The 144,179-nt window shown below is 37.0% G+C and overlaps 1 protein-coding gene across 1 annotated transcript; it reads left to right on the top strand.

The window, feature by feature from the left end:
- Positions 1–35,754: 35,754 nt before the first annotated feature.
- On the top strand, positions 35,755–136,036 carry LOC128655237 (astacin-like metalloendopeptidase). Its single transcript, XM_053708903.1, has 15 exons — positions 35,755–35,858; positions 36,157–36,190; positions 38,921–38,959; positions 39,380–39,418; positions 41,784–41,831; positions 45,656–45,790; positions 46,368–46,485; positions 50,190–50,368; positions 58,546–58,627; positions 81,053–81,180; positions 85,055–85,170; positions 85,403–85,628; positions 100,572–100,696; positions 121,894–122,113; positions 135,952–136,036. The coding sequence occupies exons 1-15, from the start codon at positions 35,784–35,786 to the stop codon at positions 135,957–135,959; spliced, it is 1,572 nt and encodes a 523-aa protein (XP_053564878.1). The 5' UTR covers positions 35,755–35,783; the 3' UTR covers positions 135,960–136,036.
- The last annotated feature ends 8,143 nt before the right edge of the window (positions 136,037–144,179 follow it).

Raw genomic sequence — 144,179 nt, 5'->3', positions numbered from 1 at the left:
CATGCAGTGCTATATTGCATTGGGCTTGTCTCTCCTTCACATACAGAAATGCAGGGAATGCCCCTTGGAGAAGCAAAGCAAAATCTGCCTTTTAATAATTGTCACTTGAGATCTCGCAGTGCTGGAGGATCATTTTAGAACATTAGGCCCCAGGGGGTCGATCCGATATAAATCGTCGCCCGCAAAAGCCGGCGACGCCAATATTTGCGCGGGTTTGGTATCACATATACGGCGTAACCTAGAAGTTACGCCCGTATATTTCTGCCGTCGCCCGCAGTTTTTTGGGCCATAGGCAGGTATACCAAACCCGCGCAGTTTGGTATCCAATATGCAGCGTAAGGACTTACGTGGCGAAAATGGAGAAAACTTACTCCATTTTCACCTCGCCACAAAAAGCAGCCGTAAGAAGCCTTACGCTGACTATTGGAGCCCCGTAACTTCCTAAACTGGCTGCTAAAATAAACCTAACACCTAACGCATGCGCAATGTCTATCTCCCTGTCAACCGCGATCTGCTAAAATAAACCTAACACCTAACGCATGCGCAATGTCTATCTACCTGTCAACCGCGATCCCCCCCCCCCCCCCCCGAAATCCCTAATAAAGTTATTACCCCCTAAACCGCCGCTCCCGGACCCCGCCGCCATCTACATAAACTAACCCCCTACTGTGAGCCTCTAAAACCGCCGCCATCTACCTTATCTATCCCCTAATCTGACCCCTTACACCGCCGCCACCTATATAAAAATTATTAACCCCTAATCTAATCCCCCTATACCGCCGCCAGCTATATTAATATTATTAACCCCTAATGTAAGCCCCTTACACCGCCGCCATCTCTATTAAAATGATTAACCCCTAATTTAATCTACCTACCCCGCCGCCAGCTATATTATCTATATTAACCCTAAGTATATTATAGTTAATATAGTTATTACATTATATATATTAACTATATTAACCCTAATTATATTAGGGTTAATATAGTTAATATAGTTACTATAGTATTTATATTAACTATATTAACTCTATCTAACCCTAACACCCCTAACTAAATTTATATTAAATTAATCTAATTCATTTATAAACTAAAATATTCCTATTTAAATCTAAATACTTACCTATAAAATAAACCCTAAGATAGCTACAATATAATTAATAATTACATTGTAGCTATGTTAGGGTTAATATTTATTTTACAGGTAAATTGTTAATTATTTTAACTAGGTATAATAGATATTAAATAGTTATTAACTATTTAATATCTACCTAGTTAAAATAATTACCCAATTACCTGTAAAATAAATCCTAACCTAAGTTACAAATACACCTACACTATCAATAAATTTAATAAACTACAAACATCTATCTAAAAATACAATTAAATTAACTAAACTAAATTACAAAAAAAAACAAACACTAAATTACAAAAAATAAAAAAAAGATTACAAGATATTTAAGCTAATTACACCTATTCTAAGCCCCCTAATAAAATAATAAACCCCCAAAATAAAAAAAATTCCCTGCCCTATTCTAAATTAAACAAATTTCAAAGCTCTTTACCTTACCAGCCCTTAAAAGGGCCTTTTGTGGGGCATGCCCCAAAGAATTCAGCTCTTTTGCATACAACAAATACAATGCCCCCCCCCCATTACAACCCACCACCCACATACCCCTATTCTAAAACCACCCAAACCCCCCTTAAAAAAGCCTAACACTACCCCCCTGAAGATCTCCCTACCTTGTCTTCACCACACCGGGCCGAACTCCTGATCCGATCCGGGCGATGTCTTCCTCCAAGCGGCAAAGAAGAATTCTTCCTCCGGCGATGTCTTCCTCCAAGCGGTAGCAAAGTCTTCATTCTTCCGGCGGCATCTTCAATCTTCTTTCTTCGCTCCGCCGCCGCGGAGCATCGATCCCGGACGACTGCTGAACTTGAGGTACCTTTAAATGACGTCATCCAAGATGGCGTCCGCCGAATTCCGATTGGCTGATAGGATTCTATCAGCCAATCGGAATTAAGTTAGAAAAATCTGATTGGCTGATTGAATCAGCCAATCAGATTCAAGTTCAATCCGATTGGCTGATCCGAACAGCCAATCAGATTGAGCTCGCATTCTATTGGCTGATCGGAACAGCCAATAGAATGCGAGCTCAATCTGATTGGCTGATTGGATCAGCCAATCGGATTGAACTTGAATCTGATTGGCTGATTGAATCAGCCAATCAGATTTTTTTAACTTAATTCCGATTGGCTGATAGAATCCTATCAGCCAATCGGAATTCGGCGGACGCCATCTTGGATGACGTCATTTAAAGGTACCTCATTCATCGTTCAGTCGTCGGTCTGGATGGATGCTCCGCGGCGGCGGAGCGAAGAAAGAAGATTGAAGATGCCGCCGGAAGAATGAAGACTTTGCTGCCGCTTGGAGGAAGACGTCGCCGGAGGAAGAATTCTTCTTTGCCGCTTGGAGGAAGACATCGCCGGAGGAAGAATTCTTCTTTGCCGCTTGGAGGAAGACATCGCCCGGATCGGATCAGGAGTTCGGCCCGGTGTGGTGAAGACAAGGTAGGGAGATCTTCAGGGGGGTAGTGTTAGGCTTTTTTAAGGGGGGTTTGGGTGGTTTTAGAATAGGGGTATGTGGGTGGTGGGTTGTAATGGGGGGGGGGATTGTATTTGTTGTATGCAAAAGAGCTGAATTCTTTGGGGCATGCCCCACAAAAGGCCCTTTTAAGGGCTGGTAAGGTAAAGAGCTTTGAAATTTGATTAATTTAGAATAGGGCAGGGAATTTTTTTTATTTTGGGGGTTTATTATTTTATTAGGGGGCTTAGAATAGGTGTAATTAGCTTAAAAATCTTGTAATCTTTTTTTTTAATTTTTGTAATTTAGTGTTTGTTTTTTTTTGTAATTTAGTTTAGTTAATTTAATTGTATTTTTAGATAGATGTTTGTAGTTTATTAAATTTATTGATAGTGTAGGTGTATTTGTAACTTAGGTTAGGATTTATTTTACAGGTAATTGGGTAATTATTTTAACTAGGTAGATATTAAATAGTTAATAACTATTTAATATCTATTATACCTAGTTAAAATAATTAACAATTTACCTGTAAAATAAATATTAACCCTAACATAGCTACAATGTAATTATTAATTATATTGTAGCTATCTTAGGGTTTATTTTATAGGTAAGTATTTAGATTTAAATAGGAATATTTTAGTTTATAAATGAATTAGATTAATTTAATATAAATTTAGTTAGGGGTGTTAGGGTTAGATAGAGTTAATATAGTTAATATAAATACTATAGTAACTATATTAACTATATTAACCCTAATATAATTAGGGTTAATATAGTTAATATATATAATGTAATAACTATATTAACTATAATATACTTAGGGTTAATATAGATAACATAGCTGGCGGCGGGGTAGGTAGATTAAATTAGGGGTTAATCATTTTAATAGAGATGGTGGCGGTGTAAGGGGCTTACATTAGGGGTTAATAATTTTAATATAGATGGCGGCGGTGTTAGGGGCTCACTTTAGGGGGTTATAGATATAATATAGCTGGCGGCGGGGTACGGGAGCGGCGGTTTAGGGGTTAATAGCTTTTTTATTGTTAGGCTAGTGAGGGGGGATAGCGGATAGAGGGTTAGACGTGTCGGGCTATGTTAGGGAGGCGTGTTAGACAGTGCGGGCTATGTTAGGGAGGCGTGTTAGACAGTGCGGGCTATGTTAGGGAGGCGTGTTAGACAGTGCGGGTGTTTTAGACTTTAGTCAGGTTTTATAGGCGCCGGCAGTTTCTAACGTGCCGCAAGTCACTGGCGACGCCAGAAATTTGTACTTGCGCAGATTTCTGGACATCGCTGGTTTGTGAGACTTACGGCACGTTAGCATCTGACGGCGACTTATATGGGATAGCTCGAGTTGCGAGCTGAAACTGCGGGCGACGCCGGTTCCCTTGCTTGCGCCGCAAACTGCGATCTATATCGGATCGCGCCCCAGATCTCCAGCCCAACAGTAGTACACACAGGCTCACCCTCAGAGATCTCCTTGAAACAGCATCATTGTCACTCCAGAATTTAAAGGGACAGTGAACACCTTGTAATTACAATACATTTCTTTAATGTTGCTATAGAATAAAATATCAACCAACATTTTAAAACAAATTAACTGCTACAATTGTTTTTATTAAATAGCCAAACCCTGCCAACCATTTGCCTTATTTAAAGAAGCCAATCCAGGCTTAAAGGGACAGTATACACTCCTTTTCATATAACTGCATGTAATAGACACTACTATAAAGAATAAGATGCACAGATACTGATATAAAAATCCAGTTAAAAACATACTTGGAAGCTTTCAGTTTAGCTCTGTTGAAAAGGTAGCTGGAAAGCCCACTGCAAGTGGGAAATAAGACCCCCTCCCCCTTCTTTTGCATATGAAAAGACCCTTTACACAAACAGGAGCAAGCTGGAGTAGGTTTCTGACGGTATTCACATAAAACTTTGGGGCTTGGTTAGGAATCTGAAAATCAGAGCAATGTTATTTAAAAATAAGTAAAACTATACATTTAAAAAAACAAAAAACTTTATGGGCTATATAAATAGATCATCTACAAAACATTTATGCAAAGAAAAAATGAGTGTATAATGTCCCTTTAAGTATGCTGATGACATGGCTAGACATTGTCATTATTTTAGTATAAAGTATAGTAGTAGTAAAGTATAAAGCCAGTTAGGTAAATACATGTAGCAGAGTTAGCCTTGAGAAGTCAACAGTGAAAATTTTCGGCTCTGAGAATTAGAAAAAAATACAATTTTCAGATCTCAATTACATTTAAAAGGGGCAAAATAAATAATAAAAATATAATGTAAAGTTGAAGTTGCGGTAATCATTCTAGCGTAAATCATGATTGCGCTCACACGATCGCTTTTACTTTCAACTCGTAGAATACAAGGTCAATTTAACCTGCACACCAACAATCGTGAAAACACAATATTGCTCCACTCTTAATCTGACCCTAAACCGTTACTGTAAAGGCAAAAATAAAAGGACTCAAAAATGACACTATTCAAAAACAATATTCAACAATTTCATTGGCCGTTGATTGATTCCTGTGTCAGCAATTAAGTATGTAAACTTTAATTTTGTTCTTGGTCATTTCTGTATCTTTTTTATGTGCTGCTGATGGCTTGTAGCAGTAGCACCACTTACTACTTTAAAGGGACATAAACCCAGAATTTTTGTTTCATGATTCAGATGCATATTTAGCTTTTATTTAAGTACTGGCAGCCTTTCTGCCAGTACTCAAGATGGCAGGGACAATTGCGGGGTGTGGGAGGGAGGGATCAGAGGGTGGGATGTGTCAGGTGGGAGACTGATCTCTACTCTAAAGCTAAAATTAACCCTACAAGCTACCTAATTAACCCCTTCACTGCTGGGCATAATACATGTGTGGTGCGCAGCAGCATTTAGCGCGCAGCGTCATTTAGCAGCCTTCTACTTACCAAAAAGCAATGCCAAAGCCATATATGTCTGCAATTTCTGACCAAAGGGGATCCCAGAAAGGTATTTACAATCATTTGTGCCATGATTGCACAAGCTGTTTGTAAATCATTTCAGTGAGAAACCTAAAATCGTGAAAAATGTAACAATTTTTTTTATTTGATTGCATTTGGCGGTGAAATGGTGGCATGAAATATACCAAAATGGGCCTAGATCAATATTTTGGGTTGTCTACTACACTAAAGCTAAAGTTAAAATTAACCTACAAGCTCCCTAAAAGCTCCCTAATTATCCCCTTCACTGCTGGGCATAATACACGTGTGGTGCGCAGCGGCATTTAGCGGCCTTCTAATTACCAAAAAGCAACGCCAAAGCCATATATGTCTGCAATTTTTTAACTAAGGGGATACCAGAGAAGCGTTTACAACCATCTGTGTCATTACTGCACAAGCTGTTTGTAAATAATGTCAGTGAGAAACCTAAAGTTTGTGAAAAAGTTTGTGAAAAAGTAAACCTTTTTTTTTATTTGATCACATTTGATAGTGAAATGGTGGCATTAAATATACCAAAATAGGCCTAGATCAATACTACTAAAAAATATATATACATGTGAAGGGATATTCAGGGATTCCTGACAGATATCAGTGTTCCAATGTAACTAGCGCTAATTTTGAAAAAAAAAAAAATGGTTTGGAAATAGCAAAGTGCTACTTGTACTTATTGCCCTATAACTTGCAAAAAAGCAAAGAACATGTAAACATTGGGTATTTCTAAACTCAGGACAAAATGTAGAAACTATTTAGCAAGAGTGTTTTTGGTGGTTGTAGACGTGTAACAGAATTATAAGATATGATGAAAATAATGGTATTTTTAGAAAGTCCATTTAATGGCGAAAAAAATTGTATATAATATGTGTGGGTACAGTGAATGAGTAAGATGAAAATTACAGCTAAACACAAACACCGCAAAAATGTAAAAATAGCCCTGGTCCTTAAGGGTAAGAAATTGAAAAATGGTCCGGTCCTTAAAGGGACAGTTTAGTAAAAAAAAAAATCCCCTTTAATTTGTTCCCAATTTACCACTTTACCTGCTGAAGTGTATTAAATTATTTACAAGTAGTTCCTTTAACCTTATATTGGCATTTGAATTAGTTTATTTAGTCTGTGGTATTCCCAGCTATTCTAAAAGTTTTTGGCCTCGAGGCCAAGCTGTGTTAACACAGCCAGTAGAAGTAATTACACTCCCAGTGGATTATAGAAGAGATAAGGTATTAAAATGTTAAGTTTCTATTGTTCTCTGCAACTATTGGTGATTGGTTTATGGACAGATATAAGATAAAGAAGCAGGTATATGTACACAATGTGATAAAGTAATGAGATCTGATTATACCTACAAACTCAACCCATTTTATTAGGTTGTGGCTTCAAAACATAAAATCAGCTAATTCATATACACAAATAAGCCTTAAAAAAGCAAATCTCATACATTTTATTCTCTGCAGCTGGTAAAAAAATAATTGGAAACACATTCTTGGAAAAACAATTTTATAGTATACTGTCCCTTTAAGGGGTTACATTTGTTTCAGTTTAAAGGGACACTGAACCCAATTTTTCACTTTTGTTATTCAGATAGAACATGAAATTTTAAGCAACTTTCTAATTTACTTCAATCATCAAATTTTCTTCATTCTCTTGGTATCTTTATTTGAAATGCAAGAATGTAAGTTTAGATGCCGGCCCCTTTTTGGTGAACAACCTGGGCTGTGCTTGCTGATTGGTGGATAAATTCATCCACCAATAAAAAGTGCTGCCCAGAGTACTGAACCAAAAAATAAAAAAGCATAGATGCCTTCTTTTTCAAATAAAGATTGCAAGAGAACAAAGAAAAATTGATAATAGGAGTAACTTAGAAAGTTGCTTAAAATTGCATGCTCTATCTGAATCACGAAAGAAAAAAATGGGTTCAGTGTCCCTTTAAAAGCTGCTTTTCTGTTACCATGAAGACATTTCCCATAGAAAATTATAATGAATAGTGTTGTTAAAATTCAGCCAAACTGAATGACCCCAGAAGGAGTTTTTTCACATTTTTTTATGTGCACATGTCTAACAATAACAAAGATTTAAGGTGTCATATATATCTCATATTTTTATAAATTTTAAGAACATTAAAATGTGGGTTATTGTAAAACTGACATGGGAATAGAACTGGAGTTTTGTGAGTCAGAGTGTATTCATATTTAGAACCCTACTTCATACAATATTTTCAGCTGATTTCTTTATTAAATATTCAATTAGGATTCTTTGATATTTTTTGCTGGTTTCTTTGGTTATGTAAACTATTTTTAATATTTTAAAAAATGTATGAAAACTTGTTTTTTTTTTAATATGATCAATTATTTCTTGATAGTTCCTGATCTGGGAGCTTAATGAACAGAAATATAAGGAAATATAATATAAGGGAAAAATGCAGAAAAGGATGCCAAATAGTAATGCCTTGTCTACTTATATCAAGAGAAGGGTAATTTGAAACTCAAATGAATGTTAGACCAGTAAAACAGGTGTCAATTGGTTTGTGGCAGGTGTGCGTTTGAAATAAAAATATATTCAAAGCCCATATACAGAGTTGGCGGAAGTGCTGCTTATTCCAAGGCAGTTGTTTGTGACAAGAGGTCAACATTTAAGGCTAGAGGAAAGGAGATCTAATTTCCAGCAGCGTTAACATTGTTTTATGGTTAGAGTTATCAAATTGTGAAACAACTTTAGTAAGGAGGTAGTGAATGCCAATACCTTAGATCAAAAATGGTTTGGGTACATTTCTGGCTAAAAACAGACTTCAGGGATATGATTGTTTGTGTTAAATGGGTCGTCTTTCTAATTTTTTAATGTAAGTTTGATCTTGAGCTTATTGTAAATCAAATAGGATGTGTATAGGTTGAACTTTATGGACTTCTGTCTTCTTTCAACTTTATCTATTATGTTACTGTGAATGCTTTTAACCAAGGTTCTTCAAACTTTTTTCCTAAGACCCAGTGCAATGATATCACATACTTTTACGGCCCTCTTTATATGCTTGGTCTAAAAATTTCTGAAGTAATATAAAACAATGTAGCTGCAATGTTTAGCAAAGTGACTAAAGTGTGTAAGTACTTTATTCCTGATTGAAGTCAAACTTGAAAGTGTTGTAAAGGTAATGACAAACACTCTCATACAACCTGCACACAATCGCATACAACACACAACACACACACTCTCATACAGCACACACACACACACACACACTCTCATACAATACACACACACTCTCATACAACACACACACACACTCTCATACAGCACACACCACACACACTCTCATACAACACACACACACACTCCCATACAACACACACACACATACTCTCATACAACACACACTCATACAACACACACACACACACTCCCATACAACACACACACACACATACTCTCATACAACACACACACACACTCTCATACAACACACACACACTCTCATACAACACACACACACACTCCCATACAACACACACACACACATACTCTCATACAACACACACACACACTCTCATACAACACACACACACACTCCCATACAACACACACACACACACATACTCTCATACAACACACACTCTCATACAACACACACACACTCTCATACAACACACACACACACTCCCATACAACACACACACACATACTCTCATACAACACACACACACACTCTCATACAACACACACACACATACTCTTATACAACACACACACACACACACACACTCTCATACAACACACACATATACTCTCATACAGCACACACCACACACACTCTCATACAGCACACACCACACACACCATACAACACACACACTCTCATACAACACACACATACTCTCATACAACACACACACACATACGTTCATACAACACACACACTCTCATACAGCACAAACACCACACACACTCTCATACAACACACACCACACACCACACACACTCTCATACAACAAACACACACATACTCTTATACAACACACACACTGCATACAACACACACACATACTCTCATACAACACACACACACTCTCATACAACACACACACCATACACATTCTCATACAACACACACACACACTCTCATACAACACACCACATGCTCCCTCTCATAAAACATGCACATCACATAAACTCTCATACAACACACACACCACACACAATCTCATACAGCACACACATACCACACACACTTTCATACAATGCACACACACCACACACACACTCTCATACAACACACACACACAACACACTCTCATACAACCTGCACACACAGAGACCACACACGCACTCACATACAACACACACACACACACACACTCTCTCATACAACACACACACACCACACACTCTCAAACAAAACACACACACCACACACATTCTCATACAAAACACACACACACACTCATACAACACACACTCCCATTCAACATACCTTCTCTTTTCTTCACACACACACACACTCATACAACACACACTCCCATACAACATACCTTCTCTTTTCTTCACACACACTTTAATACAACACACACTCTCATACAGCACAAACACCACACACACTCTTATACAACACACACCACACACACTCTCATACAACAAACACACACATACTCTTATACAACACACACACACACTGCATACAACACACACAAACATACTCTCATACAACACACACAATCTCATATAACACACACACAATCTCATACAACGCACACACACATACTCTCATACAACAAAAACACCACGCACACTCTCATACAACACAAATTCAATGCACACTCTCATACAACACACACCACACACACTCTCATACAACACACACATACTCTCATACAACACACACGCATACTATCATACAACACACACACACATACTCTCATACAACACACAAACACCACACACTCTCATAAAACACACACACACTCTCATACAACACATACCACACCCACTCTCATACAACACATACCACACACACTCTCATACAACACACACCCACATACTCTCATACAACACACACACACATACTCTTATACAACACACACACACTTTCATAAAACACACACACATACTCTCATACAACACACACACACACACATACTTTCATACAACACACACGCACATACTCTCATACAACACACACATACTCTCATACAACACACACACATACTCTCATACAACACACACACATACTCTCATACAACACACATACTCTCATACAACACACACACATACTCTCATACAACACACACACATACTCTCATACAACACACACACATACTCTCATACAACACACACACAATCTCATACAACACACACACACATACTCTCATACAACGCACACACACATACTCTCATACAACACACACACACACTCTCATACAACACACACACAATCTCATTCAACACACACACACATACTCTCATTCAACACACACACACATACTCTCATACAACACACACACCACACGCACTCTCATACAACACACACACACACACACACACTCTCATACAACACACCACATGCTCCCTCTCATAAAACATGCACATCACATAAACTCTCATACAGCACACACACACCACACACAATCTCATACAGCACACACATACCACACACACTTTCATACAATGCACACACACCACACACACACACACTCATACAACACACACACACAACACACTCTCATACAACCCGCACACACAGAGACCACACACACACTCACATACAACACACACACACACACACACTTTCATACAGCACACACATACCACACACACTTTCATACAATGCACACACACCACACACACACACACTCATACAACACACACACACACACAACACACTCTCATACAACCCGCACACACAGAGACCACACACACACTCACATACAACACACACACACACTTTCATACAACACACACACACCACACACTCTCAAACAAAACACACACACCACACATATTCTCATACAAAACACACACACACACACTAATGATTGAATGGTGGAATCAGAGTGTGTGTCTGCCAGATAACTAAATCATTCATATGTGTTAAAGGGATACTAGAACTAGATTTGTATATATTTCTGTTTGTACAAACAAACGGCTAGATTTAAAGTTCTACGGCCAAAGGGGTGCGTTAGCTACGTGTGTTTTTTTCCCCCCTGCACCTTTTAAATACCGCTGGTATTTAGAGTTCACAGAAGGGCTGCTTTAGGATCCAAAAAGGGAGCGTAGAGCATAATTTACTGCCACTGCAACTCTCAATACCAGCGGTGCTTACGGACGCGGCCAGCTTCAAAAACGTGCTCATGCATGATTCCCCCATAGGAAACAATGGGGCCGTTTGAGCTGAAAAAAAACCTAACACCTGCAAAAAAGCAGCGTTCAGCTCCTAACGCAGCCCCATTGTTTCCTATGGGGAAACACTTCCTAAGTCTGCACCTAACACCCTAACATGTACCCCGAGTCTAAACACCACTAACCTTACACTTATTAAGCCCTAATCTGCCGCCCCTGCTATCGCTGAACCCTGCATATTATTATTAACCCCTAATCTGCCGCTCCGTACACCGCCGCAACCTACGTTATCCCTATGTACCCCTAATCTGCTGCCCCTAACACCGCCGACCCCTATATTATATTTATTAACCCCTAATCTGCCGCCCCCAATGTCACCGCCACCTACCTACACTTATTAACCCTTAATCTGCCGACCGGACATCGCCACTACTCTAATAAATGTATTAACCCCTAAAGCTAAGTCTAACCCTAACCCTAACACCCCCCTAAGTTAAATATAATTTTAATTTAACGAAATAAAATAAATCTTATTAAATAAATTATTCCTATTTAAAGCTAAATACTTACCTGTAAAATAAACCCTAATATAGCTACAATATAAATAATAATTATATTGTAGCTATTTTAGGATTTATATTTATTTTACAGGCAACTTTGTATTTATTTTAACCAGGTACAATAGCTATTAAATAGTTAATAACTATTTAATAGCTACCTAGTTAAAATAAATACAAAAGTACCTGTAAAATAAATCCTAACCTAAGTTACAATTAAACCTAACACTACACTATCAATAAATTAATTAAATAAACTAAATATAATTATCTACAATTAAACCTAACACTACACTATCAATAAATAAATTAAATACAAATACCTACAAATAAATACAATTAAATAAACTAACTAAAGTACAAAAAATAAAAAAAGAACTAAGTTACAAAAAATAAAAAAAGAACTGTTACAAAAAATAAAAAAATAATTTACAAACATTATAAAAATATTACAACAATTTTAAGCTAATTACACCTACTCTAAGCCCCCTAATAAAATAACAAAGCCCCCCAAAATAAAAAAATGCCCTACCCTATTCTAAAATAAAAATTGAAAAGCTCTTTTACCTTACCAGCCCTTAAAGGGGCCTTTTGTGGGGCATGCCCCAAAGAATTCTGCTCTTTTGCCTGTAAAAAAACATACAATACCCCCCCCCAACATTACAACCCACATGCCCCTAATCTAACCCAAACCCCCCTTAAATAAACCTAACACTAAGCCCCTGAAGATCTTCCTACCTTATCTTCACCACGCCGGGTATCACCGATCCGTCCAGAAGAGGGTCCGAAGTCTTCCTCCTATCCGGGCAATGTCTTCATCCAAGCGGGGGGCTGAAGAGGTCCATCATCCGGCTGAAGTCTTCATCCAAGAGGGGGCTGAAGAGGTCCATCATCCGGCTGAAGTCTTCTATCAAGCGGCATCTTCAGTCTTCTTTCTTCCGGCTCCATCTTCATCTCGCCGACGCGGAACATCCATCCTGGCCGACGACTTCCCGACGAATGACGGTTCCTTTAAGGGACGCCATCCAAGATGGCGTACCTCAAATTCCGATTGGCTGATAGGATTCTATCAGCCAATCGGAATTAAGGTAGGAAAATTCTGATTGACTGATGGAATCAGCCAATCAGATTCAAGTTCAATCCGATTGGCTGATCCAATCAGCCAATCAGATTGAGCTCGCATTCTATTGGCTGTTCCGATCAGCCAATAGAATGTGAGCTCAATCTGATTGGCTGATCCAATCAGCCAATCGGATTGAACTTGAATCTGATTTTCTGATTCAATCAGCCAATCAGAATTTTCCTACCTTAATTCCGATTGGCTGATAGAATCCTATCAGCCAATCGGAATTCGAGGGACGCCATCTTGGATGACGTCCCTTAAAGGAACCGCCATTCGTCGGGAAGTCGTCGGCCAGGATGGATGTTCCGCGTCGGCGGGATGAAGATGGAGCCGGAAGAAAGAAGATTGAAGATGCCGCTTGATAGAAGACTTCAGCCGGATGATGGACCTCTTCAGCCCCCGCTTGGATGAAGACTTCAGCCGGATGATGGACCTCTTCAGCCCCCGCTTGGATGAAGATTTCAGCCGGATGATGGACCTATTCAGCCCCCGCTTGGATGAAGACATCGCCCGGATAGGAGGAAGACTTTGGACCCTCTTCTGGACGGATCAGTGATACCCGGCGTGGTGAAGATAAGGTAGAAAGATCTTCAGGGGCTTAGTGTTAGGTTTATTTAAGGGGGGTTTGGGTTAGATTAGGGGTATGTGGGTGGTGGGTTGTAATGTTGGGGGGGTATTGTATGTTTTTTTTTTACAGGCAAAAGAGCAGAATTCTTTGGGGCATGCCCCGCAAAAAGCCCTTTTAAGGGCTGGTAAGGTTAAAGAGCTTTTCAATTTTTATTTTAGAATAGGGTAGGGCATTTTTTTTATTTTGGGGGGCTTTGTTATTTTATTAGGGGGCTTAGAGTAGGTGTAATTAGCTTAAAATTGTTGTAATATTTTTACAATGTTTGTAAATTATTTTTTTAATTTTTGTAACTTAGTTCTTTTTTTATTTTTTGTACTTTAGTTAGTTTATTTAATTGTATTTATTTGTAGGTATTTGTATGTAATTAATTTATTGATAGTGTAGTGTTAGGTTTAATTGTAACTTAGGTTAGGATTTATTTTACAGGTAATTTTGTATTTATTTTAACTAGATAGCTATTAAATAGTTATTAACTATTTAATAGCTATTGTACCTGGTTAAAATAAATACAAAGTTGCCTGTAAAATAAATATAAATCCTAAAATAGCTACAATATAATTATTAGTTATATTGTAGCTATATTAGGGTTTATTTTACAGGTAAGTATTTAGCTTTAAATAGGAATAATTTATTTAATAAGATTTATTTTATTTCATTAGATTAAAATTATATTTAACTTAGGGGGGTGTTAGTGTTAGGGTTAGACTTAGCTTTAGGGGTTGATACATTTATTAGAGTAGCGGTGAGGTCCGGTCGGCAGATTAGGGGTTAATAATTGTAGGTAAGGTAGCGGCGACATTGTGGGGGGCAGATTAGGGGTTAATAAATATTATGTAGGGGTAGACGGTGTTAGGGACAGCAGATTAGGGGTACATAGGGATAATGTAGGTTGCGGCGGTGTGCGGTCGGCAGATTAGGGGTTAAAAAATTTAATAGAGTGGCGGCGATGTGGGGGGACCTCGGTTTAGGGGTACATAGGTAGTTTATGGGTGTTAATGTACTTTAGAGCACAGTAGTTAAGAGCTTTATGAACCGGCGTTAGCCCAGAAAGCTCTTAACTCCTGGCTTTTCTCTGCGGCTGGAGTCTTGTCGTTAGATGTCTAACGCTCACTTCAGCCAAGACTCTAAATACCGGCGTTAGAAAGATGCCATTGAAAAGATAGGATACGCAATTGGCGTAGGGGGATCTGCGGTATGGAAAAGTCGCGGCTGGAAAGTGAGCGTTAGACCCTTACCTACAAGACTCTAAATACCAGCGGTAGGACAAAACCAGCATTAATTTAGGACCCCCTAACGCTGGTTTTGATGGCTAACGCAGAACTCTAAATCTAGCCAAAAGCTAGGAAGAGACATTGCAAGCAAGGCACACTAATTATAGTGACGGCAATGTGCAGAGCGGCAGATTAGGGGTTAAATATTTTATTTTAGTGTTTGTGATGCGGGAGGGCCTTGGTTTAGGGGTTAATAGATAGGTTATGGGTGTTGGTTTACTTTAGGTATGAGTTTTATGCTACAGCTTTGTAGCGTAAAACCATAACTACTGACTTTCAGGTGGCGGTACAGATCTTGTAGTTAAGTGCTGTACCGCTCACTTTTTGGCTGGACAGGCAAACTCGTAAAACCGGCGCTATGTAAGTCCCATTGAAAAAGGTGCGGTAGTTACGTTGCGTTAAGGCCAAAAAGGTGTGCGGTACAGCTATACCTACAACACTCGTAATAGCAGCGGTAGTGAAAAAGAGCCATAACGCTGCTTTTTTACTCATAATGCACAACTCGTAATCTAGCCGACAGTTATTACAATCATCACATTATTCTAAATTATACAATTTATTGATATAGAAAGTATAATGTCCCTTGTAATTTGAGCCACTGAAATTTCATTGCCATATAATTCTGAATGATTTAAAGTATAGAAAATAGCAGCACTCCAATGGATAATTCTTCAATATTTATTTCATAGCCAAGAGCACAAAAAAGACAGCGACGTTTCGGACTACATGTCCTTCATCATGCCATAAATACACCATTTCCACATCCTCCTTAAATACCCATTAGGACACACCCACCACAACAATACTTAACTCTTTATACACCATACTAGTAACAATTTCTCATTAGCATATGGATATTTAAGGAGGATGTGGAAATGGTGTATTTATGGCATGATGAAGGACATGTAGTCCGAAACGTCGCTGTCTTTTTTGTGCTCTTGGCTATGAAATAAATATTGAAGAATTATCCATTGGAGTGCTGCTATTTTCTATACTTTGAATATATTTTTGCTGGGTTGTGCAGTGCCTAGCTATAGAGTGCACCTAATATCATTGCAGTGCGTGCTGGACTTTTTTTGATATTTTTAATTCTGAATGATTTACCATTGCCACAAATGTATGTATCAAAGGGACAAAAAGGGAAAATTAAAGGGACACTGAACCCAAATTCTTTTCTTCCGTGATTCAGATAGAGCTTGCAATTTTAAGCAACTTTCTAATTTACTCCTATTATCAATTTATCTTCTTTCTCTTGCTATCTTTATTTGAAAAAAGAAGGTATCTAAGCTATTTTTTTGGTTTAGTACACTGGACAGCAGTTGTTTATTGGTGGGTAAATGTATCCACCAATCATCAAGAACAACCCAGGTTGTTCACCAAAAATGGGCAGGCATCTAAACTTACATTTTTGCATTTCAAATAAAGATACCAAGAGAATGAAGAAAATTTGATAATAGGAGTAAATTAGAAAGTTGCTTAAAATTGCATGCTCTATCTGAATCCCGAAATAAAAAAATTTGTTCAGTGTCCCTTTAAACTTGTCAATTAGCAAGCAATAAATTAGCGCTTCACTTGTAATCTAGCCCATAGTGTGTAAAACTTTTGCACAGGTTTATACGTACAGACTTTCTGAGATACCTGCTCATATTGAACATGTGCAAAAGTTCACAGTTTTTACTATATGAGTCTGGAGGCAGGGAAATAGTAAAAAAAAGAAATCTGTCAAATAAATAAAATTCTTCTCATTCTAAATTAATTTAATTAAGTGCTATTGCATTGTCTTTATATTATGCATAGGTTAATTGTGCAATTCAACTATATTAAAAGTGGCATGAAACCCAAAATATGTCTTTCATGATTCAGATAGAGACTACAATCTTAAACAACTTTCCAACTTCTTTTTTTTTTTATTTTTTTTTTTTTTTTATGGCATAGGCAGAATACAAATTAAAAAGATTTACAAAAAGAAAACAAATTGAGGAATAAAATCATCTAGTTGGTAATGACAATAAAAACCAAACAAAAGGTCAATACATTTCAAATCTGTAGCAGTTATACAGTTTCCTTATATAATTATATTAACATTAGCTAAATGTGAGTACTAAGTAATCTGTCCAATTAAATTCTAATAAACATACAAACAAAACATAATTACAAACAGGGAAAAGTAAAAAGAGAGGAATTGTTTTTTAAAAATAAAATACCCCATCGTGTCCCTCTCTAACCTACCCAAACTTTATAAGTTACCATACTTCCAAAGATACTAGATCTGAGTTTTTGAAGGGAAGTATCATTATAGCTTGCTCTTGTTTAGAAAAAGTTTTAATAAAGATAGACCACTTTCTAAAGAAAGAAGAGATTTGTGATTAAACATCTGTATCAGTGTCTTTTTGTTCAATTAAACATTCGCCTAGATTTAGAGTTCTGCGTTAGCTGTTAAAACCAGCGTTAGGGGGTCCTAACGCTGGTTTTGGCCGGCCGCTGGTATTTAGAGTCTTGTAGGTAAGGGTCTAACGCTCACTTTCCAGTCACGACTTTTCCATACCACAGATCCCCTTACGTCAATTGCGTATCCTATCTTTTCAATGGGATCTTTCTAATGCCGGTATTTAGAGTCTTGGCTGAAGTGAGCGTTAGAACTCTAACGACAAGACTCCAGCCACAGAAAAAAGTCAGGAGTTAAGAGCTTTATGGGCTAACGCCGGTTCATAAAGCTCCTAACTACTGTGCTCTAAAGTACACTAACACCCATAAACTACCTATGTACCCCTAAACCGAGGTCCCCCCACATCGCCGCCACTCGATTAATTTTTTTTAACCCCTAATCTGCCGACCGCACGCCGCCGCTACCTACATTATCCCTATGTACCCCTAATCTGCTGCCCCTAACATCGCCGACCCATACATAATATTTATTACCCCCTAATCTGCCCCCCCAACGTCGCCGCTACCTAACTACACTTTTTAACCCCTAATCTGCCGACCGGACCTCGCCGCTACTATAATAAATGTATTAACCCCTAAACCGCCTCACTCCCGCCTCAAAAACCCTATAATAAATTTTATTAACCCCTAATCTGCACTCCCTAACATCGGCGACACCTAACTTCAAGTATTAACCCCTAATCTGCCGACCAGACCTTGCTGCTACTCTAATAAATGTATTAACCCCTAAAGCTAAGTCTAACCCTAACACCCCCCTAAGTTAAATATAATTTTAACGAAATAAAATAAATCTTATTAAATAAATTAATCCTATTTAAAACTAAATACTTACCTATAAAATAAACCCTAATATAGCTACAATATAAATAATAATTATATTGTAGCTATTTTAGGATTTATATTTATTTTACAGGCAACTTTGTATTTATTTTAACTAGGTACAATAGCTATTAAATAGTTAATAACTATTTAATAGCTACCTAGTTAAAATAATTACAAAAATACCTGTAAAATAATTTCTAACCTAAGTTACAATTTAACCTAACACTACACTATCAATAAATTAATTAAATAAACTACCTACAATTATCTATAATTAAATCAACTAAACTAAATTACAAAAAAAACAAACATTAAATTACAAAAAAAACAAACACTAAATTACAAAAAATAAAAAAAGATTACATGAATTTTAAACTAATTACACCTACTCTAAGCCCCCTAAAAATATAAAAAAGCCTCCCAAAATAAAAAAATGCCCTACCCTATTCTAAAATAAAAATTTAACAGCTCTTTTACCTTACCAGCCCTTAAAAGGGCCTTTTGCGGGGCATGCCCCAAAGAAAACAGCTCTTTTGCATTTAAATAAACATACAATACCCCCCCAACATTACAACCCACCACCCACATACCCCTAATCTAACCCAACCCCCCCTTAAAAAATCTAACACTAAGCCCCTGAAGATCTTCCTACCTTGTCTTCACCACGCCGGGTATCACTGATCCGTCAAGAAGAGGCTCCAAAGTCTTCATCCGATCCGGCAAGAAGAGGTCCAGAAGAGGCTCCGAAGTCTTCATCCTATCCGGCAAGAAGAGGAGATCCGGACCGTCAAACATCTTCATCCAAGCGGCATCTTCTATCTTCAGCCATCCGACGAGGAGCGGCTCCATCTTCAAGACCTCCGGCGCGGAACATCCTCTTCTCCCGATGGACTAACGACGAATGAAGGTTCCTTTAAGGGACATCATCCAAGATGGCGTCCCTCGAATTCCGATTGGCTGATAGGATTCTATCAGCCAATCGGAATTAAGGTTGGAAAAATCTGATTGGCTGATTGAATCAGCCAATCAGATTCAAGTTCAATCCGATTGGCTGATTGGATCAGCCAATCAGATTGAGCTCGCATTCTATTAGCTGATCAGAACAGCCAATAGAATGCAAGCTCAATCTGATTGGCTGATTGGATCAGCCAATCGGATTGAACTTGAATCTGATTGGTTTATTCAATCAGCCAATCAGATTTTTCCTACCTTAATTCCGATTGGCTGATAGAATCCTATCAGCCAATCGGAATTCGAGGGACGCCATCTTGGATGATGTCCCTTAAAGGAACCTTCATTCGTTGTTAGTCTGTCGGAAGAAGAGGATATTCCGCGCCAGAGGTCTTGAAGATGGAGCCGCTCCTCGTTGAATGGATGAAGATAGAAGATGCCGCTTGGATGAAGATGTTTGCTGGTCCGTATCTCCTCTTCTTGCCGGATAGGGTGAAGACTTTGGAGCCTCTTCTGGACCTCTTCTTGCCGGGTAGGATGAAGACTTTGGAGCCTCTTCTGTACGGATCAGTGATACCCGGTGTGGTGAAGACAAAGTAAGAAGATCTTCAGGGGCTTAGTGTTAGGTTTTTTAAGGGGGGGTTGGGTTAGATTAGGGGTATGTGGGTGGTGGGTTGTAATGTTGGGGAGTATTGTATGTTTATTTAAATGCAAAAGAGCTGTTTTCTTTGGGGCATGCCCCGCAAAAGGCCCTTTTAAGGGCTGGTAAGGTAAAAGAGCTGTTAAATTTTTATTTTAGAATAGGGTAGGGCATTTTTTATTTTGGGGGGCTTTGTTATATTTTTAGGGGGCTAGAGTAGGTGTAATTAGTTTAAAATTCATGTAATCTTTTTTTATTTTTTGTAATTTAGTGTTTGTTTGTTTTTGTAATTTAGTGTTTGTTTTTTTTGTAATTTAGTTTAGTTGATTTAATTATAGATAATTGTAGGTAGTTTATTTAATTAATTTATTGATAGTGTAGTGTTAGGTTTAATTGTAACTTAGGTTAGGATTTATTTAACAGGTAATTTTGTAATTATTTTAACTAGGTAGCTATTAAATAGTTATTAACTATTTAATAGCTATTGTACCTAGTTAAAATAAATATAAAGTTGCCTGTAAAATAAATATAAATCCTAAAATAGCTACAATATAATTATTATTTATATTGTAGCTATATTAGGGTTTATTTTATAGGTAAGTATTTAGTTTTAAATAGGATTATTTTATTTAATAAGATTTATTTTATTTAATTAGATTAAAATTATATTTAACTTAGGGGGGTGTTAGGGTTAGGGTTAGACTTAGCTTTAGGGGTTAATACATTTATTAGAGTAGCGGTGAGGTCCAGTCGGCAGATTAGGGGTTAATAAGTGTAGGTAAGGTAGCAGTGACGTTGGGGGGGCAGATTAGGGGTTAATAAATATAATATAGGGGTCGGCAGTGTTAGGGGCAGTAGATTAGGGGTTCATAGGTATAATGTAGGTGGCGGCGGTGTACGGAGCGGCAGATTAGGGGTTAATAATAATATGCAGGGGTCAGCGATAGCAGGGGTGACAGATTAGGGATTAGTAAGTGTAAGGTTAGGGGTGTTTAGACTCGGGGTTCATGTTAGGGTGTTAGGTGCAGACTTAGGAAGTGTTTCCCCATAGGAAACAATGGGGCTGCGTTAGGAGCTGAACGCTGCTTTTTTGCAGGTGTTAGGTTTTTTTTCAGCTCAAACTGCCCCATTGTTTCCTATGGGGATATCGTGCACGAGCACATTTTTGAAGCTTGCCGCGTCCGTAAGCAACGCTGGTATTTAGAGTTGCAGTGGCGGTAAATATGCCTGTATGCTCCCTTTTTGGAGTCTAACGCAGCCATTCAGATAACTCTAAATACCAGCGTTGTTTAAAAGGTGCGGGGGGAAAAAAACATGCATAGCTAACGCACCCCTTCTAATGCAAAACTCTAAATCTAGGCGATTGTTTCTTAATGAAGCCTATATATATATAATATTATGGAATTGATGAGTTTGTTTTCCTTCACAGATTTGTGGCTAGTAGAAAGAAATATAATCTGGAGTATGTGAAATTTAAATTCTGTCAGCTTCAGTTTATTTTGGATCCAATATTCCAATTTTAACCAGAGTTGATTTATTTTGGGACAGCTCAATATCATATGCACCAAGTCAGCTCCTACCAGCTGGCATTTAGGTCATTTGTTGAAACTAATATTGTGCCATTTATATCCTTTATTAGGTGATGCGATTCTCGCCATGTTGCAGATAGGATAGAGGTGTGTACTTTCTTGATTGAGGTTTTAAGAGTATCTCCATCTATCTCTCCAGAGAGGAATTCCCATTTTGAAGAGATGGAAGTGAGATTAAAGTCACCCTTTATTGAGGAAAGACATTGATACCATGGAGATATAGAAGTAAAACCTTTCCTAACCATATCGATCCATGAGTCCAGTTTACCCCAGTTCCAGTCTCATCTATGTAGAGATGTAATTTTATTAATATAGTGCCTTAATTGGAGATATGCAAAGAAGTTTCTATTTTCAAGAGAGAATTCTTCTTTCAGATCTGAAAAAGTATTAACACTCTTAGTATCTATGGAGGTGCATTGAGCTAATTTATTTAACCCTAAAGATAAAACAAAGAAGAAAAAACAGGCGCACAAGGCACGATTCAAGTGTAAACGTTTAATAACAAAGTGACACACGCACAATAATGATTGCACTTACTAGATAAAAATAAATGATGTGCATTAAAACAAAACAAAAAATTCTACGACATTTCTGTCAGCAGACCTTAATCATGATTAAGGTCTGCTGACAGAAATGTCGTAGAATTTTTTACGTCTGTTGCTCTGTTGAAATAAAGTCTTTTTGATCCTTTGGAGTGCTGATGTTTTGGACTTTTCTGATATTGCTGGGATTACCATTACCTGATGTTGTTTGACTAAGAGCTGCAAGGAGAAGGACCATCTGTGCCACTGTTACAGGAGCTGCAGACCCAAGGAGTTTTGTTTTAATGCACATCATTTATTTTTATCTAGTAAGTGCAATCATTAGTGTGTGTGTGTCACTTTGTTATTAAACTTTTACACTTGAATCGTGCCTTGTGCGCCTGTTTTTTCTTCTTTGTTTTATGTTACTACTTCTGAGCCAAGACCGGTGAATTGCTGGCTGGAACAAGGCTGCACTACAGAGGCACAAAGATTGGAATATAACTTTTTTCCAGAGGAACCAGTTTGGATAGCATTAAACAATTAAGGAAAGAACCTGCAAGACACCAGCTGCAAGAATTTAATTTTCAAACAAATTTATCCTTTACAAGGTACTGTGGTCTAGTCCTTTTTGGCATCCCCATTTTGAGACTTTATGGACATTTGTTGATAACAGATTAATTTTATTGGGATTGTATATAATCTCTATCAGATTTTAATACTTTTTGCTGTCGGCATAAGAGCGCAAATTTTTTTTTGTTTTAACCCTAAAGATGCCTATTTATCAAATATCTGGGATTGTATTCCTAGAATGAATTCTGGATTGTTTCTTATATTTTGAGGTTTAGAGATGTTATACTTAAGGCCTAGAAGAAAGCAAATCTTTCACCATGCCAATAGAATATTATAAATGGAGATTAAGTTTTTCAAGTTTTTTGGGATAGACTTTGGATGACATTGAGGAGGTTATTCCATAATTGTGGTGCTCTGTAGGAAAAGGAGGACTGAGCTGCTTTCTTTTTGTATTGAGGCAAGCTAAATAATGTGCTGGTATTGGATCAGAGGTTATAGGAGGTGGGAACAGCCGGGGAGAGCATTCTGCTCATGTAGGGTGGGAGCTTCCCAGAAAGGCTCTTAAACACATGGCAGGAAAGATGGTGGGTGCGTCTGGATTCCAGCGACAGCCAGTTTAGTTCTTCTAGCATGTCACAATGGTGGATCCTGTAGTTACATTGTAGCACAAAGCGGCACAACGAGTTATACAATGTATTAAGTTTATTAAGGTGAGTTTGCAGTGCAGGTGCATATACTACGTCCCCGTAATCCATGATAGGCATCAGCATTTGCTGTACAATCTTTTCCTTTAGTGTAGGGCTGAGGCAGGATTTGTTTCTGTACAGAGCACCTAGTTTTGGATAAAGTTTAGATGCAAGTTTTTCTATGTAGAAGCCAAAAGATAGATTGGGGTCTAACAACATACCCAAGTATTTGAAAGAGTGGACTGTGGTCAGCGTGCAATTGGATTTTGTTTTGATGCATAGATGGGAATAATTTAGGTCCTGTTCCAAAGATCATTGTGACAGTTTTGTCAGTGTTTAGGAAGAGTTTGTTTTTTGAGATCCACTTTTCTACCTCTGTGAACTGGTCTTGGAGCACTGCTTCAAGCTGTGGCAGATCGGAATTATCTTCCAGAAGCTACCTGTTTGCAAAGCAGGGGAACAGCTGAAATAAGTTCTGTATTTTCTTGCAAGGCTTGGGTAGATATGCTTTAAAATCAGGCTGTTTGCAAAGCAGGGGAACAGCTGAAATAAATTCTGTATTTTCTTGCAAGGCTTGGGTAGATATGCTTTAAAATCAGGCTGTTTGCAAAGCAGGGGAACAGCTGAAATAAGTTCTGTATTTTCTTGCAAGGCTTGGGTAGATATGCTTTAAAATCAGTCTGAAGGAGAGAGATATATTAGCGTCAGTAAGTAAGTGTTTTTTTATTTATAGTAATACCATCTATATGTTGGTGTATAGAAATGGGGATTGATTTTATGGCAATAATAAACAAGAGGTGCGAGAGAGGACATCCTTGACGAGTGCCCTGATCAAGCCAGATATTCTCAGTTTATTGGCCATTGATCAATAATGAAGTCTTAGGTCAATTGTAAATGTTTTTGAAAAATCACAAAATAGCTCCTTTAAAACCAAATTTGTCCATTGAAAACAATATGTGATCATGTTGAACAGAATCAAATGCCTTCTCTGCGTCCAAGGAAATGACAGCCGGATCTTTCAGGCAAGATGTTTCCAATTGGCTTTTAGAGTTAAGATAATCTATGATGAGAAATAATTCTCTAATTTTTGCCGAAGAATTTCTACCTTTCAAGAATCCCCAATCAATATTGATTTGGCTGCTTGCCAAAAGATCTCTGGTCTGTCTATATAAGTTTTATTGAAAGAAAGATAATCTTCCCATTTACTGACAAGAAATTTCTTAAATTTCAAATCTTTAGATAAATGTGTGGGAAAGTGAAAACAACAGAATAAGGAACTAAAATTATCACAAGGAATATTTAATAAAATAAGGGTGTGATCTGAAAGAAAAAAAGGAGATAGAGGCCTTGATTCCATTTTTTTTAAACTATCACTAACCAGAAATAGATCTATTCTGGATAGTGAATTATGTCTTTTAGACATACAAGTGAAACCTTGCATGTTCGGGTTTTGTGCTCTCCGGATGTCACAAACTCATAAATTAGAAAAAAGTATTTTAAACTGTTTACTCTCTAATTTGTCTCTATTTGTCTTGACTTTATTTTGTCTTAACCTTTCTAAGGGGTACCGTGGAGCCATATTGAAGTCTCCTCCCAAAATGAGATGACCTTCTAAATTATTTAGCAATCTGGTCTAGATAGAATCCCAGAACATTGTATCCAAATAATTAGGAGCATAAATGTTACAAAGAGTAAATGTACCATTAGTTGTCTTTAGCTTCAAAATAATGTATCTCTCTTCCGGGTCAATAAAGGAGAATAAAACAACATATTTAAAATTTCTAGCAAGTAGAATAGCTACACCCCTTTTCCTTACAATGGAAGGAGAAGCAACTACCTCAGAGACCCAATAAGTTTTGAGCTTTGAGGCTAACTCTAACGACAAATGAGTTTCCTTCAAGAGAGCAATGTTAGTGTGTATTTTTTTGAGATGACGAATAATACTCTTACGCTTAATATGAGAGGTAATACCCCCTACATTCCAAGAGGTTATCAGGAATTTATTTGCTGTATACCTAAAAAGTTCTCATTTTTTTTATTATTAAAGAATTGAAGGGAGAATGTGAGAGATGGTGGGGAAAAAAAGAAAGGAAAATCAAACATTTAGAAAAACCCAACATATTAATTATTAACATATTGATGGGCCAAGCACTTGCAGTTTATATAACAATCATTAAAGTGAATGTAAATTTTGATGCTAAAGTGCCCGGTTTTTAAAAATTTGATTAAAAACAGGGGCACTTTAATTCATCAAAATTTACATTTCACTCCTGATGTGAAAAAAAAACTTACCTTTTAATCTTCACAGCAGCTCCAGCTTTCTCCCGTCCTCGCAAGCCATTTCTGATGTCAGAAATGATGGATAGGTCATCCTCCAATCACAGCTTTCTACCCCCCCCCCCCCCCCGGGGGAATCAGTGTCTGATTCAACGCCGTGCTTGGAGGAAGACGGATTCCTCATTTTAGACCCAGAAAGAAGCTTTGCAACGGGTGGAGGAAGCTGGAGATGCTGTGAAGATTAAAAGATAAGTTTTTTTTCACAACAGGAGTGAAATGAAAATTGTGATGAATTAAAGTGCCCAATTTACATTTACTTTTAGAAGTTAGGAAATGTTCTGTGTCTTTGATGCTCTCAAAAATATGAGTCCCATTTTCCTCAATAACCCTTAATTTGGCCGGGTAAATCACTGAGGCTCTAAAAACTTCCTTTATCATCTTGCCACAAATAGGCGTTAATACTTTCCTTTTACTAAGGGTCTCATAAGAAAGGTCTTATATTTCTCTATGCTCTCATCTAGGTATAGTGTTTGCAGCTTGTGATATTGTTGGAGCAGAAGTACCCTGTCCTGAAAATTCAGAAACTTAGCTATGACGGGCCTAGGTTTCACAGTACCATCTAAGTTATTGACATTCTTGCCTATTCTATGCACCCTTTCTACAATAATTGGAAAATGGGAAGATGGTACACCTAATAAAGATGGAAGTGTGGGTGAAACAAATTTAACAAGGTCATCATATTTTTTAACCTCAGGAACCCCAATAATTATAATATTATTCCTTCTGCTTCTGTTTTCTAAAGCTTCAATTTTTAGTTGCATTTTGTGTATTTATTTTTCATTATTTTCTGTTTTTAGTCTGTAGGAGTCGCAAACATCTTCTAACTCAGATACTCTCTGACTTCATTTCGTAAAGAGGAAATTTCATTCAATTCAATTCAAATTGGGGTGATAATGATTCAATAATATTTTTAACCAATAATAATCTGTCAATGGGTTCAATAGTTGAGGAAGAGCAATTATCTGGATGAACCTCAACCAAAATCTTGGTGGAGTTTTTAGTTCTCTTATCTCTTTGCCTAGCAGCCAAAGTTGGAGATTTCACCTCAGTCTGCAAGATGGGTGAGAGAAATCTCTCCATATAGTGAAGAAGAAAAATGAGTGAAAGTGAGATTAAAGTAATAAGGAGTGTAAGGGGAACTATATATTCTTCCCTGGGCAAAAAAAAGTTAAGAAAAAAAGTGTGTTTAAAGTTGTATACTAGTATGTGACTGTGGCTGAATATAAATAAATAAGTGAAAAGGGCAAATCTAAGGTGGAATAAAAATCTATTAATTTATCAACCTAGTCTGTGAAGCAAAAATGTGATTAAAAATATTGGTGGACTCTTAATGGTCTAGTATTAAAGTTATATCAGCTAGAGAAAGGAACAGTACTTTTACATAGCAAAAAGATTTAAGAATAGAGGATTGAACTTTTTGTAGATAGTGATTTTTCGTATCTATACCAATTATACATTGAAATACAATTGCACACAACATATAGATATGAATATCAGCTGTATGATTGATAATACATTTCCCCAAGATTTAAGTACTATGAAGAGTGAGAGTGCCAAAAGGGAATATTAATCATACATGGAATATAATATGCCTCTACAGTTAATGATTATATTCTATCTTCAAAGAATAACCTGGAGTACAGAAACCCCTTAACGAAAATAGCAACTATTTGTAACAATTATTTTAGGTACAAAGTGGTACATGGTTGTCGATTTGATGGAGGTTTATAAGACTAAAGACAGTATCAGGTCCCTTTGTCTTCCCTTATATATTGGTGGACCAGGTTATGAAAGAAACAGTGAGGGAGAGACAAATCCAAATTTAATTTTGAATTTAAAGAGACAAGCCAAGGTAACAATTTCAAACTTGGTTCTTAGATGTGGATCTTCACCTATAACTTGGTGTCTTCACTGGGATTGATTCAATATGACTAATGTGGAGATGTCCCAGAGACAAGCTATCCCCCAAACTGGTACATATTGGGGGAGACAGAGAAGGAAGATCAAAACACGTCCGTGAACCAAGTCTCTGCTCCCAGACTATATATACCAAGTTGTAGGACTTAGTTTATCCAAACTAGGCTAAGTGATGTTGACGACCTCCCAGGAAGTAAAAAAAAAAAAGGAATACAGAGCCCAATTGACATCACTGCTCCTTGAGGGTGAGAGTAAAGTCCATTAAACTAATGCCATGTGGTTCTCATTAATAAAGTCTTCGCCTAATAACTGTTTCTTTACTGAGATTAAGCCAGTTTGCTTTTTTTTTTTAAATTTACTGATTAGGCAAATGTGGGTACATGTAAAGAGTGTCCAGTAGACAATGCTTCCTCAGGCCAGACCATATGGGGTTATGTAGCAGCAAACCTTACCCACACTCCCAGACTTGTAATACAGTTTTAGGGCTTAATTTTTTCCTATGTATTGTATGGATTAGAGCAGTACGACAGGGCAACCAGCTATAGTCTCACCAGTTCAGTGATCTCTCAGCCTCCAAGCAGAACCTCCTAGAAAGTCCGAAGTGCGCAGCCATTCGCTGCTCACAGTTGTTTAGAGGTAGCATGAGTCTGTGTGCATTGCGTGGGGCATCCAATGCTGAGAAAGTCCTTCAACGCAAACAGCCTGATTGGAATCCACTGTGAGGGGAACCAAGCTCCGTAGTGTGGCTTTACCAGGCATCTCTATCCTGCTTGGGGCAGGTTCCGGACGTCTAAGCCCATGCCAAGGAAACAGACGAGCAGTGCATACAGGCAAGAGGCACCTGCTGGAACAAAATACATTCTTGCGCACAGACGCTAGTTACTCCATTCCAACTTACTTCTATCATCTAATTTGCTTCACTCTTTAGATATCCTTTGTTAAAGAAATAGCAATGCACATGGGTGAGCCAATCACATGAGGCATCTATGTGCAACCACTAATCAGCAGCTACTTAGCCTATTTAGATATGCTTTTTAACAAATGATGTCAATAGAATGAATCAAAGTAGATAATAGAATAGTAAATTGGAACGTTATTTAAAACTGCATACTCTTTCTAAATCATGAAATTTGGGTTTCATGTCCCTTTAATAGCTTTCTCATTTGAACCGTCCATCTTTGCAAGAGACTGTGATCACATGCATTCTAGGAAGAAGGTCTAACAACTGTGATCATAAACAATATTTGGAAGTATCTGAAATAATTGCAATGTGATATGAAAATATATATAATTTATTCTGGTGATAAAATCACAGGTACTGCTGATACCACAGGTTTTTTTTGCCTACAGTCATAATTGAAGGAAATGCTAAATTTCAATTAGTGAAAATAATAATGTTAATTGTTTCCTAACCTAAGTTCACAAATCACCTTGATATCTATTGGAATCTACTAAAAACTAAACTAAAAAGGAAAAGTTAAAAGTCAAAGAACCCTGTCTCAGAGGGAAGGACAATACTTTGGAGAACAATCACAAAGTTCAGATACTGATACAATCTCCCCTCCAGCCACCACTGCTGTGTACAGAAACTATGTAAATCCATTAGCAGATACCAATGTTTTGTGCTCAGTTTTATCTTAGTCTGCATTGCAAGTAGAAGCTAAATTAGCTTCTTTTATATGTCTTATAAACCTGAAAGACTAAAGACAAAGTGTATTATTTTGAATTGCAAAGAACATGCAGTTAAAAACAGACAGTAAAAACACAGATTCATATACTTGAAAATGGTATGGGGGAGGGGGGAGGCTTTATTAAACCAACAGTCCTTTCAACCTAAACAATATACAAATAATCACTAAAAAAGAACTCTGATGTAATTTAACATATTGTATTTTTAAATTCATGTAGTGCACATTGTGCTTGTTTGTGCATGACATGACAGAATATATAGAATGATCAAAAGTATAGTAACATAGAAAATAATTTATTGTGCGGTTGATCATGATTTGTTTTTTAAAGAAAATTATTTATTTACAACAACAAAAAATGCCTAGACTAATGGTGAATTTTGTTGAAAAGTCATAAGATAAACTTTTTCAAAAGGATTGTGATCAACCCCTATATACAAACAATTCAGTAACTAGGATATGAACCATATGTTCATTTCAAAATGTTATTTTTTTATCATTTAAAAAAATGCTGTTATCTGTTTAATTGTTTAAAAGTAATAAGCCCTTTTGCAAAATGTGATATTTGTTTTAAGAAATAAGAACAAATACTCAAAAAAATCTCTAACTTTGCTGTATTCAATGCATTGATTTCACAAATAAATAAAATGAAATAAATGTAACAAATAAACGAAGAAAGCAACAAAAAAAGTTACTTTGTTCACACTGTTATTGTGCAGACTAGAAAGGCTTTTTTTGTAGGCAGTCAAGGGTTCAAAATTGCAGATTTACAATGTTCAGATACAAAAAGTTTCAGAATTTCATTTCATTTTTAATAATGATATTCAGCAATTTCATTGTCAGTTGATTGATTTCTCTGTTAGCCAACAATTATGTACTTTCACTTTTGTTTTTGACCAATCTCAACCACATAAATATATATATATGTTTGTGCTGCTACTGGCTTATAACGGTAGCATTGGTTACTTCTTCAACTTTATTTTATCTTACGTTGCTTTTTACCTGCTCCTCTGCTGCCCTAAAGATGTTCCCAAATGGGAAATAAAGGATTAATACATTTCTGTAACTGAATAAATAATGTTGTCAAAATGTGGCCAAACCAGGAACTAATCTTTTATGAAACTAATTTTTTTTAATGATTTACATTTTTTTTTGTCTGTGCACATGTCTACTGTTAAGACAAACTGCAGGCACAATATGCTTAGATAATACAATAAAACATGTTAAAACAAACACTTGAGGAATGCCTAGTTTATTCCACTCTCCAAGGCTGTGAGGCTCATTTTTTTAAATTCAGCTATAGTGAAAATCGGACCTGTTAGGGGCACGCGAGGAATGCGGTTTAGAAACACTGTTCTAGTCCGTGTATTTTACAGTAGTTAACAGTTTATAGAAGTTTCATTTTAAAAAGATATTAAACACTAAATAAATAATATTTGTGTCATCCACGCCCGTGGTTTGTGGGTGACACTGCCCTAATTGGTTAAAATGCTAGTCAATAGATAATAAATAGTGATGTCGCGAACCTAAAAATTTGGGTTCGCAACTGGCAAACTCAAACTTCCGCAAAAGTTCGCGAACGGGCAAACCAGGCGAACCGCCATAGACTTCAATAGGCAGGCGAATTTTAAAAACCACAGGGACACTTTCTGGCCACAATAGTGATGGAAAAGTTGTTTCAAGGGCACTAACACCTGGACTGTGGCATGCCGGAGGGGGATCCATGGCAAAACTCCCATGGAAAATTACATAGTTGATGCAGAGTCTGGTTTTAATCCATAAAGGGCATAAATCACCTAACATTCCTAAATTGTTTGGAATAACGTGCTTTAAAACATCAGGTATGATGTTGTATCGATCAGGTAGTGTAAGGGTTACGCCCGCTTCACAGTGCGCAGTGTAGGTTATATACCTGCCCTGACCATGCTTTGCAGACCAGGTATCAGTGGTCAGATGGACCCTTGCCCCAACACTGTGTGCCAGACATGCCATTATAGCAGACTTATATGGCTTTGGCATTGCTTTTTGGTAATTAGAAGGCTGCTAAATGCCACTGCGCACCACACGTGTTTTATGCCCAGCAGTGAAGGGGTTAATTAGGGAGCATGTAGGCAGCTTGTAGAGTAAATTTTAGCTTAAGTGTAGTGTAGTAGACAACCCAAAGTATTGATCTAGGCCCATTTTGGTATATTTCATGCCACCATTTCACCGCCAAATGCGATCAAATAAAAAAAAATTGTTCATTTTTTCACAAACTTTAGGTTTCTCACAGAAATTATTTACAAACAACTTATGCAATTATGGCATAAATGGTTGTAAATGCTTCTCTGGGATCCCCTTTGTTTAGAAATAGCAGACTTATATGGCTTTGGCGTTGCTTTTTGGTAATTAGAAGGCTGCTAAATGCCACTGCGCACCACTCGTGTTTTATGCCCAGCAGTGAAGGGGTTAATTAGGGAGCATGTAGGCAGCTTGTAGAGTTAATTTTAGCTTAAGTGTAGTGTAGTAGACAACCCAAAGTATTGATCTAGGCCCATTTTGGTATATTTAATGCCACCATTTCACCGCCAAATGCGATCAAATTTAAAAATTTTTTTTTGCAATTTTAGGTCTCTCACTGAAATTATTTACAAACAGCTTGTGCAATTATGGCACAAATGGTTGTAAATGCTTCTCTGGGATCCCCTTTGTTCAGAAATAGCAGACATATATGACTTTGGCGTTGCTTTCTGGTAATTAGAAGGCCGCTAAATGCTGCTGCGCATCACACGTGTATTATGGCTAGCAGTGAAGGGGTTAATTAGGTAGTTTGCAGGGAGCTTGCAGGGTTAATTTTAGCTTTAGTGTAGAGATCAGCCTCCCACCTGACACATCAGACCTCCTGATCCCTCCCAAACAGCTCCCTTCTCTCCCCCACCCCACAATTGTCCCCGCCATCTTAAGTAGTGGCAGAAAGTCTGCCAGTACTAAAATAAAAGGTTTTTTAAAATTTTTGTAATTTTTTTTAGCATATTTACATATGCTGTGGTGTAGCATCCCCCTTAGCCCCCAACCTCCCTGATCCCCCCCAAAACAGCTCTCTAACCCTCCCCATCTGCCTTATTGGCGGCCATCTTGGGTACTGGCAGCTGTCTGCTATTATTTCACAGTGAAAAAAGTGTTGTTTTTTTTAAATGTACACTACTGTTACACCAGATATGAGTGGTGGCACTGGGCAAGTGGGCACAGTATACGCTGTGAGCCTGACACACACGCTGGCAGGCAGGCAACTGCAATTAGATTACACAGGAAAAAAAAGCAGACTGATGTTCTAGCCCTAAAAAGGGCTTTTTGGGGTGCTGTCCTTACAGTAGAGATCAGATGAGTCCTTCAGGACTGTAGTGGACACTGAATACACTAGCCTAGCTATCGATTTCCCTATTAAATCAGCAGCAGCTAGCTTCACTAAGAATGCAGCTTCCAAATGAATCTAAAATGGATGCTGTCCAGGAGGTGGGAGGGTCTGGGAGGGAGGGTCTGCTGCTGATTGGCTGTAATGTGTCTTCTGACTGTGAGGTACAGGGCCAAAGTTTACTCAATGATGACGAATAGGGGGCGGATCGAACATTGCATATGTTCGCCCGCCGAGGCGAACGCGAACATGCTATGTTAGCAGCGAACTATTCGCCGGCGAACTATTCGCGACATATAATAAATAGTCATGTGATCAGGGGTCTGTCAGAAAAGGCTTAGATACAATGTAATCACATAGGTAAAAATGCAAAACTGGAGAATTGGGGATTATCTATCTTTTTAAATATATTTATGTATTCAAAGTGCATTAATATAACCATGTTGGTTGTGCAAAATTGGGGAAAGGGTAATAAAGGGATTATCTATCTTTTTAAACAATAACAATTTTGTAGTAGATTTTCCCTTTAAATATATTATGTATTCAAAGTAAAAATTAAAGGGACAGTCTACATTATATTTTTTATTGTTTTAAAAGATAGATAATCCCTTTATTATCCATTCCCCAGTTTTGCATAACCAACACTGTTATATTAATACACTTTTTACCTCTGTGATTACCTTGTATCTAAGCCTCTTCTGACAGCCCCCTGATCACATTACTATTTAAAATCTATTGAGTTGCATTTAGTACTGTGTTGTGCTAACTCTTAAATAACTACCGGGCGGGAACTCATTATTATCTATATGGCCCACATCAACTAGCAGTCTCCTGTTGTGAAAAGCAAATATATAAGCATGTGATTAAGAAGGTGTCAATTGAGCATTTGAAACAGGCAGAAATTTAGAGGTTTAAATGTTATAAATAATATTAATCTAACAATGTTGGTTGTGCAAAGCTGGGAAATAAGTAATAAAGGTGTCTATCTTTTTAAACAACTAAAACATTTTTGTGTAGATTGTCCTTTTAACGTGAGAATAAAATGCTTATTTATATTTAAAGGTAAATTAGTTGTTTAAATATTGAACAAATAAGTGTAAAGTTTTATATTCTAAAGTCATTGGGGATGCCACATTGTAACTTAGGTTTCCTTAAAGGGACAGTCTAGTATAAATTAAACTTTCATTATTCAGATAGGACTTTTAATTTTAATCAACTTTCCAATTTACTTTTATCATCAAATTTGCTTTTTTCTCTTGGTATTCTTAGTTTAGACAAAGCATAGGTAGGCTCATATGCTAATTTCTAAGCCTCTGAGGGCTGCCTCTTATCACAGGCTTTTTAAATTTATTTTCGACACAAAGAGACAGAAAGTACACGTGGGCCATATAGATAACACTGTGTTCTGGCACAGGGGATTATTTAAGATTTAGCACAACACAACGCTAAATGCAAGACAATAGATAATAAACAGTCACAGTCATGTGATCAGGGGCTGGAAGAAGGTTCTTAGATACAAGGTAATCACATAGGTAAAAAGTATATTAAAGGGACACCGAACCCAAATTTTTTCTTCTGTGATTTAGATAGTGCATGCAATTTTTAGCAACCTTCTAATTTACTCCTATTATCAAATGTTCTTCATTCTCTTGGTATTTTTATTTGAAAAGCAAGAATGTAAGTTTAGATACCGGCCCATTTTTGATGAACAACCTGGGTTGTTCTTGCTGATTGGTGGATAAATTCATCCACAAATAAACAACTGCTGTGCAAGGTGCTGAACTTTCTTTTTGAAATAAAGATAGCAAGAGAACGAAGAAAAATTGATAATAGGAGTAAGTTAGAAAGTTGCTTAAAATTGCATGCTTTATCTGAATCACGAAAGAAAAGAATTTGGGTTCAGTGTCCCTTTAATATAACTGTGTTGGTTGTGCAAAACTGGGGAATGGGTAATAAAGGGATTATCTATCTTTTAAAACAATAATAATTCTATGGTAGACTGTCCCTTTAAATTTAAAAGCCTGTTATAGTATTGTGTTTACTCGGTGGATGCCAAAGAGCTGATATAGTAGCCATCTCTCTTGGTTTAATGGCCCTTAAATTGTATCTTATCAATCGTATAACAAATGTGAAAGTAATTTAAAGGAGCACTCAAGTCAAAATTAAAATTTAATGATTCATGCAATTTTAAACAACTTTTACAATTTACTTCCATTAACAAAATGTGCACAATCTTTTTATATTTATACTTTTTGAGACACCAGCTCCTACTGAGCATGTGCAAGAATTCACAGAATAAACGTGTATGCATTTGTGATTGGCTGATGGCTGTCACAGGGTACATGTATGCATTTGTGATGGACTGATATCTGTCACATGATACAGGGGCAGTGGAAATATACATAACTTTGAAATTTGTTGGGAAAAAAATCTACTACTCATTTGAAGTTGAGACTAAGTGCTATTGCATTGTTTTTTTATCATGCATTTGTTGATTCTGCAAATCTACTGTATTTACTGGTGCTTTAAAAAGCAAAAACATGGGATTTCCACCCACATGTGATAAATCATTAAACCACTCAATTTACAATTCTATGTAGGTGAGGATTTAGATTTTAAAGTTGATACTGATTGGTTACAAGTTAGTATCTCCCACAATACAACCTTCCCCCATTTATATAAAGAAGGTTATCATTCTATTTGCTTTTAAAACAGAACTCAGAGCAGAAGACATATCGCTCTACAGAAAAAGGCAATAAAACAATGAAGATGAGGCCTGTATACAGTATCGCAACTCTAACCTGCCTGTTAGGATCAGCATTCAGCATACCATTACCTGTAAGTTAATAAATTACAGTGATATAAAACGTCATATCAATTGATTTAATGCAATGGTAAATTCTAGCTTTTCTGAAGCAGTAGGATTTACCATCACTAAAAATAAAGGTGACTTTCACTCATCAGTTTAAAAAATATGGCTATTGGCTAAAAGGTGGAATATTCCCCTCATTGAAAGAATGGGCTGTGTCATCAGCAGCTAAACATTAAAAGAATGCTTAGAATTACATATCTCATGAAATACTTTTAATATGTATTAGAAATTATTATACTAATATCAAACATATTTTTCTTTTAGGATATTTGTACAAAATCAGAAATTAAACCTACTGGTAAGTTAACCATTTAAAACAATACTGTTTTACTTACCTAAGTACTAGCTGTTAGTTATGCATCATGTTTTATTCATGCAAATCTTACCATTTTTTTATATATTTTTTTAATCCAAATAAAAAACTCCAAAAGTACATACCAATGAAATTATTGTTTATAAACCAAAAATGCAATACTAGCCCAAAAAGTATTTTTTTTTAGTTAGAGTTTCAGATAGACTATACCCAGCTATATTAAGTGGTTACATATTTATTATAGCTGGATAATATGATAACTGTCTGTTATTTAAAAATATTCTATTGCCACATGTAGCATTTTAATTTGTAGGTGTGTATATATATATATGTGTGTGTGTGTGTGTGTGTGTGTGTGTGTATGTATGTGTATATATATATATATATAAAAATACATTTTCATTTGTATATATATATATATATATATATACAGTATATATATATATATATATATATATATATATATATATATATATATAAAAATACATTTTCATTTGTATATATATATATATATATATATATAGTATATATATATATATATATATATATATATATATACGCACACAACGCATACATACTCTTATATGTGTATGAATGTTTATATCTACATAAACATATAAAAATATTCCTGTATATAAAGGTATATATGCATACACACTCTCATATGTGTGAGACTGTTGATATGCACATGCTTACATCTGCATAAACATATAAAAAGATGCCTTAGAAATTACATCTTTCTTAAAGGACCACAAAGTATTGTAGAATTATTAGTCAACAGGTACAAGATAAAAATGCAATGAAATAGTATTTTGAATTTTAATTGAGTGGTAGATTTTTCATGACAAATTTAAAAATGTACTTCGATTAGCCATCGCTCTGTATCATGTGACAGCCATCAGCCAATCACAGACTCATATACATATACACTACAAATTCTTGCACACGGTCAGTAGTACTTGGATCCCCAGAAAGAGTGCATATAAAATGGTTGTATACGATTGTGTTTTGTATACTGTAAATCTGCTGTAATACTCCTACGCACACCAGGCACATCCCATGGGCACATCTATAAAATATAAACTGCTGGAGCCTGGTCACTGCACCTGAAACTACTGATTTCACCAACAGCAGTGGCCCCCAGCCTAATCCACCTCTGAGAGAGTTAGCTACAGACTTACAGACTGATTTTTTTGTATTTCTTTGTTAGAAAATTCATAGATTACTTACCTAAGTAATACTGTACATTCTTTTTATTTATGTAAAAGCATATGTTTTTTATTGATACAGGGCTCGACAAACCCGGGAGCCTGGGAGCCACTGGCTCTTAGAATTTTACCCCTGGCTCCTAACTTTTTGGGTTATTCTCTATATATCTATATACAAATCAAACTGTCTGGCTACTAAAAATATGCCTGGCTCCTAAATATTCTTACTGGCTCCCAATTTTTGAACATATTTGTCAAGCACTGTTAATCTTTATATCCATACTGTGGTGCCATGTATTTAAAGGGAGAGTAAACACCATGGCATTTTAATATAAAACATTTACTTTTGAACAGCAAAACAAATTCAGAGTTCACTTTCATTATTTATTTTGCCCCTTTTCATGTATTGTGGTGTTTCTAAATCTAATTTAAGGGGCAGTCAAATCTAAAAAAAACTTTCATGTTTCAAATACACTTTACAATTTACTTTTATTACCAATTTTGCTATGTTCTCTTGGTATTCTTAGTTGAAAGATAAACCTAAGAAGGCTCATAGGATAATTTCTAAGCCCTTGAAGGCCGCCTCTTATCACATGCTTTTTGTATTTGCTTTTCACAACAGGGTAGAGCTAGTTCATGTGAGCTATATAGATAACATTGTGGCTTGTGGCGATAATAAATAAAATGTCATGTGATCAGGGGGCTGTCAGAAGATGCTTAGATGCAAGTTAATCACAGAGGTAAAAAGTATATTAATATAACAGTGTTGGTTATGCAAAACTGGGGAATGTGTAATAAAGGGACTATCTATCTTTTTAAACAGCTAAAATTCTGGTGTTGACTGTCCCTTTAAAGTCAAGATTAAAGTTTTACAATTCAGATATAGCATGCAAATAAAAAAATAAAAAAAATGCTTTCAACATTCATCCTTTGTGAAAAATATCCATATTTGTTATGCACACTTTCTGAGGCTCCAACTCCTACTGAGCATGTGCACAAAAAGCACAGTATCTACATATATGCATTTTGTGATTGGCTGATAACTGTCACATGATACATGAGGAGGTACAATTTGCCAGAAAATATTCTACTGCTCATTTCAAATTGAAAGTAAGTGCTATTGCATTTGTTTGTATTGTGTATGTGTCAGTTATTCAATTCTACTCTAGTTAGCAGCCCTTTAAACTAAAAAAAATCGCACTGCAGATTTTACAAGGTTAACTCTGCTAGTTGGCTTTTACAGATATAAACTGCAAAACAATGAACGCTATATTAACATAATGACCAGTGGTAGATTTGTCAGTTGCATACTCAAACCCAGACTGGCTACTCCAAATAAATCAAGTGGTAGTTTGGTTTTTAAAATACAATTGCAGGAAACAAGATGTTAATTTATTTTAAACATGTTTATACTTGCCTGAAATGTTATTCTATACTAAGACAGTTTTAATTAAATTTAATAATAATAATTATTTATTCATTTATTAATTTGTCTATTATTTTTAAGGAACTTCTACACCAGACACAGACTTAGAAGTCAATCAAGGTAAATCCAAAACAATTCATTCTAAGAAAAAAAAAAAGTTTATTTGCAGTAATAATCAGTGGTATTTTTAGCATAATTTAGCTTATTTTATACCTATCGTTTGTGCACAGTATTTAAAATATTTATCTCTTATTTGCTTTAAATAATGTACTTGATTTATAATATTTTTTATTGTGTCATATTTTTCATAGTATTCTTATTATTCATACACATTTAGAAGCCAGTCATGAAAAATCCAAAACAAGGCCTAGAGAAAACCTACAAATCTATTTACAGAGATAATCAGTGGTATTTTAACATAATTTAGACTTAATGTACTTGATTTTCTATTGTTTATACTAATCTTGTTATTCTTATTCTAATAATAATAATAATAATAATAATAATAATAATAATAATACATATTTACTATTCTTTAAGGAATATATTGCCCAGACACAGATTTCAAAGCAGATCAAGGTAAATCCAAAGCAATGCATTATGAGAGAAAAAAAAGTTTATTTGCAGTGATAATCAGTGGTATTTTTATCATAATTTAGCTTAATTTATACCTATTATTTATGCAAACAAGTTAAAATATTTTCCTTTTATTTGCTTTGTTTAATGTACATGATTTATAATATTTTTATTGTGTCATATTTTTATAGTATTTCTATTCATACACATTTAAAAAACAGTCATGAAAAATCCAAAACAAGGCCTAGAGAAAACATAAACATTTATTTACAGACATAATCAGTGGTATTTTACCACAATTTAGACTTAATTTAGAATAAATAAGGGACGGTAATCTCAAATACAAAGTTACGGTAACATTACCAATCCATTTGGAAGTGAACTGCTTTCTTCTATTACGGCTCAATTGTCATTTACTAAGTTACGATCATATCACAAAGTATATGAATTGCATATAATATATGTTTTTAATTTGATGTTTTATTTTAATTCCACTAGTATATTTGGTGCCGGCACCCTGTGTATGTACAAACATACTGTTTTATTTGTTCTTATTTGCATCAAGTATTAAATGTATTATGTTTTATATATCAATTCATTCAGTTGTGTTAGGATACACCTGTTTTATATTAATTTGTTACATTGTATCATACTACCAGTTCACTAAGTATCTTACACTGGCCATTTACTCCAGCTAACTTTCATCTACACACTCTAGCTTTTATAGGCTTAGACCACACGAGGTTTATATAAACATCTGACACATACATTTTGTCTTGATACACATATATATCGCATCACATGAATTAGTTATATGTAACATTACCATTATCTAGTTTTATTAACATTTTTTTTGTTTACATTTCTCTAAGCTTTCATTAGCACTACCCAATATATTTTTTGTTCTTTTCTATTTTGGGGTTGGTCTTAGGAGATATTCCAACCTTTTTTTGGGTAAGCTTTTTAGAGATAGAGAGTGTTAGTATCTTTAACACCAATTATCCCCCTGTAACTCAATCTTATGCCCTATGTATGTATGTTTTAATAAAACCGTTTTTATACAAGCCGGTGTCCTGTCGAGAACTCCAATTCGTCAAAAACTCCAATCTGACGTCACCTCCGGTAACTGTTTTTTTTAATTATCTGTTTTGACTCTGTCTGGGGGGCCACCGCAGACCCTTTGGCATACACCCCAAGTAAACCTTCGCCCCCCTTGAACCCCCCAGGCGGCGGCAAAATAGATAGTGAAGATAGGCGATTACAGGGCCTATCTGATTGGTTGTGAATCCTGTCACTCACTTGACATGGACCAATCAGATGTATGGAAATACCGGAAGTGACGTCAGATTGGAGTTTTCGATGTATTGGAGTTCTCGACAGAGCACCGGGCTGAAGATTGGTCATGTACCAAACATAACACTGCTGTATATGATTGAGCTTTACAAATTAAGCTCTAAATCCCATGAGTAACAACTTAGGAAGTTGCCACAATCTATTAGAAAAGTTTAACAAGATTGCACTATTGTGTTCTTTTTTCCTCTTTTAGGTGTTCATGAGGAGAAACTGTGGCTTAAAAAGACAGTTCACTGTAAAATTGTTTTTCCATTAATACATTTTCAATTAATTGTTTTACCAGCTGCAGAATATAAAATATTTGAGAAATTGCATTTTCAGGTTTATTTGTTTTATTATGAATTAGCTGGTTTTGTGCATTTTAAACCACAGCCTATTACAATGGGTTGAGCTTCAGGTAATATCAGATCTCATTATGTTATCACTTTGTGTACACACACTTGCTTCTTTATCTTTTATTTGTCTACTAAACCAAAGCTCAATACTTAGAGAGAACAATGGAAAATTATAATTTTATTACTTAACTATCATGCCCCCCACTGAGAGCGTAATCTTTTCTGCTGGCTGTGTTTATTTAGGCTATTTAATAGAATATACTCCAGTATAGAAACTTTCAGTATAGGTTGGGAACCCAAAATAGGAGTAAAGGATCTACTTGTAAACAATTTAATACAGTCCAGCAGGTTAAATGGATCATTGGGAATAATTTAATGGGGGGGGGGGGGAAATTTTGGGTGAAGTGTCCCATTAAATGTTGAATCAGAAGGAACGACTCCCAAAAAACGTGGACACTGTCTCCTCTTTTGAATATATCAATATACAGATATATTACCATTTTTCTAGTTATACCAGTTTATGGTTGTTTTTGTTTATAATTTTTTTTATTTCTTATTCATGTCACATTGCACATTGTATTTTTTAACCTACGATTGATCAGTTACACATCTATATCTGTAAAATATATAACGTACACATTGTTCTGATTTTTATAATATTATTTTATTTTATTTATTAGATAAGGATCGACCAGATGTCTATACCACAATAATAAAAGCCAATAAAAGTAAGTTTAAAACAATGCTCACTGGCAATATATTTATATATAATACAAAGATAATCAATAATATCTAAAAGATAATGTTGGACTTATGTTTTATGCAGAATTTTATTTTTTCTTTAGTTGTCTCTGTTTTTAAAATGTGCTTGGATTATGTTATAAATTATGACCTAAACTAATTAAGAATCTAATGGGCTCCTCGTGGCTCAACAAACATCGGTACTAAGGTAGCAATAATACTTTACAAACTGGCTAGGCGCATAGATAGCACTAAAACTCTTCCTACTGACTGCTGGTAACTGAGGAGGGAAGCCTGGGCATATAGACCATGGATCTGTGAGGCTTCTACAGCACTGCGGGACACTACATTTTGTATTATTATTTCTGCTTACATGGCAAATGGGAGTTATTCATTCCTAAATATTTCATATACACACTTTATATTTGTAGATTTATATATATATAGACAGATAGATAGATACAGATTAGATAGATACAGATTAGATAGATACAGATTAGATAGATAGATAGATAGATAGATAGATAGATAGATAGATACAGATTAGATAGATAGATAGATACAGATAGGCAGAGATAGATAGATAGATAGATAGATAGATAGATAGATAGATAGATAGATAGATAGATACAGATAGGCAGAGATAGATAGATAGATAGATAGATAGATAGATAGATAGATAGATAGATAGATAGATAGATAGACAGATAGATAGATACAGATTAGATAGATAGATAGATACAGATAAGATAGATAGATAGATAGATAGATAGATAGATACAGATAAGATAGATATATAGATTGATAGATAGATACAGATAGGTAGATATATAGATAGATAGATAGATAGATAGATAGATAGATAGATAGATAGATAGATAGAAAGATAGATACAGATAAGATAGATAGATAGATAGAGATTAGATAGATAGATAGATAGATAGATAGATAGATACAGATAGGCAGATACAGATTAGATATATAGATTTGATAGATAGATAGATAGATATATACAGATAGGCAGATACAGATTAGATAGATAGATACAGATTAGATAGATAGATAGATAGATAGATAGATAGATAGATAGATAGATGGATAGATAGATAGATAGAAGATAGATACAGACACGATAGAAACATAGAGATTAGATAGATAGATAGATAGATAGATAGATAGATAGATAGATAGATACAGATAGGCAGATACAGATTAGATAGATAGATAAATAGATATATAGATAGATAGATACAGATAGGCAGATACAGATTAGATAGATAGATACAGATTAGATAGATAGATAGATACAGATAAGATAGATAGATAGATAGATAGATAGATAGATAGATAGATAGATAGAGATTAGATAGATAAATAGATAGATAGATACAGATAGGCAGATACAGATTAGATAGATAGATACAGATTCGATATATAGATAGATAGATGATAGATAGATAGATAGATAGATAGATAGATAGATAGATAGATAGATAGATAGATAGATAGATAGATACAGGATATATAGATAGATAGAAGATAGATACATATAAGATAGAAAGTTAGAGATTGAATAGATAAATAGATAGATAGATAGAACAATCATTTTAGATATGTTTTAAATTAAAGGGACACAACTCTGAACCAATACTTTTCCAATATTTATTATAAACTGCTGTCAAAAAAACTTAGAACTAAAGTTCTTATAGTTCTTATATTCATATTCCTCCTTCAATGCTGACTATATCTTTCTTGATACAAAATCATCTACCTATACAAATTTCCCCACCCCCCTTTCCTTCATATTACTTGAGAGAATATTTCTTTACAGAATATGCAATTTACTACTAAAGAATTCATTTGTAAGAATATTTGAATATTTGAAGCTCCTCAAAAGCTGTTTCTGATTACCTGACGGTTGTTTAGTAAAATGCTGTTGTTTTTTCCCTAATTATTTCTGAATCATAATGTTCCATCATCATATACATTTTATTCTTAAAGGGACAGTCTACCATATAATTGTTATTGTTTTAAAAGATAGATAATCCCTTTATTACCCATCCCCAGTTTTGCACAACCAACACAGTTATATTAATATACTTTTTACCTCTGTGATTACCTTGTATCTAGGAACCTTCTTCCAGCCCCCTGATCACATGACTGTGACTGTTTATTATCTATTGTCTTGCAGTTAGCATTGTGTTGGGCTAAATCTTAAATAACTCCCTGTGCCTGAACACAGTGTTATCTATATAGCCCACATGTACTTTGTCTCTTTGTGTTGAAAATAAATGTAAAAAGCCTGTGATAAGAGGCAGCCCTCAAAGGCTTAGAAATTAGCATATGAGCCTACCTATGTTTAGTTTAAACTAAGAATACCAAGAGAAAAAAGCAAATTTGATGATAAAAGTAAATTGGAAAGTTGATTAAAATTAATAGTCCTATCTGAATAATGAAAGTTTAATTTATACTAGACTGTCCCTTTAACCATTAACAAGGTTGGGACTTTTTTACTTTTCCAAAACCAACGTATAGCATTTCTGGAAATTATAATGACATGATTAATAAAGTAGCAATTTCATTATATTTCTTTCTGTCTACTAAGAATAAGATTTCTTTTTCGTTAAGTTTTATTTCTTTTCTATGCAATTTACTCAAGCACAAATTTACTTTATACCATAGCTTCTTAACTTTAGGAAACTTTCTTATGCAGTAGAATAAATCTGCTTAAGGAAAATAACATTTCCAACATTTACCATCGTCTCTACCCATTTAAATATTTCATAAGGTGATAAATATATTTAATGCAAGAGTTGGCAATGTGCTTCTGTTTATGATGAGGAAGAAGTAGTTGTCTCTAATCTTTATATACCCTTTTTAATATCATGTTGTTCCACTCTTTACTCAATCATTTTAGACCAATTATGGGAGAGCCTAGAGATCATTTCTTGAACTCCCTGGATAACAATGAAATTATATGAGATAGAAAATACTCCAATCCTATTATTTTATTTAATATTCCCAGATTATTTTAATCTTTGATATGCATCTAATAATTTTGCATTTACGCTGTGCATATTTAATATGCTTTATTTCTATGTAATTCACATACAGATTTTACATTTTTAATAAATACATTTATATTCAGATCTCCAGTTTAAAGGGCCACTCAAGTCAAAATTAAGCTTTAAAATTCAGATAGAACATGCAATTTTAAACAATTTTCCAATTTACTTCCACTAACGAAACGTGCACAGTCTTTTTATATTTACACTTTTTGAGTCACAAGCTACTACTGAGCATGTGCAAGAATTCACAGAATAAGCGTATATGCATTTGTGATTGGCTGATGCTGTCACATGATACAGGGGTAGTGGAAATAGACATAATTGAAAATTGTCAGAAAAAAAATCTACTTCTCATTTGAACTTGAATTTGTTGATTATGCAAATCTAGTGTATTTACAGGTTCTTTAAAATTTCCCGAAATGTCATACATTTTTATATCCATTTTTGTTTTACAAGCACAAATAAATACAATCAATGATTTATATGCTCCTACATCAACAACACAGAACAATTAGGTGTGTGAGCCTACACCACAACTATTTTTCTTAAAGGGACATGAAACTCAAAATAATTTGGGTTTTATTGCCCTTTAGAATCATACATAAGCTGACGCTAGTTGATCAGTTTTTCCTATATTCAATTATTTGTTATTTATTCATTTTCTCTAGTCTAATAGAGAAACCTCTTCTTGCCTTTAGACTTAGTGTTTCTATATCATGCAATTTATGTTCTGGTTATTTCAGAATGTAAGAGGCTTATACTTCAGGGTGACATTGTTTACAAGGTTGGACGCAATGCTATCAGTTGCATGGACTGTTTGTGGCCCAAACATGAAAGGGGAACTGTGAACGTGCCGTACATTATATCATCTGATTACAGTAAGTTGCACTGATGATTGTGCTTGAAATAATTTAAAGGGATAGTAAACACCAAAAATGTTATTGTTTTAAAAGATAGATAATCCTTTTATTTACCATTCCCATTATTGCATAACCAACAATGTTATATTATTATACTTTTTACGTCTGTAATTACCTTTTATCTAAGCTTCTGCTGGCTGCCTCCTTATTTCAGATCTTTTGACAGACTTGCATTTCAGGCAATTAATGCTGACTCTTAAATAATTCCACGTGCGTGAGCACAATGTCATCTATATAGCTAACATGAACTAACGATCTCTAGCGGTGAAAAACTGTCAAAGATCATTCAGATAAGAGGCTGCCTTCAAGGGCTTAGAAATTAGCACGAGTCTACTTAGGTTTAGCTTTCAACTAAGAATAACAAGAGAACAAAGCAAATTTAATAAAAGTAAATTATAAAGTTGTTTAAAATTACATTCCCTAACTGAATCCTGAAAGTTTAATTTGGACTTTACTATCCCTTTAAGTTAAAACATTTAATATATGGAGAGTAAAATATGAATTTCTAGTTTATAGTTAATAATTTCTTATGTAGGTGTCAATGAAGTATCTATGATCACTGCAGCTATGCAAGAATTCATGACCCTGACATGTGTGAGGTTTGTTCCTCGCTCAGTAGAAACTGACTATCTGGAAATTAAGTCTGATGATGGGTAGGTCTTTTTTATATTTATACACATAAAATTTGTTCATAAAAGTTACTTCTTCGATCAAACAGCTGAGCTTTGAATATCGTTAACGTATACCCCCATAGGCTTCAATGGAGCATAAAAAGGGGGGGGGGGAATCCTATGCATGCGTAAACCTAATTGCATTTTCTCAAGTGCGATACCCTGACATAAAAATAGAGATATCTCTCTCTCTCTCTCCACTCTCTTTTGCTCTCTCCCTACTCTCTTTTGCTCTCTCTCCCTCTCTTTTGCTCTCTCTCTCTCCCTCTCTTTTGATCTCTCTATCTCTCTCTCTCTTCTCTCTTCCCTCTCTCTCTCTCTCTCTCTCTCTCTCTCTCTTCTCTCTTCTCTCTCTCTCTCTTCTCTTCTTTCTTCTCTCCTTTCTTCTCTCTTCTCTTCTTTATCCTCTCCTCTCTTCTCTTCTCTCTCTCCCTCCTCTTTTGTGCTCTGTCTTACGACCATGTACGACATGTACATATTTAGACATGTACTGTATATGTACATTTTTAAAGATGTATATGTATATATATGTCTGTTAAAGGGACACTGAACCCAATTTTTTTCTTTAATGATTCAGATAGTGCATGCAATTTTAAGCAACATTCTAATTTACTCCTATTATTAATTTTCTTCATTCTATTGCTATCTTTATTTGAAAAGCAAGAATGTACAGTAAGTTTAAAAGCCGGCCCATTTTTGGTTAACAACCTGGGTTGTGCTTGCTGATTGGTGGCTAAATGCACTGACCAATAAACAAGTGCTGTCCAGGGTACTCAACCAAAAATTGTCTGGCTCCTTATCTTAGATGCCCTTTTTCTCAAATAAAGATTACAAAAGAATGAAGAAAAATTGATAATAGGAGTAAATTAGAACGTTGCTTAAAATTGCATGCTCTATCTGAATCATGAAAGAAAAAATATGGGTTTAGTATCCCTTAAAAGCCATATGCCTGCCTTTTTTTCCCCAACACCTGAGACCTCATATTTTTTTATTTGATAGTGTTATTATGACTGTAACTGTACTTTGTAATGTATTTTTGATGTGTTTTTTTACATTATTTTTTTTTTCGCAAAACAGTTAGACAGAGCTCTGAGGTTGAGGTAATCATTCTAGCATAAATCGTGATTGTGTTCACACGTTCATATTTACTTTCAACTTGTAATACAAGTGCTCCTTCTGTTGGGCAAACAGCTGCAATAAACCTGATATTGCTTGCACTTAACTGTTAGTGCGCCAGTCATAATTTGGCCTTTATTTAATATAAAATACATCTTTATTTTATACTATCACAGGGTCCAATAAGAAACAAGTAATGTTTCTGGCTTAGCGCTAGCCCTTAATCATGCTATCATGATTTGCATGATTAAGGGCTAGCGCTAAGCCCGAAACAAAACAAGAGGCTGATCCTGGGTGGTTAATTGCCATAGAACTAGCTGATGTGCTGTTGTTCATTCCTGGTAGAGCGATTCTCTCTTTGTATGCAAATTAATATGACCCTAGGGAGGTTTCCCTATGGGTGGTGGGGAAACCAGATGCGGACTCCTTGCCCAGTGTGCTTAGAGGAATGTGGCTGCACCTCACTGACGAGGCCCATAGGAGGCCGAAATGATTGCCTGGGGTTGCCATGTTCCTTGTTAAGAGGAGAATTGCCTGGTATTTCTGGGCTGGACTGACCTTACTTGGCGGGATCAAACTGATATACTACAGGAAAGTTTTCCTCTGTGAAAAGCACACTGGTCAAAAAGAGGCTGCTCCTGGGTGGTAAATCGCCATACAACTAGCTGATGTACTGTTGTTCTTTCCTGGTAGAGCACTTCTCTCTTTGTATGCAAATTAATATGACCCTAGGGAGGTCTCCCTATAGGTGATGGGGGAAACCAGGCGTGGACTCCTTGCCAATTGTGCTTAGAGGAATGTGGCTGCACCTCACTGACGAGGCCCATAGGAGACCAAAACGATCTTCTGGGGTTGTCATGTTCCTTGTTCAGAGGAGAATTGACTGGTATTTTGGGGATAGACTGACCTTACTTGGCGGAATCAGACTGATTTACTACAGGAACATTTTCCTCTGTGAAAAGCACACTGGTCTAAAAGAGGCTGCTCCTGGGTGGTAAATTGCCATAGAACTAGCTGATGAGCTGTTGTTCATTACTGGTAGAGCGCTTCTCTCTTTGTATGCAAATTAATATGACCATAGGGAGGTCTCCCTATAGGTGATGGGGGAAACCAGACGTGGACTCCTTGCCCAGTGTGCTTAGAGGAATGTTGCTGCACCTCACTGACGAGGCCAATGGGAGACCAAAACGATCTTCTGGGGTTGTCATGTTCCTTGTTCAGAGGAGAATTGCCTGGTATTTTAGGGATGGATTGACCTTACTTGGCAGGATCAGACTGATTTACTACAGGAAAATGTTCCTCTGTGAAAATCACACTGGTCCAAAACAGGCTGCTCCTGGGTGGTAAATCGCCATAGAACTAGCTAATGAGCTGTTCTTGGTAGAGCGCTTCTCTCTGTGTATGCAAGCCCAAAACATTGCTTGTTTTTTGTTGGACCCTGTGATAGTATGAAATAAAGCTCCATTTTATATTTTAAGCAGCTGGAGGTTCTTCTATTTAGTTTAGGTTCTATTCAAGGTAGCAGAGACATAAAGCAAACCTGTCTAGTGTCCAATTAGCTTTTTTTTAATTTTGCATGGGTAATAATTTGAAATAGCTGATTTTGCCTGCAGAAACTGCAGATTATACTAATTTTGTCAATACTGCAGTATTTGTGATAGAATAGCTATGTAATCAAGATGTATTGGCAGTGGGGGGAGAAGAAAAAGCATCTCTGCAGTTACTTTGTATACAAAAACGTATCTGCTTATTTCCTAAACACATTATCCCTTTAAGGGAGTTATCTGTTAAAAATTAACTGTTCTATAGGTAAAGAGCATTTCTTAATTCCCCACAATATTCCTTTAAATTAATATCATATACAGTATATAGGATACACACAAATAAACACACACACACATATATATATATATATATATATATATATATATATATATACTGTATATATTATTTGTGTGTATCATATATAGAGCCCTTATAACGTTTTCTGTGCAATTTTATATTTTATTAATTTTTATTAGATAGTGTTATTATGAGTCTAACAGTACTTTTAAATATGTTTTTGATGTGTTTAATGACACTTTTTGTATTTATGCTAAATATTTTACAAAAAACCCTTCATATTTCACATCAGTTCATTGCTTTCATTTATATTCTGTGCTGCTTTAATATGAATGATTTCTCTTATTTGGGAGGTTAAATGCCAGTGGGCAGTGGGCTGGCTGTATTTTTTTGGGCAGGGTCATGCATGGGAGGAGTGGTGTTATGTACAAAGGGGCAGGGTTAAGGTGGTCTGAGGGCGTGTCTAGGTGGGTTGTGGGCATGGCTCAATCAGTCTCTTAAAACAGGGGCACTGAGGGGCTAAGGGTGGGAAGCAGTATTTCAACCTGTGACAAGACTGCAGGATGCGGGAGAGTTGGGACGTATACAATTGCAAAATACATTTTAAATTGAATGCTTTTTCTGAGTCATGAAACTTTAATTTTGAACTTAGTTGCCCTTTAATCATTATATGGCAGAATTCTTTCACATTATTTTTTGTTTAAATCTATTTGTATTTTTTTGTTCAGTTGCTGGTCCTACATTGGAATGACTGAAGGGACTCAGACCTTATCTCTGAGGAAGGATGCATGCTTTAATCATGGAACTATCCAGCATGAGTTGAACCATGCTTTGGGTTTTTTTCATGAACACTGCCGAAGTGACAGAGACGACTATGTCACCATCATGACACAATATATATCACCAAGTAAGGAGCATGTCCTAATTTAATCAATTACAATATTTTTGTTTATAAATTATTTTTAATCTTATTACAAAATGATTTATAATATAACTAACCCCACACATAAATATGAGATGATGGGAATTCATGACAAAGGTTCCAACTTTTTTAAAAAGATGCATAAGTTTAATTCAAAATAGGTTCTTCAAGTCTATCAAAAGTCATGGTGTCCACAAACAGCCAGCAATTGTAGTTAGCTAGAGTCTTCCCATTAAAAGTAATAATTAAAATCTGTAGTGACAGTTTTAAAAAGTTGAAGAGCCCTAATGTTTACCTTTATCTATTTACACTTGATTCTACTGGCTTCAGTCTATTCAATATGAATTGAAAATGCTTTTAAACAGACGTAAGATCCATCATAATATGCATTTAATATTTGCATTTATTTGTTTCTCCCTTTCCAAATTGCCCTAATAACTGCTTACCACCTACATTTTGCTTTTGTAAGGTGGTGAGAGTCTACAAGTCCATTACTCCTGGAATTCAACTCCTGGCCACAAGGAGGAGGCAGTGATTTACCAAAACTCCAAGCGATTTCCATCACTCCCACCTTACTGAAGAGCTACTGAAATTCTATTGGCTGATTTGAATAGTCAATAGAATTTCAGTAGCTCTCATCCTATTGGTGATTTGAACAGCCAATATTATTTCAGTAGCTATCATACTATTGGCTGATTAGAATTTCAAAAATCAAATCAGCCAATAGAAAGGCAAGGGACGCCATTTTGAAAAGGCTCCCTTGCATTGAAGATTCAGTATACGGCGGCAACCATATGAAGATGATGCTCCGTGCCGGATGTCTTCAGGATGGACCGGCTCCATGCTGCCTAGATGAAGATAGAAGTTGCCGCCTGGATGGATAAAGACCTCGCCGCCTGGCTGAAGACTTCGCCGCCTGGATGACCGGACTTTAGAAACTGTAAGTGGATAATGGGTGGTTAGTGTTAGGTTTTTTAAAACTTTTTTGGGGTGGTTTTTTTTTAGATTAGGGTTTGGGTATTCTAAAAAGAGCTACATGCCCTTTTCAGGGCAAGAAAAAGAGCTAAATGCCCTTTTCAGGGCAAGAAAAAGAGCTGAATGCCCTTTTAAGGGCAATGCCCATACAAATGCCTTTTCAGGGCAATGGGTAGCTTAGGTTTTTCTTAGAGTAAGGTTTTTTATTTTGTGGGGGTTTGTTGGGTGGTGGGTTTAACTGTGGGGGGGTTCTTGGTTTTTTTTTTAGGTAAAAGAGCTGATTTCTTTAGTGCAATGCCCTACGAAAGGCCCTTTTAAAGGCTATTTGTAGTTTATTGTAGGCTAGTGTTTTTTTTATTTTGGGGGGGCTTTTTATTTTTATATGGCTATTAGATTAAGTGTAATTGTTTTTATTTTGGATAATTTATGCCTAGATTTAGAATTTGGCATTAGCCGTCAAAACCAGCGTTAGAGGCTCCTAACGCTGGTTTTGGGCTACCGCTGGTATTTAGAGTCAGTCAGGAAAGGGTCTAACGCTCACTTGCCAGCCGCGACTTTTCCATACCGCAGATCCCCCTACGCCATTTGCATATCCTATCTTTTCAATGGGATCTTTCTAACGCCGCTATTTAGAGTCTTGGCTGAAGTGAGCGCTAGAAATCTAACGACAAGACTCCAGCCGCAGAGAAAAGCCAGGAGTTAAGAGCTTTCTGGGCTAACGCCGGTTCATAAAGCTCTCAACTACTGTGCTCTAAAGTACACTAACACCCATAAACTACCTATGTACCCCTAAACCGAAGTCCCCCCACATCGCCGCCACTCTATTAAATTTTTTTAACCCCTAATCTGCCGACCGCACACCACCGCCACCTACGTTATCCCTATGTACCCCTAATCTGCTGCCCCTAACACCGCAGACCCCTATATTATATTTATTAACCCCTAATCTGCCCCCCCAACGTCGCTGCTACCTTACCTACAATTATTAACCCCTAATCTGCCGACCGGACCTCACCGCTACTATAATAAAGTTATTAACCCCAAATCCGCCTCACTCCCGCCTCAATAACCCTATAATAAATAGTATTAACATCTAATCTGCCCTCCCTAACATCACCGACACCTAACTTCAAGTATTAACCCCTAATCTGCCGACCGGACCTCACCGCAACTCTATTAAATTTATTAACCCCTAAAGCTAAGTCTAACCCTAACCCTAACACCCCCCTAAGTTAAATATAATTTAAATCTAACTAAATAAATTAACTCTTATTAAATAAATTATTCCTATTTAAAGCTAAATACTTACCTGTAAAATAAACCCTAAAATAGCTACAATATAACTAATAATTATATTGTAGCTATTTTAGGATTAATATTTATTTTACAGGCAACTTTGTATTTATTTTAACCAGGTACAATAGCTATTAAATAGTTAATAACTATTTAATAGCTACCTAGTTAAGTTACAATTAAACCTAACACTACACTATCAATAAATTAATTAAATAAATTACCTACAATTATCTACAATTAAACCTAACACTACACTATCATTAAATTAATATAATAAATTACCTACAAATACCTACAAATAAATACAATTAAATAATCTAACTAAAGTACAAAAAATAAAAAAGCTAAGTTACAAAAAATAAAAAAATAATTTACAAACATAATAAAAATATTACAACAATTTTAAACTAATTACACCTACTCTAAGCCCCCTAATAAAATAGCAAAGCCCCCCAAAATAAAAAAATGCCCTACCCTATTCTAAAATTAAACTTGAAAAGCTCTTTTACCTTACCAGCCCTTAAAAGGGCCTTTTGCGGGGCATGCCCCAAAGAAATCAGCTCTTGCCTGTAAAAAAAACCACAATACCACCCCTCAACATTACAACCCACCACCCACATACCCCTAATCTAACCCAACCCCCCCTTAAATAAACCTAACACTAAGCCCCTGAAAATCTTCTTACCTTGTCTTCACCACGCCGGGTATCACCGATCGGTCCTCCAGAGGGTCCCGAAGTCTTCATCCTATCCGGCAAGAAGAAGTCCAGAAGAGGCTCCAAAGTCTTCATCCTATCCGGGCAGAAGAGGAGATCCGGACCGGCAAACATCTTCATCCAAGTAACTATTTAATAGCTATTGTATCTGGTTAAAATAAATACAAAGTTGCCTGTAAAATAAATATTAATCCTAAAATAGCTACAATATAATTATTATTTATATTGTAGCTATATTAGGGTTTATTTCACAGGTAAGTATTTAGCTTTAAATAGGATTAATTTATTTAATAAGAGTTTATTTATTTCGTTAGATTTAAATTATATTTAACTTAGGGGGGGTTAGGGTTAGAGTTAGTTTTAGGGGTTAATACATTTATTAGAGTAGCGGCGAGGTCCGGTCGGCAGATTAGGGGTTAATAATTAAAGTTAGGTGTCGGCGATGTTAGGGAGGGCAGATTAGGGGTTAATACTATTTATTATAGGGTTTTTGAGGCGGGAGGGAGGCGGATTAGGGGTTAATACATTTATTATAGTAGCGGTGAGGTCCGGTCGGCAGATTAGGGGTTAATTATTGTAGCTAGCTGGCGGCGACATTGTGGGGGGCAGATTAGGGGTTAATAAATATAATATAGGGGTCAGCGGTGTTAGGGGCAGCAGATTAGGGGTACATAGGTATAATGTAGGTTGCGGCGGTGTACGGAGCGGCAGATTAGGGGTTAATAATAATATGCAGGTGTCAGCGATAGCGGGGGCGGCAGATTAGGGGTTAATAATTGTAAGGTTAGGGGTGTTTAGACTCGGGGTACATGTTAGGGTGTTAGGTGCAGACTTAGGAAGTGTTTCCCCATAGGAAACAATGGGGCTGCGTTAGGAGCTGAACGCTGCTTTTTTGCAGGTGTTAGGTTTTTTTTCAGCTCAAACTGCCCCATTGTTTCCTATGGGGGAATCATGCACGAGCACGTTTTTGAAGCTGTCCGCGTCCGTAAGCACCGCTGGTATTGAGAGTTGCAGTGGCGGTAAATTATGCTCTACGCTCCTTTTTTGGAGCCTAACGCAGCCATTCTGTGAACTCTAAATACCAGCGGTATTTAAAAGGTGCGGGGAAAAAAAAGCCAGCGTTAGCTACGCGGGTCGTTACCGACAAAACTCTAAATCTAGCCGTTAGTTTGTTGTTTTTCGTAATTTAGTGTTTGTTATTTTTTGTAATTTTCTTAAATTTTTATTATTTTTTTTATTAATTTTAAGATAGGGATCTTGTAATTCAAATTAAAAGTTAGGGGGTTGTTAGGTTTAGGGGTTGATAGTTTAATTTAGTTTTTTGCGATGTGGGGGGCTGTCAGTTTAGTGGTTAATAGGTTTATTTAGTGGCAGCAATGTCGGGGAGAGGTGGTATAGGGGTTAATATCTTTATTATAGTGGGGGAGATGTTGGGGTGCAGGGAAAAAGGGGTTAATAACTTTTATAGTGGTGAAGATGTCGGTGAGCGGCGGAATAGGGGCTAATAAATTTTATTAGTGGCGGCGATATCGAGAGTGGCAGATTAGGGGTTAATAACTTAAATATACTGTTTGCAATGCGGGAGGGCCACAGTTTAGGGGTTAATAGGTAGTTTATGGGTGTTAGTGTACTTTGTAACAGTTTGGTTATGAGTTTTGTGTAACAGTTTTGTGGCGCAAAACTCATAACTACTGGTCTCAGATTGCGGAACGGATCGTGTCGGTATAGGCTGTAACGCAAGCATTTTAGCCTCACCGCAAAACTTGTAATGGAAGCGCTATGGAAATCCCAAACAAAAACATATTTTTTTAGTGTGGGGCTGACGTTGCGTTACAGGCTAAAATGCTTGCAAGACAGCAATACCGACAAGACTCGTAACGGCTGCATTCCGGTTTTTACGCTGAAATGGCAATTTTTTCCACGTTAAAACCCAAATGCAAAACTTGTAATCTAGGTGAATGTTAGCTGGATTTGCATAAAGAGGTGCTTTATGGTTAGCCAACTGAATCATCTTGTACAAGCAAGTATGTTGTTTTTTTGTAGCAAAACTAACCTTACAGGTACATTGTAGTATCTCCTTTAATGTGTTCCTAAAAATCCCTTTTATCTGATGTAGTGTATGAAATCGTTTACAAATAGTTTCTTTACCTTTGCTTTGTCAATTGAAATAGCTGCAATTCATTGTTGAATCATCCACCTATATTGACAATAGGAATACTTCTGAATACTAATTATAGAAAGGCAGCAGGTATGATCATTATCTTAGTGTAAGGGAGTGGGAGACATATGTACTAACATTTTAATTGCCATTAGCTCTCCCTATAACGCCTTGATATTAAAAACCTCTCCGCTCAGATGAGATATTCTAAAATGATCCTCCAACACTGCGAGATCCCTAGTGAAATATTCAAAAGGCAGATTTAGCTGAGCTCCTCCAACGGGCGTTCCCTGTATTTCTGTATGTGAAGGAGAGATAAGCCCATACAATATAGCACTGCATAACAGGATAGTTTTCCTGCATTTACACTTTGTGCATTCTATTTTATATCACTTTACACTCAAGACTAAATTGTATTACATTTAAACTTTGCAGTTTCTATTTTGTATTTTATTTTGTATATAGCAGTATATTTAGGATTGTGATTTTTCAAACTGTTTATGTCTTCACAGTTTCTGTAACTTTAACAAATTAGGCTCATAATTTGTGTGTGCATATATATATATATATATATATATATATATATTTATAAATTAGATAGTACTTTGCATGTTTTTTATTTAAATTAAAACTGAAAAACTGCCAGCTTCAGTTTCCCAGAGAGCGTCATTACTCTCTATGGGCCAGATAATTAAATATTTTCTAGTTTGGAGAGAGAATATAGTGCTGACTTCACAAGGGCAGAACTCACTGAATTTTCTAAGAAAAGGGGAGGACCCTGGAAATCCCAGAGATATGAGAAATGACTTCCATAGAAAGTAATGAAGCTCTCTGGGATACAAAATTTCACATGGGAGAGAGAAGGTAACTGGCGAACCCCTGGGGCTGATATAAAGGCTCTGTTTGCATCAATTCCATATTAAACTAAAATGTTTTCACTACAATTTAACTTGCGTTTGTCTATATTTTAGTATATATTACGTTTCTGTTAGTTAAAATAAGTGTATTGTGAATTTTGAGCAAACTTCACCTGCATACAGCTGGCAAGACAAATCAATGAGATCTGCTTGTTTATATGCTTAGAGAATTTCACAAGACTTGTGAGAGAGCTTCAGACATAGGGGGCCTATCTATCAAGCTCCGAAAGGAGCTTGATGGCCCGTGTTTCTGGCGAGTCTTCAAACTCGCCAGAAACAGCAGTTATGAAGCAGCGGTCACAAAGACTGCTGCTCCATAACCTTGTCCGCCTGAGCAGGCGGACAGGAATTGCAACAATTCAACCCGATCGAGTACGATCGGGTTGATTGACACCCCCTGCTGGCGGCTCATTGGCCACGAGTCTGCAGGGGCGGCGTTGCACCAGCAGCTCTTGCGAGCTGCTGGTGCAATATTAAATGCGGAGAGCGTATTGCTCTCCGCATTCAGCGATGTCTTGCGGACCTGATCCGCACTGTCAGATCAGGTCTGCAAGACATTTCTTAAATAGGCCTCATAGCCTCCCCTGTTCAGCCCAGGGACCCACCCTGTCCCTCCCACGTTCTGAAACTGTCAGTTTACAATGGAGAAAATACAAAGTGCAATGTAATTTTATACAAAGTCCTAAGTTATTAAAATAACACTGAAACTTTCAAAGCATAATCCTAATGTATAAAATTACTGCTAGATCAAAATTTTAATGTATACATTTACAAATGAGAAAGTACAAAGCTTAAATGCAATAATACTGAAAGGACCCAATCTTAAATGTAAAGTAACATAAAATACAATGCACAAAGTGTAAGTGTAACAACACTCTCATATCATGCAGTGCTATATTGCACTGGGCTTGTCTCTGCTTCACATACAGAAATGAGAGAGATCTCACCGTGCTGGAGAGTTCTGCCCTTTTTCTTTTGAAAATTCAGTGAGTTCAGCCTTTGTGAAGTCTGAAATACAATTTCTCTTTAAGCTGGATAATCTTTAAATATCAGGGCCTAAGTGTTTGCATTTGTGTGTAAAGAAATAGATAAGATTAGGACCCTTTGTGTATAAGTGAAAGATAAGTTGAGGAGGTCTGTCCTCCCTGCAAGCTAATCCCATTTAAATTGTTTATGGTTTCAGTTAGCAATACATCTATTTAATCAACAAAAATAAACCAAAAGCACATCATTTGAAACACATTAAGGGGAGACCAGTTTTATGTTATAGTGCACCTTTAATTGACCTTTGCAGTGTGAATTAATTGTAACAGGTTACATTGCTCTTTTATTTTTCTCAAAGTCAGCTGTTTCACACAGCTTTAAAGAGGTTGGCATCCAGTTGGTCCCAAGTCAGATCTTTGTGAACATTTCACTATAACCTACGGACAATTACATGCACGTTAGTGTACAAATACCAAGTTACACTGTTCTCTATGTATGTCTTAGATTTATTTATCTATTTTTTTCTTACATCCACGTAATCTTAAACATAGTATTGAAATACAGTTAAACAATGTTGTGAATTATTACTCGGTTTCAAGCTATTACACACTGTCCTATTGTGAAGTTGGTGTAAATAAATGTAGAACTGTATTAGGATATAATAATTTGCCATTTCTGACAATTTGTTTACTGTGAAAAGAAATTAATATATCCAAAGAGATGTACACAACTTTAGCTCTGCTCTCGGCCACAATAAACATGAGCATAAGTTTACTTAAAATTGTACATATGCGAAAGAGAAAGAAAACTGAGTTGTTGCTTCCAGTGAAAACCAACGGTTTACTTTTTATAGAACATACAATTTAGTGGTACGCCCCATAGAACTGACGCGTTTCACGCATGCGCACATGTGCTTCATCAGAGATGTAGCCTAAAACTAACAATATAAGAATCCATCCCTTTTTGCTTCACCTGTGAGAATTCTTTTTAACATAACGTAATTATGATTAAACTGTGTCCATCTATATTTTTGTTGTATGTTTCTAAATGAAAGTTTATGTCTTTGATAATGTTTCATTCTTATCTAATACACTTTTTGAACCATTTTGTTTTGTAGACGATATGAATAACTTTTATAAGGAGAAGACAAATAACCTTGATATTCAATATGACTACTCATCACTGATGCATTATCCAAGGTAATGGAGAAAAAGTAGCTGTTTGTTCTGTTTGTTCTCCTCTCCCCTCCTAATGTCCTTACATTACTCAATGGCCCAGATTTATCAAGGGTTCCATCTTCCGGCTTGCATGAGCGATATTGCAGCTCAGACCACAGCTTCTTAACCAATTTGCCACCTGTTACGTGACGTATCTGGACTTTTCCAACCGGGGAGATTGGCGGCTGCACGCGAGCATAGGCGACATTGCACACTATCCGTAGTGTGCAATGATAAATGTGGGGATGTGATGCCGGACGGACAGGGGTGAGGATGTACGCCCCTGTCCACCGGATTTTGTTTAATCTGGCCTAAGGGTTACAGGTCCAATGGCAATTACAAGCCTAGTAATTTCCAGTAAACCCTACATAATTACTAGACACTTTTCTTGTCTTGCTGAAGGATAACATATCAAACAAGTCTACATATTTTTAAAACAAGTTAAAATCTTGTTTGCTATACTTATTTTTCAATAGTTAAACTACACCCACCTCTTTTTTTTATTTTGAGAAACCAATCTGGGCTTGAATCCGCAGCTAACAAGGCTAGTCATAATGTTAGCACTTTGTTTTGCATTTTTCATTTGTTAAAGTCAATTAAGGGGAAATATGTAGCAGGGTTAGCCTTGAGAAGTCTGCAGTGTACCTTTTCAATTTTAAGAAATAGAAAAGCTACAATGACATGGAAAGGGGGCAAAATACAATTATATTGCAAAGTTGTTTTATAGTGCATATATTGCAAATTACTAGGTATTTGTTACAAAGCTGTTTTACTATGCATATAATACAAAGTTACTTTACTATGCATATAATACAAAGTTACTTTACTAAGCATACAGTATAATACAAAGTTACTTTACTATTTATACAGTATAATACAAAGTTACTTTACTGTGCATATAATACAGTTAATTTACTATGCATATAGTACAAAGTTACTTTACTATGCATATAATACAGTTACTTTACTATGCATATAATACAAAGTTACTTTACTATGCAAATAATACAAAGTTACTTTACTATGCATGTAATACCAAGTTACTTTACTATGCATATAATACAAAGTTACTTTACTATACATATAATACAAAGTTACTTTACTATGCATATAATACAAAGTTACTTTACTATACATATAATACAAAGTTACTTTACTATGCATATAATACAGTTACTTTACTATGCATATAATACAAAGTAACTTTACTATGCATATAATACAGTTATTTTACTATGCATATAATACAAAGTTACTTTACTATGCATATAATACAGTTATTTTACTATGCATATAATACAGTTACTTTACTATGCATATAGTACAGTTATTTTACTATGCATTTAATACAGTCACTTTGCTATGCATATAATACAAAGTTACTTTACTATGCATATAATACAGTTACTTTACTATGCATATAATACAGTTATTTTACTATGCATATAATACAGTTATTTTACTATGCATATAATACAGTTACTTTACTATGCATATAATACAAAGTTACTTTACTATGCATATAATACAGTTACTTTACTATGCATATAATACAAAGTTACTTTACTATGCATATAATACAGTTACTTTACTATGCATATAATAGTTATTTTACTATGCATATAATATAGTTATTTTACTATGCATATAATACAGTTACTTTACTATACATATAATATAGTTACTTTACTATGCATATAATACAGTTACTTTACTATGCATATAATACAAAGTTACTTTTCTATGCATATAATACAAAGTTACTTTACTATGCATAGTACAAAGTTACTTTACTATGCATACAGTATAATACAAAGTTACTTTACTATGCATATAATACAGTTACTTTACTATGCATATAGTACAAAGTTACTTTACTATGCATATAATACAAAGTTACTTTACTATACATATAATACAGTTACTTTGCTATGCATATAGTACAAAGTTACTTTACTATGCATATAGTACAAAGTTACTTTACTATGCATATAATGCAGTTACTTTACTATGCATATAGTACAAAGTTACCTTACTATGCATATAATACAAAGTTACTTTACTATGCATATAATACAAAGTTACTTTACTATGCATATAATACAAAGTTACTTTACTATCGGCTAGATTTAGAGTTCTGCGGCCAAAGGGATGCGTTAGCTACGCATGCTTTTTTCCCCCCGCACCTTTTAAATACCGCTGGTATTTAGAGTTCACAGAAGGGCTGCGTTTTCAGTGTGTTAGGCTCCAAAAAGGGAGCGTAGAGCATAATTTAACGCCACTGCAACTCTAAATTCCAGCGGTGCTTACGGACGCGGCCAGCTTCAAAAACGTGCTCGTGCACGATTCCCCCATAGAAAACAATGGGGCCATTTGATCTGAAAAAAAACCTAACACCTGCAAAAAAGCAGCGTTCAGCTCCTAACGCAGCCCCATTGTTTTCTATGGGGAAACACTTCCTACGTCTGCACCTAACACTCTAACATGTACCCCGAGTCTAAACACCCCTAACCTTACACTTATTAACCCCTATTCTGCCGCCCCCGCTATCGCTGACACCTGCATATTTTTTTAACCCTTAATCTGAGCTCCGTAAACCGCCGCTACCTACATTATCCCTATGTACCCCTAATCTGCTGCCCCTAACACCGCCGACCCCTATTTTATATTTATTAACCCCTAATCTGCCCCCCACAACGTCGCCTCCACCTACCTAAAATAATTAGCCCCTAATCTGCCGACCGAACCGCACCGCTACTATAATAAATGTATTAACCCCTAATCCGCCTCACTCCCGCCTCAATAACCCTATAATAAATAGTATTAACCCCTAATCTGCCCTCCCTAACATCGCCGACACCTAACTTCAAACATTAACCCCTAATCTGCCGACCGGAGCTCACCGCTATTCTAATAAATTTTTTAACCCCTAAAGCTAAGTCTAACCCTAACCCTAACACCCCCCTAAGTTAAATATAATTTAAATCTAACAAAATAAATTAACTATTATTAAATAACTTATTCCTATTTAAAGCTAAATACTTACCTGTAAAATAAACCCTAATATAGCTGCAATATAAATTATAATTATATTGTAGCTATTTTAGGATTAATATTTATTTTACAGGCAACTTTGTAATTATATTAACCAGGTAAAATAGCTATTAAATAGTTAATAACTATTTAATAGTTACCTAGTTAAAATAATTACAAAATTACCTATAAAATAAATCCTAACCTAAGTTACAATTAAACCTAACACTACACTATCAATAAATAAATTAAATAAAATACCTACAATTACCTACAATTAAACCTAACACTACACTATCAATAAATTAATTAAATACAATACCTACAAATAACTACAATTAAATAAACTAACTAAAGTACAAAAAATAAAAAAGAACTAAGTTACAAAAAATAAAAAAATATTTACAAACAGAAAAATATTACAACAATTTTAAACTAATTACACCTACTCTAAGCCCCCTAATAAAATAACAAAGACCCCCAAAATAAAAAAATGCCCTACCCTATTCTAAATTAAAAAAGTTCAAAGCTCTTTTACCTTACCAGCCCTTAAAAGGACCTTTTGTGGGGCATGCCCCAAATAATTCAGCTCTTTTGCCTGTAAAAAAAAACATACAATACCCCCCCCAACATTACAACCCACCACCCACATACCCCTAATCTAACCCAAACACCCCTTAAATAAACCTAACACTAAGCCCCTGAAGATCTCCCTACCTTGTCTTCACCTCACCGGGTTCAGCGATCGGTCCAGAAAAGGGTCCGAAGTCTTGATCCAAGCGGCGGCTGAAGAACTCCATCATCGGGCTGAAGTCGGAAGTCCATCATCGGGATGAAGTCTTCTATCAAGCTGCATCTTCAATCTTCTTTCTTCCGGAGCAGAGCCATCTTCTTCCCAGCCGACGCGGATCCAACCTCTTCAAGCGACGCCTACTCGCCGAATGACGGTTCCTTTAAATGACGTCATCCAAGATGGCGTCCCTCGAATTCCGATTGGCTGATAGGATTCTATCAGCCAATCGGAATTAAGGTAGGAATATTCTGATTGGCTGATGGAAGTTCAATCCGATTGGCTGATCCAATCAGCCAATCAGATTGAGCTTGCATTCTATTGGCTGTTCCGATCAGCCAATAGAATGCGAGCTGAATCTGATTGGCTGATCGGATCAGCCAATCGGATTGAACTTGATTCTGATTGGCTGATTCCATCAGCCAATCAGAATTTTCCTACCTTAATTCCGATTGGCTGACAGAATCCTATCAGCCAATCGGAATTCGAGGGACGCCATCTTGGATGACGTCCCTTAAAGGAACCTTCATTCTTCAGTTGGAAGTCGGAAGAAGATTGATCCGCGCTGGAGGTCTTCACGATGGAGCTGTTCCTCATCGGATGAAGATAGACGATGCCGCTTGGATCAAGATGGTTGCCGGTCCGGATCGCCTCTTCTTCCCGGATAGGATGAAGACTTTGGAGCCTCTTCTGGACCTCTTCAGCCGCCGGATTATGGATCGCCAGCCCCCGCTTGGGCTTGGATGAAGATTTCGGAGCCAGGACGGATCGGTGTGATACCCGGCGAGGTGAAGATAAGGTAGGAAGATCTTCAGGGGCTTAGTGTTAGGTTTATTTAAGGGGGGTTTGGGTTAGATTAGGGGTATGTGGGTGGTGGGTTTTAATGTTGGGGGGGGTATTGTATGTGTTTTTTTTTACAGGCAAAAGAGCTGAATTCTTTGGGGCATGCCCCACAAAAGGTCCTTTTAAGGGCTGGTAAGGTAAAAGAGCTTTGAACTTTTTTAATTTAGAATAGGGTAGGGCATTTTTTTTATTTTGGGGGGCTTTGTTATTTTATTAGGGGGCTTAGAGTAGGTGTAATTAGTTTAAAATTGTTGTAATATTTTTCTTATGTTTGTAAATTATTTTTTTATTTTTTGTAACTTAGTTCTTTTTTATTTTTTGTACTTTAGTTAGTTTATTTAAATGTATTTATTTGTAGGTATTGTATTTAATTAATTTATTGATAGTGTAGTGTTAGGTTTAATTGTAGGTAATTGGAGGTATTTTATTTAATTAATTTATTGATAGTGTAGTGTTAGGTTTAATTGTAACTTAGGTTAGGATTTATTTTACAGGTAATTTTGTAATTATTTTAACTAGGTAACTATTAAATAGTTATTAACTATTTAATAGCTATTGTACCTGGTTAAAATAATTACAAAGTTACCTGTAAAATAAATATAAATCCTAAAATAGCTACAATATAATTATAATTTATATTGTAGCTATATTAGGGTTTATTTTACAGGTAAGTATTTAGCTTTAAATAGGAATAATTTATTTAATAATAGTTAATTTATTTTGTTAGATTTAAATTATATTTAAGTTAGGGGGGTGTTAGGGTTAGGGTTAGAATTAGCTTTAGGGGTTAAACAATTTATTAGAATAGCGGTGAGCTCCGGTCGGCAGATTAGGGGTTAATGCTTGAAGTTAGGTGTCGGCGATGTTAGGGAGGGCAGATTAGGGGTTAATACTATTTATTATAGGGTTATTGAGGCGGGAGTGAGGCGGATTAGGGGTTAATAACTTTATTATAATAGCGGCGCGGTCCGGTCGGCAGATTAGGGGTTAATAAGTGTAGGCAGGTGGAGGCGATGTTGAGGGGGGCAGATTAGGGGTTAATAAATATAATATAGGGGTCGGCGGTGTTAGGGGCAGCAGATTAGGGGTACATAAGTATAACGTACCTAGCGGCGGCGTGCAGATGGCAGATTAGGGGTTAAACATTCTTAATAGAGTGGCAGCGATGTGGGGGGACCTCGGTTTAGGGGTACATAGGTAGTTTATGGTTGTTAGTGTACTTTAGAGCACAGGAGTTAAGAGCTTTATAAACCGGCGTTAGCCCAGAAAGCTCTTAACTCCTGTTTTTTTTCTGCGGCTGGAGTTTTGTCATTAGATTTCTAACGCTCACTTCAGCCACGACTCTAAATACCGGCGTTAGAAAGATCCCATTGAAAAGATAGAATACGCAATTGACGTAAGGGGATTTGCGGTATGGAAAAGTCGCGGCTGGAAAGTGAGCGTTAGACCCTTTCCTGACTGACTCCAAATACCAGAGGGTGGTAAAAACCAGCGTTAGGACCCTCTAACGCTGGTTTTCACGGCTACCGCCCAACTCTAAATCTAGCCGTATGCATATAATACAGTTACTTTACTATGCATATAATACAGTTATTTTATTATGCATATAGTACAAAGTTACTTTACTATGCATATAATACAGTTATTTTATTATGCATATAGTACAAAGTTACTTTACCATGCATATAATACAAAGTCACTTTACTATGCAAATAATACAGTTACTTTACTATGCATATAATACAAAGTTACTTTACTATGCATATAATACAAAGTTACTTTACTATGCATATAATACAAAGTTACTTTACTATGCATATTATACAGTTACTTTACTATGCATATAATAAAGTGACTTTACTATGCATATAATACAGTTACTTTACTATGCATATAACACAAAGTTACTTTACTATGCATATAATACAGTTACTTTACTATGCATATAATACAGTTACTTTACTATGCATATAGTACAAAGTTACTTTACTATGCATATAATACAAAGTTACTTTACTATGCATATAATACAAAGTTACTTTACTATGCATATAATACAGTTATTTTATTATGCATATAATACAGTTACTTTACTATGCATATAATACAGTTACTTTACTATGCATATAATACAGAGTTACTTTACTATGTATATAATACAAAGTTACTTTACTATGCATATAATACAGTTACTTTACTATGCATATAATACAGTTATTTTATTATGCATATAGTACAAAGTTACTTTACTATGCATATAATACAAAGTTACTTTACTATGCATATAATACAAAGTTACTTTACTATGCATGTAATACAGTTATTTTATTATGCATACAGTACAAAGTTACTTTACTATGCATATAATACAAAGTTACTTTACTATGCATATAATACAGTTACTTTACTATGCATATAGTACAAAATTACTTTACTATGCATATAATACAGTTACTTTACTATGCATATAATACAAAGTTACTTTACTATGCATATAATACAAAGTTACTTTACTATGCATATAATACAAAGTTACTTTACTATGCATATAATACAGTTACTTTACTATGCATATAATACAAAGTTATTTTACTATGCATATAATACAAAGTTACTTTGCTATGCATAATACAGTTACTTTACTATGCATAATACAGTTACTTTACTATGCATATAATACAGTTACTTTACTATGCATATAATACAGTTACTTTACTATGTATATAATACAAAGTTACTTTACTATGCATATAATACAGTTACTTTACTATGCATATAATACAAAGTTACTTTACTATGCATATAATACAGTTACTTTACTATGCATATAATACAGTTACTTTACTATGCATATTATACAGTTACGTTACTATGCATATAATACAGTTACTTTACTATGCATATAATACAAAGTTACTTTACTATGCATATAATACAAAGTTACTTTACTATGCATATAATGCAGTTACTTTTCTATGCATATAATACAAAGTTACTTTACTATGCATATAATACAAAGTTACTTTACTATGCATATAATACAAAGTTACTTTACTATGCATATAATACAAAGTTACTTTACTATGCATATAATACAGTTACTTTACTATGCATATAATACAAAGTTACTTTACTATGCATATAATACAGTTACTTTACTATGCATATAATACAGTTACTTTACTATGCATATATTACAAAGTTACTTTACTATGCATATAATACAGTTACTTTACTATGCATATAATACAAATTACTTTACTATGCATATAATACAAAGTTACTTTACTATGCATATAATACAAATTACTTTACTATGCATATTATACAGTTAATTTACTATGCATATAATACAGTTACTTTACTATGCATATAATACAAATTACTTTACTATGCATATAATACAAAGTTACTTTACTATGCATATAATACAAATTACTTTACTATGCATATAATACAGTTACTTTACTATGCATATAATACAAATTACTTTACTATGCATATAATACAAAGTTACTTTACTATGCATATAATACAAATTACTTTACTATGCATATAATACAAAGTTACTTTACTATGCATATAGTACAAAGTTACTTTACTATGCATATTATAAAGTTACGTTACTATGCATATAATACAAAGTTACTTTACAATGCATATAATACAGTTACTTTACTATGCATATAATACTGTTACTTTACTATGCATATAATACAAAGTTACTTTACTATGCATATAATACAAAGTTACTTTACTATGCATATTATACAGTTACTTTACTATGCATATAATACAGTTACTTTACTATGCATATAATACAGTTACTTTACTATGCATATAATACAAAGTTACTTTACTATGCATATAATACAGTTACTTTACTATGCATATAGTACAAAGTTACTTTACTATGCATATAATACAAAGTTACTTTACTATGCATATAATACAAAGTTACTTTACTATGCATATAATACAGTTATTTTAATATGCATATAATACAGTTACTTTACTATGCATATAATACAGTTACTTTACTATGCATATACTACAAAGTTACTTTACTATGCATATAATACAGAGTTACTTTGCTATGCATATAATACAAAGTTACTTTACTATGCATATAATACAAAGTTACTTTACTATGCATATAATACAGTTACTTTACTATGCATATAATACAGTTATTTTATTATGCATATAGTACAAAGTTACTTTACTATGCATATAATACAAAGTTACTTTACTATGTATATAATACAAAGTTACTTTACTATGCATATAATACAAAGTTACTTTACTATGCATATTATACAAAGTTACTTTACTATGAATATAATACAGTTAATTTACTATGCATATAGTACAACATTACTTTACTATGCATATACTACAGTTACTTTACTATGCATATAATACAAAGTTACTTTACTATGCATATAATACAAAGTTACTTTACTATGCATATAATACAAAGTTACTTTACTATGCATATAATACAGTTACTTTACTATGCATATAATACAAAGTTACTTTACTATACATATAATACAAAGTTACTTTGCTATGCATAATACAGTTACTTTACTATGCATATAATTCAAAGTTACTTTACAATGCATAATACAGTTACTTTACTATGCATATAATACAGTTACTTTACTATGCATATAATACAGTTACTTTACTATGTATATAATACAAAGTTACTTTACTATGCATATAATACAGTTACTTTACTATGCATATAATACAAAGTTACTTTACTATGCATATAATACAGTTACTTTACTATGCATATAATACAAAGTTACTTTACTATGCATATAATACAAAGTTACTTTACTATGCATGTAATACAGTTATTTTATTATGCATACAGTACAAAGTTACTTTACTATGCATATAATACAAAGTTACTTTACTATGCATATAATACAGTTACTTTACTATGCATATAGTACAAAATTACTTTACTATGCATATAATACAGTTACTTTACTATGCATATAATACAAAGTTACTTTACTATGCATATAATACAAAGTTACTTTACTATGCATATAATACAGTTACTTTACTATGCATATAATACAAAGTTATTTTACTATGCATATAATACAAAGTTACTTTGCTATGCATAATACAGTTACTTTACTATGCATAATACAGTTACTTTACTATGCATATAATACAGTTACTTTACTATGCATATAATACAGTTACTTTACTATGTATATAATACAAAGTTACTTTACTATGCATATAATACAGTTACTTTACTATGCATATAATACAAAGTTACTTTACTATGCATATAATACAGTTACTTTACTATGCATATAATACAAAGTTACTTTACTATGCATATAATACAGTTACTTTACTATGCATATTATACAGTTACGTTACTATGCATATAATACAGTTACTTTACTATGCATATAATACAAAGTTACTTTACTATGCATATAATGCAGTTACTTTTCTAAGCATATAATACAAAGTTACTTTACTATGCATATAATACAGTTACTTTACTATGCATATAATACAAAGTTACTTTACTATGCATATAATACAAAGTTACTTTACTATGCATATAATGCAGTTACTTTTCTATGCATATAATACAAAGTTACTTTACTATGCATATAATACAAAGTTACTTTACTATGCATATAATACAAAGTTACTTTACTATGCATATAATACAAAGTTACTTTACTATGCATATAATACAGTTACTTTACTATGCATATAATACAAAGTTACTTTACTATGCATATAATACAAAGTTACTTTACTATGCATATAATACAGTTACTTTACTATGCATATAATACAGTTACTTTACTATGCATATAATACAAAGTTACTTTACTATGCATATAATACAGTTACTTTACTATGCATATAATACAAATTACTTTACTATGCATATAATACAAAGTTACTTTACTATGCATATAATACAAATTACTTTACTATGCATATTATACAGTTAATTTACTATGCATATAATACAGTTACTTTACTATGCATATAATACAAATTACTTTACTATGCATATAATACAAAGTTACTTTACTATGCATATAATACAAATTACTTTACTATGCATATAATACAGTTACTTTACTATGCATATAATACAAATTACTTTACTATGCATATAATACAAAGTTACTTTACTATGCATATAATACAAATTACTTTACTATGCATATAATACAAAGTTACTTTACTATGCATATAGTACAAAGTTACTTTACTATGCATATTATAAAGTTACGTTACTATGCATATAATACAAAGTTACTTTACAATGCATATAATACAGTTACTTTACTATGCATATAATACTGTTACTTTACTATGCATATAATACAAAGTTACTTTACTATGCATATAATACAAAGTTACTTTACTATGCATATTATACAGTTACTTTACTATGCATATAATACAGTTACTTTACTATGCATATAATACAGTTACTTTACTATGCATATAATACAAAGTTACTTTACTATGCATATAATACAGTTACTTTACTATGCATATAGTACAAAGTTACTTTACTATGCATATAATACAAAGTTACTTTACTATGCATATAATACAAAGTTACTTTACTATGCATATAATACAGTTATTTTAATATGCATATAATACAGTTACTTTACTATGCATATAATACAGTTACTTTACTATGCATATACTACAAAGTTACTTTACTATGCATATAATACAGAGTTACTTTGCTATGCATATAATACAAAGTTACTTTACTATGCATATAATACAAAGTTACTTTACTATGCATATAATACAGTTACTTTACTATGCATATAATACAGTTATTTTATTATGCATATAGTACAAAGTTACTTTACTATGCATATAATACAAAGTTACTTTACTATGTATATAATACAAAGTTACTTTACTATGCATATAATACAAAGTTACTTTACTATGCATATTATACAAAGTTACTTTACTATGAATATAATACAGTTAATTTACTATGCATATAGTACAAAATTACTTTACTATGCATATACTACAGTTACTTTACTATGCATATAATACAAAGTTACTTTACTATGCATATAATACAAAGTTACTTTACTATGCATATAATACAAAGTTACTTTACTATGCATATAATACAAAGTTACTTTACTATGCATATAATACAGTTACTTTACTATGCATATAATACAAAGTTACTTTACTATACATATAATACAAAGTTACTTTGCTATGCATAATACAGTTACTTTTCTATGCATATAATTCAAAGTTACTTTACAATGCATAATACAGTTACTTTACTATGCATATAATACAGTTACTTTACTATGCATATAATACAGTTACTTTACTATGTATATAATACAAAGTTACTTTACTATGCATATAATACAGTTACTTTACTATGCATATAATACAAAGTTACTTTACTATGCATATAATACAGTTACTTTACTATGCATATAATACAAAGTTACTTTACTATGCATATAATACAAAGTTACTTTACTATGCATATAATACAGTTACTTTACTATGCATATTATACAGTTACGTTACTATGCATATAATACAGTTACTTTACTATGCATATAATACAAAGTTACTTTACTATGCATATAATGCAGTTACTTTACTATGCATATAATACAAAGTTGTTTTACTATGCATATAATACAAAGTTACTTTGCTATGCATAATACAATTACTTTACTATGCATAATACAGTTACTTTACTATGCATATAATACAGTTACTTTACTATGCATATAATACAGTTACTTTACTATGTATATAATACAAAGTTACTTTACTATGCATATAATACAGTTACTTTACTATGCATATAATACAAAGTTACTTTACTATGCATATAATACAGTTACTTTACTATGCATATAATACAAAGTTACTTTACTATGCATATAATACAGTTACTTTACTATGGCCTAGATTTGGAGTTTGGCGGTAAAAGGGCTGTTAACGCTCCGCAGGCTTTTTTCTGGCCGCACCATAAAATTAACTCTGGTATCGAGAGTTCAAACAAATGCTGCGTTATGCTCCAAAAAAGGAGCGTAGAGCATTTTTACCGCAAATGCAACTCTCGATACCAGAGTTGCTTACGGACGCGGCCGGCCTCAAAAACGTGCTCGTGCACGATATCCCCATAGGAAACAATGGGGCTGTTTGAGCTGAAAAAAAACCTAACACCTGCAAAAAAGCAGCGTTCAGCTCCTAACGCAGCCCCATTGTTTCCTATGGGGAAACACTTCCTACGTCTGCACCTAACACCCTAACATGAACCCCGAGTCTAAACACCCCTAACCTTACACTTATTAACCCCTAATCTGCCGCCCCCGCTATCGCTGACCCCTGCATATTTTTTTAACCCCTAATCTGCCGCTCCGTAAACCGCCGCAACCTACGTTATCCCTATGTACCCCTAATCTGCTGCCCTAACATCGACGACCCCTATATTATATTTATTAACCCCTAATCTGCCCCCCTCAATGTCGCCGACACCTGCCTACACTTATTAACCCCTAATCTGCCGAGCGGACCTGAGCGCTACTATAATAAAGTTATTAACCCCTAATCCGCCTCACTAACCCTATCATAAATAGTATTAACCCCCTAATCTGCCCTCCCTAACATCGCCGACACCTACCTTCAATTATTAACCCCTAATCTGACGACCGGAGCTCACCGCTATTCTAATAAATGTATTAACCCCTAAAGCTAAGTCTAACCCTAACACTAACACCCCCCTAACTTAAATATAATTTACATCTAACGAAATAAATTAACTCTTATTAAATAAATTATTCCTATTTAAAGCTAAATACTTACCTGTAAAATAAATCCTAATATAGCTACAATATAAATTATAATTATATTATAGCTATTTTAGGATTAATATTTATTTTACAGGCAACTTTGTATTTATTTTAACCAGGTACAATAGCTATTAAATAGTTAAGAACTATTTAATAGCTAAAATAGTTAAAATAATAACAAATTTACCTGTAAAATAAATCCTAACCTAAGATATAATTAAACCTAACACTACCCTATCAATAAATTAATTAAATAAAATACCTACAATTAACCTAACACTACACTATCAATAAATTAATTAAACACAATTGCTACAAATAAATACAATTAAATAAACTATCTAAAGTACAAAAAATAAAAAAGAACTAAGTTACAAAAAATAAAAAAATATTTACAAACATAAGAAAAATATTACAACAATTTTAAACTAATTACACCTACTCTAAGCCCCCTAATAAAATAACAAAGACCCCCAAAATAAAAAATTCCCTACCCTATTCTAAATTAAAAAAGTTACAAGCTCTTTTACCTTACCAGCCCTGAACAGGGCCCTTTGCGGGGCATGCCCCAAGAATTTCAGCTCTTTTGCCTGTAAAAGAATAAATACAATACCCCCCCCCCCCAACATTACAACCCACCACCCACATACCCCTAATCTAACCCAAACCCCCCTTAAATAAACCTAACACTAAGCCCCTGAAGATCTTCCTACCTTGTCTTCACCATCCAGGTATCACCGATCCGTCCTGGCTCCAACATCTTCATCCAACCCAAGCGGGGGTTGGCGATCCATAATCCGGTGCTGAAGAGGTCCAGAAGAGGCTCCAAAGTCTTCCTCCTATCCGGCAAGAAGAGGACATCCGGACCGGCAAACATCTTCTCCAAGCGGCATCTTCGATCTTCTTCCATCTGGAGCGAAGCGGCAGGATCCTGAAGACCTCCAGCGCGGAACATCCATCCGGACCGACGACTGAACGACGAATGACTGTTCCTTTAAGGGACGTCATCCAAGATGGCGTCCCTCGAATTCCGATTGGCTGATAGGATTCTATCAGCCAATCGGAATTAAGGTAGGAAAATTCTGATTGGCTGATGGAATCAGCCAATCAGAATCTAGTTCAATCCGATTGGCCGATCCAATCAGCCAATCAGATTGAGCTCGCATTCTATTGGCTGTTCCGATCAGCCAATAGAATGCGAGCTCAATCTGACTGGCTGATTGGATCGGCCAATCGGATTGAACTAGATTCTGATTGGCTGATTCCATCAGCCAATCAGAAAATTCCTACCTTAATTCCGATTGGCTGATAGAATCCTATCAGCCAATCGGAATTCGAGGGACGCCATCTTGGATGACGTCCCTTAAAGGAACAGTCATTCGTCGTTCAGTCGTCGGTCCGGATGGATGTTCCGCGCTGGAGGTCTTCAGGATCCTGCCGCTTCGCTCCGGATGGAAGAAGATCGAAGATGCCGCTTGGAGAAGATGTTTGCCGGTCCGGATGTCCTCTTCTTGCCGGATAGGAGGAAGACTTTGGAGCCTCTTCTGGACCTCTTCAGCACCGGATTATGGATCGCCAACCCCCGCTTGGGTTGGATGAAGATGTTGGAGCCAGGACGGATCGGTGATACCTGGATGGTGAAGACAAGGTAGGAAGATCTTCAGGGGCTTAGTGTTAGGTTTATTTAAGGGGGGTTTGGGTTAGATTAGGGGTATGTGGGTGGTGGGTTGTAATGTTGGGGGGGGGTATTGTATTTATTCTTTTACAGGCAAAAGAGCTGAAATTCTTGGGGCATGCCCCGCAAAGGGCCCTGTTCAGGGCTGGTAAGGTAAAAGAGCTTGTAACTTTTTTAATTTAGAATAGGGTAGGGAATTTTTTATTTTGGGGGTCTTTGTTATTTTATTAGGGGGCTTAGAGTAGGTGTAATTAGTTTAAAATTGTTGTAATATTTTTCTTATGTTTGTAAATATTTTTTTATTTTTTGTAACTTAGTTCTTTTTTATTTTTTGTACTTTAGATAGTTTATTTAATTGTATTTATTTGTAGCAATTGTGTTTAATTAATTTATTGATAGTGTAGTGTTAGGTTAATTGTAGGTAGTTTATTTAATTAATTTATTGATAGGGTAGTGTTAGGTTTAATTATATCTTAGGTTAGGATTTATTTTACAGGTAAATTTGTTATTATTTTAACTATTTTAGCTATTAAATAGTTCTTAACTATTTAATAGCTATTGTACCTGGTTAAAATAAATACAAAGTTGACTGTCAAATAAATATTAATCCTAAAATAGCTATAATATAATTATAATTTATATTGTAGCTATATTAGGATTTATTTTACAGGTAAGTATTTAGCTTTAAATAGGAATAATTTATTTAATAAGAGTTAATTTATTTTGTTAGATGTAAATTATATTTAAGTTAGGGGGGTGTTAGTGTTAGGGTTAGACTTAGCTTTAGGGGTTAATACATTTATTAGAATAGCGGTGAGCTCCGGTCGTCAGATTAGGGGTTAATAATTGAAGGTAGGTGTCGGCGATGTTAGGGAGGGCAGATTAGGGGGTTAATACTATTTATGATAGGGTTAGTGAGGCGGATTAGGGGTTAATAACTTTATTATAGTAGCGCTCAGGTCCGCTCGGCAGATTAGGGGTTAATAAGTGTAGGCAGGTGTCGGCGACGTTGAGGGGGGCAGATTAGGTGTTAATAAATATAATATAGGGGTCGGCGGTGTTAGGGGTAGCAGATTAGGGGTACATAGGGATAACGTAGGTGACGGCGCTTTGCGGTCGGAAGATTAGGGGTTAATTATTTTAAGTAGCTGGCGGCGACGTTGTGGGGGGCAGGTTAGGGGTTAATAAATGTAATACAGGGGTCGGCGGGGTTAGGGGCAGCAGATTAGGGGTACATAAGTATAACGTAGGTGGCGGTCGGCAGATTAGGGGTTAAAAATTTTAATCGAGTGGCGGCGATGTGGGGGGAGCTCGGTTTAGGGGTACATAGGTATTTTATGGGTGTTAGTGTACTTTAGGGTACAGTAGTTAAGAGCTTTATGAACCGGCATTAGCCAGAAAGCTCTTAACTCCTGCTATTTTCAGGCGGCTGGAGTTTTGTCGTTAGAGCTCTAACGCTCACTTCAGAAACGACTCTAAATACCGGCGTTAGAAAGATCCCATTGAAAATATAGGCTACGCAAATGGCGTAGGGGGATCTGCGGTATTGAAAAGTCGCGGCTGAAAAGTGAGCGTTAGACCCTTTAATCACTGACTCCAAATACCAGCGGGCGGCCAAAACAAGCGTTAGGAGCCTCTAACGCTGGTTTTGACGGCTACCGCCGAACTCCAAATCTAGGCCTATGCATATTATACAGTTACGTTACTATGCATATAATACAGTTACTTTACTATGCATATAATACAAAGTTACTTTACTATGCATATAATGCAGTTACTTTTCTAAGCATATAATACAAAGTTACTTTACTATGCATATAATACAGTTACTTTACTATGCATATAATACAAAGTTACTTTACTATGCATATAATACAAAGTTACTTTACTATGCATATAATGCAGTTACTTTTCTATGCATATAATACAAAGTTACTTTACTATGCATATAATACAAAGTTACTTTACTATGCATATAATACAAAGTTACTTTACTATGCATATAATACAAAGTTACTTTACTATGCATATAATACAAAGTTACTTTACTATGCATATAATACAGTTACTTTACTATGCATATAATACAAAGTTACTTTACTATGCATATAGTACAAAGTTACTTTACTATGCATATAATACAGTTACTTTACTATGCATATAATACAGTTACTTTACTATGCATATAATACAAAGTTACTTTACTATGCATATAATACAAAGTTACTTTACTATGCATATAATACAGTTACTTTACTATGCATATAATACAAATTACTTTACTATGCATATAATACAAAGTTACTTTACTATGCATATAATACAAATTACTTTACTATGCATATTATACAGTTAATTTACTATGCATATAATACAGTTACTTTACTATGCATATAATACAAATTACTTTACTATGCATATAATACAAAGTTACTTTACTATGCAAACTTGAATCTGTGCAAAGGAGGGCTACCAAAATGGTACATGGTCTAAAAAATAAAACTTACCAGGATAGGCTCAATGACCTAAATATGTATAGCTTAGAGGAGAGAAGGGAAAGAGGTGATATGATAGCAACTTTCAAGTACATTAAAGGGTTTAGTAAAACTGAGGCTGTGGGTATTTTACATAAAATGGAAAATTCAAGAACAAGGGGTCATGAGCTCAAGCTAAAGGGTAGTAGATTCAGGAGTAATTTGAGGAAGCACTTCTTTACAGAAAGAGTGATTGATTTATGGAATAAACTTCCTCAAGAGGTAGTAGCAACAAACACTGTGGGGGACTTTAAAAATGCATGGGACAAGCATAGGGCTATCCTACGAACTAGATAAGTTTATACTGTTAGGTAAGGTGGGGCAGACTTGCTGGGCCTATGGCTCTTATCTGCCGTCAATATCTATGTTTCTATGTTTCTATGTTTCTATAATACAAATTACTTTACTATGCATATAATACAAAGTTACTTTACTATGCATATAATACAAATTACTTTACTATGCATATAATACAAAGTTACTTTACTATGCATATAGTACAAAGTTACTTTACTATGCATATTATAAAGTTACGTTACTATGCATATAATACAAAGTTACTTTACAATGCATATAATACAGTTACTTTACTATGCATATAATACTGTTACTTTACTATGCATATAATACAAAGTTACTTTACTATGCATATAATACAAAGTTACTTTACTATGCATATTATACAGTTACTTTACTATGCATATAATACAGTTACTTTACTATGCATATAATACAGTTACTTTACTATGCATATAATACAAAGTTACTTTACTATGCATATAATACAGTTACTTTACCATGCATATAATACAGTTACTTTACTATGCATATAGTACAAAGTTACTTTACTATGCATATAATACAAAGTTACTTTCCTATGCATATAATACAAAGTTACTTTACTATGCATATAATACAGTTATTTTAATATGCATATAATACAGTTACTTTACTATGCATATAATACAGTTACTTTACTATGCATATACTACAAAGTTACTTTACTATGCATATAATACAGAGTTACTTTACTATGCATATAATACAAAGTTACTTTACTATGCATATAATACAAAGTTACTTTACTATGCATATAATACAGTTACTTTACTATGCATATAATACAGTTATTTTATTATGCATATAGTATAAAGTTACTTTACTATGCATATAATACAAAGTTACTTTACTATGTATATAATACAAAGTTACTTTACTATGCATATAATACAAAGTTACTTTACTATGCACATTATACAAAGTTACTTTACTATGAATATAATACAGTTAATTTACTATGCATATAGTACAAAATTACTTTACTATGCATATACTACAGTTACTTTACTATGCATATAATACAAAGTTACTTTACCATGCATATAATACAAAGTTACTTTACTATGCATATAATACAAAGTTACTTTACTATGCATATAATACAAAGTTACTTTACTATGCATATAATACAGTTACTTTACTATGCATATAATACAAAGTTACTTTACTATACATATAATACAAAGTTACTTTGCTATGCATAATACAGTTACTTTACTATGCATATAATTCAAAGTTACTTTACAATGCATAATACAGTTACTTTACTATGCATATAATACAGTTACTTTACTATGCATATAATACAGTTACTTTACTATGTATATAATACAAAGTTACTTTACTATGCATATAATACAGTTACTTTACTATGCATATAATACAAAGTTACTTTACTATGCATATAATACAGTTACTTTACTATGCATATAATACAAAGTTACTTTACTATGCATATAATACAAAGTTACTTTACTATGCATATAATACAGTTACTTTACTATGCATATTATACAGTTACCTTACTATGCATATAATACAGTTACTTTACTATGCATATAATACAAAGTTACTTTACTATGCATATAATGCAGTTACTTTTCTATGCATATAATACAAAGTTACTTTACTATGCATATAATACAAAGTTACTTTACTATGCATATAATACAGTTACTTTACTATGCATATAATACAAAGTTACTTTACTATGCATATAATGCAGTTACTTTTCTATGCATATAATACAAAGTTACTTTACTATGCATATAATACAAAGTTACTTTACTATGCATATAATACAGTTACTTTACTATGCATATAATACAAAGTTACTTTACTATGCATATAATACAGTTACTTTATTATGCATATAATACAGTTACTTTACTATGCATATAATACAAAGTTACTTTACTATGCATATAATACAAAGTTACTTTACTATGCATATAATACAGTTACTTTACTATGCGTATAATACAAATTACTTTACTATGCATATAATACAAAGTTACTTTACTATGCATATAATACAAATTACTTTACTATGCATATAATACAGTTACTTTACTATGCATATAATACAGTTACTTTACTATGCATATAATACAAATTACTTTACTATGCATATAATACAAAGTTACTTTACTATGCATATAATACAAATTACTTTACTATGCATATAATACAGTTACTTTACTATGCATATAATACAAATTACTTTACTATGCATATAATACAAAGTTACTTTACTATGCATATAATACAAATTACTTTACTATGCATATAATACAAAGTTACTTTACTATGCATATAGTACAAAGTTACTTTACTATGCATATTATACAGTTACGTTACTATGCATATAATACAAAGTTACTTTACAATGCATATAATACAGTTACTTTACTATGCATATAATACAGTTACTTTACTATGCATATTATACAGTTACGTTACTATGCATATAATACAGTTACTTTACTATGCATATAATACAGTTACTTTACTATGCATATTATACCGTTACGTTACTATACATATAATACAGTTACTTTACTATGCATATAATACATTTACTTTACTATGCATATAATACAGTTACTTTACTATGCATATTATACAGTTACGTTACTATACATATAATACAGTTACTTTACTATGCATATAATACAAAGTTACTTTACTATGCATATAATACAAAGTTACTTTACTATGCATTTAATACAGTTACTTTACTATGCATATAATACAAAGTTACTTTACTATGCATATAATACAGTTACTTTACTATGCATATTATACAGTTACGTTACTATACATATAATACAGTTACTATACTATGCATATAATACAGTTACTTTACTATGCATATAATACAGTTAGTTTACTATGCATATAATACAGTTACTTTACTATGCATATAATACAGTTACTTTACTATGCATATTATACAGTTACGTTACTATGCATATAATACAGTTACTTTACTATGTATATTATACAAATTACGTTACTATGCATATAATACAAATTGCTTTACTATGCAGAAATATACATTTTCTATTACAAGGTATTTACTGTCTGAAGATGCTGAAATAATGGAGTTATTTATTTATGGTCAGTGCTTTTAATGATAAAGGTTTACTTCAGGTTTAAAAAAGCACTACATTTTACAACTGTTTGGATTTGGTTTGAGAGCAACATAAGAAAGTAAAAATTAAACTTGAATGATTCCGATAGCGCATGTGATTTTAAGTCGCTTTTAAATACACTTTTAAATTTGATTTGTTCTCTTTGTTGAAAAAGAATACGCACAATTCCTACACTAATAGGAGCTAGCTGGCGATTGGTTCCTGCAAACATTTTGTCTCTTGCAATTGGCTAACTAGATGTGTTCAGCTAACTGCCAGTAGTCCAGTGCAGTTCCTTCAGCAAAGGTTATCAAGGGAATGAAGCACATTTGATCATAGAATTACACTGGAAAGTTGAGTAAAATTTTATGTTCTATCCAATTCACTGTCCCTTTTAACTCACCACTTGTAAAACAAGCGCAATGAACAAGCTTATATCGCTCCCCATACTGCCCATTAAAAGTATAGGGTGTGATAAAAAGTTTCAGCTGCGTTAGGTAATACCAGATTGTGCTTTATTCTGTGTGCAAGGTAGCACAAAAAATAATGCAACCTGCGGCATCCATTGCACTCCACTTGTAATCTAACATTTGTGGGGGGATTTTCTTGGTTACTTTCTTTTTAAAGAAAAGACACAAAACCCACATTTTTTTCTTTCATGATTTAGATAGAACATACAATTTTAAACAACTTTCCAATTTACTTCTATTATCTTAGTTGCTTCATTCTCTTGGTATCCTTTGTTGAATAAGTAGTAATGCACTACTTGGAGATTGGGTGAGTCAATAATATGAGATATATATGTGCAGCCACCAATTAACAGCTCCTGAGCCTACCTAGGTATCCTCAACAAAAATACCAAGAGAACAAAAAAAATTAGATAATTTAAGTAATTTGGAAAGTTGTTTAAAATCACAAGCTCTATCTCAATTATGAAAGAAAAAATGTGGGTTTCATATCTCTTTAAAGCAAAAATTGAAGTATGTGATTTGTCAGAGTATGGTATATAAGATGGAATAAATAAAAATTTACAGATTTTATGCTTTGTAAATGTATCAAACAAATGCCATTTATGTGATATTAGAGTAAAAAAAAAATGAATTATAAAAAAAAAAAAAAACTATTTGCTGGAGATGTACATTGACCACATATACCTTTTTCTTTGTTCCAGCTACGCATTTAGTAACGACCCAGCTAAATCTACTATAATTCCAAAACCTGACCCAAATGTCCCCATTGGTCAGTCATACGGATTGAACAATTTTGATATTTCCAAAGTTAACCGTTTGTATGAGTGCGGTAAGTATCACGTGCATTTTGCTGTGATGAGAGGCTTATAATTTTAAAGGAAGCTATAACAGGCAAATGGTTTCAAAATGATTCAGAACTGTAGCAAAAACAAGGAGTGAAACTTATGAAACTGTGAGTAAAGATTACATTATCAATGGAATAATACACTGAGTTGCACCAGGTAAGTTGCCTCATTTCCTATAATTTTCTCTATATTTTGGCTACATTACGAGTTGTGCATTACGGTTTTAATGATGAAAAAATGGCAATTTCAGCTTAAAAACAGTAACGCAGCCATTACGAGTCGTGTTGGTATAGCTTTACTGCAAGTATTTTAGCCTGTAATGCACCGACACAATCCATACCGCCATCTGAGAGCAGTAGTTATGGATTTTGTGTGACAAAAATATCTCACAAAACTCATAACTAAAGTGTTACAAAGTACACTAACACCCATAAGCTACCTATTAACCCCTAAACCGCGGCTTCGCAAACACTATTTAAAATGTATTAACCCCTACTCTGCCGCCCGCCCACATCCCTGCCACTATAATAAAGTTATTAACCCCTATTCCGCCGCTCCCCGACACCGCCACCACTAACTAAACCTATTAACCCCTAAACCGCCAGCCCCCCACATTGCCACTACTAAATAAAACTATTAACCCCTAAACCGCCAGCCACCCCACATCGCCACTAATAAATTAAATTATTAACCCCTAAACCTATCACCCCCTAACTTTAAATTAAAATTAAAATATCCCCATCTTAAAATAAATAAAAACTTACCTGTGAAATTAACCCCTTAATGACCACCGCACTTTTCCATTTTCTGTCCGTTTGGGACCAAGGCTATTTTTAAATTTTTGCGGTGTTTGTGTTTAGCTGTAATTTTCCTCTTGCTCATTTACTGCACCCACACATATTATATACCGTTTTTCTCGCCATTAAATGGACTTTCCAAAGATACCATTATTTTCATCATATCTTATAATTTATTATATTTTTTTTTATAAAATATGAAAAAAATGGAAAAAAAACACTTTTTCTAACTTTGACCCCCAAAATCTGTTACACATCTACAACCACCAAAAAACACCCATGCTAAATATTTTCTAAATTTTGTCCTGAGTTTAGAAATACCCAATGTTTACATTGTTTTTTTGCAAGTTATAGGGCCATAAATACAAGTAGCACTTTGCTATTTCCAAACCATTTTTTTCAAGATTAGCGCTAGTTACATTGGGACACTGATATCTTTCAGGAATCCCTGAATATCCCTTGACATGTATATATTTTTTTTTAGAAGACATCCCAAAGTATTGATCTAGGCCAATTTTGGTATATTTCATGCCACCATTTCACCGCCAAATGCGATCAAATACAAAAAATCGTTCACTTTTTCACAAATTTTTTTCACAAACTTTCGGTTTCTCACTGAAATTATTTACAAACAGCTTGTGCAATTATGGCACAAATGGTTGAAATTTTTTCTCTGGGATCCCCTTTGTTCAGAAATAACAGACATATATGGCTTTGGCATTGCTTTTTGGTAATTAGAAGGCCGCTAAATGCCGCTGCGCACCACACGTGTATTATGCCCAGCAGTGCAGGGGTTAATTAGGGAGCTTGTAGGGAGCTTGTAGGGTTAATTTTAGCTTTAGTGTAGTGTAGCAGACAACCCAAAGTATTGATCTAGGCCCATTTTGGTATATTGCATGCCACCATTTCACCGCCAAATGCGATCAAATAAAAAAAACGTTCCCTTTTTCACAAACTTTTTGTTTCTCACTGAAATTATTTACAAACAGCTTGTGCAATTATGGCATAAATGGTTGTAAATTTTTCTCTGGGATCCCCTTTGTTCAGAAATAGCAGACACATATGGCTTTGACGTTGCTTTTTGGTACTTAGAAGGCCGCTAAATGCGCATCACACGTATTATGGCTAGCAGTGAAGGGGTTAATTAGGTAGCTTGTAGGGAGCTTGCAGGGTTAATTTTAGCTTGATCCCTCCCAAACAGCTCTCTTCCCTCCCCACAATTGTCCCCGCCATCTTAAGTACTGGCAGAAACTCTGCCAGTACTAAAATAAAAGCTATATTTGGGCTTTTTTTTTTAAAGAAAAGGCATATTTACATATGCTGCTCTGTAGGACACCCCCATAACCCCCAACCTGACTTAATGGCCGCCATCTTGGGTATTGGCAGCTGTCTGCCAGTACCCAGTTTAGAATAAAATTGCTGATATTTTTTAATTTTTTCCCCTTTTCTGTAGTGTAGCTCCCTGCCCTACCAAAGACCAACCCCCCACCCCCTCCTAGATACCTTTGATTTATATTTTTTTTTAAATTAAAATACCCCTTTCTCAAACTTTTCAAAGTTATATTTTCTGTAGTGTAGCGGTTCCCACCCGCTCCCGCCCCGTGCACGCGCCCGCCCGGCGCCCCCGTGCATGCGCGCGCCCCCATCGGCCCTGCCCACGATCCCGCCCCCCTCCACATTACCCGGCCCATCGATGGCCGCCCACCCGCCTCCCAAGTCGGCTCCCACCCCCCAACGATACCGGCCATCGATGTCCGGTGCAGAGAGGGCCACAGAGTGGCTCTCTCTGCATCGGATGGCCATCTAGAGTTATTGCAGGATGCCTCAATATCGAGGCATCACTGCAATAACCGGAAAGCAGCTGGAAGCGAGCAGGATCGCTTCCAGCTGCTTTCCACACCGAGGACGTGCAGGGTACGTCCTCAGGCGTTAACTGCCTTTTTTTGAGGACGTACCCTGCATATCCTCGGTCGTTAAGGGGTTAAAAAACCTACACTTAAACTAACAATTAACCTAACATAACTATTATACTAAATTATTATACTAAAATTGAAATAACTATCAATTTAAAAAAACTAAATTACACATTAAAAATAAAACTAACACTACTAAAAGAAATTAAGTGTAAAATTACAAAACCCATGTTTACTGGGTCATGATTTGTGTGTGTGTGTTGTAGGAGAGTATGTGTGGTGTGTGTGTGTTATATGATGGTGTCTGTGGTGTTTGTGTTATATGAGAGTGTGTATTGTGTGTTATATGAGTGTGTGTAGTGTGTATTGATGTAGAGTGTGTGTGGTATTAGAGTGTGTGTGTTGTGTGTTGTATGAAAGTGTGTGTTGTGTGTTATATGAGAGTGTGTGTAGTGTGCATTGAATTAGAGTGTGTGTGTTGTATCAGAGTGTGTGTGGTGTGTGTTATATGAGTGTTTGTTGTATTACAGTGTGTGTGGTGTGTGTTATATGAGAGTGTGTGTGGTGTTTGTGTTATATGAGAGTGTGTGTAGTGTGTATTGATTGAGAGTGTGTGTGGTGTTTGTGTGTTATATGGTGGTGTGTGTGGTGTTTGTGTGTTATATGAGAGTGTGTGGTGTGTATTGATTGAGAGTTTGCGTGTTGTATTAGATTGCGTGCGATGTGTGTTGTATGAGAGTGTGTGTGTTGTGAGTTATATGAGAGTGTGTGGTGTGTATTGATTAAGAGTGTGTGTGTTGTATTAGAGTCTATGTGGTGTGTGTTGTATGAGAGTGTGTGTGTTGCATGAGTGTGTGTGTGTTACATTTTTCAACACTTTCAAGTTTGACTACAATCAGTAATAAAGTACGCAGCTATCTTGCTGCATATTACTTCAGAAATTTTCAGATTACGCATAAAAATATGGTTGCGAATGTATGTGGTGTCATAACACTCAGGCGAAAAAAAGTTTGAAGAACCCTGCACTAGAACCCTGCACTAGATCAATTATGTCAACCAACTCAAAGGTAAAGGAATAAATAAATAAATAAATAAATAAATAAATAAATAAATAAATAAATGTGCATATTTCTCTCTCTCTCTCTTAGATATCTGTAGCAATTTGCTCACTTCCCAAACTGGAAAAGTGACTTCAGCAAACTATCCATCTGGATATCTAAATAATACTAATTGCTTATGGCTTATCCGCATCCCAGCTAATAAGGTATGTGTCACAAATGCATGTACATATGTCATACAAAATGTTGTGGGGGCCTTTTTATTTCACATAACTGCACTCCACGGTACATAGGCAGAATATGAAAACATGAATGAAAAATGAGTGTCATGAAATATGTTACAAAAACATAACAAATACATTTATTTATACAATACTTTGGCTACATCTATGTCTCCCAATGAGATAAAATAAATAATGCTATATGCACTGTTAACAGGTTTTCCTGACATTTGAAGCATTTGATGTCCAGTCCTCCACAAACTGCATGTCAGACTATGTTAAAGTATATGATGGAGCCAGCAAAACCTCTCCAGTTCTCCTTGATAAAACCTGTGGTTCCGAAATGTTGACCTCACTTCTAGCATCCAGTAATTCAATGCTTGTAGAATTTGTTAGTGATGGAGTAGTTACCGCAACTGGATTTAAGGCTTCATACAGTACAGGTATGCATTCATTTGTACCTATTCAAACCTCTGGTTCATGAGTTTTAGACCAGACATAATCTTTACTTCTGAAGTTATAAAAGTAGAAAACCCCATATGCCAGGGAGCCTGTGATGCTTTAAATATTGTACTTGCTTTGTGAAATTGTGAGCAATTTAAATACCAGCATACAATCTATTCCCTGTTAGCAACAGCCCACAGTTTGCTTGTGGATAGCAGCCTTTCAAATACAGTACACAGGCTACCGGTGCCACATGCTAGATACAGTGCACACACTACCAGTGTAACATGCTAGATACAGTGCACACACTACCAGTGTAACATGCTAGATACGATGCACACACTACCAGTGTAACATGCTAGATACAGTGCACACACTACCAGTGTAACATGTTAGATACAGTGCACACTCTACAAGTGTAACATGCTAGATACAGTGCACACACTACCAGTGTAACATGCTAGATACAGTGCACACACTACCAGTGTAACATGCTAGATACAGTGCACACACTACCAGTGTAACATGCTAGATACAGTGCACACACTACCAGTGTAACATGCTAAATACAGTGCACACACTACCAGTGTAACATGCTAGATACAGTGCACACACTACCAGTGTAACATGCTAGATACACACTACCAATGTAACATGCTAGATACAGTGCACACACTACCAGTGTAACATGCTAGATACAGTGCACACACTAACAGTGTAACATTCTAGATACAGTGCACACACTACCAGTGTAACATGCTAGATACAATGCACACACTACCAGTGTAACATGCTAGATACAGTGCACACACTACCAGTGTAACATGCTAAATACAGTGCACACACTACCAATGTAACATGCTAGATACAGTGCACACACTACCAGTGTAACATGCTAGATACAATGCACACACTACCAGTGTAACATGCTAGATACAGTGCACACACCACCAGTGTAACATGCTAGATACAATGCACACACTACCAGTGTAACATGCTAGATACAGTGCACACACTACCAGTGTAACATGCTAGATACAATGCACACACTACCAGTGTAACATGCTAGATACAGTGCACACGCTACCAGTGTAACATGCTAGATACAGTGCACACGCTACCAGTGTAACAAGCTAGATACAGTGCACACACTACCAGTGTAACATGCTAGATACAGTGCACACACTACCAGTGTAACATGCTAGATACAGTGCACATGCTACCAGTGTAACATGCTAGATACAGTGCACACACTACCAGTGTAACATGCTAGATACAGTGCACACGCTACCAGTGTAACATGCTAAATACAGTGCACACACTACCAATGTAACATGCTAGATACAGTGCACACACTACCAGTGTAACATGCTAGATACAATGCACACACTACCAGTGTAACATGCTAGATACAGTGCACACACCACCAGTGTAACATGCTAGATACAATGCACACACTACCAGTGTAACATGCTAGATACAGTGCACACACTACCAGTGTAACATGCTAGATACAATGCACACACTACCAGTGTAACATGCTAGATACAGTGCACACGCTACCAGTGTAACATGCTAGATACAGTGCACACGCTACCAGTGTAACAAGCTAGATACAGTGCACACACTACCAGTGTAACATGCTAGATACAGTGCACACACTACCAGTGTAACATGCTAGATACAGTGCACATGCTACCAGTGTAACATGCTAGATACAGTGCACACACTACCAGTGTAACATGCTAGATACAGTGCACACGCTACCAGTTTAACATGCTAGATACAGTGCACACACTACCAGTGTAATATGCTAGATACAGTGCACACACTACCAGTGTAACATTCTAGATACAGTGCACACGCTACCAGTGTAACATGCTAGATACAGTGCACACGCTACCAGTGTAACAAGCTAGATACAGTGCACACGCAACAAATGTAACATGCTAGATACAATGCACACACTACCAGTGTAACATGCTAGATACAATGCACACACTACCAGTGCAACATGCTAGATACAGTGCACACACAACCGGTGCAAAATGCTAGATACAGTGCACACACTACCGGTGCAAAATGCTAGATACAGTGCACACGGTACCAGTGAAACATGCTAGATATAGTGCATACGCTACTGGTGCAGCATGCTAGATACAGTGCACACGCTACCGGTGTAACATGTTAGATACAATGCACATGCTACCAGTGTAACATGCTAGATACAGTGCACACGCTACTGGTGTAACATGTTAGATACAATGCACATGCTACCAGTGTAACATGCTAGATACAGTGCACACACTACCGGTGCAAAATGCTAGATACAGTGCACACACTACCAGTGTAACATGCTAGATACCGTGCACACACTACCAGTGTAACATGCTAGATACAGTGCACACACTACCAATGTAACATGCTAGATACAGTGCACACACTACCAGTATAACATGCTAGATACAGTGCACACACTACCAATGTAACATGCTATATACAGTGTGCATGCTACCAGTGTAACATGCTAGATACAGTGCACACACTACCAGTGTAACATGCTATATACAGTGTGCATGCTACCAGTGTAACATGCTAGATACAGTGCACACACTACCAGTGCAACATGCTAGATACAGTACACACTATACCAGTGTAACATGCTAGATACAGTGCACACACTACCAGTGTAACATGCTAGATACAGTGCACACACTACCAGTGCAACATGCTAGATACAATGCACACACTACCAGTGTAATATGCTAGATACAGTACACACACTACCGGTGCAAAATGCTAGATACAGTGCACACACTACCAGTGTAACATGCTAGATACAGTGCACACACTACCAGTGTAACATGCTAGATACAGTGCACACACTACCAGTGTAACATGCTAGATACAGTGCACACACTACCAGTGCAACATGCTAGATACAGTGCACACACTACCAGTGCAACGTGCTAGATACAGTGCACACACTACCAGTGCAACATGCTAGATACAGTGCACACGCTACCAGTGTAACAAGCTAGATACAGTGCACACACTACCAGTGTAACATGCTAGATACAGTGCACACACTACCAGTGCAACATGCTAGATACAGTGCACACACTACCAGTGTAACATGCTAGATACAGTGCACACACTACCAGTGTAACATGCTAGATACAGTGCACACACTACCAGTGCAACATGCTAGATACAGTGCACACACTACCAGTGCAACGTGCTAGATACAGTGCACACACTACCAGTGCAACATGCTAGATACAGTGCACACGCTACCAGTGTAACAAGCTAGATACAGTGCACACACTACCAGTGTAACATGCTAGATACAATGCACACACTACCAGTGTAACATGCTAGATACAGTGCACACACTACCAGTGTAACATGCTAGATACAATGCACACACTACCAGTGTAACATGCTAGATACAGTGCACACACTACCAGTGTAACATGCTAGATACAGTGCACACACTACCAGTGTAACATGCTAGATACAGTGCACACACTACCAGTGTAACATGCTAGATACAATGCACACACTACCAGTGCAACATGCTAGATACAGTGCACACACAACCGGTGCAAAATGCTAGATACAGTGCACACACTACCGGTGCAAAATGCTAGATACAGTGCACACGGTACCAGTGAAACATGCTAGATATAGTGCATACGCTACTGGTGCAGCATGCTAGATACAGTGCCCACGCTACCGGTGTAACATGTTAGATACAATGCACATGCTACCAGTGTAACATGCTAGATACAGTGCACATGCTACTGGTGTAACATGTTAGATACAATGCAAATGCTACTAGTGTAACATGCTAGATACAGTGCACACACTACCGGTGCAAAATGCTAGATACAGTGCACACACTACCAGTGTAACATGCTAGATACCGTGCACACACTACCAGTGTAACATGCTAGATACAGTGCACACACTACCAATGTAACATGCTAGATACAGTGCACACACTACCAGTATAACATGCTAGATACAGTGCACACACTACCAATGTAACATGCTATATACAGTGTGCATGCTACCAGTGTAACATGCTAGATACAGTGCACACACTACCAGTGCAACATGCTAGATACAGTACACACGATACCAGTGTAACATGCTAGATACAGTGCACACACTACCAGTGTAACATGCTAGATACAGTGCACACACTACCAGTGCAACATGCTAGATACAATGCACACACTACCAGTGTAATATGCTAGATACAGTACACACACTACCGGTGCAAAATGCTAGATACAGTGCACACACTACCAGTGTAACATGCTAGATACAGTGCACACACTACCAGTGTAACATGCTAGATACAGTGCACACACTACCGGTGCAAAATGCTAGATACAGTGCACACACTACCAGTGCAACATGCTAGATACAGTGCACACACTACCAGTGCAACATGCTAGATACAGTGCACACACTACCAGTGCAACGTGCTAGATACAGTGCACACACTACCAGTGCAACATGCTAGATACAGTGCACACGCTACCAGTGTAACAAACTGGATACAGTGCACACACTACCAGTGTAACATGCTAGATACAATGCACACACTACCAGTGTAACATGCTAGATACAGTGCACACACTACCAGTGTAACATGCTAGATACAATGCACACACTACCAGTGTAACATGCTAGATACAGTGCACACACTACCAGTGTAACATGCTAGATACAGTGCACACACTACCAGTGTAACATGCTAGATACAGTGCACACACTACCAATGTAACATGCTAGATACAATGCACACACTACCAGTGTAACATGCTAGAAACAGTGCACACACTACCAGTGTAACATGCTAGATACAGTGCACACACTACCAGTGTAACATGCTAGATAGAGTGCACACACTACCAGTGTAACATGCTAGATACAGTGCACACACTACCAGTGTAACATGCTAGATACAGTGCACACACTACCAGTGTAACAAGCTAGATACAGTGCACACACTACCAGTGTAACATGCTGGATACAATGCACACACTACCAGTGTAACATGCTAGATACAGTGCACACACTACCAGTGTAACATGCTAGATACAGTGCACACACTACCAGTGTAACATGCTAGATACCGTGCACACACTACAAGTGTAATATGCTAGATACAGTGAACACACTACCAGTGTAACATGCTAGATACAGTGCACACGCTACCAGTGTAACATGCTAGATACAGTGCCCACACTACCAGTGTAACATGCTAGATACAGTGCACACACTACCAGTGTAACATGCTAGATACAGTGCACACACTACCAGTGTAACATGCCAAATACAGTGCACACACTGCCGGTGCAAAATGCTAGATACAGTGCACACACTACCAGTGTAACAAGCTAGATACAGTGTACACACTACCAGTGTAACACGCTAGATACAGTGCACACACTACCGGTGCAAAATGCTAGATACAGTGCACACACTACCAGTGTAACAAGCTAGATACAGTGCACACACTACCGGTGCAAAATGCTAGATACAGTGCACACACTACCGGTGCAAAATGCTAGATACAGTGCACACACTACCGGTGCAAAATGCTAGATACAGTGCACACACTACCAGTGTAACAAGCTGGATACAGTGCACACACTACCAGTGTAACATGCTAGATACAGTGCACACACTACCAGTGTAACATGCTAGATACAGTGCACACAGTACCAGTGTAACATGCTAGATACAGTGCACACACTACTAGTGTAACATGCTATATACAATGCACACACTACCAGTGTAACATTCTATATACAATGCACACACTACCAGTGTAACATGCTAGATACAGTGCACACACTACCAGTGTAACATGCTAGATACAGTGCACACACTACCAGTGCAACATGCTAGATACAGTGCACACACTACCAGTGCAACATGCTAGATACAGTGCACACACTACCAGTGTAACATGCTAGATACAGTGCACACACTACCAGTGTAACATGCTAGATACAGTGCACACACTACCAGTGTAACATGCTAGATACAGTGCACACACTACTAGTGTAACATGCTATATACAATGCACACACTACCAGTGTAACATGCTATATACAATGCACACACTACCAGTGTAACATGCTAGATACAGTGCACACACTACCAGTGTAACATGCTAGATACAGTGCACACACTACCAGTGTAACATGCTAGATACAGTGCACACACTACCAGTGCAACATGCTAGATACAATGCACACACTACCAGTGCAACATGCAAGATACAGTGCACACGCAACAAATTTAACATGCTAGATACAATGCACACACTACCAGTGCAACATGCTAGATACAGTGCACACACTACCGGTGCAAAATGCTAGATACAGTGCACACACTACTGGTGCAAAATGCTAGATACAGTGCACACGGTACCAGTGAAACATGCTAGATATAGTGCATACGCTACTGGTGCAGCATGCTAGATACAGTGCACACGCTACCGGTGTAACATGTTAGATACAATGCACATGCTACCAGTGTAACATGCTAGATACAGTGCACACGCTACTGGTGTAACATGTTAGATACAATGCACATGCTACCAGTGTAACATGCTAGATACAGTGCACACACTACCGGTGCAAAATGCTAGATACAGTGCACACACTACCAGTGTAACATGCTAGATACCGTGCACACACTACCAGTGTAACATGCTAGATACAGTGCACACACTACCAATGTAACATGCTAGATACAGTGCACACAATACCAGTGTAACATGCTAGATACAGTGCACACACTACCAATGTAACATGCTATATACAGTGTGCATGCTACCAGTGTAACATGCTAGATACAGTGCACACACTACCTGTGCTACATGATAGATACAGTACACACGCTACCAGTGTAACATGCTAGATACAGTGCACACACTACCAGTGTAACATGCTAGATACAGTGCACACACTACCAGTGCAACATGCTAGATACAATGCACACACTACCAGTGTAATATGCTAGATACAGTGCACACACTACCGGTGCAAAATGCTAGATACAGTGCACACACTACCAGTGTAACATGCTAGATACAGTGCACACACTACCAGTGTAACATGCTAGATACAGTGCACACACTACCAGTGTAACATGCTAGATACAGTGCACACACTACCAGTGTAACATGCTAAATACAATGCACACACTACCAGTGTAACATGCTAGATACAGTGCACACACTACCGGTGCAAAATGCTAGATACAGTGCACACACTACCAGTGCAACATGCTAGATACAGTGCACACACTACCAGTGTAACATGCTAGATACAGTGCACACACTACCAGTGCAACATGCTAGATACAGTGCACACACTACCAGTGTAACATGCTAGATACAATGCACACACTACCAGTGTAACATGCTAGATACAGTGCACACACTACCAGTGTAACATGCTAGATACAGTGCACACACTACGAGTGCAACGTGCTAGATACAGTGCACACACTACCAGTGCAACATGCTAGATACAGTGCACACGCTACCAGTGTAACAAGCTAGATACAGTGCACACACAACCAGTGTAACATGCTATATACAGTGCACACAATACCAGTGCAACAAACTAGATACAGTGCACACGCTACCAGTGTAACATGCTAGATACAGTGCACACACTACCAGTGCAACAAACTAGATACAGTGCACACGCTACCAGTGCAGCAGGCTAGATACAGTGCACACACTACCAGTGTAACATGCTAGATACAGTGCACACGCTACCAGTGTAACATGCTAGATACAGTGCACACACTGGAGGGTGTCACCCGGGTGCGGCCCGCCCCCCCGCCCCCCCCCCCCCTAGTGACGCCACTGCACACACTACCAGTGTAACAAGCTAGATACAGTGCACACACTACCGGTGCAAAATGCTAGATACAGTGCACACACTACCGGTGCAAAATGCTAGATACAGTGCACACACTACCAGTGTAACAAGCTAGATACAGTGCACACACTACCAGTGTAACATGCTAGATACAGTGCACACACTACCAGTGTAACATGCTAGATACAGTGCACACACTACCAGTGTAACATGCTAGATACAGTGCACACACTACCAGTGTAACATGTTAGATACAGTGCAAACACTACCAGTGTAACATGCTAGATACAGTGCACACACTACCAGTGCAACATGCTAGATACAGTGCACACACTACCAGTGTAACAAGCTAGATACAGTGCACACACTACCAGTGTAACATGCTAGATACAGTGCACACACTACCAGTGTAACATGCTAGATACAATGCACACACTACCAGTGTAACATGCTAGATACAGTGCACACACTACCAATGTAACAAGCTAGATACAGTGCACACACTACCAGTGTAACATGCTAGATACAGTGCACACACTACCAGTGTAACAAGCTAGATACAGTGCACACACTACCAGTGTAACAAGCTAGATACAGTGCACACACTACAAGTGTAACATGCTAGATACAGTGCACACACTACCAGTGTAACAAGCTAGATACAGTGCACCCACTACCAGTGTAACATGCTAGATACAATGCACACACTACCAGTGTAACATGCTAGATACAGTGCACACGCTACCAGTGTAACATGCTAGATACAGTGCACACACTACCAGTGTAACAAGCTAGATACAGTGCACACACTACCAGTGTAACATGCTAGATACAGTGCACACACTACCAGTGTAACATGCTAGATACAGTGCACACACTACCAGTGTAACATGCTAGATACAGTGCACACACTACCAGTGTAACATGCTAGATACAGTGCACACACTACCAGTGTAACATGCTAGATACAGTGCACACACTACCAGTGTAACAAGCAAGATACAGTGCACACACTACCAGTGTAACATGCTAGATACAGTACGCATGCTACCAGTGTAACTTGCCAGATACAATGCCCACAATACCGGTACAAAATGCTAGATACAGTGCTTACACTACCAGTGTAACATGCTAAATACAGTGCACACACTACCAGTGTAACATGCTAGATACAGTGCACACACTACCAGTGTAACATGCTAGATACAGTGCACACACTACCAGTGCAAAATGCTAGATACAGTGCACACACTACCGGTGCAAAATGCTAGATACAGTGCACACACTACCAGTGTAACAAGCTAGATACAGTGCACACACTACCGGTGCAAAATGCTAGATACAGTGCACACACTACCGGTGCAAAATGCTAGATACAGTGCACACACTACCGGTGCAAAATGCTAGATACAGTGCACACACTACCGGTGCAAAATGCTAGATACAGTGCACACACTACCAGTGTAACATGCTAGATACAGTGCACACACTACCAGTGTAACATGTTAGATACAGTGCACACACTACCAATGTAACATGCTAGATACAGTGCACACACTACCAGTGCAACATGCTAGATACAGTGCACACACTACCAGTGTAACATGCTAGATACAGTGCACACACTACCAGTGTAACATGCTAGATACAGTGCACACACTACCAGTGTAACATGCTAGATACAATGCACACACTACCAGTGTAACATGCTAGATACAGTGCACACACTACCAGTGTAAAAAGCTAGATACAGTGCACACACTACCAGTGTAACATGCTAGATACAGTGCACACACTACCAGTGTAACAAGCTAGATACAGTGCACACACTACCAGTGTAACATGCTAGATACAGTGCACACACTACCAGTGTAACAAGCTAGATACAGTGCACACACTACCAGTGTAACAAGCTAGATACAGTGCACACACTACCAGTGTAACATGCTAGATACAATGCACACACTACCAGTGTAACATGCTAGATACAGTGCACACGCTACCAGTGTAACGTGCTAGATACAGTGCACACACTACCAGTGTAACAAGCTAGATACAGTGCACACACTACCAGTGTAACATGCTAGATACAGTGCACACACTACCAGTGTAACATGCTAGATACAGTGCACACACTACCAGTGTAACATGCTAGATACAGTGCACACACTACCAGTGTAACATGCTAGATACAGTGCACACACTACCAGTGTAACATGCTAGATACAGTGCACACACTACCAGTGTAACATGCTAGATACAGTGCACACACTACCAGTGTAACAAGCTAGATACAGTGCACACACTACCAGTTTAACATGCTAGATACAGTGCACACACTACCAGTGTAACATGCTAGACACTGTGCAGACACTACCAGTGTAACATGCTAGATACAGTGCACACACTACCAGTGTAACATGCTAGATACAATGCACACACTACCAGTGTAACATGCTAGACACTGTGCAGACACTACCAGTGTAACATGCTAGATACAGTGCACACACTACCAGTGCAACATGCTAGATACAGTTCAGAAACTACCAGTGTAACATGCTAGATACAGTGCACACACTACCAGTGTAACATACTAGATACAGTGCACACACTACCAGTGCAACATGCTAGATACAGTGCACACACTACCAGTGTAACATGCTAGATACAGTGCACACACTACCAGTGCAACATGCTAGATACAATGCACACTCAACAAATGTAACATGCTAGATACAATGCACACACTACCAGTGTAACATGCTATATACAATGCACACACTACCAGTGTAACATGCTAGATATAGTGCACACACTACCAGTGTAACATGCTAGATACAGTGCACACACTACCAGTGTAACATGCTAGATACAGTGCACACACTACCAGTGCAACATGCTAGATACAGTGCACACACTACCAGTGTAACATGCTAGATACAATGCACACACTACCAGTGTAATATGCTAGATACAATGCACACACTACCAGTGCAACATGCTAGATACAGTGCACACACTACCGGTGCAAAATGCTAGATACAGTGCACACACTACCGGTGCAAAATGCTAGATACAGTGCACACGGTACCAGTGAAACATGCTAGATATAGTGCATACGCTACTGGTGCAGCATGCTAGATACAGTGCACACGCTACCGGTGTAACATGTTAGATACAATGCACATGCTACCAGTGTAACATGCTAGATACAGTGCACACGCTACTGGTGTAACATGTTAGATACAATGCACATGCTACCAGTGTAACATGCTAGATACAGTGCACACACTACCGGTGCAAAATGCTAGATACAGTGCACACACTACCAGTGTAACATGCTAGATACCGTGCACACACTACCAGTGTAACATGCTAGATACAGTGCAAACACTACCAATGTAACATGCTAGATACAGTGCACACACTACCAGTGTAACATGCTAGATACAGTGCACACACTACCAGTGTAACATGCTAGATACAGTGCACACACTACCGATGTAACATGCTAGATACAATGCACACACTACCAGTGTAACATGCTAGCTACAGTACACACACTACCAGTGTAACATGTTAGATACAGTGCACACGCTACCAGTGTAACATGCTAGATACAGTGCACATGCTACCAGTGTAACATGCTAGATACAGTGCACACACTACCAGTGTAACATGCTAGATACAGTGCACACACTTCCAGTGTAACATGCTAGATACAGTGCACACACTACCAGTGTAACATGCTAGATACAGTGCACACACTACCAGTGTAATATGCTAGATACAATGCACACACTACCAGTGTAACATGCTAGATACAGTGCACACACTACCAGTGTAACATGCTAGATACAGTGCACACACTACCATTGTAATATGCTAGATACAGTGCATACACTAAAAATGTAACATGCTAGATACAGTGCACACACTACCAGTGTAACAGGCTAGATACAATGCACACACTGCCAGTGTAACATGCTAGATACAGTGCACACACTACCAGTGTAACAAGCTATATACAGTGCACATGCTACCAGTGCAACATGCTAGATACAGTGCACATGCTACCAGTGTAACATGGAAGATACAGTGCACACAGTACCAGTGAAACATGCTAGATATAGTGCACACGCTACTGGTGTAACATGCTAGATACAATGCACACGCTACCAGTGTAACATGCTAGATACAGTACGCATGCTACCAGTGCAGCATGCTAGATACAGTGCACATTCTACCATTGTAACATGCTATATACAGTGCACATGCTACTAGTGTAACATGCTAGATACAATGCACACGCTACCAGTGCAACATGCTAGATACAGTTCACACACTACAAGTGTAACATGCTACCAGTGCAACATGCTAGATACAGTGCACACACTACAAGTGTAACATGCTATATACAGTGTGCATGCTACCAGTGCAATATGCTAGATACAGTGCACACACTACCAGTGTAACATGCTAAATACAGTGCACACGCTACCAGTGTAACATGCTAGATACAGTGCACACGCTACCAGTGTAACATGCTAGATACAGTGCACACGCTACCTGTGTAACATGCTAGATACAGTGCACACACTACCAGTGTAACATGCTAGATACAGTGCACACACTACCAGTGTAACAAGCTAGATACAGTGCACACACTACTAGTGTAACATGCTAGATACAGTGCACACACTAAAAGTGTAATATGCTAGATACAGTGCACACACTACCAGTGTAATATGCTAGTTACAGTGCACACACTACCAGTGTTACATGCTAGATACAGTGCGCACACTACCAGTGTAACATGCTATATACAGTGCACACACTACCAGTGTAATATGGTAGATACAGTGCACACGCTAAAAATGTAACATGCTAGATACAGTGCAAACACTACCAGTGTAACAGGCTAGATACAATGCACACACTACCAGTGTAACATGCTAGATACAGTACACACACTACCAGTGTAACATGCTAGATACAGTGCACATGCTACCAGTGCAACATGCTAGATAGAGTGCACATGCTACCAGTATAACATGGAAGATACAGTGCACACAGTACCAGTGAAACATGCTAGATATAGTGCACACGCTACTGGTGTAACATGCTAGATACAATGCACACGCTACCAGTGCAGCATGCTAGATACAGTGCACACACTACCAGTGTAACATGTTAGATACAATGCACACGCTACCAGTGTAACATGCTAGATACAGTGCACACACTACCAGTGTAACATGCTAGATACAGTGCACACACTACAAGTGTAACATGCTAGATACAAGGCAAACATTACCAGTGTAACATGCTAGATACAGTGCAAACACTACTAGTGTAACATGCTAGATACAGTGCACACACTACAAGTGTAATATGCTAGATACAGTGCGCATGCTACCAGTGCAACATGCTAGATACAGTGCACACGCTACCAGTGTAACATGCTAGATACAGTATGCATGCTACCAGTGCAGCATGCTAGATACAGTACACATTCTACCAGTGTAACATGCTATATACAGTGCACATGCTACCAGTGTAACATGCTAGATACAATGCACACGCTACCAGTGCAACGTGCTAGATACAGTTCACACACTACAAGTGTAACATGCTACCAGTGCAACATGCTAGATACAGTGCACACACTACAAGTGTAACATGCTATATATAGTGTGCATGCTACCAGTGCAATATGCTAGATACAGTGCACACACTACCAGTGTAACATGCTAGATACAGTGCACACGCTACCAGTGTAACATGCTAGATACAGTGCACACACTACCAGTGTAACATACTGTATACAGTGCACACACTACCAGTGTAACATGCTAGATACAGTGCACACACTACCAGTGTAATATGTTAGATACAATGCACACTCTACCAGTGCAACAAGCTAGATACAGTTTACATGCTACCAGTGTAACATGCTAGATACAGTGCACACACTACCAGTGTAACATGCTAGATACAGTGCACACACTACCAGTGTAACATGCTAGATACAGTGCACACACTACCAGTGTAACATGCTAGATACAGTGCACACGCTACCAGTGTAACATGCTAGATACAGTGCACACGCTACCAGTGTAACAAGCTAGATACAGTGCACACACTACCAGTGTAATATGCTAGATACAGTGCACACGCTACCCGTTCCACATGCTAGATACAGTGCACACACTACCAGTGTAACAAGCTAGATACAGTGCACACACTACCAGTGTAACATGCTAGATACAGTGCACACGCTACCATTGTAACATGCTAGATACAGTGCACACACTACCAGTGTAACATGCTAGATACAGTGCACACACTACCAGTGTAACATGCTAGATACAGTGCACATGCTACCATTGTAACATGCTAGATACAGTGCACACGGTACCAGTGTAACATGCTTGATACAGTGCACACGCTACCAGTGTAACATGCTAGATACAGTGCAAACACTAACGGTGCAATATGCTAGATACAGTGCACACACTACCAGTGCAACATGCTAGATACAGTGCACACACTACCAGTGCAACATGCTAGATACAGTGCACACACTACCAGTGCAACATGCTAGATACAGTGCACACACTACCAGTGTAACATGCTAGATACAGTGCACACACTACCAGTGTAACATGCTAGATACAGTGCACACACTACCAGTGTAACATGCTAGATACAGTGCACACACTACCAGTGTAACATGCTAGATACAGTGCACACACTACCTTTGTAACATGCTAGATACAGTGCACACACTACCAGTGTAACATGCTAGATACAGTGCACACGCTAGATATATATATGTGTGTGTATATATATTTATGTGTGTGTGTTTATATATATATATATATATATATATATATATATATATATATATATATATATATATATATGTGTGTGTGTGTGTGTGTGTTTATATATATATATGAGAAATATATGCACCCTTCTGCACTTATACATTGTTATCTTTATTACTTCCAGTTCACTGTGGTGGTTTTTTTAATACCTCATCTGGGATTATAACATCACCAGGATACCCTAATCTATACCCACAATCTGTTGACTGTATGTGGCTTATTACTGCTCCCTCAGAAAAAGTAAAAAAGGTAACTTTTTTTTTATCTATTACAACACAAAATACATTTATATTAATCATCCATGGAGATGAAAAGGCTTCTCATTGTCAGAAAGAGTAACTAAACTGCACATTACTCAATACTATATGATTTTCATTTCACTACAGGCTCTTTAAAATATTATCAGTAATGAACAGGGATGGGCAAAATGCTGTATTTTAGTGTTCAAATAATAAAACCAATGCTCTTCTTGATATTCAAATGTTTATAGAACATATTTAAATGATAATGTTTATGGCTAGATGCGTGCAAGCGATAGTAGCGCTCCACTTTGTAATACCAGCTCAGAATAATGTGCATGAGATGAGGAAAGAAAGAACGCTGGGTCTCTTAGTGTATCCACAGATTTATTGGGATACAGGCTTCAATCAACAAAGGGTAAGCTCCTATCTGAAGCGTTTCGTGCATGCGTACGTGCTTCATCAGTATCACAACAATGTGTGCCGGTATTACAAGTAAGCATCGCGCTCACAAGTGCACACTTCCATAGGCTCCTATGGGAGCCTCGTTCTGATGCAGTCAGAGGGGTAAGTAGCGCAGCATTTTTAAATATATATGTATATGAAAATATATATATATATATATATATATATATATATATATATATATATATATATATATATATACATATATATATATATAAATTCAATATATGCTAATTTGTGTATATACAGTATATGCTAATATGTGTATATACAGTATATGCTAATATGTGTATATACATATATATTTACATTGTGGTCTATGGTACCACACCCCACTCCTCCAACTCTAAAGTCCCAAAACTGCCTTGTGCAGTTTTTTTTTATTAAGGACATTTGGGGCACTTAAGAGAAAATGAACCAGATCATTGGTTAATTTTCTGAGTACCAATTGCTACTGCGATCTCGTGGTAGCAATAACCAGCCACTTGTAATGGCTGGTTAATTATCGTGATCCACTTTTGATCTAGCCCTTAATTGATAGTTTCAATTTTACATTTAAATATCGATTCCAGCAGTCTTACGTTGAAGTCTAATAAAAAACAATATTTATGAAATTAATGGCACTACCAAAAGGAATTCCTATGTGAACTGCTATATACATATACAGGGAGTGCAGAATTATTAGGCAAGTTGTATTTTTGAGGATTCCTTTTATTATTGAACAACAACCATGTTCTCAATGAACCCAAAAAACTCATTAATATCAAAGCTGAATAGTTTTGGAAGTAGTTTTTAGTTTGTTTTTAGTTATAGCTATTTTAGGGGGATATCTGTGTGTGCAGGTGACTATTACTGTGCATAATTATTAGGCAACTTAACAAAAAAACAAATATATACCCATTTCAATTATTTCTTTTTACCAGTGAAACCAATATAACATCTCAACATTCACAAATATACATTTCTGACATTCAAAAACAAAACAAAAACAAATCAGTGACCAATATAGACACCTTTCTTTGCAAGGACACTCAAAAGCCTGCCATCCATGGATTCTGTCAGTGTTTTGATCTGTTCACCATCAACATTGCGTGCAGCAGCAACCACAGCCTCCCAGACACTGTTCAGAGAGGTGTACTGTTTTCCCTCCTTGTAAATCTCACATTTGATGATGGACCACAGGTTCTCAATGGGGTTCAGATCAGGTGAACAAGGAGGCCATGTCATTAGATTTTCTTCTTTTATACCCTTTCTTGCCAGCCACACTGTGGAGTACTTGGACCGTGTGATGGAGCATTGTCCTGCATGAAAATCATGTTTTTCTTGAAGGATGCAGACTTCTTCCTGTACCACTGCTTGAAGAAGGTGTCTTCCAGAAACTGGCAGTAGGACTGGGAGTTGAGCTTGACTCCATCCTCAACCCGAAAAGGCCCCACAAGCTCATCTTTGATGATACCAGCCCAAACCAGTACTCCACCTCCACCTTGCTGACGTCTGAGTCGGACTGGAGCTCTCTGCCCTTTACCAATCCAGCCACGGGCCCATCCATCTGGCCCATCAAGACTCACTCTCATTTCATCAGTCCATAAAACCTTAGAAAAATCAGTCTTGAGATATTTCTTGGCCCAGTCTTGACGTTTCAGCTTGTGTGTCTTGTTCAGTGGTGGTCGTCTTTCAGCCTTTCTTACCTTGGCCATGTCTCTGAGTATTGCACACCTTGTGCTTTTGGGCACTCCAGTGATGTTGCAGCTCTGAAATATGGCCAAACTGGTGGCAAGTGGCATCTTGGCAGCTGCACGCTTGACTTTTCTCAGTTCATGGGCAGTTATTTTGCGCCTTGGTTTTTCCACACGCTTCTTGCGACCCTGTTGACTATTTTGAATGAAACGCTTGATTGTTCGATGATCACGCTTCAGAAGCTTTGCAATTTTAAGAGTGCTGCATCCCTCTGCAAGATATCTCACTATTTTTGACTTTTCTGAGCCTGCCAAGTCCTTCTTTTGACCCATTTTGCCAAAGGAAAGGAAGTTGCCTAATAATTATGCACACCTGATATAGGGTGTTGATGTCATTAGACCACACCCCTTCTCATTACAGAGATGCACATCACCTAATATGCTTAATTGGTAGTAGGCTTTCGAGCCTATACAGCTTGGAGTAAGACAACATGCATAAAGAGGATGATGTGGTCAAAATACTCATTTGCCTAATAATTCTGCACTCCCTGTATATAATGATAGTTTACCAATGAGGTGCTGTGTATTGGACAGAAATTGATACTTTATTCTACAAGGTATAGCTATATTCGATGTGTAGATTTTTTCTACATAGTAAACGCATCAGCTGTTACAACATAGCCATATTCTAGGTCGGTGGGAGGATCACCTTAAGCGGTTTCTTTGTTTATGTGACCAATGTTAAGAGGATAAGAGAGCCCTCAGAGGGTGCGCTGATGCTGTCCGATCGATTGTAGTTAGATGAGACTTCTAAAAAAATGCTGCACTCCCAAAGAAAATCCTGATGGATCTCGAGCTGTATAGGATAGAAGAAGAGAGAGGCGCCACAGCACATAAAACAGTATCGTACGTCCAGGTAAATGTATCCCCTACGTTAACAGGTCACCCCGTAAAGCCAAATACTCACAAACAGAGTGGCACCAGAGTCGTGCCTCAAAGTGCGAGTCGGGGCTGTTCATAGTCGCCCGACAGACACACCCCAGCCAGTAGACCTCACTCTGTATTCACCAGTCAAACGTCGGTAATCGGCAAGCCTCCACAGGTTCCGTGTGGCTACGATCAGTTCAGCTACCACTGCAGGTAACATGGGATGGGAGTAGGGCGTGAATAATCACTCGTTGGAAATACGATAAGGTGATGGTTTAAAAGCACACAGGACAGAGCAGGTACAAAAAAAGTCTGTATTTATTTATTTAAAAGAAAACAACAGCAACGCGTTTCCCGGCTAGATATGCCGCTTCATCAGGCTGTTCTAAACTAAGCTCTTGCTGCCAATAAATACCTTACCTACACCTGTTGGTGGGCGTTCTAACTGGCTCTACCTGTCTTCCTGTTCTAAATTTAATCACTTTATCACCAGAAGTATATACATTCATGCGAATACTACAGTCAGAACAAAATATTATAACAGACAAAAATAGAATTAAAATTCTTACATCGCTGACTAACATCACCAAGATACCCTAATCTATACCTACAATCTGTTGACTGTATGTGGCTTATTACTGCTCCCTGAGAAAAAGTAAAAAAGGTAACTTTTTTTTATCTATTACAACACAAAATACATTTATATTAATCATCCATGGAGATGAAATGGCTACTTGAGCATCACTCATTTTCAGAAAGAGTAACTAAACTGCACATTACTCAATACTATATCATTTTCATTTCACTACAGGCTCTTTAAAATATTATCAGTAATGACCAGGGATGGGCAAAATGCTGTATTTTAGTGTTCAAATAATAAAACCAATGCTCTTCTTGATATTCAAATGTTTATAGAACAAATTTAAATGTTAATGTTTATGGCTAGATGTGTGCAAGCGATAGTAGCGCTCCACTTTGCAATACCAGCTCAGAATAATGTGCATGAGATGAGGAAAGAAAGAACGCTGGGTCTCTTAGTGTATCCACAGATTTATTGGGATACAGGCTTCAATGAACAAAAGGTAAGCTCCTATCTGAAGCGTTTCGCGCATGCGTACATGTGCTTCATCAGTATCACAATAATGTGTGCTGGTATTACAAGTAAGCATCGCGCTCACGAGTGCACACTTCCATAGGCTCCTATGGGAGCCTCGTTCTGATGGACTCAGAGGGGTAAGTAGCGCAGCATTTTTAAATATATATGTATATGAATATATATATATATATATATATATATATATATATATATATATACAGTATATGCTAATAACTATATATGTATATAAGCATATACATATATATTTACATTGTGGTCTATGGCACCACACCCCACTCCTATCAACTCTAAAGTCCCAAAACTGCCTTGTGCAGTTTTTTTTTTTTATTAAGGACATTTGGGGCACTTAAGAGAAAATGAACCTGATCACTGGTTAATTTTCTGAGTACCAATTGCTACTGCGATCTCGTGGTAGCAATAACCAGCCACTTGTAATGGCTGGTTAATTATCGTGATCCACTTTTGATCTAGCCCTTAATTGATAGTTTCAATTTTACATTTAAATATCGATTCCAGCAGTCTTATGGTGAAGTCTAATAAAAAACAATATTTATGAAATTAATGGCACTACCAAAAGGAATTCCTATGTGAACTGCTATATACATATATATAATGATAGTTTACCAATGAGGTGCTGTGTATTGGACAGAAATTGATACTTTATTCTACAAGGTATAGCTACATTCGATGTGTAGATTTTTGCTACATAGTAAACGCATCAGCTGTTACAACATAGCCATATTCTAGCTCGGTGGGAGGATCACCTTATGCGGTTTCTTTGTTTATGTGACCAATGTTAAGAGGATAAGAGAGTCCTCAGAGGGTGCGCTGATGCTGTCCGATCGATTGTAGTTAGATGAGACTTCTAAAAAATGTCCGCACTCCCAAAGAAAATCCTGATGGATCTCGAGCTGTATAGGATAGAAGAAGAGAGAGGCGCCACAGCACATAAAACAGTATTGTACGTCCAGGTAAATGTATCCCCTACGTTAACAGGTCACCCCATAAAACCAAATACTCACAAACAGAGTGGCACCAGAGTCGTGCCTCAAAGCGCGAGTCGGGACTGTTCAGAGTCGCCCGACAGACACACCCCAGCCAGTAGACGTCACTCGGTATCCACCAGTCAGACGTCGGTAATCGGCAAGCCTATTTACAAGACGTAATATTTGGTAAAATAATAAAATTAAAAATACAAAAAATATATATAAAAGCAAATTATATATAAAAATTGTTTCCACATAGGAACATAATTAAGTACAAATTTAAAAACTTCCCATATATATAGAGTCAGCGATGTAAGAATTTTAATTCTATTTTTGTCTGTTATAATATTTTGTTCTGATTGTAGTATTCGCATGAATGTATATACTTCTGGTGATGAAGTGATTAAATTTAGAACAGGAAGACAGGTACAGCCAGTTAGAACGCCCACCAACAGGTGTAGGTAAGATATTTATTGGCAGCAAGAGCTTAGTTTAGAACAGCCTGATGAAGCGGCATATCTAGCCGGGAAACGCGTTGCTGTTGTTTTCTTTTAAACAAATAAATACAGACTTTTTTTGTACCTGCTCTGTCCTGTGTGCTTTTAAACCATCACCTTATCGTATTTCCCACGAGTGATTATTCACGCCCTACTCCCATCCCACGTTACCTGCAGTGGTAGCTCCACTGATTGTAGCCACACGGAACCTGTGGAGGCTTGCCGATTACCGAAGTCTGACTGGTGGATACAGAGTGACGTCTACTGGCTGGGGTGTGTCTGTCGGGTGACTCTGAACAGTCCCGACTCGCGCATTGAGGCACGACTCTGGTGCCACTCTGTTTGTGAGTATTTGGCTTTACGGGGTGACCTGTTAACGTAGGGGATACATTTACCTGGACGTACGATACTGTTTTATGTGCTGTGGCGCCTCTCTCTTGTTTATGTGATAATCACGATCAGCACACCATTCAGCTGTTTGTCCACGATACAATTCCAGGGCTACTGATTTATCTACAAGCTGATAACATATATCTATGTTAGCTATAATTACTGTGTACGCCCTACTACTGACACCCATAGCGTTTTATCCATTGTCTGCACTATCATCCTACTCAGGTTTTTGAATAGACACTGGAATGAATTTGATCCTAACTAAAACAAGCAGTTAGCTGCTGTACCTAGCAGTCTTTCTACAACAGTACAGCTTGTCATTCTAATCTTTAGGCTAATCTATACACAAATCGTAAGTATTACTGCAAGTGAGAGATACTATATATAGTATACACTGATCAGTTATGTGACTGCAGTGAACATAACTCCAGCGACAGCAATATATTTCCACTTGGCAATTAAGAATATTCTCAAATATGGTCTATCAGTTCCAGATAATTGCTTTTAATATTTTCCCTGGTTTTAAAAGATAATTCATAAAGTTATGTTTTAATTTGTGCTTGTGAACAAAAGTTGCACCAAACACTTCTCACAGATCACTATTACTTCTCTCTGGAATTCTGAGAGTGCTATTTGTGTATTCTTTTTGCAATCGGTGGTGTCTTTTCCACTTATTGTTTTTGAAACCAAAAAACAATATTTGAATGCTAGATTAGGAAAATGTAATGCTTGTTTGCAAAAATGAATGTGCAATGATCAGAAAACCATTAATATGTGTATAAAATCAACAAATATGGTCAACAGTAATTGCTCTTTTTAGAAGGTACAGAAATATTTGCACATGCTGGCTTCATTTTAAATGAACATTATTATTATTATTATCATTTATTTGTATAGCACCGCAAAATTCCGTAACGCTGGGTACAATGATAGGGGTATACAAAATGACAACATTTTGATAAAAATACAAAAAATAAAACTAAACAAATCTGGTAAAGGAGGAAGAGAGCCCTGCTCTGGAGAGCTCACAGTCTACAGGTTTAGGGTGCAGAGACATAAGGTTGGGGTAGCTTGTTACATCAGCTGTAGTCGCAGTAGTGAGTCAGGCAGTTCGTGTATTAGTTTGGTTCGGATGAGAGATGGAGGAGATATGGTACGCCTCTCTGAATAGGTGGGTTTTCAAAGAGCGTCTGAAGCTTTACAAGGTTGGAGACAGTCTTAAGGAGTGTGGTAGAGAGTTCCAGAGGACAGGAGCAGCACGTGCGAAGTCTTGGAGGCGGAAGTGGGATGTAGAGATAACAGGAGTGGAGAGACGTAGGTCAGAGGTTGATCGAAGAGGATGGGATGGGGAATATTTCAGGATAAGAGAGGAAATATGGTTGGGAGTTAGACTGTTTAGTGCTTTGTAAGTTAGGGATAATACTTTAAACTGTATTCTGGAGTGTATGGGGAGCCAGTGTAGATCGGTGACTTAGGTGGATGAGTCTAGCTGAAGCATTCATAATAGATTGGAGGGAGGAGAGGTGGTGTTTTGGAAGGTCATTTAGGAGTAGGTTGCAGTAATCAATGTGTGACAAAATGAGGGAATGAATAAGTATTTTTGTGTTTTTTTGAGCAAGGAAGGGACGAATTCTGGAAATGTTGATAGGTGTGAACGGCAGGATTTGGTAAGCGCTAGAATTTTAATAGCTCTCATCCTACTGGCGGATTTGAACAGCCAATAGGTTTTGAGTAGCTCTCATTCTATTGGCTGATTTGAATTTGAAGAATCAAATCAGCCAATAGGAATTCAAGGGATGCCATTTTTAATCGTGTACCTTGAATTCAATATTCAGTGTACAGTGGTGATCGTACAAAGAGGATCCTCCATTGCCATGGGTCCGCGGTCATCGGTCCTCAGCTCCACTCCATGCCGAATGTTCCTGGAAAAATGAAAGAAGAGGTCGCCGCTTGGAAGAAGACTTCACCGTCTGGAACAGGACCTTCTACGACGGACTTAAGGAACGGTGAATAGCAACCTGGGGGTTAGATTTAGGTTTTTTCAAGGTTTTTTTGGGGGGGTTGTTTTATTTAGATTAGGGATGGGCAGTAAAAGAGCTAAATGCCCTTTTAAGGGCAATGCCCTTTTCAGGGCAATGGGTAGTTTAGATTTTTTAGTGATAGGTTCTTTTATTTTGGGGGGTTTGGTGGGTGGGGGGTTTACTGTTAGGGGTTCTTAGACTTTTTTCTGTGAAAGAGCTGTTTATCTTGGGGCAATGCCCTGCAAAAAGCCCTTTTAAGGGCTACTGGCAGTTTATTCTTAGATTAGGGGGTGTTTTTATTTTGGTGGTCTTTTTATTTTCATAGGGATTAGGTTTAATTTTGTAAACTTGGTAATTTAGTTTTTTTATTTTATGTAATGTTAGCCTTTTTTATTTTATGTAATCTTAGCTTTTTTTTTTGTAACTTTAGTATTTTTTAGTTTATTTAATTTGTGTTAATTTAGGAGGTGTTAGGTTAGGGGGCTTAGTAATTTAATTAGTTATTTGCATTTTGGCGGTTTAAGGGGTTAATAGGTTAATTAGGTTTATTGCAATGTGGGTTTTTTGCGGTTTAGGGGTTAAAAGGGAAATTAGGTTTATTGCGATGTGGGGGTTTTGAGGTTTAGGGGTTAATAGGGTAAATAGGTTTATTGCAATGTGGGGGTTTTGCGATTTAAGGGTTAATAGGGTAATTAGGTTTATTGCGATGTGGGGGTTTTGTGGTTTAGGGTTTAATAGGGTAATTAGGTTTATTACGATGTGGGGGTTTTGCGGTTTAGGGGTTATTAGGTTTATTGTGATGTGTTTTTTTGCAGTTTAGGGGTTAATAGGGTAATTAGGTTTATTGCGTTGTGTGGGTTTTGCGGTTTAGGGGTTAATAGGTTAATTATGAATATTGTGGTGTGGGGGTTTTGCGTTTTAGGGGTTAATAGGTAAATTAGGTTTATTGCGATGTGGGTGGTTGACGGTTAAGGGATTAAGGGGTAAATTACTTTATTATTTTGCGATGTGGGGGTTTGCGGTGTATGTGTTAATACTTTGTGTGGGAGCTTCGTTTTTTTTTAATACTTGATGCGGGCAGTTCGTTTTTTGTTTTTGTTTTTTTTCCAAAAAGCTTTATTGAAGTGATCAAAAACAGAAACTACATAGCTGTGATCCTGTACAATAATGTAGCAAACAAAATATTCTTAACAGATGTGATACAGAAAAGCAAAGAGGTACCAAATATATTCACTTCATCAAATACCTTGCCCAATCCACCGGGCGTACCCTCGGGATGAGCTATCCTAGATATAAATAATTTTTCAAATTTATGTTCTATCATCTTAATATGGTTCAAGAAGTATAAGAGGTGACGGGAAAGAGAGGGTCAGAGTTAAGAAAAAGGAAGTTGGAAAAAAGAAGGAGGGGGAAAAAAAAAAAAAAAGAAACAACAGTCCAAGTGTCAATAGACCTAAGGTAAAACCTAAACTGTGCAATGCCATATCGCCAACACCAACTCATACAACCAAGATTATGATTTTTCAGGTAGTGATACCTTTCCATCAGCAAAGTATCCATCACCTGAGCGGTCCATTCCTCCACAGTAGGGGGGCTCTGAGATTTCCACTTCTTTGGAATTAATTTTTTTGCACTGGTGATCATTATTAGTAAAAGAGAGAGATGGGCTATGCTCTGTGTTTCAGGTAGGGAGAGAAATAACAAAATATTAGGTGTATTTGGAATATCAAGATTTAAGGATTCCCCCATTTTCAAAAAACCTGTCCAAAAGGACGACAGACAGGGGCAGTGCCACCAAATATGTAAAATTGATCCACTCTCTCCGCAGCCTCTCCAACATAGAGGGCTCAGGGATGGGAAAATCTTGTGAAGTCTTAAGGGAGTTAGGTACCATCTACTAATAAATTTAATATGTGTTTCTTGAATAGTAGATGAAACCGAGGATTTCTTAATTAATCTAAGAGCCCTCAACCAGGGCTCTGTTTCAGAATCTAGTCCCAACTCATTAATCCATCGCTTTGTATATGTTGGTAGTGAATCAGTGCCTTGGAGGATTATCAATTTATATAAAAGGGAGATCATGTGTCTAGGCACATTGTCTGCTACACAGATTTTCTCAAAGTTCGTAAGTGTTCTACCCATGTCCTGTCTTTTTTATGGCTTGTGATAAAGTGAAGCAACTGGTGGTAGTGTAACCAGGATTAAAAAATCGTGGGTTGTGAGTTTTCAAGTTCTGCCTGCGGTACCACCCTCCCATTTGCAACTACTCCAAAAACAGATCCCTCCTTAATTTTATATTGAGCAAGTTTATATATGCCTCTATTTTGATATGGAATCTCAGGGCTTTCTAGAATAGGCGTCAGGGGAGAATACCTAGAGGAGATATGCGTGGAAGTGGCTACAGTCACGTCCCATATATTGAGTGTTTCTTCTATTAAATGATAACTAGAAACTACGAGAAGGCGCTGTGAAGGCAGAAGCCAAGCGAGGGTACCCATATTGTTTATTTTGAGGATCTGTCTGTCTAGATCGATCCATGCTTTGGTTATTGAATTTTGTGCCCATTCTGCTATCCTTTGTAAGCCTATCGCCCGCTTATAAGAGGAAATATCTGGTAGTCCCAATCCCCCTCTGTCTCTTGGTAAATACATGGTGCCTTTAGGTATCCTAGGTTTGGCATTGGCCCATACGAATTGTTCAATTAGATTCTGCAACTGAGTAATATAACCTTTGGGGAGTGCGATGGGTAAAGTTTGAAGCAGATACAATATTCTAGGCAAAACATTAATTTTGATGGTACCCACCCTACCCAACCAAGATATTCTTATTCTTCCAAGAAGAAAGGTCGGCCGCAATCTCATTCTTTAAGGGGATATAATTGTATTTAAAAAGATCCGAGGGGTCAGGGGTCAAATAAATGCCCAGATATTTTAGCTTCCTATTTGCTAGGGTTATCTTAAAGTTATGCTGTTGTTGTACTACATTGATGCTAGTGTTAACGTTTAACAGTTCTGACTTGTTCAAGTTGAGGGAAAAGTTTGAAACCTCACCATAAGCCCTAATTTCCTTAAAGAGCTCTGGGACGGACTCCTGTGCATTTTTTAACTTATATAGAACATCATCGGCATATAAAGCCTGCTTATGCTCCCTGTCTCCTACAACAACACATTTGATGTTCTAATTAAGTCTCACTTTATGAGCTAAGACTTCTATAGTCAAGGCAAAAAGCAACGGGGACAAGGGGCACCCCTGCCTAGTCCCGTTGCTAATTTTGAATGAATCTGATAGTGTCCCGTTGATTCTAATTTTGGCATTCGGGTTTGAATATAGTGCCATTACCGAGTTCACAAAGGCCTTCCCAAACCCCATTTTCTCTAGGACACAATGCAGAAAAGACCAGCTAACCCTGTCAAATGCCTTCTCTGAGTCGGTGGAGAAGAGCGCTAGAGGGCTTCCGGAGACCCTGGCATAGTTGATCAGCTGAGTGATTCTAATAGTATTGTCCCTCGCCTCGCGGCCCGGGACAAAACCAACCTGGTCATTACAGATTAGATTGGGCAAGTGTTTGTTGAGTCTATTTGCTAAGATCTTCGCCAATATTTTCATATCAGAGTTGATCAAAGAACAGGTAAAACCGTTACATGAGCTTCCATTAGAACATGGGACAATTCAGGGTTATCGCGAAGGCCGTTAAAAATGTCCAAGAGAGGGCCAGCTAGAATCTCCTTGAACTTTTTATAATATGACGAGGAAAAACCATAAGGGCCCAGGCTCTTGCCACCTGGGCAACCCTTAATGGCCTCGTATAGTTCTTCTGTAGATATCTGGGCATCCAATGCACCAGAATCCTCCCTTCACAGAGAGGGGTGGTCGATATCTTCCAGGTAGGAGTTAATTAAGGTTTCCTGTAATGGCGTCACTTTTCCCTGGGAGATCACTGAAGTATTTTCATGTATATTATACAGCGAGTGATAGTAACCGTGAAACTCCCTCGCTATTTGAGCGCTGCTGCGGAGAATGTGACCATCTCCAGATTTGATAGAATGTATGTATGAGCAGAGCTGTCTCCTTTTAAGGGTTCTCGCCAAGATTCTACCCGGCTTATTGCCTACCTCATAGTAATGTTGTTTTAGATAAAGGGCTTTCTTTTGATAAGATTCTGTTAGGTGATTTTGAAATTCCAATCTCGCTTTTTTTAAATGGGTTGTAGTTTCTATGCAGGAAGGAAACTCTTTGTGTTTAGCTTCTAAGAGGCCTAATCTAGATTGAAGGTCAAGGTATTTGGTCCTATATTGCCTATTAAGAAATGCTTTATGTTTTATTAGAGCCCCCCCCTAATTACGGTCTTATGGGCTTCCCAAATAATAGCTTTGGAAGAGGAGGGAAAAGTGTTGGTCTCAAAATATTCCCTGACTATTTTCTGTATATCGGAGAAGATTACATGGTTATCTAATAAAGTTTTGTCCAGTCTCCATGTAGTTTGGGTAATGGGGATATCCAGGAGACCGGAGCATGGTCAGACCAGGAAATATGGCCTATTGCGCTATGGTGTGTGATGGATAAGCCACATGAGTCTGTGCATATGTGGTCGATCCTAGAGTATCTATTATGTGGTATAGATTAGAACGAATAATCCCTAGAGGTGGGGTATAGCTAGTTTTTTTTAGGGTGGTATTGACTTGATGTGTCGTAGAACAAAGTGTGCAGGTGACCCCCCCCCCCCTTGAGGTGTCGACTAGAGGATCAGCAACTATATTGAAATCATCTGCTAAATATGTGATACCTCTGGAGTGTTCTAGTAGTAGGTCACCAACGAGATTAAAAAATGACTCCTGGCCTTGACTAGGGGAATACACTGAGGCTAATGTAATGTGGTGCCCGAACAAAGTGCCGACTACAATCAGGTATCGCCCCTCAGGGTCCCTCTCCATGTGTGTTAATATAAAAGGAACTGTTTTATGAAATACTATGCCTACTCCTCCTTTTTTGCTTTGTCCCGAGGCGAAATAGGCTATGGGAAACTGAGTGTTGTGCCATCTAGGCTCCCTTCCCTTCCTATAATGAGTTTCCTGCAAGAAAATTATGTGACTCCGTAATTTGTTCAGTTCTTTAAAATCGATGGATCGTTTGCCTGGATCATTTAGACCCTTAGCATTAATTGTGGTAAGATTGATTGAGTGGTCCCAAAATCTACTGGACCTGGACTGCATGGCAAAAAAAAAAAAAAAAAAAGGGAGAAGGGTTCAAGTATGGAGGAAGATTACTTAGAAAAGAAAGTAGAAAGCCAAAGAGCAGTAAATACTATATAGGCTGTTTAATCCTATAGAGGATAATTAAAGAGTTACTTAGAGTTACTTAGGAACTCAGGAACGCTTTTTTATAACAAGGTAGTGTGCATATAGTAACAGATAGAGAACACTGAGATAGGGGAAAAGCCCCTATACTGACGTGAGTTATAAAAAAGAAAAAACTTATATATACTTGTAGCACATTTAAATTTACATCTTGGTGCAACTTATAACAGTAAACAGTCAAATTGTAACAACATTGTCCTATTGCGCCTAATATGAACAGAGGTCGAATCAACATCTCAGGTTTTATTATGTAAATAAATAAGTAAGTATGCATATGATATTGAACCTTAAAAAACTGGCAGTGTCTCTCACCAGGCCTCTGCTCTAAATAATGTTCAACAAGATGATGTTTGCGTAAGGTTTGTGTACGGCTCGACTCCTACTGTGATAGATATTAATAATAATGTGAACAGTTATATAACTTGAGATAGTATAATACAAAATAAGTCACATTTCTATAACAACTGCCATCTAAAACTAGAGGTTGCCTAAAGCAATCAGTCGCCATAGGCTCGTTTTATACCCTTCTGAAAAAACATAATGAAACTTTACCCTACACTCCAAGGCCTAGATTTAGAGTACGGCGGTAGCCGTGAAAACCAGCGTTAGAGGCTCCTAACGCTGGTTTTAGGCTACCGCCGGTATTTGGAGTCAGTGATTAAAGGGTCTAACGCTCACTTTTCAGCCGCGACTTTTCCATACCGCAGATCCCCTTACGTCAATTGCGTATCCTATCTTTTCAATGGGATCTTTCTAACGCTGGTATTTAGAGTCGTTTCTGAAGTGAGCGTTAGAGCTCTAACGAAAAAACTCCAGCCGCAGGAAAATAGCAGGAGTTAAGAGCTTTCTGGGCTAACGCCGGTTCATAAAGCTCTTAACTACTGTACCCTAAAGTACACTAACACCCATAAACTACCTATGTACCCCTAAACCGAGGTCCCCCCACATCGCCGCCACTCGATTAAATTTTTTTAACCCCTAATCTGCCGACCGCCAACTACGTTATACTTATGTACCCCTAATCTGCTGCCCCTAACCCCGCCGACCCCTGTATTATATTTATTAACCCCTAACCTGCCCCCCACAACGTCGCCGCCAGCTACTTACAATAATTAACCCCTAATCTGCCGACCGCAAAGCGCCGCCACCTACGTTATCCTTATGTACCCCTAATCTGCTGCCCCTAACACCGCCGACCCCTATATTATATTTATTAACCCCTAATCTGCCCCCCTCAACGTCGCCGACACCTGCCTACACTTATTAACCCCTAATCTGCCGACCGGACCTGAGCGCTACTATAATAAATGTATTAACCCCTAACCCACCTCACTAACCCTATCATAAATAGTATTAACCCCTAATCTGCCCTCCCTAACATCGCCGACACCTACCTTCAATTATTAACCCCTAATCTGACGACCGGAGCTCATCGCTACTATAATAAATGGATTAACCCCTAAAGCTAAGTCTAACACTAACACCCCCCTAAATTAAATATAATTTAAATCTAACGAAATTAATTAACTCTTATTAAATAAATTATTCCTATTTAAAGCTAAATACTTACCTGTAAAATACATCCTAATATAGCTACACTATAAATTATAATTATATTGTAGCTATTTTAGGATTAATATTTATTTTACAGGTAACTTTGTAATTATTTTAACCAGGTACAATAGCTATTAAATAGTTAAGAACTATTTAATAGCTAAAATAGTTAAAATAATTACAAAATTACCTGTAAAATAAATCCTAACCTAAGTTACAATTAGACCTAACACTACACTATCAATAAATTAATTAAATAAACTACCTACAATTACCTACAATTAACCTAACACTACACTATCAATAAATAAATTAAATACAATTGCTACAAATAACTACAATTACATAAACTAACTAAAGTACAAAAAATAAAAAAGAACTAAGTTACAAAAAATAAAAAAATATTTACCAACATTAGAAAAATATTACAACAATTTTAAACTAATTACACCTACTCTAAGCCCCCTAATAAAATAACAAAGACCCCCAAAATAAAAAAATTCCCTACCCTATTCTAAATTAATAAATGTAAAAGCTCTTTTACCTTACCAGCCCTGAACAGGGCCCTTTGCGGGGCATGCCCCAAGAAAATCAGCTCTTTTGCCTGTAAAAAAAAACATACAATACCCCCCCCCCCAACATTACAACCCACCACCCACATACCCCTAATCTAACCCAAACCCCCCTTAAATAAACCTAACACTAAGCCCCTGAAGATCTTCCTACCTTGTCTTCACCATCCAGGTATCACCGATCCGTCCTGGCATCCGGTGCTGAAGAGGTCCAGAAGAGGCTCCAAAGTCTTCCTCCTATCCGGCAAGAAGAGGACATCCGGACCGGCAAACATCTTCTCCAAGCGGCATCTTCGATCTACTTCCATCCGGTGCGGAGCGGGTCCATCTTGAAGCAGCCGACGCGGATCCATCCTCTTCTTCCGTTGTCTCCCGACGAATGACGGTTCCTTTAAGGGACGTCATCCAAGATGGCGTCCCTCGAATTCCGATTGGCTGATAGTATTCTATCAGCCAATCGGAATTAAGGTAGGAATATTCTGATTGGCTGATGGAATCAGCCAATCAGAATCAAGTTCAATCCGATTGGCTGATCCAATCAGCCAATCAGATTGAGCTCGCATTCTATTGGCTGTTCCTACCTTAAGTCGGGAGACAACGGAAGAAGAGGATGGATCCGCGTCGGCTGCTTCAAGATGGACCCGCTCCGCACCGGATGGAAGAAGATCGAAGATGCCGCTTGGAGAAGATGTTTGCCGGTCCGGATGTCCTCTTCTTGCCGGATAGGAGGAAGACTTTGGAGCCTCTTCTGGACCTCTTCAGCACCGGATGCCAGGACGGATCGGTGATACCTGGATGGTGAAGACAAGGTAGGAAGATCTTCAGGGGCTTAGTGTTAGGTTTATTTAAGGGGGGTTTGGGTTAGATTAGGGGTATGTGGGTGGTGGGTTGTAATGTTGGGGGGGGGTATTGTATGTTTTTTTTTACAGGCAAAAGAGCTGATTTTCTTGGGGCATGCCCCGCAAAGGGCCCTGTTCAGGGCTGGTAAGGTAAAAGAGCTTTTACATTTATTAATTTAGAATAGGGTAGGGAATTTTTTATTTTGGGGGTCTTTGTTATTTTATTAGGGGGCTTAGAGTAGGTGTAATTAGTTTAAAATTGTTGTAATATTTTTCTAATGTTGGTAAATATTTTTTTATTTTTTGTAACTTAGTTCTTTTTTATTTTTTGTACTTTAGTTAGTTTATGTAATTGTAGTTATTTGTAGCAATTGTATTTAATTTATTTATTGATAGTGTAGTGTTAGGTTAATTGTAGGTAATTGTAGGTAGTTTATTTAATTAATTTATTGATAGGGTAGTGTTAGGTTTAATTATAGCTTAGGTTAGGATTTATTTTACAGGTAAATTTGTTATTATTTTAACTAGGTAACTATTAAATAGTTCTTAACTATTTAATAGATATTGTACCTGGTTAAAATAATTACAAAGTTGCCTGTAAAATAAATATTAATCCTAAAATAGCTACAATGTAATTATAATTTATATTGTAGCTATATTAGGATTTATTTTACAGGTAAGTATTTATCTTTAAATAGGAATAATTTATTTAATAAGAGTTAATTAATTTCGTTAGATTTAAATTATATTTAAGTTAGGGGGGTGTTAGTGTTAGGGTTAGACTTAGCTTTAGGGGTTAATCCATTTATTATAGTAGCGATGAGCTCCGGTCGTCAGATTAGGGGTTAATAATTGAAGGTAGGTGTCGGCGATGTTAGGGAGGGCAGATTAGGGGTTGATACTATTTATGATAGGGTTAGTGAGGCGGGTTAGGGGTTAATACATTTATTATAGTAGCGGTGCGGTCCGCTCGGCAGATTAGGGGTTAATAAGTGTAGGCAGGTGTCGGCGACGTTGAGGGGGGCAGATTAGGGGTTAATAAATATAATATAGGGGTCGGCGGTGTTAGGGGCAGCAGATTAGGGGTACATAGGGATAATGTAAATTGCGGCGGTTTACGGAGCGGCAGATTAGGGGTTAATAATATAATGCAGGTGTCAGCGATAGCGGGGGCGGCAGATTAGGGGTTAATAAGTGTAAGGTTAGGGGTGTTTAGACTCGGGGTACATGTTAGGGTGTTAGGTGCAGACGTAGGAAGTGTTTCCCCATAGGAAACAATGGGGCTGCGTTAGGAGCTGAACGCTGCTTTTTTGCAGGTGTTAGGTTTTTTTTCAGCTCAAACAGCCCCATTGTTTCCTATGGGAGAATCGTGCACGAGCACGTTTTTGAGGCTGGCCGCGTCCGTAAGCAACTCTGGTATCGAGCGTTGCATTTGCGGTAAAAATGCTCTACGCTCCTTTTTTGGAGCCTAACGCAGCATTTTTTTGAACTCTCGATACCAGAGTTAATTTTATGGTGCGGCCAGAAAAAAGCCTGCGGAGCGTTAACAGCCCATCTACCGCCAAACTCCAAATCTAGGCCCAAGTGAATGAAAAACATAATGGTAAAAACAACAGTATATAACAATTTTCCATCAATGCAATGTATACCGTTATAGCATATATTATGTTCAGAGGCAATAGTCCAGGAATATAAAAAATAAACATGAATGTCCTTAAGGATCTAGTGGAGACATATTAGGTATCACCTGGTGCCAGGCTGTACTTTACCCATTTGTCTCCTCATCAGGACGGTGTCTGGGAGGGCGAGTGAGAGATGACTCTTCTTCCATGTGGTTACTACTGGAGGTAGGAACCTGGATCGATAAGTTCTCAAAAAAGATCCTGGGGTCCATGCCAGGCCTGAAAATGGCAGTTTTATTATTATTAGAAGCAATATTGGAGACTGGAAATCCCCATCTGTAAAGTACCCTGTTGCTTCTCAGTACGGATGTGATATGACTTAAGTCTCTGCGCTTTTGCAAAGTCATAGGTGATAAGTCTGTGAAGACCAGAATTTCCTCTCCTGCGTGGGTAATCAGATGCTTTTTCCTGGCTCCCTGGAGGATTTCCTCCTTGTCCTTAATGCTGAGAAATCTGACTATAATATCCCTCGGGGGAGCTTTACTAGGCGGTTTGGGCCTAAGGGCCCTATGTGCTCTCTCAATTGGGATTTCCGGAGATGAAGGAGAATCTTTGATGATTCTGAAAAGTGCTTGGAGATAACCCTCTGTTCTGTGGGGCAACAGCCTCTGAGACACCCCGGAAATGCAGGTTGTTCCTGCGGCCTCTATTATCAATATCCTCTAGTTTGTCATTAAGATACTGCAAATTATCAGCATGATTTTGGATATCAGCTGTTTGCTGTTGTAAAGAAGATCTGTTGTCCTTAGAGGTTTTTTCAATTGTTAACACTCTTGTCTCTAATGCAGAGAAGTCCCTTCTCAAGTCACCAAATAAGCTCCTCGTTTTGTTCATAACTCCTTGTATGTCAGATTTGGATGAGAGGTGTGAGATGTCCTCTTTAGTGGCAAACTGAGATTGAGAGGCATTAACAAGAGGCATTGTATTGTTTATCTGAGGTTTTCAGGTCCTGTCTTTCCGCTGTCATTTGAAATTTAATAATATTCAAAAATTCGTTTAGACTTGGAACCTCTTTTTGTTTCCATTTCTTAAATATTAAATTGCGAGCGGCTAGAATATTCGTGTTTGTAAGGTATCTGTCCCCAGGATTCTCTGCGTGCTGTAAAAAAAATATATGTAATGCTTCTAGTTTTATTTGGTCATTTAGATATTTATTAAGCCATAACCGAATTTTCAGCCAGTATTGTTGAACTTTGGGGCAGCTCCATAGACAGTGTACTATATTTGCATTAAGTTTATTACATTTATAGCAATTACTCTGCTGAGCTGTGGACCATCTACTAATTCTCTCTGGGGTTAAATAAAAATTATTGATTAGTTTGGCCTGAGATTCTCTCCAACTAACTCTTTCAGTAGCTTCTTCTGCCAATTTAATACTGTCCAGGATATCTTCGTTTTGTAGTGACTGGAAATATTTAGAGAATTTCTCGCTAACCTGGTTAACATGATTTTGACCCAACACTCTCATCATATTTTGATACCATATTGATATTGAGCGGATCCCAGCCCTGTACAGTTTCAGACCTGACTCTATTTCTGGCTATTTCTGGAATCATTTTTATTAGATAGTGTTATTATGAGTGTAAGCGTACTTTGTCACGTATTTTGTGTTTTGTGACACTCTTTTGTTTTGAGAAACAGTAAACAGTTAACCAGAGAGGATGTGGTAATCATTCTAACATAAATTGCAATTGCGCTCAAGCGATTGCATTTACTTTCAACTTGTAATACGAGCGGAAAATCCAACACGTGCAAACACCGGTGATAAACCCACTATCACTCGCACGTAACTTTTAATGCGCCACTTGCAAACTGGTCCAAAATGTTTTATTGCGTAATAGCATTGACTAGAGAAGTGTCTGTTGGTTATAGGGCTGTTATTGTGTACATGTTTCTGCTAGAGCATGTGATTTAGCTCTAACAACACTGTAGTGCTATGTGATTAACCCCCAAACAGACACTGACACTGATCCAGCAGTGCTAGACTGCTCTAGACCTTTTTTGTTTATAAATGTGCTAATACGAGTAACCTAGAATACAGGGCTAATGTAATGCACATCCGTTTTCTGAGGTCTCTTGTGTGAATCCAGAAAATACTATAGCACATTTAAAGGGACAGTCTACATGAAAATGTTTGTTTAAAAGATAGATAATCCCTTTTTACCCATACCTCATTTTTGCACAAAAAACACTGTTATATTAATACACTTTTTACCTCTGTGATTACCCTGTATCTAAGCTTCGGCAGACTGCCCCCTTATCGCAGTGCTTTTTACAAACTTGCATTTCAGCCAATTAGTGCTGACTCCTAAATAACTCAAATGGAGTGAGTGCAATGTTATCCATAGGGCACACATGAACTAGCACTGTCTAACTGTGAAATGCTAATAAAATGTACTGAGATAAGAGGCGACCTTCAATGGCTTAGAAATTAGCATATGAGCCTACCTATGTCTAGCCTTTAAGAAAGCATACCAAAAGAACGAAGCAAGTTTAATGCTAAAATTGTAAAGTTTCTTTTTGCACGTTTATAACCCTTTAACCCAGCTACACACTCCTCCTTAATTCCAGTGCTACAGAATTTTGCGGTGCTATACAAATAAATGATGATAATAATAATAATAATAATAATAATAATAATAATAATGAATAAAAGTAATAATACTGCAGCAGGAATGTAAAGCTTAGGGTCCGGCCCATTTTTGGTTCAGAACCTGGGTTGCTGTTGTTTATTGGTGGCTATATGTACCCACCAATCAGCATGCACTATCCAGGGTGCTGAACCTAAAATGGGCCAGCTCCTAAACTTTACATTCCTGCTTTGTAAATAAAGATAGCATAAGAACAAAGAAAAATTGATAAAAGGAGTAAATTAGAAAGTTGCTTAAAATTTCTGCTCTATCTAAATCATGAAAGAATAAAATTGGATTTAGTATCCCTTTAAGTGAAGGTGATGCTTTAAATAGGCAAAATCAGCTATTTCAAAAGACAAAATAATGGTAAATGAGCTTTTGTAAATAATTTAATAGACTCTAGCACATAAAAAGGAGTATTCGGGTTACATTATAGGGAAAACAATTACAGGTTTTCAGTTTGCTAACTTTCTGCACTAACTTTCTTGCAGGTTTTATTGACTTTTGATGTTTTTAACCTGGAGATGTATAGCTACTGCAGATACGACTATGTTCGCATCTATGATGGAAGAACAACGTCCTCCCCAGTTATCGGCACATTCTGTGGCAGGAGTTCTTTCAACAGGTTATCATCTGGTAACGCTTTGCTGATAAAGTTCCACAGTGACTATTCAAATCAATATCCTGGATTTCATGCTTCATATAAATTCAGTAAGTTTTTCAAATACCCAGCTTTTTTTATATGAAGACATCCCAACCTGCAAAAACTCAATTCAGGGAGGTAGCTTCACCTGCTACTGCGCCGCCGCCATCCTCCCCCCCCTTCCAGTTATATATTGGACACCTTGAAACCCTAAATAAGATAGAGACTTATCATTAAAGTAGCTTCCCACTAAAGTCACATTAAAAAAGTAGCTTTAATGCACAACCACATACAACAAATATATTTTCCAGTGATTGTAAGCTTGTTGAATGCTTAAATATTTTAGAACACAAAGTTTGAAAACGTGCAGTAAATAAGGTAGTATTTGTGTTTTTATTTTATTAAAATCAGTGAGGGCTTTTTGGTTACTGGTGCTTTGAGGGTTCTATAACGTCCCAGCAACTAAAGGCATTTCTTAAAGAAGCACTTTTCCGGATTTGGGCCACATTGGATCAAGGCTACTTAGAGTTTCAGGGAGATTGCACTCCATTTGCTGGCATCAGGGTGCCGCAATTACAATCAGGGAGACTCCTTGACTTCAGGGAGAATTGCGATGTCTGTTTTGTATTCTTTATTAAATGCATTTTTGCTGTTGTAACTGTAATTTCATCTTTTTAGTTCTATTCTATGGCCTCAATTTATCAAAGGTCTTGCGGACCTGATCCGACACTGCGGATCAGGTCCGCAAGACCTCGCTAAATGCGGAGAGCAATACGCTCTCCGCATTTAACATTGCACCAGCAGCTCACAAGAGCTGCTGGTGCAACGCCGCCCCCTGCTGACTCGCGGCCAATCGGCCGCCAGCAGGGAGGTGTCAATCAACCCGATCGTACTCGATCGGGTTGATTTCCGGCGATTGCTGTCCGCCTTCTCAAAGCAGGCGGACAGGGTTATGGAGCAGCGGTCTTTAGACTGCTGCTTCATAACTTGTGTTTCTGGCGAGTCTGAAGACTCGCCAGAAACACGGCCCTTACGGAGCTTGATAAATGGGCCTGTATATATCTTTTAAAAAGGATAGTAAAGCCAAAATGAAACGTAAATTGATTGGATAGAGGATGACATTTTAAACAACTTTCCAACTTACTTCTGTTATCAATTTTGCTTAGTTCTTTTGAGTAATCCTAGATGAGCTCAGGAGCGAGCACGTGTCTTAAGCAGTGTGATACACAATTACAAACACTGCAGCCATAGACTTTTATAGACATGTGCACGCTCTTAAAGTGATTGTAAATTGTAGCGTTTTCAAAATGTTAGGATTAATCTGTGCAATAAACAAAAGGTATATATAAACACAAAGAAGAAATCAAATGCAGTTGTCCAATAAATGTAATGCAGGTTTAAAGGCAGAGTTAAACAAACTTAGCGATCACCCTCACTGCACAAGCAAATGTAGTTAACCAGTATGTACTCACAGACCTCCTCCGATAAGACAAACATTTTTAGCTGTTCCTGGCTTAAACTGCAACAGAAAGCTGTTACCGGACTTCTGATGTCCACGGCTGCTTACTGACAGCTCCTCCACCATCATATTGTAAGTTCTCCCTTACCGACGTCACCAGTAAATGCTGTGTATAATGTGACATGTGCAGGATGATCCAATAGTATCCAGGCTGGAATCTGTCTATCAGCACACATTGCAGGGACAACACTTCTCCAAACATAAAATATAGCTTTTGTTTTCTAATTAAAAGGTCTAAATGTACAATAAAAGTACCTTTATTTTGCTGCTCTGTTACACTTAACTAAGCCACATGGCTAGCACAGATATTGGCTAAGAGGTGGAAATGTCATCTCATGAAAAAAAAATAGTTTTGCTGTGGGCGGCTGGAGGGGCTTTGTTTACTGTAAAGGAGCAACAAAATAAAGGTGCTTTTAGGTCCGTTTTATTTATTGCACTGATAAAACGCTAGGATTTACAATCACTTTAAGCTCCTATCCGCCTAACTAGGTTTAGTTTTCAAAAAAGTATACAAAGATAACAGAGCAAATGTAATAATTTAAGCACATTGGAAAGCTGTTTAAAATCGTCTGCTTTGTCCGAATCATCTAAAGTTTAATTTTGACTTTACTGTCCCTTTAAGTAGCTAATATTTCACTTGCAAACATGTGTACATGTTTTACACTACACGTCATAATATTAGACAACAATGCCATTTTTAGGGCAGTGTCTTGCATGGGAGATTTTACGGAGGTAGAAGTTTAGACCACTACGGGTTGGGTTTACGATTGGCCATATGCAGAGTAAGGTGGTTCCAGGGAAGAAAGTGAGATGGTGCAAGTATTGGATACAGGTTATTGTGCTGGTGTATTGGATACAGGTTATTGTGCTGGTGTATTGGATACAGGTTATTGTGCTGGTGTATTGGATACAGGTTACTGTGCTGGTGTATTGGATACAGGTTATTGTGCTGGTGTATTGGATACAGGTTATTGTGCTGGTGTATTGGATACAGGTTATTGTGCTGGTGTATTGGATATAGGTTATTGTGCTGGTGTATTGGATACAGGTTATTGTGCTGGTGTATTGGATACAGGTTATTGTGCTGGTGTATTGGATACAGGTTATTGTGCTGGTGTATTGGATATAGGTTATTGTGCTGGTGTATTGGATACAGGTTATTGTGCTGGTGTATTGGATACAGGTTATTGTGCTGGTGTATTGGATACAGGTTATTGTGCTGGTGTATTGGATACAGGTTATTGTGCTGGTGTATTGGATACAGGTTATTGTGCTGGTGTATTGGATACAGGTTATTGTGCTGGTGTATTGGATATAGGTTATTGTGCTGGTGTATTGGATACAGGTTATTGTGCTGCTGTATTGGATACAGGTTATTGTGCTGGTGTATTGGATACAGGTTATTGTGCTGGTGTATTGGATACAGGTTATTGTGCTGGTGTATTGGATATAGGTTATTGTGCTGGTGTATTGGATACAGGTTATTGTGCTGGTGTATTGGATACAGGTTATTGTGCTGGTGTATTGGATACAGGTTATTGTGCTGGTATATTGGATACAGGTTATTGTGCTGGTGTATTGGATACAGGTTATTGTGCTGGTGTATTGGATACAGGTTATTGTGCTGGTGTATTGGAAGGGAATTGCTCAATGCTCCAAAACATACATGTTAGCAAACGCTGTAATATTAATTATATGATATCTTAAAGGGACACTGTACTATAAAATGTATCCTTAATATTTCCAGTGACTTGTTAAAGGTACAGTCTACACTAAAATTGTTATTGTTTAAAAAGAGAGATTATGCTTTACTTCCCATTCCCCAACATTGTTATATTAATATGCTTTATAACATTTTAACCTCTAAATTTCTGCCTGTTTCTAAGCCACTACAGAAAGCCTCTTATCACATGCTTTTTTTTTTTTTTGCTTTTCACAACAGGAGACTGCTAGTTCATGTGGGCCTTATAGATAACGTTGTACTCATGCCCGAGGAGTTATTTAAGAGTTAGCACAACACTGTACTAAATGCAAGTCAATAGATAATAAAAAAAAAAGTAATGTGATCAGGTGGCTATCAGAAGATGCTTAGATACAAGGTAATCACAGAGGTAAAAAGTATATTAATATAACAGTGTTGGCTATGCAAAACTGGGGAATGGGTAATAAAGGGATTATATATCTTTTAAAACAATACAAATTCTATTGTAGACTGTCCCTTTAAGGGAAATTGGTCATTTAGTTTTATTTTTGCATTTGTTCTAAAAAAAATAAAACATGCTCATTCAATTAGGCTGAGCTTACAGGATGAACAGACCTACTTATCTGTTCTATCATTTTAAAATGGAAATATAGCTTGGCATCCAGTTTTTTAAGAGTTTGCAGCCTGATGTGGAATGCTAAATTTATGTCAATGTCACTACAGCATTCATCAGTTGTAAACATTTATTTATATTTAAAATCAAGCAGTAAATCAAACTTTGCAGTCCTTTGTGGTGTATTATATTACATAGTTGCTCTGTGTTTAGTGAGGACCTGATATTCAAAACCTCGCCAGCATGGAGAGAAATCACACAAAATCGTTGGGATTTTTTTAGACCTTGTAATGTGATGCAGATTCACATTAAGAACACTACATAGCAAAAAATTTTTTTCCTGTTTGTGGTGAGTGTGATATGTGTGATTTGTCTTTGTGTGGTGTAAGTAGTGTGGTGTATGTGTGGTGTGCTTTGTATGGTGTGCGTGTGTGGTGTAAGTAGTGGTGTGTGTGTGTATGGTATTAGTTGTGTGATGTAAGTAGTGTGGTATGTGTGTGTGTGGTGTAAATAGTGTGGTGTGTGTGTGGTGTAAGTAGTGTGGTGTGTGTGTGTGTGGTGTGTGTTTTGTGGTGTGTGTGGTGTAAGTAGTGTGGTGTGTGTGTGTTGAGTAAGTAGTGTGGTGTGTGTGGGGTGTGCGTTGTGTGGTGTAAGTAGTGTGTGGTTGTGTGGTGTGTGTGTGTGATGTAAGTAGTGTGGTGTGTTGTGTTGTTTGGTGTGAATTCTGTGGTGTGTGTGTGGTTTGAGTTGTGTGTATGTGTGTGGTGTGAGATGTGTCTGTGTGGGGTGTAAGTCTGTGTGTGTAGACTGTGGTGTAAGATGTGTCTGTATGTGTGGTGTGAGATGTGTCTGTGTGTGATGTATATGTGTGTGGTGTGAGATGTGACTGTGGGGACTGTGGTGTGAGATGTGTCTGTGTGTGGTGTGAGATGTGTCTGTGTGTGTGTGTGTGTGTGTGTGTGTGGTGTGAGATGTGGTGTGACATGTGTCTGTGTGTGGTGTGAGATGTGTTGTGACATGTGTCTGTGTGTGGTGTTAGTTTGTGTGTGTGCGTGTTGTTAGTTTGTGTGTGTGGTGTGATATGTGTCTGTGTGTGTTGTCAGTTTGTGTGCGTGGTGTTTGGTGTTAGTGTGTGTGGCGTGAGATGTGTCTGTGTGTGATTTTAGTTGGTGTGTGTGGTGTGAGATGTGTCTGTGTGTGGTGTGTATGTGTGTAGTGGGATGTGTCTGTGTGGACTCTGGTTTGAGATGTGTCTGTATTTGATGTGAGATTTGTCTGTTTGTGTGTTTTTGTCAGGGTGCCAGGAATCAGACTGAGACGAGAAGTGCAAAAATAATCACACCTTTATTAATAGCAAAAAATAATAAAAAGTCCACAAGTCAAATAACAAGCCAGGAATCAAAACCAGAGCTGGTAGTCAGACGAGCGGAGTCAGGAGCCAAAGCGAATAGTCAGACGAGCCGGAATCAGAACAAGGAAAACAGCAGAGTCAGGAACAAGCCAGGGATCAGGAACCAGGAAGGACGTCAGGCAGCTAGGTAATACTCAGGAACTCTCACAAACAGGTCTGAGAAAGCGCAAAGGCAAAGCATACTGAACATAATAAGTGATGACCTCACAATTCTGAGACTGCATCCTGTCTCACATGGATGATGCACACCAGTCTGGCCATAAAAGGAAGTGCAGGAATTGAGCAGCATCCCCCACAATGCACCATAGTAAGGAAGAGAGGTGAGTAAAATGGCTGCCAGCAGCACATGGCAAACACAACAGGGAAAAAACCCTGACAGTTTTGGTTCAATAATTTTTATTGGGTTTGCATATTTCACAGTAAAATACTTGCAACACAACAAAATGTAACAATACATATAAAAGTGATCATATAGACCATAGATTTTAACATTTTTTTAATTAATAAAAAGAAAAGAAAAGGTAAACAGCACAGAGAAAGAGGAAAAGGAGAGAATGGGCACATTAACAATATCCAGATAGCTGTCAATTAGCTATAGGATCAGGATACAAAGAAGGGAAAGGAAAGGAAGTTATTTTGTTATATGTAGGGAGTTTAGGTCTGAGAAAGTTATAGTCACTACCTCTATGACAAAAACTAAGTAAGTAGTCCTACCTTAACATGGATTAATAACTTGCAGGCCTTGTTCCCAAAGGAAGGAAGTATCTGCCATAAAGTTCTGTTTGCCCACATAACAAAAACACTGTTTCTCAAGTGTCAAAATATGATCTACCTTGGATACCCACTGTGTATGTGTTGAGACTGTTTGGGTCTTCCAAAGTCTCGGAATTAACCTTTTTGCGCAGGCCAACATTATTTGAAGTAGTTTTGTTCGGTATGCACAGTGAAGTGGTGGCATGTGATTAAGAAGGACAAGGCTAGGTTTTAGAGTTATGAGAGCATTCAATATTCTGTTGATACTGTTTTCCACCTGAGTCCAAAATCCCATAATGAGAGGACAAGACCACCATATGTGTGTCATAGTACCTACCTCACCGCAATGCCTCCAACAAGAGGAAGAAGCTGTAGGGTAGATACATCTGAGACGGTGCGGAGCCAGGTACCATCGTGCAATGATTTTGTAATTAATTTCTGATATAAGTAGTGAAGTGGAAGCTGAATGGGTAGCCTGAAAAGCACGTCCCCATTCGTCGTGAGTCATATTTCCTGGAATTTCTGCTTGCCACTTCAGTATATAAGTAGGGAGTCTGTCAGGAAACGTTCCTTTAAGTAGCTTGTAAGTTAAGGAGAGGTGTGCCCTTTTAATGTCAGGATTCGTGCATATTCGCTCAAATGGTGTTAGAGGTCTAAAGATATCAGACTTGTATATGCTATTAGTAAGTGCATGTCTAATTTGTAGGTATGAGTACCAGTTTTGAAAGGGAGGTCCTAGCTCTTCTTGCAAAGATAATCTATCTTTAATTCCCCCTGATTCCAGTAACAAATAAATAGGTAAATTATGTAGGCTTTCTATGATGTTGGCGTGTACAAAGGAAGTATGTTGCAGAAATATTTGATTGTTTAACAGTGGGGTCAAGGGAGATATCGAGGTAGTGAGTCCCTTAATATGTGTGATCACGTAATCCCACACATCTAGAGTCGGTTTGACGTACATGTTCTGGTATGTCTGGGGTGGGCTATGTAGTTTAGGAAGCCATGGAATGTCTCTCATATAACTGATCCCTAATAAAGAGCTCTCAATGGCAACTCACAATGGTGAGGGGTGGGCTTGACTCCAAGAAATCACTCTTGATATGTGTACAGCTCTGTAATAGTTTAGGAGATGCGGAGCATTAAGTTCCCCATCTTCTTTACTCAGGCAGAGTGTGTCTTGGGAGACCCTAGGTTTTTTATATGACCAAATGAAAGAAGTGATCATCTTTTGCTGGGTACTTAGGTACGAATTTGGTAGGGGCATCGGAAGTGTCTGGAAAATATATAAATATTTTGGTACTATCATCATTTTCACAGTATTTATCCTACCCATCCAAGACAAATGCCCCTGTTTATGCCATCCTTCTAAAAGAACCCTCACTGAGTTTTGAAGAGAGATATAATTAGCCTTATAAAGGTCCTGGAGGTTTTTTGTAATCAGTAATCCTAAATATTTAATCTGGTCAGTAATTTTAAATGCGGTGTGGCATGAGGTAAATTCAACATCTATAGGTGTCGCGTTCAGCAGCATTATACCCGACTTCTCCATATTAATAGAGAAATTGGACACTTGACCATATTGCTTCAATGTTTGTAGCAGGGCCAGTAGTGTAGTGGAAGGGGATCATAATGTAAAGAGTACATCATCTGCAAACAGCAGACATTTTTGGGTAAGAGACTTGTACTGTATACCAAGGATGTCTTCATTACTTCTAATTTGTGTGGCCAGAATCTCAATTGTTAAAGCGAATAGTAGTGGTGAGAGTGGGCAACCCTGCTGGGTGCCATTTGTTATGGGGAATGATTGCGATATAGTACCATTTACTCTAACCCTAGCTCTGGGTCCTGAGTAGAGTGCCTGGATTCTAGTTAGAAAGGATTGAGAAAAGCCGAATTTCAACAGGGTCCCCCACATAAAGTGCCAGTCAACCCTGTCGAAAGCCTTCTCGGTATCTGTTGATAATAGCATCAGCGGGGTCCTCTCATCATGGGCAGCCTGAAGAGAGTGTAAAACCCTGACAGTGTTATCTTTTGCTTCCCTCCCTCTAACAAATCCGACTTGGTCGGGATGTATTATATTCGGTAAAATGGTATTCATAAGATTAGCTAATTTTTTAGGGTAGATTTTAATATTGATGTTTATCAGTGAGATAGGTCTATAACTTCCTGTCTGTATGGGAGACTTATCCTCTTTTGGAATAACAGTTATGAGGGCCTCTAGAAGAGGTTGGAAAAAAGCTTCTCCTTTATCTATAGAAGTGAATAGGGTGTGTAGCTGTGGACCTAAGCGGGACTGAATAAGTTGATAAAATTTGGCAGTTAGACCATCTAGACCAGGGGCCTTGCCATTAGGAAGTGACTTAATAGTAACATTAACTTCCTGGAGAGTTATAGGAGAATCTAATGACTTTCTATCATTGTCTGAGAGCTTCTGGATATCCAGAGTATCTAGATATTGTTCAATTTTACCAAGCTTGTCTGGGGTCATTTGAGGGTTGAGGTTATATAGTTTGGAGTAGTAGGAAACAAAGGCATCTGCTATTTCATCGTTTTTATTAACTAGGGCACCCGAAGGGTGTGTTATAGATCTAATGAAGGAATTATACTTTTTCTTCTTAAGTGAGCTTGCCAATAGACGGCCTGCTTTATTGCTCTCAGCGAAAAATTTCGTTTTAGATGTAAGGGCCCTCAGATGTGCATTTTGGACTAGTTACTGGTTAAGGGCATCTCTCGCTACTGTGAGATTCAATAGTTTCTGGGGGGAGGTCAGGTCTCCTTTATGAGTTATATCTGCGGTATGTAAATTATTGGTTAGTTGTGTGAATTAGGTGGATTTAAGTTTACGTTGTTTTGTAGCATGTTTAATCAGGAAACCTCGGATGTAGCATTTATAAGCCTCCCAGTTATTTACAATGGAAGTGTCTTCTGGTTTCATCAGAAGTATTCATCAGTTGCTTTAAGCAGGTCCTCTATAACCTCTTGGTTTGTCAATATGGAGTCGTTTAGCCTCCAATTTAGAGTGGTTCTGGATCTATGGGCCCAGTGAAAAACGGTAAGAACCATACTGTGATCAGACCAGGGGGTATGAGATATTCTTGAACTGATCAAATTCGTTAGAAAGACCTGATTACACATTATGTAATCCAATCTAGGATAGGAGTGTTGGGGGTGTGAAAAGAATGTGTAATCTCTTTGCGTGTGATGAGCTAATCTCCAAGTGTCAAATAAAGAGATAGAGTGTAGTGTAGAACAGTTGGTTTTCAACACTCTCTTCTGAAGATAAGATTTACCAGTTGAGGTGTCTAAATTCAGGATTCATAGGAAAATTAAAATCACCACCCAGAATAATCGGGCCTTTAGATATGTTCAGTAATAGATTAGTTATAATTCTGTAAAAAGATGGCATGGGTCTAACAGGGGCATATATATTGGCTAATGTAACTGGGCTACCATAACAAAGTCCCACAAAAATCAAAATCCTACCATCTCTATCTGAGTGTTTCTGAAGAAGCTCAAACGGGACACTACACCTAATAGAAATGCACACCCATTTTTCCTGTCTGGTCCTGAGCTAAGAAAATGCCGGTCATAGTATCTAGTGGCCAGTTGGGGTTCCTTGTGTTTCTTAAAATGGGTCTCTTGTGTCATTATTATGTCAATATTCTTTTTGTAGAAGTCATAGTATGCTGTTGAGCGTTTCTCAGCAGATAAAAAACCTTTCACATTTTGGGTTGCTACTGTCAAGGTGCACATCGTAGGTTTTGAGGTATATAATCAGAATTGTGTGTGTTAATCTAACTTAATTAAAACCGTAAAGCCTCCCCAATCGACAACGATTGGTAAGGGATGGGTAATAAGAAAAAGAGAGGGGGAAGGGAAGAGAAAAGGAAAAATTATATGAAAGTAGATAAAAATATGCTATATGACTCAAAGCTTCGTAGATAAATGAAGATAGGTATAAGTTAATACTAGCAAAACAAGTTTATAGTATTATGTAATATAGTGTGGAGGCAACTGTGCAAACCGGGCACACAGACATTGCATTGTACGTTACATCATCCAGCTTTATGAAAACAGATCTCTATATATACAAATATGGGCTCAAACGGAGTGACATAAACTAGGAGAACAACATATAAAAAAATATATTACCATATATAAGGCCTAGTATATTCCCCAAGACCCATATCGTATTTTTCTTTGCTTTAAGTACAAAAATCAGTGTAAATACAGTTTCAAGAGTTAACTAACTATGAGGAATATAAAAAAATCTCACCTCAGAAATGTTATATAAGTAAGGTAACCTTCAAAAAACTTTACATCATAACAAGCAATTGATGAACAATTCACACTCAGTTAACCTAACAATATTATCTAAATTAGACATATATCTTGGGTATCACACAGTAAATACCATATTTGGTAAACAGCATACTTGCCACAGTCCAGTTTTCCAGTATGGAGGACCAGTGTTCATCACTATAGTAAGTGAATTGAATAACAGACTCTCTTCCCAATATCTTAACAGCAGAAGACCATCTGCAAAGGGGAGAAGAGTATAGATGGAAACAAGAAGAATGTGGAGGTGATCCCGCACACTCAGCCTGGCTGCTCCACGTCAAGATCTACTGGGGCAGCCTGTCTTCGTTTAGATTAGGTAGCTGACAAGTCAGGCCAGGGTCTTCTTTGCGGTCTGGGTGCTGTTCTACCCAGCTGGGTATTTTGTGGGTGTTGTAAATTATCCGTATCTGGCGGCTTGATACCCATTTGGTTGCAGAATTTATCTATGTCAGATAATGCACGACATTCACATCTGTTGCCATTTTTTGTGGTGATCACAGAAGTAGGGAAACCCTATCTATATGGAATGTTCATCTGCCTCAAATGGAGAGTTAGCACAGAAAAGTCTCTCCTTTTTTGTAGAGTCCTGAAAGATAAGTATTGAAAGATTTGTATGCGGCTGCCTTGGAACATCACGGCCTGTTGTTTTCTGGCCAAGTTGTAGATATCTTCACGGTGCTGGTAGCTTTGTAAGCGGACAATAATGTCTCTAGGTGGAGAGTCTGTAGGTGGTTTTGGTCGTAGCGCTCTATGAGCCCTATCAATGGTGATAGTAGATAGCTGTGCATCCGCCGTTCCTATCAACTCAGCAAAGAGGCCTTGCAAGTATTCATGGATCTCATTGGTTAGCACAGTTTCAGGTATACCTTGAATCCTTAGGTTATTACGTCTCGTACGGTTCTCGAGGTCATCCATTTTGTCCTCCAGGTCTACTATATGGTGTTGTTGATGTGACACCTTGGAGGTTAGGTCTATCATTTTTTGGGAGAAGTTGTACTCATGTTCTTCCAATGAGTCGACTCTGTGGCCTAGATCATTGATATCCTTTTTTAGATCTACGCATTCGGCTTTTATACAGGATTTTACTTGATCTATTAAAGCTTCCATGGCTTTATATGTAATAGGTGTGTCTTCTTCTGTTATACCCATTGTTGAAGAGAGGTTTCTTGAGTCATCAGACTCTTCAGTTGTAGTATTCATCATATTGGGGTGTGGAGAAAGAGCCCCAGATCTATGTTTGGTTTTATCCGTTTGTTTAAAGAAGGCAGTGACTGCATCGTGGGGGTTCTGCACTGTTTTTTGTGCTTTATCATTCTTTGTTAAACGTTTCTGTGACATCTTGAAATTTTAAGGATATCCTTTGCGACCTTATCCCACACTCCGCAGGGAAAGTGCCTTCACAGAGCAATCACGGAGAGGGGATGAGGATATGACCCGCTGATAGTGAACAGTGAGAAATGGGAGGGAAGTGTGGGAGCCTGTATGGTTAATACAGTGATGTATACCAAGTTGCGCACTGAAATTTTGGACAGTCTTCCTGAGAAGTTGTGGGGCTAAATTTATTGTTCAGCATTATCTATATCCCCTTGAGAAATTGGAACACTATACAAATGTCCACTTAGCAAGGCTGTTATAACAAAGGCCTTATAGAAAAAATATGTTGTAGCATCCTCCTCAGATATCGTATAGACATTTACTCGTGGAGAACATAACATAGGCAGTCGATGGCAAACACATGAGAAAAAAATCCCAAAGACATTGTTATCTCTTTACCTCTCTAATAAAGCTTTACAGTTAGCGGCCTGTCAGGTGTGTACTGCAGCAGGGAAAAGCTATGTTTTTTACTTGAGAGTGCGTCACCGTTGAAGGAAGCAGGGTCTTTTGTATGCATTCAAAATATCAAAACGGTACCTTAGAAGTGCCTCTATAGTGATAACTTTTCGTGTGTAATGCCGTCGATTAGATGTCCCAGTCTGGCCTTTATGTGATACACATCCGGAGCAGAGCCCCGACCCCCCGTAGTGTGGACAGTGTATCTGCCACTTAATGAAGGTATTAAGAGGTCAGATATAGAGCAACGGCTGTCTGCAATGTTGTACTGTACTGTGAAGGTAGAGCTTGAGCTATAGTGCGCAGACTTGCCTATTTGAAACTCCTGCGTCACAACTTTAGAGCCTTAGAATGGGCCCATTGTGAGATGTCCGTCAAATATAGTCCGTTCCAGCTGCCGAAGGTATCATTGCAGTCCCGGGTTCTTCTTTAGCTTATACGTATCAATTACTGCATAATTTCGCTGGTTTTGGGCTTGGTAACATTGTGTAGCACCCGGTCTGCGTTAGGAGCTTTAGCAAGTTGCGGCCATCTTAGTCGTCTGTTCGCTCCACCTCCTTGTCTGTTTGTGTGTATGCCTATATGTGTGTGTTATGTGAGATTTGTCTGTGTGTGATGCGAGATTTGTTTGTGTGTGTGTGTGTGTGTGTGTGTGATGTAAGATTTGTGTGTGTGATGTGAGATTTGTCTGTGTTTGTGTGTGATGTGAGATTTGTCTGTGTGTGTGTGTGTGTGACGTAAGATTTTTGTGTGTGATGTGAGATTTGTCTGTCTGTGTGTGTGTGTGTCTGTGTGTGTGATGTGAGATTTGTCTGTGTTTGTGTGTGATGTGAGATTTGTCTGTGTGTGTGTGTGTGTGTGTGTGTGTGTGTGTGTGTGTGATATAAGATTTGTGTGTGTGATGTGAGATTTGTCTGTGTGTGTGTGGTGTGAGATGTGCTGTGTGTGGTATTTGTGTGTGTGTGTGATGTGAGTGAATATTTCGTATGCTACTATCTACCAGTTTAGGATTATATGTTTTTACTTGTACATGACTTGTTACTTTCCTTATCACAATAATAGATTTATTTTAAGAATTTCCATGCAAAATAAATATTTTAATTTGTTTAAAAGGACAATAAGCACCTTAAGATTTTTACCTGAAATGTTCAGTAATGTATAATAAATAATTTTACAATCTATTTTTTTTTTATTCATTTTGTCCCATGTAATTTAACTCTGAAAATTTAGGAATTTCTAACGCACATGGCTGGATATGCACCCTGCAGACTTCTGAAGCCTAACCCTGCTACATATATTTTCCTAATTGGCTTTAGCGGATAAAAAATATGTAAAACAATGCAGTTTATTTAAACATAATGACCTTGGCCAGCCTAGTCTGCAGAATCAAGCTCAGTTTGGCTCCTTCAAATAAAGCAAACGGTGGATGCATTTTGCCTATTAGAAAACAATTTCTGCAATTAAGATGGCTGGCATGTTATTTCATAGGCAATAGAAATGTCTTGCAATTTACAAGGTGTTTACTGTACCTTTAAATTATGTTCTTTGGCTTGTATTATACATTTGATCTGTAGTTCACGCAACAATTAAGATAAGTTTACAGAAAAGCAAAACCAAGCAAAATAATGTAGTGTAGTTTTCCAAATCATCTAATAATAAAACATGTACAGTTTTTAACAGTTGCTTTATAACCTATAATTATGCACAATTATAAAAAAAATCTTTTTCTTTTTGCAGTTGGATAAATTGGAAAATTAATGGACGCAGCTTCTTCCATCACTCAGATAAAAGATTATAATTGCACGCTGTAAACTATAGTTTTACCTTTTTTTTTTTTTTTTTTAAATGCTTTTTAAAATGTGAACTCAGCATATGGAAGAACATTGGAAAAAAAACAAAAACCACAAACCTGTAATTGTTTAATTAGGGCTAGATTGCAAGTGGAGCATGGGTGCTGCCATTTTGGAACCTAGATTACACTTCAGGTGTCTGAAGTAGAGTTGCTGCACATGTGCAAAACACATCAGCACTGGATTTCAAGATGGCAGCACCCATGACTAGAGGGAGGCAGAAATAACCTTATTTTTATGTATATTTAGTAATTGATGTCCCTTTAAAGTAAATGTAACCAAAGACTTGTTTCTTGCAAGCACTAAAATGCGCTCACCCCATACTGGGAAGCACTAGTTTGATATCACAAGTTGAGTTATGTGCCCAGTTCACTCAATAATCCACTTAGAAAATAACTTTTTAAAAATCTGGTGGAACAGACAGAATGGTAACGGTACCCATCAGCTCTAACCTCATATGTATAAGTCACTATTTCACCAATACCCCCAACGTAAATAACCCGCCTATAATAGTAACCCCTAAACCGCTACTCCCCCCAATGCAAACAACCCCCCCTTAAACTATTAACCTCTAAACTGCTACTACTACCTCAATTGCAAATATCCACTCTGCTATTAACCCTCTGACCACCACTTCCACTAGTGATAAAGCCTTTCCTCTGTTGTTAACCCCTGTCATTATTCAAAATGGCTAAACCTGCTGACCCTATTAACCCTTAACCTCTATTACCCCCAAAGATAAAACCCCTTTCACTATTAACCCATTAAGCACATTTACCTTCAAGGATAAACCCCCATAATCTACCCCATAACGTCCATTACCAGCAACAATAAAATTCCCCCTAACATCTAATAACCCTATCAAAAAGCCCACTATACCTGCAGACCCCCCAGTGCAAAACCCCTAAACTAATCCCTAATCTAAGACCCCTATAAAGTCAGTGTTAGCCTAACAACAAATTACTAAAAAATACATTACTGTAAAACATAGAAAGTAAAAAAAAAAACTCAAAACATGACTTTTAAAATGTCAGCTTTAGAAGAAATTTTTTTTATAGTAAAAGGAAAGCTCCCAAAACATAAAATCCCATAAAATACCCAATCTATTTATATTCTAAAGTCTTTTGCATGTGACCTTCATCTTGAACTGTTATAGTGAACATTCCGTCGCTCTGTAGAATCCTCATCCTTTAGTTCTTTGCTGAGGGCTTCTTAGCGATTCTGTTGCATTCGTATGTCTCTTCCAGACGTTATTTTAAAAAATGTATTTAATTATTTCAGTATAGTGTTTGTTAAGAGGTTAATAGAGTGATGGGTAGGGTTTAGGGAAATAGTTATGTATGCAATTTATTTTTTTGCACCTTTGCTAGACATTGTGCCACTGCAACAATGTTGTGCCATTTTAATGATTAGTGCTCACAAAATTATCATTAAGCCCAAAAAATTAAACTACTTATAATTGAGTGCAAACATGGAAGCTTTTTTTTTTGCTCCACTTGTAATGTTTATCCCTAAACATTTCATAATTTATTTTCCCTGCTGTTGCTGAAAGTGTACTTGTTTAAGCTCTGATAGATTGGAGTGCTTGAATCATGCTTCATATGGGTGAATTTAGCTTAGCCTGCAACATTCTACCCAGTGATTGCTTAGATCAGATCTCATGTTCATTTACAAATGTCCTTAAGAGACCGCAGCAAAGGAAATCAGAAGCAAAGATACCACCAAGCTTTTCGAGAGGACAAGAGGACCTGACCTGCTCTTGATTTGCAAAATCTTGGAAATTGTGCTTAAAATGAGTGTTAAATTATTTTAAAACATTTTTAATTTTTTTTACAATGTGATGCTTAATTGCTGATATTTGCTATAAGTTCAATATATATTTTAATTACAAACAAATAATCTGATAAATTGATATAATAATTTTTTGAAAAAATGTAAGAAATAATGATTAGTAAAGATGATTAATAAAAGTTCATAATTTTATGATTATTTTAGATTATTCTTGATGAGTACAGTGTGTTTACAAGGACATGAAAGTCGATCCAGCTGCAGACTTTCCAGTTTATATTTGTTATAAAATATACCTCATTCTCTTTGATATCTTTTATTGAAAAGCATACCTAGGTAGGCTCAGGACTCCAAAATTATATATATATATATATATAAATATATATATATATATATATATATATATATATATATATATATATATATATATACATACAGGGAGTGCAGAATTATTAGGCAAGTTGTATTTTTGAGGATTAATTTTACATGTTTACCATGTTCTCAATGAACCCAAAAAACTCATTAATATCAAAGCTGAATAGTTTTGGAAGTAGTTTTTAGTTATAGCTATTTTAGGGGGATATCTGTGCGTGCAGGTGACTATTACTGTGCATAATTATTAGGCAACTTAACAAAAAACAAATATATACCCATTTCAATTATTTATTTTTACCAGTGAAACCAATATAACATCTCAACATTAACAAATATACATTTCTGACATTCAAAAACAAAACAAAAACAAATCAGTGACCAATATAGCCACCTTTCTTTGCAAGGACACTAAAAAGCCTGCCATCCATGGATTCTGTCAGTGTTTTGATCTGTTCACCATCAACATTGCATGCAGCAGCAGCCACAGCCTCCCAGACACTGTTCAGAGAGGTGTACTGTTTTCCCTCCTTGTAAATCTCACATTTGATGATGGACCACAGGTTCTCAATGGGGTTCAGATCAGGTGAACAAGGAGGCCATGTCATTAGATTTTCTTCTTTTATACCCTTTCTTGCCAGCCACGCTGTGGAGTACTTGGACGCGTGTGATGGAGCATTGTCCTGCATGAAAATCATGTTTTTCTGGAAGGATGCAGACTTCTTCCTGTACCACTGCTTGAAGAAGGTGTCTTCCAGAAACTGGCAGTAGGACTGGGAGTTGAGCTTGACTCCATCCTCAACCAGAAAAGGCCCCACAAGCTCATCTTTGATGATACCAGCCCAAACCAGTACTCCACCTCCACCTTGCTGGCGTCTGAGTCGGACTGGAGCTCTCTGCCCTTTACCAATCCAGCCACGGGCCCATCCATCTGGCCCATCAAGACTCACTCTCATTTCATCAGTCCATAAAACCTTAGAAAAATCAGTCTTGAGATATTGGCCCAGTCTTGACGTTTCAGCTTGTGTGTCTTGTTCAGTGGTGGTCGTATTTCAGCCTTTCTTACCTTGGCCATGTCTCTGAGTATTGCACACCTTGTGCTTTTGGGCACTCCAGTGATGTTGCAGCTCTGAAATATGGCCAAACTGGTGGCAAGTGGCATCTTGGCAGCTGCACGCTTGACTTTTCTCAGTTCATGGGCAGTTATTTTGTGCCTTGGTTTTTCCACACGCTTCTTGCGACCCTGTTGACTATTTTGAATGAAACGCTTGATTGTTCGATGATCACGCTTCAGAAGCTTTGCAATTTTAAGAGTGCTGCATCCCTCTGCAAGTTATCTCACTATTTTTTACTTTTCTGAGCCTGTCAAGTCCTTCTTTTGACCCATTTTGCCAAAGGAAAGGAAGTTGCCTAATAATTATGCACACCTGATATAGGGTGTTGATGTCATTAGACCACACCCCTTCTCATTACAGAGATGCACATCACCTAATATGCTTAATTGGTAGTAGGCTTTCGAGCCTATACAGCTTGGAGTAAGACAACATGCATAAAGAGGATGATGTGGTCAAAATACTCATTTGCCTAATAATTCTGCACTCCCTGTATATATATATATATATATATATATATATATATATATATATATATATATATATATTAGACTATGAGTACAGCGTGTCATACAGCCAAAACACGTCAGACGATTCTCTTTTCTCTGATGATTTTTAAATAAAGATTACGTTTTGTTTACTCCTTTAAAGAAGAAGATGTTTTGTCTTTATATCTCATGATATCAAAAAATTGCAAACACAACACAGGTTTATCCAAAACAACAATTATTTGTTAAATATATGTGTGGCACAATTATTGGCACTCTTTTAGTCAATGCTTTGTGCAACATCCCTTTGCCAAGATAACAGCTCTGCGTCTTCTCCTATAATGCCTGATGAGGTTGAAGAATTCATGGCAAGGAATCTGAGATCATTCCTCCATCAAGAATCTCTCCAGATCCTTCAAATTTCAAGGTCGACAACCAAGAAGATTCAACCAAGGCCCATTTTAAGCTTTTTGGCAGAGACAGTCAGATGTTCATTTAATATCTGTTAATATTTGATATTGAGTCCATGATCAAAAGTTCAAATGAGGAGCACCAGACTGTTTTGTGCTTAGAATAAAACGTAACTTTTATTAGGCTCCATAGCCTGTTAAAATGACATCAATAATGGACATGTACACAGTTAGTTCAGCATTCCTTTCGCTTACGCGTTTCGGCGATAGCCGTAGTCATAGCATAAGGAATTCACAGACACAGTACTCATTTAAAATCCCCACCATATTCTGATTGGATCTCCAAACTGTCATGCTGACTCACTGATTGGATACTAGTCTGTGTTCACTCCACCCCTCTGTCTACCTACTCAGGTGTGTTGTTCGGCTTACTTCTCTGATTGAATGTATATTATATCAAGTAACGATATTTCCTTTGTCTTATTACTTGCATTCTGTGTTCATTTTTTAGATGTGTCTTAATGGTTGTAGTAATTCATTTCATTTTTAGATGTGATCCGTAATATTTGATTAATTTGTTGATTTTATGAATAAGACAAAGACAAAACACACTAAAATGCATTGTTTATAATATATATGCTCAAAATAAGCTTTACTTAATTATTAGATTAAATTTAATGATCTTAGGTAATATATGTATTTTATATTATTTTATTTTTTGTTCCTTTATCTTTAATAACATGAACTGTTTCAGTTTTACACTTTTGATTTTTCTGCTTAAACTCACTGTCTAAAGTGACTTCTTTCTTCATAAGGTATGATAATCTTTAACTTCCTAAAAGAAGCGTTTTGAAGCAGATATACGTAAATAAATAAAATAAATTAAATAAACAGATGAACACATGAAAAAACGAATGCCCTATCCTTACAAACAAATGAATGCCCTATATATGGCTCTATTCAATTAACCAACATATGTCTTTGAAACTCGATCTGAGCAATCTTTTTCTTATTATTATATATATATATGCTTCTAACTTTGTTCTTCTGGATAGTGGCCCCAGTTTTTTAATGATGCTTTTAATTTATTTCATTAAATTTAACTTTTTATTCTGAATCATTTTCATAAATCAAAAAGGGTTGTTTTCCTTGGAAATGGCTACTATTGCTTTGCTTCAATGTATTGTGCTTAGTTTGATTTTAGTTTGATTTTATGTTGAAACTACTATAAATACTTTCTACTCTCCCTTCAATTTTGCCAGAAATTGGTTAATTGAATAGAGCCATATATATATTTGACATAAGGATAGGGCATTCATTTGGTTATGTGTTCATCTGTTTATTTAATTTATTTTATTTATTTACGTATATCTTCTTCGAAACGCTTCTTTTAGGAAGTTAAAGATTATCATACCTTATGAAGAAAGAAGTCACTTTAGACAGTGAGTTTAAGCAGAAAAATCAAAAGTGTAAAACTGAAACAGTTCATGTTATTAAAGATAAAGGAACAAAAAATAAAATAATATAAAATACATATATTACCTAAGATCATTAAATTTAATCTAATAATTAAGTAAAGCTTATTTTGAGCATATATATTATAAACAATGCATTTTAGTGTGTTTTGTCTTTGTCTTATTCATAAAATCAACAAATTAATCAAATATTACGGATCGCATCTAAAAATGAAATGAATTACTACAACCATTAAGACACATCTAAAAAATGAACACAGAATGCAAGTAATAAGACAAAGGAAATATCGTTACTTGATATAATATACATTCAATCAGAGAAGTAAGCCGAACAACACACCTGAGTAGGTAGACAGAGGGGTGGAGTGAACACAGACTAGTATCCAATCAGTGAGTCAGCATGACAGTTTGGAGATCCAATCAGAATATGGTGGGGATTTTAAATGAGTACTGTGTCTGTGAATTACTTATGCTATGACTACGGCTATCGCCGAAACGCGTAAGCGAAAGGAATGCTGAACTAACTGTGTACATGTCCATTATTGATGTCATTTTAACAGGCTATGGAGCCTAATAAAAGTTACGTTTTATTCTAAGCACAAAAGTCTGGTGCTCCTCATTTGAACTTTTGATTGTGTACCGAGCCAGGGGAGTATTCGAGTGAGCACAGACAGAAGTCAGACCCTGTGATTAATCAAAAGGTGTGCAGCCTTCAAACACTGGAGGACAATTTGCAACGACTGATCGAGGTTGTAGTGGAGAGTCAAGTGTGAGCAGCGGAGGCCGTCTGGTAACAGACCGAGGAGGGAGCAAGACCGAATAGGTAACAGCTCCTGTGGACCGGAAAAAGTACGGTGACGAGGCGCCCACACAGTGCTAAGACAGGCTGTTTTCCCGGTCGTCAATAGAGGGAGCAAGGAGGGAGCAGGGCATTAGAGCCATTACAGCTCCTGTGGACCGACCCCTATTTCTACAGACGGGAAGGATACATATTCAGCCTAGAGAACAAGCAAAGTGGTAAGATGCATTCTTTCCATTCCTCCATGTGAACAGTTGTTTTGCAAGAATACAATATAGACATTATTCTATTTCCATGATCCAAAACCAAGGTGTTTTTCTTATGTCCCGGTAAACACACCAAACACAGGTGTATAACACTCTAATTAAGCAAAGAGTGGATAGTGCTCGGACTTTGTCTTGTCTGTGGTTATAAATTTGAGCGGGTTCCCACGCTAACAGTCCTTGAGCACACAACTACAAATTTGCTATTAACTGACTTTTTGATGCTATATATTTATTAACACATCTAAGAAATATTGCAACATGGAATTGAGAGATTTAAACATAACTGCATCATTGCAAGGAAAGGTGTTTTACTCTCTCCAGTCTACTGAACAGAGAGTGGGTTGTTTGGATGAACTGGACTATGTTTTTACAACTGATTACACAAAATTTTCATTACCCAGATTATTTCAAGAATTGGAATATGCCCTCACAAAAGAGAACAAATTAAAGTGGGACATTTGGACTCTTGATAAATACTATAAACTGGGTATGATACCAAGGGGACTAAGACTGAGAAAGTTTCCTACATTTGTTACTGAAGATGCTGAGTTTGTTAAAGTATGGAACAAAACATTATCTGAATGCTCCTTAAAATTAATGCTTTTGCTAATTGATTATAAAACCAAACTGTTAAAAGAGGTCTCCAGACGCGGGCGGAGCTTCGCCGTTCTGGATGATGGCAGTGTGAAGAAACAGCTCCTAGGCCCACATCACCCAAGCCCACAATAAATAGCCGAATTTCATTCTTTTAATACCCCTGTGACACATTACCGCTTGCTGCCGCAGCAGAAGAGCCTGACAGATAACCCTGGGACCGGAACATAAGAGCTCCGCATTAGGCATCAGGACTCGGCAGGCCGACATCCTGATTGCGGACACTAGGGACCCGCGTGGAGCCGCCGCGGTGAGAACCGCAACAAAAGCACCTTGCGAGCAGGGATCAAAACTGGTGGACACAGGTCAGTGCTTAAGGGCAGTAGCGGGCGGGCACTAGCCGCCGCTTACAATATATACAGCCACTTATTACAAGTTCACTCCGGGCGGCACTGACAGTGGATCCTGGGAACGGGTGATCACGCAGGGGACAAGAAAGCATCTTCCCACTTTTTAAACCACCCGATCCGGCTGCAGCACACATCCGATCACTGCTACCCTCACCACCAGGTCATTAACAACACCGGCCTTCCCGCGTGGCTCTGGAGGAGCCTAGCAGTCCCAACAAACAGCACCCTGCATGCCCCATATAGCTAGACATTACCGCCATACTGGTTAATAAAAAGACACTGGGGGCAAGTTTATACTTTCATGAGCCCTAATCTGGGACAATAAAAACTACAAGAAGTGATCCTGATACTGTGGGCAATGACCAGTGGTTTACAAGTATAAAGCACACATAAGCTGCTGG

This window comes from Bombina bombina, chromosome 4 (assembly GCF_027579735.1).
Source record: "Bombina bombina isolate aBomBom1 chromosome 4, aBomBom1.pri, whole genome shotgun sequence".
NCBI classification, from domain to species: domain Eukaryota; kingdom Metazoa; phylum Chordata; class Amphibia; order Anura; family Bombinatoridae; genus Bombina; species Bombina bombina.
This window is presented reverse-complemented; position numbering and strand designations above follow the sequence as displayed.

What these genes read in the sequence shown, in the direction of transcription:
- LOC128655237 (XM_053708903.1), top strand. Translation starts at nt 35,784, where the DNA reads ATGAAGATGAGGCCTGTATACAGTATCGCAACTCTAACCTGCCTGTTA. An exon ending in AGATTTCAAAGCAGATCAAG is followed by an intron (nt 39,419 to 41,783) that starts GTAAATCCAAAG and finishes TTTATTTATTAG; the next exon opens with ATAAGGATCGACCAGATGTC. An exon ending in GAAATTAAGTCTGATGATGG is followed by an intron (nt 46,486 to 50,189) that starts GTAGGTCTTTTT and finishes TTTTTTGTTCAG; the next exon opens with TTGCTGGTCCTACATTGGAA.